At 40.7% G+C, this 143,130-nt stretch overlaps 4 protein-coding genes and 2 long non-coding RNA genes across 13 annotated transcripts in view; 4 read left to right on the plus strand and 2 right to left on the minus strand.

Moving 5' to 3' along the window:
* Nucleotides 1–4,765: 4,765 nt before the first annotated feature.
* On the minus strand, nt 4,766–11,337 carry TFPI2 (tissue factor pathway inhibitor 2). Of its 2 annotated transcripts, none has more exons than XM_069006842.1 (5): nt 11,061–11,337; nt 10,791–10,970; nt 10,153–10,332; nt 8,741–8,914; nt 4,766–6,371 (listed from the first exon to the last, which is right to left on the minus strand). In XM_069006842.1, the coding sequence occupies exons 1-5, from the start codon at nt 11,140–11,142 to the stop codon at nt 6,271–6,273; spliced, it is 717 nt and encodes a 238-aa protein (XP_068862943.1). In that variant the 5' UTR covers nt 11,143–11,337; the 3' UTR covers nt 4,766–6,270. The 2 variants fall into 2 exon arrangements, with proteins under 2 accessions (XP_068862943.1, XP_068862942.1); XM_069006841.1 differs by having other exon boundaries at nt 4,766–6,374; nt 11,061–11,330.
* A 2,871-nt stretch (nt 11,338–14,208) lies between these two features.
* On the plus strand, nt 14,209–18,607 carry LOC138106361 (guanine nucleotide-binding protein G(I)/G(S)/G(O) subunit gamma-11). 2 transcript variants are annotated; one of them, XM_069006849.1, is made up of 3 exons: nt 14,209–14,552; nt 14,680–14,783; nt 18,168–18,607. In XM_069006849.1, exons 2-3 carry the CDS (start codon nt 14,688–14,690, stop codon nt 18,291–18,293), a joined length of 222 nt encoding a protein of 73 aa, XP_068862950.1. In that variant the 5' UTR covers nt 14,209–14,552; nt 14,680–14,687; the 3' UTR covers nt 18,294–18,607. The 2 variants fall into 2 exon arrangements, with proteins under 2 accessions (XP_068862950.1, XP_068862951.1); XM_069006850.1 differs by lacking the exon at nt 14,209–14,552 and having other exon boundaries at nt 14,564–14,783.
* A 98-nt stretch (nt 18,608–18,705) lies between these two features.
* Nucleotides 18,706–102,297, plus strand: LOC138106359 (probable acyl-CoA dehydrogenase 6). 3 transcript variants are annotated; one of them, XM_069006844.1, is made up of 11 exons: nt 23,898–23,996; nt 32,171–32,291; nt 34,223–34,349; nt 49,307–49,457; nt 73,459–73,588; nt 76,588–76,694; nt 82,697–82,864; nt 88,022–88,195; nt 94,167–94,328; nt 94,445–94,595; nt 101,469–102,297. In XM_069006844.1, exons 4-11 carry the CDS (start codon nt 49,442–49,444, stop codon nt 101,557–101,559), a joined length of 999 nt encoding a protein of 332 aa, XP_068862945.1. In that variant the 5' UTR covers nt 23,898–23,996; nt 32,171–32,291; nt 34,223–34,349; nt 49,307–49,441; the 3' UTR covers nt 101,560–102,297. The 3 variants fall into 3 exon arrangements, with proteins under 3 accessions (XP_068862944.1, XP_068862945.1, XP_068862946.1); XM_069006845.1 differs by lacking the exon at nt 34,223–34,349; XM_069006843.1 differs by lacking the exons at nt 23,898–23,996; nt 34,223–34,349; nt 49,307–49,457 and adding an exon at nt 18,706–18,852.
* Nucleotides 102,298–103,240: 943 nt separating this feature from the next.
* Nucleotides 103,241–110,025, minus strand: BET1 (Bet1 golgi vesicular membrane trafficking protein). 2 transcript variants are annotated; one of them, XM_069006848.1, is made up of 4 exons: nt 109,829–110,025; nt 106,275–106,372; nt 104,275–104,331; nt 103,241–103,722 (listed from the first exon to the last, which is right to left on the minus strand). In XM_069006848.1, exons 1-4 carry the CDS (start codon nt 109,845–109,847, stop codon nt 103,567–103,569), a joined length of 330 nt encoding a protein of 109 aa, XP_068862949.1. In that variant the 5' UTR covers nt 109,848–110,025; the 3' UTR covers nt 103,241–103,566. The 2 variants fall into 2 exon arrangements, with proteins under 2 accessions (XP_068862949.1, XP_068862948.1); XM_069006847.1 differs by having other exon boundaries at nt 106,257–106,372.
* Nucleotides 110,026–110,064: 39 nt separating this feature from the next.
* On the plus strand, nt 110,065–111,871 carry LOC138105648 (uncharacterized). Its single transcript, XR_011148594.1, has 3 exons — nt 110,065–110,120; nt 110,373–110,449; nt 110,548–111,871. It is a non-coding gene; the product is annotated as an uncharacterized lncRNA (long non-coding RNA).
* Nucleotides 111,872–121,219: 9,348 nt separating this feature from the next.
* The window catches only part of LOC138105649 (uncharacterized), a 22,129-nt gene continuing 218 nt past the window's right edge, over nt 121,220–143,130 (plus strand). The window contains exons 1-4 of one of the 3 annotated variants that reach the window (XR_011148596.1): nt 121,220–121,295; nt 127,294–127,412; nt 127,493–127,654; nt 135,044–135,249. This is a non-coding gene — a long non-coding RNA (uncharacterized lncRNA). Of the gene's footprint in view, nt 121,296–127,293; nt 127,413–127,492; nt 129,347–135,043; nt 135,250–143,130 lie in introns of those variants that run through there. The other 2 variants (XR_011148597.1, XR_011148595.1) reach the window with 2 other exon arrangements.

Here is a 143,130-nt window from a genome sequence, read left to right on the forward strand (position 1 = left end):
AGCTGTTTGTCAGTACTTCTTCACAGAGCTGAGGGCTTCAGCAATAAATAGTCTGAGGGCATTTTGAGGCTCTGAGATCTGCAGCCTCACCCTCTGCAGCTGAGACTAAGCATGCTCCTCCCTAACACTTTTTGGGCTGAAATCAGAAAGCTATTTTGAGAAGTCAGATTTCTCAAAACTGAGAAAAAATAAAACCTGAAACTTAAGTGCTACTGAGTGCTCACTGCCGTATTTAAAGGCATAATTCAGTTTGTTGGGGATAGAAAAACTGCGGGTGTCTATACAAAAATGAGGCAATAAAGAGTTGGATAATTCTCTGTCAGCTCTATTGCAATAGGTTTGCAAAGAGCTTCTTTACTGTATATCTGGAGTTCAAGAGCAGCTTTCCATCTGCATTACTGCAGAGCACAGTCTGTAATCTTTTTTCAGTCTCCTATTAAGTAAGAATAGAAAATTGGAAAACAAAATGAGGTGAGCTCTACTTCAGTGACACATTTTAGTGTTTGTGGCTTTAAAAGGTTCTATGATAATTAGAACTTACATGATTCATACTGTACAGTTTTGTTCGAGTATTGCTTAGGTTAATTCACACTAGAAGGATGCAAAATTGCTCTTATGAGACCAGTCAAGGAATTCATTTTAATTGCCAGTACAAAAGGGACACTTAGGTGCCTACTAGTGTATACTATATCGGAAAGAAGAGTATCCAAACTATATGATGAATTTAAACCATACTAAATTCCTCCTTCAATATAAACTGATTATCTAATTATCTGAATACTGTTTTAGATTTAAAAACAAGTCTTGGCAAAGGTGGAAGGAACAAACCCTGATAAAACCGAATCAAGGAAATGCCTTCAATATTAAAACAGATATTTCCCAGTATTTTTGCAGAATAGGCTTCATAGCAGTTTTAGATCTAATCCTATTTGAAGACATACTGAAGTAAACCAATGAGAGTTGCTCCACCAGATCAAGTAATCACATGCAGAAGCTCTGTGGGCACTGAAACAAAGATTGGAAATTTTTTGTTTAGCCTTTGTTTTTTTGCTTGCACCCACTGATGAACACTGGAGAAGTAGATCTCAGGTAAAGCAGATGCATGTGCTGCTGCAGAGGAACACTGATCTATGCAAGATCATGTTTCTGCACTTAAAAGGAGGTTATTAAGTCTTTGGATTCACTCCAGCTCTCACTGAAATCGTGGTAGAGTCCCTCTGGCTGGCACAGTGGAAATTGTACAGGGTCCTTGTGCTCCAGTGCAGCAGCCTGGATGGATGAGGGAGCAGTAAATACCATTTGTCATCACTGTTTTTCTCATTAGACTTCCCTCCCACTTTTAGAGAAAAGGGCGGGGGTGGGGGGAAGCTTTGCCAGTTGTGCTACTTTCTACCAGATGCATTTTTATTAAGTGTTTCAACATCAGTAAAAATCAAGATTCTCCTTGTTGAAAATTACTGTAACCATGCAAAGCTTTCTGATTTGGTAATGTGGTGTATTTTTCACGCTCTACTCTTTTGACTCTTTAAATAGCTTTTATTAGTATAATCCATTCTCTTTATCTTGCTTCCCATACACAGAAAAAAATCTCATAGACAATAGAGTTCATATGCATTTATTAGATACTAGGAGTTTTATTACTGCATTTCACACTAAGCTTTAAAACATGTAAACAGGCACTGCCATCTTAGAAAAGCTGCTGCAAACTTCCTGAGTAGTGCCCTACCTCCAAGAAAGCTCACTGAGCAAAACTATTGTAACTCAGCTGGCAGATACAGCAAAGTATTTAACCTGTAGTTAATATATTAAGACCTTTAATGAGGATCTGGCCCGGGAAAACAGTAAGGCTTAAGATTCCAGTGTGGTCACCAGCTTGAAGTTTAGCTCCAGCAAGTCAGACAATGTGATGTGCTTTGAGTTGCAATTGCATTTAAAACCTTTTCACACAAAAGCAGGTGTGTGCTTTTGTGCCTAATCCGATCTGTCTGGAAGAGCACCAGTTTTGTCCATATTCATCTGAAATTATGGTCAGTGCTGCCAATACAAAAGGGACCTTCATTAAAAGTGACTTGTTTTATTCCCACATAATAGATACAATGTCCTACATTTCATAGATTAGTCTTTAACTTGCCTGAACTATCTCTCTTTTATGAATAGTTCACACATGAGCTGGGAACACTCATTTCTCCAGCATTTATTTGGAAATCACAGCTCATGATCACACCAGTGGCTAATGCTTTTATGTATCTTGTTTACATATATTACTTTTTAAATATTACTGCTGTTCATCAGGCCCTATATTTTATGATTAACACCCCTTCTCCTCAGCAATTAAGTAATTTATCAGATGACAGACATTACTGTACTGGACCACCATACATGAAAAATGAGGCTTACTTCAACACAAGCAAGTTTTTCTGTGCTAATTATTGCCAGTGATAGTCTTCCTTTCTAGGAAGACAATGAGGCAGATTTTGCTTTCAATAACACTGATGTAAATGCATAATAATTCTGGCAGAGCCACAGTGCGGTTCTTCCAGATTCACATAGTCAGAGCTGAACAGTGTTTCTCTAGCAGAACAGATTTCTTTTCCCTGTCTGGGTCAGAACAGCTGCCCTCAGCCATATGGCTGACTTCAAGCTTTGGGATAAAATCTCTCACCTCTGATCTGAGACACAAGTTTAGGGATTTTTAATTTTTTTTTTTTTTAACATGGCCCATTGTTTCTAATATATGCTTCTTTCTAAAAAAAGTTCCATGTTTTCTACCTCCTCAACTGATGAGAAGTAACAGAGAAACAGGAATGCTTCTGGTAATCAGAAATCTGACTCCAGGCATTCATTGTCAGTTCGCTACTACAGTATGGAATTGTGAGAAAGCCATTTATTGGGGCAAATCGCTGTTAAAATTGTATGTTGTGAAATTCTGCTTGCCATCATGTAGCTTAGCAATAAAAATATTATGTGGTTCCACACTAATTTTTTTTCTTTTCTCTTTTTGACATTTAAAATTCCATTGAAATATAAAGATGAAGACATTCTTTCACTCTGGAAATACTTTATAAAGCAAATCCTTGAGTACTGCCACAGACCTATGATGAAGAATCAGTGCAGATTTTCATTTTTATAATTTTTATACAGTTCTTTGCAAGATATCTCTAAGAAATTATCTGGAATAATGTGTCACAATGAAAGTTAAAGAGCAATGATGTTGCAATGCAGTTTATTCAAATCTGCTTATTCCAGCAACTACTTTTCAGGGGCAGGTATGACTGTCCTGTGCAAATCACTAGTCAGGAGTTTCAGTGGCAGTTTGCCTATGCAAACCCGACTGATTATAATCACTGCTTCCCTCCTCTGCAGTAGAAATTTGCACTGTGACACACAATAGTAGATGCTGGACACTGGCTACTATAATAAAAGTTAATTTGCAGGATGGTATGGGCTGCATCAATTTTCAACGTGGCAAAACACTAACAGTTGGCCCAGCCTCGGGCCCGTGTTGCTTCATCAGCAAACTGAAAAAGGAAGTAAGTAATGAATCATATAAAAGGCTGTAGATGACAAGTGTTTAGATTAGTCAAAGTCACAGTAGTCTGAAGGGATAGTAAACTAAGAACACAAAGCAGAGCAGCACAGTGACAGCTGAAATTCTTTGTAGCTAAAAAAAAAAGAAAAAACAAAAAAAAAGAGATTAAGGCATTTACCTGAAAATATGGTACAATTTATGTAATAGCTTCAATAAGGAAATGAAAAAACTTCCATGAGCATCTCCTTTCCCTGCCCCACCTCCTCCAGAATACTCTACAGCCTGCTCACTAGGAAACCCTGTGAAAATTATGGTTTACATTAAATTTCTATGTGTTACCAGGTAGATAAGGGATTAAAACCCAAACCTATGATATTTCACTGCATACTTTATCAGTAAGCCCTTAGACTTTAAACTGTATTTTTATGCAAGAAAAGAAAGTGCCTGTGGAACAGCTGCACTATAAAGGGCTGCAGTAGCCACTGCAGCACCCTGGTACATCAAGACAGCTCTTGTTGAGACCCTGAGCTGGCATGAACAGAAGAGCACCAAACTCTTGGATCCTTTCCAGGACATGAGCAGGGTATTGCATTGCTCAGGGCATGTGTGACAAGGCACCCAATTCTGACATCAGAAAGTAGAGTGGAGCTGCTCTAAGACTTGGGACTCCCTTTAAATCCGAGGTCCATTTTTGTACCCCATTCTAAAGATACTCCTATGAAAGTCAAAGACCCAGAGACATAAGAAGTAATAGTAATTTCTCAAACATGATCACAAAAATTATACCCCATGGTGTTGCTGTTAAAAGACAGCCATCCTCTACAGTTAAACACCATGTTTAAATTGAACTATGACTTCCTAAACAAGCTCGTATTTTTATAAGCCATGGTCAGAACACGAAATAAACACAGCCCTAAACATTAGCATTAGGTATGAAAAAATATTCAGAGGACACTTTGGGCTGCTGCTGTAAACAGGACAGCCAAAATTCATAAGCCACACGAAGGGATATGGGCAGTGTCCATAGATATTGTACCCTGGCTCCCCCAGGGAGTTTATACTGGCCCCTTTATTTGAAGGCTGGTTACCAAGAGAAGAGGTTTGGCATGGGACAAGCGCTCAAAGCTCTGTCACTAGTTACCTGCAATTGTCTGCTACAGTGTTCTCATTCATCTGCACTAAGCAAGAGATGATTAAAATAAAAAGGGGTTTTGAGACCAAGAACCAGAAACAGAGTGCTAGAAAGACAATGGCAAGCACAGAGAGCTGCTTTAATTGGAAATCTGGCAGTGATAGAAACATCAGTAAGAAAATCTTGACTAGTTTGCCCATCATGTTCCCTCTCCAAAATAGGCTTAAAGCACACGCCTGAATTTTTCTAACTGAAAGCCAATGTCATTTCAAACTAGTTTGTTACCCACACAAAAGCTATTCATATAGTGCAACATCAAACAGGAGACCCAGCAGCAGACAATCAGCTTAACTAAGCACCCCTTTGAAAGCAGGTCTTTCGAGAGAGCCAGCTGAGCTACAAAACTTCTGGGGATGAATAACCTCAATGCAATTTATTGGCTTTCTTCAAATAAAGACCTCAGTGTAAGGAAATGATTGAAGAGACAACTAAACTCTGTTAGAGTCATAATCAGCAAATTATAGGTTCCATTACACATATTGGTCTATACAACTCATTCAGGATAATGACAGAACAAGCTCTTTTTTTTTTTCCCAAAAAACATTTTATTAACATTACTTACCAATTTATATTTAGAAAACATTGTAGGTGAAATTAACTGAAATTCAGGCATGATTAAAATACAAAACATAAAAGAATGTGCAAAAGTATCACCATAGGCATAACCTACCATAAGAAATATAAAAGTGCCTCAAAAGAGGGATTACTCTTTTGCAGATGAAATTTGCAGAAACTTCTACTGCTCTAACAGCTACTGCATTATCACAAATACCAAGATCCTCTGCAGATGTAATCAGCATAGCTCCATTAAAATCAGTAAAACTATGCTGATTAATGCCATATGAGGATCTGGAGTAACAGCAAAAATTTCAAATGTCATGAAAAGTAATGGCTATGTTTTTATTTTAATACTCAACTAGCTTATTCATTGCCTTTGTCCAAGTGTTTATCAAGGCACCCCTGTTCCAAATTCTTTCCTGGGGCATGAGCTGCATTTAAATTTGTACTTCTTTTACTGTTATAACAGCTTCTGAAAGCCTTGACTATGAATGTTAACTATAAGTGACAATCTATTTAAATGATAGGGCCAAAGTCTGTGAATGGCAGAGCAATAAACCTCTGAACACACTTGTGTAAAGTTCATTTTCTTTAGTAAGCAGAGGATGCAAAAAAAATTTTAAAAATCCACGGTAGCTTTTCAGTGTTGTAGTCTCCTTAGTTATACTAACAGACAATTGATTTTTCAAATTTTAATTCATTTGCAACAGCTGAAATATTCTCCCAAGGCAGTAGTAATATTCCCCCCATAAAAACATGTAACTCTAAACACCTGTCTTTCCAAAGTATTATTGCAAAGACAACAGAGCAGAAGAACCAAACTTAGGTTCATTCTTCTATTAAATGCAGTTCCTTATAAAAAAGTAAATTGCACAAAAAGCAGTCCTGAAAGACAGAACTATGTCAGTATAAAACTTAGTGAAAAACATCTTACAAAAGAAGAAAGTGGAATCAACAAAAAGTGTTTCAAACATCCAAGTGCACATCAGCCTTAAGACTTTGGGTTATACGTCTGAGATTTTTTAATCAGTTTTCTCACTGGTTTTCTGCGGAACCCATTTGTTGGCCTGTTGATCCTCGGTTTCTGATTTCCTGCTAAAAAAACAAAGGAAGCAGTTAGGGAAACAGCATGACAAAACTGTTACTACTCTTTATTGTTTGGTTTTTTTTCATGTTATGCTGTTCAAGCAGTTGTCCAATAATAACAAACATATCAGAAACTGTAAAATGTGTTCTGCATTCCCTATTCTCACACTCTAAGGTCTCCAGAATGTTTACCTTTGGCACTGGAATCCTACTTTGTTGCTCTTTTCCTGAGCAGGCATCAAAGCCTTATCTAGCTGTCCTGCAGTGACAGCAGAATGGAACTAAATACACTGCCATCTATTAAAAAAACCCAAACAAAACAAAACACGCCCCCCCCCCCAAACAAAAAACCCCAAACTATTCTTACATTTCTCTGAACAGTGGGGTAAAGGTTAAAATATACCCAGTGTTTCTGAGAGATGAAAATTTGAGTTTCTGCACAAAACTCACAGAAGCTGCAGAGTGGCCTGACAGTCCAAGTTAACTCCAGACATGCTTTCAAAGGCTGCAAGAACTGTGTGAGTGCCATTCAGAAAACAAGTACTCTGCAGTCTTGACTGAAAATCTTTGTCTTTCTGCTACCTATTTACCAGCATGCAGAGGCACTGTGCCCAGTTGCCAATTCTTTTGCTGTCACCCCAATGTGTTTGCTTTCTTTTCCAATATAAACTTTTAAAAATGAAATTAATCACAAACCTTTTCACTCAAAACACTATAGATCAATTTAACAAGCAGTTGCATATTTGCACAGGGAAGGTCAACTGAATTCAATTTGAGACTCCAAAAGGTAACAGAAAAGATGCTGGGGAGGAAATAATGGAAGCAGAAGAGGAGAAGTGGCTTAAGTTGCCTGAATTATTTGCCTAATGTTGCAGTGCCAAGCCACAGAATTGAATATGCATAGCACAACATTAATTAGCACTAATTATGCCCTTAACTTTGGTCTTTGGCTGTACCAAGCCTTATTGAATTGTGAAATCCACAAGCTGATGAAAAAGCTTGTAACTGATACTTTACATGTGGCTATCCGGTGCTCTAGTTATAAGACAGACAGCATTTCCTTACTTCTTTCTTCCACAACAACAACAACAAAAAAAAGGTGAGGAAGAGAGAAGGCCCAGGTGAATCTGGCAGGGGCAGTGTGGAGGTGAGACGCTGAAGAGGCAGTTTCCTTCCTCCTCTCCCCACACACTCCAGCCTGGAGCCTGGCCCTACCACTTCACAGGTAGTAATGAATGTGAATTAGATAATCACAAGCATCTCCGATAAACTTAACATACTATTAGAGACTCTCTCATAATACAATGGCAGAGACACACTCAGACTTGTCATCCACAGAAATATTGCTGTCATGACTAACTGGCAGGCAGTACTTTTATTTCTGAGGACCGTACTCAGGGTGCAATCCTTGCCCCAGTCCTGGACTTCCAGCCCAGAACTGAAGAATTATCTCCCAACATAAGGCTTCTAACTGCACAACTTCAATACTGAAGTACTCAGACCTTGTGCATATTATGTTTAAAACAGAGCTACTTTTTAGTTTTTCCTTTTTTTCCCCCCAAAGGCAATGTACATGCCTGATACAGCCTTAAATTTTTTTCCAATTAATATCAATTTTTAAAATACTAGCTATGTCTGTCTCCTAAGTGTTCTGGGGAACAACATACAATTATGCTTTTCTCTATTTCTCTCATTTATTTTCATATCAAATGAATTAAACTAGAGTATTAAAACTTGCAAGAGCTGGTATGAACATATGACTGCAAGTAAAAGCACAACTGTTTTGATTTACAAACACAGCCATTAGCTGGTTTGAATAAAACTATTAGGAAAAAATCAATTATCATTCCAAGCTTTGCCCCCACAGCCACAGATACAGTTGACACAGCAAAACTGATGAGGCAAAAGTCTTTAGTAATGGGAATAGGAAATATGAGTAGGCAACAGGGAATGGAAGTAGGATGGTAACTTCTGAAAATGAAAAGGAAAAAAGTAAATTGATTTCACAACTGACTTTAATCCTATTTAAAACTATCCAGAATAAAATGATATTTTAATTAGTGGTCATGGAGGTACTGAACAGTTTAAAGACTGATTCCCTGTGGGCTCTAGAAAGCAGGCTTAGTCTTTTTGTGTGCCCTTCTCAATACTTCATTCAAATATGGTGTAACCACCTCACATCACACTGATCTTGCCAGAAGGATTTAGCATTGTACTTCAATTTTCCCTGCCTTTGAAAACATTGAGTCCAAAACACAGAAAGCATACCCCTGTAGCAAGCCAAGGTGAGTAAAAGAAACTGTGAACACTTGTTACTGGTATGTGGATTCCTTTACCTGCTTGCGACTGACAAAATACAAAAAACCCACCCTTACCTTTTCTACAGACATTGTAGCAATCCATTTCAGTGACAAAGTTGTTGGCATTTCCACCACAGCCTGTATATCTGAACTCTTTACATGATTTAGTCTTGGAGTCATAGTAATAGCGAGGCACAGAAGAAGAACACAGTCCTTCATCCTTGGGGCTATAGCATAGCAAGGGGCCAGCTTGGGGGGAAAAGGACAAGCGGAAAAAAGGACAAAGGAAAAAAAGAGAGAGAGAAAAAAAATTACATAAATGTAATCTCTGTACACGGCTTCTTAAAATTGACCCTGTTATAAATTTTGTGTCTAAACAGCTTTTTCCCCTTGAATTGACACTATTACCAATGACTTCAGAGACTTTCTACATCTTATTCCAGTGAGTTGTGCATTTGAGAAAGCAACAGACCATCCCAGAAAACAGGATTATTATCCCATAAGTGAAATTCATCTGCTTTCCCCATTTGTGGTGCTATATGTATGATAGCTAAGATTTTTATATAATCTTATTCCATATATATAGGAATATAGCAATAATTTCAGTGGAACAACCTCTGTAGAAAAAAAAAAGGCACAACTTTGCTATGATTTTTGCCAGCAAATTCTGCTTGCAGCAAAACGTACAAATCCAACAACTTTCCTCAAGAGCATGTTTCTTTTTGCCTCAACAAAATTTTACTTTTCCTGCTGTAGACCCCTTATCAACTCATTAGAAGTGCAAGAGAAATAATTCAGCTTTCACCTAAGAAAATGCTGACAATCTGTCATCAGCCACACATAAATGTCATCAAGCACTAATAAAGCTTAGGCAGTAACAGCTTTCATACATTCTGGTAGATTTTCAAAGATCCTATCTTGAACTGGATGTTCATACCAAATGATGAACCTGGTGTTCATACCAAAACTTAGTTATAGTCACCTGCTCATAATTACCACCATTCTTATTTAAAGCTCAAATAGAGAGACAGTGAAGAGTCACGTCAGGCAAAACACTTTTATCAGAAGCAGAGCTGTTGAGTGCCAAAAACCTGAGCCACCTAACACCATCTCTCAGGCCCGAATTTTAGAAAGGTACTTCTCCTTTATATTACAATACCACTTCTCTGAATGTGACTGACAATCTCTGACACATCTGCCTCAACACAGATCTTCAACCTTCTAATTTCCCTTCAGATACACCTCTCTAGAAGTAAAGAAATTATTTGGGTATAGCTGTGGGTATATTTAAGATCACAACATTTTTGTTCTTTCAGTAACAGCTAAGACAACATATTAAAATTAAAGTGGACAATATAAACATCTGCTTCACACAAGTCTTCAAATATACCACTGTATGGGTATTCAGAGAAAAACATCAAATAAAGTATCATCTTCATATCACTTTCAAACCATCTATTTTATTAAAAATTTGGAACAACCATTACTTTTTTCTGGCAGACAGTGGTCCACACAAGACTGCAAATCTCTGAAGTTATTGCCATTTCCATAACAGCCACCGTAGATGAATTCCTCACACCGCATCGAGCTCAAGTTAAAGGCATATCTTCTTAGGTAACTCCTGCAAGGTCCTCCATCAGCCTCCATCCGGCATAATTTGGGCACTTCTGCAGAAAAAATAATTTCATCCTCTGTAAATTCACCCCTTCATGGTTCGCATGTTACTGCAGACAATACACTATTACTTCAGTTGCAAGCAAGTCCCAGTTTGTCCCACCTGCATTTTACTGGAGGAATCCAATGCACTGATTAGCAAGTAGGTGCAATATTATATTACATTTAAAGTACTAATAGATAAATTCCACACGTCATCTCTGGGCCAACTCGCTCTGGATTTTCTGCCTGAAATTGACATCAGCAAGAAGCTGCAACAAGCAGGAGGGACATCAGTTGGACTCGATCATCTTAAAGGTCTTTTCCAACCTAAACAATTCTCTGTTTCTAAGATTCTATGATACATCGAGTGGGTGCAAAGCGTCCCGCAAGCCACGCAGCCTCCCCGGTGTCCCCTCCAGCCCCCTGCCACCCCGGGGCCCTCTGGGACACTGCCGGTCCCTGGACTCACTCTTGATGGTCCAGCAGCTCTTCTCACAGTCGTCGAAGGTGAGGAAGTTGTTGGCGTTGCCGTAGCAGCCCCCGTAGGTGAACTCCTGGCAGGTCTGCGTGTGCCGATCGTAGTACCAGCGCGGCACCAAGGCGCGGCAGGGCCCGTCGTCGGGGGGCAGCAGGCAGGCGCGCTGCTTCTCTGCGGAGACATCAGCCACCGGGGCTAAGGCCACCGCGCCGGCGGAAGCGGCCCCGGCCCCGCGGGGTCCCACCGAGGGCCCTCTCCTACCTGTGAGGGGGCGCTGGGCCAGCGCGGCGCAGGCCAGCGGCAGCAGCAGTGCGGGCAGCGGCAGGCGGCGGCCGGAGGCCATGGCGCGGCGGGCGGGCGACAACGGGGTCCCGGCAGCGAGCAACGCTTCACGCTCCGACGGCAGCGCTTTATATGCACCGAGGCGGCTTCCCCGGGCCGCCTCCTTGCGCAGGTGGTGGGAGGGGAGGGTGATTCAGCGGGTCAGGAGGTCTCCGTTGACCCGGCCGTCACCGGGGCGCGCCAGGCTGCGCGATGCGGGAGTCCGGGGAGCGCCGGCAGCCCCCGCCCCGCCCCGCCCCGCCGCCGTCGGGGGGAGCAGCGGGGGCCGGGCGGGGGGCGCCGCCGGGGCTGGCTCCCCGCAGGGCTGCACCGCCCATAGCCCAGGGGCCGCCTTCCCTGGGCTGCGGGCAGCTGGCTGGGGTCCAACCCCGCCCCGCTCACATTACGGGATGATGCTCGAAGAGCATTTCCTGTAAATCACGGCGAAGTCCGGACAGGTCACTTAGCGAAAGCCCTCTCTCTCTCCCCACGTCGTCGTTGTCCCCTACCCCCCAGCCCCTGAGGCCGCTCCCTGTTCGGAGGCTCCGGGTAGAGGGCGGTGGGGCACCGAAAATCAAACGCTGAGCCTGCTGCGGGTCCTGATCCAGCTGGATCGACTACAGGCTGCGTAGCGAGTGCCGCTGAGACAAACGCGCGGCAGTAGTTTACTACCGTTGTGTAAAACGCTGGTGAACTTGAGAAAATCGAGGCATCGTCAGAGGGCTTGGACTCTGGGGAAACCCGAGGGGCCGAATGGCCAGTGCAAAGAGAGATGGATTTCAGGAAATATAATGACCTGTCTTATTCTGCAGATTTTAACCCCACCAGGCAATGGGGTGTGGTCTGTGGGAGCAGGGGGTGAGCAGCAGCAGCACACTTTCCCTCTCTAATCTATTAGAGACATTACATTAATTAGTGTTTACCTCAGATTGAATATAGTGAGAGATAAGAGTGGCTGCAAATTAGGCGTGTTCTCCATAGATAACGACAAACTAATCTGATCTCCTATTGTTGTTCTCTGCTCCCTTTACAGTGACATTGGGCCGCAGTCCTGCGGGCAGGCACTGCCCTCGATGGGGTACAATATAGGGCCCTGGAAATCTGTGGCCTGCAGGAAAGAAGCCACAGTCTATACGGGCTGTAAGGAGGAGGAACTTCAGAGCATCCTGATTATTTGAACTGACTTTCTCTCCACGGGTTCTCCGCTTTCCTTATGTTGTGGAGGATTACAACCTAGTTTTCTGACATCATTTTATTTTTCATAAAGGCAAGAAAGGAGCAAATCTAATCCCTACCCCACCTACGTGACTTCTGAAAGGATATGAATGGTACCTCTTTCCATTGTTTTTCAGAACTGTGCCTTTTTTCAGAATCTCCAGTAGCTAAAGGATAAGTGGGCGCTTTAGTGACAAGAAAATAAACCCTGGTGCAGCTTGAGTCATCATGATGGGATATATCTGCCATGCTTTAGAATCTTATAGCTACAACTGTTACTAACAGGTGTCCTCATTGTTAGGGGTTTTGTTCAGCTTATTAGGCAGAGCAGCTATATTAAATCTTATGTCCCTCCAGAAAAAAAGAACAAACAAAACAACCACATACTTTTTCTATTTCCAAAAGAAAGCAAAAGGTCATCTTTCTAATATTGGGAAACAAAAGTGATTTTATTATGTTGTTCTTTAATATGATGTCCTAGACTGATGTCCTTTAGTTTTCATCACATTTTTTGGAATTGCAAAGAAAGTAATTGAAATACTGCTTTAAACAATAGCAGCAAAGTGAATGGTATAATGCAAACACCATTTTCAGTATTTTCCATTTCCTCTGTGCACAGACACTTTTAAATCAAAGTCTGAGTTAAAGCCACCTATCCATCAGTGCTGCTATTCAGCTTCTCCTTTGCTATAACTTAGATCAGGTAAATATCTGTAAAAATATATGAACCACAATAAAAGTTAACACAGCAAGTGATAGAAAGCCCATTTGTGACTGCCATCTGAAGAGCTAGTCATGTCAGCAGACAGGTCAGTGAAGGCTTTCCATTACAGAGCTATGGATACCAAGTTCTTCCCACCCTAACCATATCAGTGGTGTGCCAGAGCCCCCTTTCAGCTCACTCCTGCACCTGCCACCACCACATCACATGCTCTCTGCCTCTCCACACCACAGTGTTTCTGCTCCCACCAACAGCCCGGGCTCCTCTGAGTCTCTGGCCAGCCAGTTCCTTCAATCTGTTTTGACTGGCCCAGGACCAGCAGCTGGTAGGGTTTGGGAATGCAGCTGTCAGTGTAGGTTATGGGGATGTAGAAAGTGCATACCAACAGCTGGGGAGGGGGAGATAGTAGCCAGAGGGAGAGGAAGAGAAACTGATTTTGTGAACTGGCTAAAGTAAAATGAATACAAACCCCAAGAGCACTACAGGAGCAGTGCTGGAGAAGATGTAAATCTTACATGCTGCTGACAGCTGCTTACACCTGGTGAGTAGGGAGAGGAGGAGAAAGGAGCTATGTTCAGTCTCAGGGATCCTGAATTCTGCTTCCATTGCTATTGTACAAAAGCAGCTGCTAGGATGAGAGATGCTAGGTGCTGTATGAACATGCATGGAGGGGCCACTCTATTCCTAAAAGCATAGAATCCTTTTTGGGATCTAGATGTCAAAACTATGCAACCACAGGAGAAGAATTTCCTAACTCCTTGCATCTTCTGAATGCATCACTTCCCTTATACTGAGTACTCCACCTCAACACCTGTCATAACTCCATGTGTCGAGAGACCCTTGGTGCTAACCAGGCACAATAACCCTCTTACACAGAGTTGCAATTCTGCTTTGCAGACATACCTACGAAAAAGTTGCTATGTGTGGCATTGTCGGGCTGGCCGCCTGCTGGGGCACTTGACATGGGAGTGGTTCCTTCCCCTCTCTACTTAGTCCACACAGTTGTTATGCACAAGTAGTTGTAATGCACAAGTATTCAGGAATGTACCCATGCACACCACCTGCTTCTGCCTTAGCCGCTGGGCAGAAGAACACAGAACCCAAGGATGCTGGTGGCACAGAGCATGAGTCATTTTTATGGCCGAGAGTTGCGTGAGGAGAAGGTGCTGGGGAGAAAGATCTCACTGCTGGACCAAAAGCCCCAGCCGAGCTCGCTGCTCTTGCCCCGCACTGGTGTTGTAGAGGGTGAGGCCGGGGAGGTCAGCACAGGAGGGTTTTCCCGCTCCCAGCTCCTGCTGGGACGGCCGGACCTCCCTGTGCAGGCAGGACCCGTGTCAACGCCCCGGCAGCGGGGCCGGGCCGAGCGGCGGGCTCTAATCCGGTTAGGGGGGATTAGCGCGCAGGTTTAAAGGCCGGAGCGGCGCGGGGCAGGGGTGCAGGCGCGCCGGAGAGGAAGCGGCCGCCACCGAGCAGCGGGGCAACTCGGCCGGCAGCGTGTGAGTGAGCCCGGGGGCGGGCCGGGGGCGGCCGTCCCACAGCCCCGCCACCGCCCGGGGGCTCCGGCCCCGCGCCCTCGCTGCCCAGACGTAACCTTTTGTCCTTACTCCCTGCGCGCTTCGATAGTGTAGACGATGCCAGCCATCAACATCGAGGACCTGAGCGAGAAGGACAAACTGAAAATGGAAGTGGAGCAGCTCCGGAAAGAAGTCAAGCTGGAAAGGCAGCCGGTGAGCGGGCGCGGAGAAGGGGCCTGAAGCTGCCCGGCGGGCGGCGGGGCCGGGTGCGGAGCGGGGAGCAGCCGGTTCCTCCCCGGGCGGCGGTGCGGGGGCTCGGAAGGCGGCCCCGGGCACGTCGGGGCGGGGGGAGCCGCTCGTCCGTAGAGCCCCGGCTGTTTGGGACGCCCGCGGTTTTCACCGACGGGTCCTGCCACCACTTTGGGTCAGGGGCCCGGGACGGCGCTGTTGGCACAGCACCGCTAACACCCCGTAGGAGCGCCGGTCCTTCTCGGGGGCGACTGTGGAGCCGGGGGGAAGGAGCGCATCACCCCTGGATAAAGCGCCCCGAGGGGCTGGCACGGCCCTGCTCGCCGCGGCTGTTCCCGGTGGATTTGGCATCCCTTAACTTCCCCTCCCTGTGTGTCCCTGGCGCCCAAGGCCGGCACAAGGCAGCCTTGCCAGGCGAGGGAGGAGCACGTCGCGTTATGTCCCCCTCTTCTGTAGGCAGAACGCACTGGGACGTGCTGGTGCTGGGGGAGGGGTGGTCCTACCCTGGGAAGCCACGGGAGCCCTGTCACGGCTCTACACCCTGCCCTGGCCCGTAGCGGTCTCGGCCGCCCGCGCCCCCGCCCCGCTTCCCGTGCTGTGCAGTGCCCGGGCGGAGGGCAGGACCCAAAGGACCGCCCGTGCCATGCCGTGATCCACCCAGCCTTGATCCATAGAAACATTTAGACATTTGCACTGATTGTTCCTTTCCACGAGTATTTTCCCGTTAAAGGTTTGTGGTTTTGTACGTTTTCTATAGATGAAAGATGTGAAGAACTGATCTTGCTCCACGATGAAACTAATATTCTTTTTTCTCAATTTTTTTTTCTTTTTTTTTCTTTATTTCTGCATGCAAGCAGAAGAAAACTGCACGTAAATAAACGCTTCTAGTTAGGACAAAAAATAAATTTATATGTGGGAATCAGTAGCATTAGTCATGTTGATTACACTGCAGTCTAGGTGTTCAGCCCAGAAAATAAGAATGCCAGAGTTATGTTTTAGGTGTGAGTTAGGTATCAGTGGTTGTAGATGTTGTGGTATAGTCTAAAGCTCCATCAGTATTGAGGGCTCAACATCCGACTAGTCTAGTGATGCCTTTTCCTGGTCTTAAAATCAAGAGTCACACACAGTTAGAAGGGGAAAAGGGATTTTACCTTGGTATTTATTTTAAGAATCCTTAGGTGTACACGTCCAGGTCATATGCATCGAGATGTACCCCACTGAGTCTATCTCTCCCTTTGTCTTCTGTCTCCACCTCTGACCCCCTCCCCAACATTGGGTATAACATTATAGGTTTTACTAATTAGCATATCTATCAAAGATTCCCCAATGAGAGGCTCAAGTGAGCCCCCCTCCCCAAGGAGCCTTCCCCTGGATGGTTCTATCTTGGTTTACAGAATGTGTTCTGGAGAGGACCTTGGGGTCTGGGGCACACTGATCTCTGGCTACGAAGCTTCTAAAATGTTTTGTCTCTTAGCTTGACAAACAAGTCCAAGAATGTAGGCAAAAAGCACTAAGAATACAGAAGTTGTAAAAAGGTATAACAGGGGTATAAAGGAAAGGACAAAAATCTTCATGGCATCACTAGATATCTATATAATCTCTCAGAGAGTTCTCAGACAACTGAAATACACTCTGCAAGATGTAAAGTTTTCAAAATAATAATAATTTTAAATACTTGTCTACATCTTTGGAATAAACCAAAACCCTGATCACTTTAGGAAAATGGATATTTTTCAATTTTCCTGTAGTAAAGCACACACAGCATGCTCAATTTCACCAGTGCATTGTAACAGAAGCTTCACTGTGAGAATGAAATCTGTGTTGTAATTGCCACAGTCCCCTGGGACCTGTATGGGTGTTACAAAGACAGGGAAATGCAGAAACCATATTACTGTTGATACCAAAAGTAAAAACTTCAGCCGAAGTTTTCTTGACACCCACTTGCACCTTTACAGAATAAAAAGGAAGTGTCATTTGGAATGAATAAAAATTTCTAAATGTGTATTTAAGCAAGCTTTTTTTCTTGTAAGTGAAAATTATCCTGGCAGTGCTGGCTGAAGGAAAACAACCCCTGGTCCTGCATATACTTTGGCATGCAACTTTGCTATGGTGTAAGCTGCTCCAATTTGAATGAACAAAGTTTGCAATGCACAGAAGAACAAGACGTGTAAGGGGATTTGTAGGCCCAGCTTCTTCTTTGCTCTAAGGCAGCTAGATCTTATTTTATGCACTGTTTAATTGGGAATTAACTCTGTTCTTTCTGATGGCTTAAAGCCTAGTTTTGCACAGGCCGTGCTCTGTTGTCTGTGATACAACAGGTATTTGTTGGTTCTCTTGTTGTATTTTTGCCTTTGAAATAAAGTATAATTAACAGAGGAGGCAAGGGGCCTTAAATTAGATATACTAATCATCTAGTGGCCTGGCCAACAGCTGGTTCCTGCTGCTGACTCTGCACATCTGTGCTGCTGCAGGGACTGCGGGTAAGAAGGGAAGAGGTAGGAACAGAGCAGGAGTGTATCCCCCAGCATGGCAAGTATTCGAGCATCAAAGGACAGTTTCTGCTGACACGGAGCAAGAGATGTGTGTGCACAAGGAGCCTCAGGGGCCCCAGACATTCACTTGTGCACTCTCAGACTCCACAGACACCCTTTACCACGTGTGCTGCATGTGCTCCTGTGTCAGTGAACAGAAACTAAACATACCTCTTCTCCATAGGTGGGTTCTGTGCAGGCTTACCTACATCAGTGCTAGTTTCCTTTGAATGCCATGGGAAGTGTTATGGTCTCTCATAACACAGTAGGCTCTTTTATTAACCATAGCTTGAAATAACCCCTGGTAACAAGCAAACAAATTGTCTTTCCTAGTTAGGCCCTTATTCAAGGTGCATCATTGCTATACCAGAACTGCAAAGTAAGAATTTGCATTACCACTGAAAAATCATTGTTGAATGTTTCGTTTGTGAAAAACACGTGAAGTCATAAACACTTTGAATTCAAAGTTACTGACCTTCAGACTATTGACCATAAGTCACACTGCTGCTGAGGGAGAGTGTGATCCACAGCTTAATAAAACTAGATTGGTTAATTATGAAGAACATAAGTTTAACTATGCAGGAACTGCTGTTCGGAGTGGCGTTTACATTCTCAGAGATACGCACATGTTCTGTGCGTATTGGGATGTGAAAAGAGAGGAAGGAAGCTGAGTCTGCATGTGCTTAGTGCTCTGTGGCCAGATATTTTATGCTTGGCGGAGAGGCGAATGAGAGATAATGTAAATTCACGGGTTTCCTTCTCTGATGTACATTCCCCACGGCCGTAACGCAACCACTTCTCTGTCCTTTCCCTCGAGGTGTCCAAGTGCTCCGAAGAGATCAAGAACTACATCGAGGAGCGGTCGGGCGAGGACCCGCTGGTGAAGGGGGTTCCCGAGGACAAGAACCCCTTCAAGGAGAAGGGAGGCTGTGTCATCGCTTAGGAGAAGGGACCCCGCGCCTGCCCCCGGAGCAGACATTCCTCCTGTACCCCTAGGGCGTCACTAGCGTCTCCCCACCGCCGCCGGTCCGTGTCGAACGAGCATAGGAGCGGATTTCTTTTTATTTTCTATTTCTCCTTACAAAAATACAGAAGCCCGCGCGAAAGCTGCCGAGCCCCGCGCCGGCCGCTGGGCAGGGCCGGCTGTGTCCCGCTCCCCGGCGTGGCCGGCCCCTGTCACTGCGCGGGGCCCTCTCGCCACCCGCTTGTCGGTCGCTTCATGGCTGTTCGTTGGCATTAAAGAAAACCTGCCCGTAACCCGAGAGCTGCCGTGATTTGCTGCGGGGGCGAGAGTAACGGGAGGAGGGACGGGACGGGACGGGGCGGGGCGGGGCAGGGGCTGCCCCGGTCTTTTCCCGGGAGCGGGACCGGCGGCGACCATGGCGCTGCGGGGCGGCGGGCGCTGGGCGCGCCTGGGCTCGGCGCTGCGCGGCCGCAGCTCAGGGCCGCGGGACGCCGGGGACGCCCCGCAGCACCGCGACCTGCGGGAGGCCCTCAGGAAGGTATCGAGGGGGAACGGGGAGCGGCGGGACCGTGGGACACCCGGCCGCGCCGCCCCGTGCGGGGAGCGAACCAGGGCAAGGGCAGCGAGCCGACGGAACAGCGCGGGGTGTGCTTAAATAAGTAAACTTCCCTCTGCCAAGGCCAGAAATGGAGCCGTGTGTTCCCTGCCTGTGACGCGCGGGGTGGCAGAGCCCTGCCCTGCGTGTGCTGCCCCGGGCGGAGCGGGGGCTCGGTCCTGCAGAGCGGAGCCCGCCGGGCACTGCGCCCGTTCTCGAGGCACACGTATGGACACATAATGGGAGGCTCCTGCAAAACTAAATCATCAATCAAAAGGAAACGGGGCGCTTCTGGTAACGTAGCGTGTAAATTGAATGCCAAATGGCAACCTGAAAGTGACCGTAGGGCCGGCGAACTCTGTGTATTCCCGTCAGCGAGGTCAATGTCACCTGTAGGACGCCGTGGTACTGTTCAGAGCACCTGCCAAAGCCAAAGAATCAGCCGGTTTGGCTGTAGGGAGCCCTGGTGTGGAGCCCGCTGCGGGGCCGAGCAGCGGTGGGATAGAGACGTCCACCTTTAACCTATGAACCGCTGGGAAAAGCGCTGGAGTTCAGTACCTGCTGTAAGGGCCAAACAGGATTATTGTTGCCACCAAGTAAGAACAAACATACAATGGGTTCAGAAGAAGGCGATAGGGAATGTAAGGACTTATCTCAGATTGACCTGTAGGCAAGTTTCCAAGTTCTAGCTGGTCATGCGGTGCTCCACTGTAGTTTTTTTTTAAAACAGTATGCTCTGCATTGCCAGCTACTGACTTTTTTACATGAGTTTGGAGCAATGCTGTCCTATCTTTCATGGATGCTTTTAAAAATTACTTGCAGAATCTTACATTTCCCTGGAAAAACTTAATTTTTTCCAAATTTCACCTCTTCTCCAGTTCACTGTGGACAAAAGATAGTGGAGTTACTTCTGAGTCATGTGATGTTTACCTCAGGTTTGTTTTTTCAGGCATTAACTGTCACACTACCAGTGTTAAAATATCCCAAGCCCAATGTAATTAATCAGGTTTTCTATCACTGAGATCTGGTATCACTGAGCTTTGGGAGAAGTGCATGCATCTTCTGTCTTATAAAAAAGAAACCTGAGCAAGAATGGAAAGAGATGCATGACCTGTCACTTTCTTAGTAAATTAGTTTCATTAGTCTAAATTCCTGGACTCTTTGTGAAGCAGAAAAAAGATGCTACAGAAAGAACCAGTAGAAGAAGCTGGAAATGAAGCCTCTTCTCTCACCTGGACTAATAGTGTAGAATTTCGTAGCTAATACCATTGCGTCAAATTTGTGCTGATTCTGTCTAGAGAGAGCCTTCATATATCTGTGTATCTGCAGAGATATCTGCCCAATGAACTTGTTCCCTGGCACACTGCTTTTCATTACCTGCCCAGGGACATCAACTGCATTAATAAAATTAATAAAAAATAAAAATAATAATAAAAAAATTGGTGTCCTGAAATACAGAGGAAAAGGCCAGACCTTGTGAAGGTAGTGATCTGGAAGATTTTGTAAGTCCTGCTTCTTTGCCATGTATAGATTAAGCCTCACATTGTTTTGTATCTCAAGTATTTGCAGCTGTGTATTTATTCATGCCAGGGGAAGTAGCTGTATTAGTGTCTGCTAGTGCAGTGTTTGCTGCTCAGCTGTGTGACACAATGCTTTTTTGTGCAAAAATTTTCCCCTCCCTTGTTTTTATGTCCCCCATGCCTATTGAAGTGCAGATAACAATATGCTCTACCTTGCTGGAATCAGTGCAGATAATTACATCACGGGCTAAGAGGGAATGTGATGCTACATTTTTCGCAGCCCTGTGATGAATATATTGTAGAGTAAATCACAGTAGACAATATAAACCTGCTTCTTCGTTGTCCTGTATTTTAAAGAAATGCTTATGTAGCACTTATTTTAGATTTGATCTGATTTCATACTGGAAAAAAAGAAAAATAACTATTTATGTCAAATCCAGTCTGATGTTGTTCACACAAAGCTCCTAGCAAGCAGTGTTTGTTTTGGCTTAAGTTAAGCCTGTGACAATGACCTTAGGATAAATCCCAAAGTCATTGGGAGAGAATGACCATTCAGTACCTGCAACACATTTTAAGTATACATGTTATGTATTCTGGGGCACCCTTTCCAGTAGCTAAATCCAGAGGCAAGTACCAGAGAAATCAGAGAAATGAGCAGTGCAATTCCATGAGTGAGAACTGGTTGGTTGGTTTTTTCGTTTGTTTCCATAATTTTTATTTTTTAGTATATTAAGTTATTGTACTTTAAATGATCTATAATTTCCCAATTGTTCTGAGCAGGATGAGGAAGAGACTCTTATAATTCTAGGGGGCTGTTTTTAGCACAGGTATTGAAATAGTCCTGTGAGTGGTTTCCTTTACAACTTTATAGGTCACCACCCTTCCTCTTGGCGATTGAAAATGTAACTTTTGCTTAACTTGTTGAACAATGCTTGCAGTACACTGATATCCTACAGCTTGCTTCAGTAATTAGTATAACTGATTTGAAGGAAAGAGATTTAACTTACTCTGTGTATGTTAACAGTATTCATATACATACAGAACGTATATCTGCTATTTTTTTCTCTGGCCTTGGTAGTAAGAAACTTTGGGAAATGGGGAAATTTGACAAATATTTTGCTAGAGTTGCCTGTAACATCAGTGACATTTAGTTTTATGCCCAGTGGTGACTGGGTGTAGTTACACTGTGTTGTGTGTCTGTAGGATGAAAATTTCCCCTGTGACAGTGAGACTCGCCAAAGAACAATGCTACTTTATTTGCCACTCTTGGCTTGTATGTCATGAGTTTCTGTTTAATAATATATGTATTTTTGCAAGGGTTAATGTCTCTTCATATTAGAGCATGCAGGATCTGAATTTAATCTTGACACTTTCTTTAACTTTCTGGTACAATTTCTGTAAATTTTCCATCAAAAAAACTCTTTCTGACTACCTGCAAAATACTGAAGGGTGACCACTATTAGCACTGGAACACCTTGGATGGAGTTGTTTATTTATCTTTGTAAGAAAACATAAACCTCTCTCATAGAACAGCAAAGTGGTAACTTGTTGGTGTTACAAAAAAATCACTTAAACGTTAGTTTCTCACTAAGTTGGAAGAGAGAAAACACACAGCTGAATGTAAAAAATACATGACTTGCCCCTGTCATTTAAAAACCTAATTTATCATGCACCTGAGTTAAAAGCTTCAGAAAGAAAACAGTTAGATGTGGCTCTGGTAAGGCTCACAGATTCTGCACTGGCTGCCCTTCTGTCTAAGGGAAGCAAAGTGTATTCCCAGATTCTGGGGTATTCCCATAGCCTTTGTCATCTTGTGTCTTACAGAAACATCACACAAACCTTTAGGGGCTAACTCTCTCGCTGGTGCCAAGAATTTTTGGTAGCAATTTATCAGAGAGGAAATCTTCATGATTGAATTTTGTTGTTATTGGAAGAGGCAGCTGGGATATACCACTGTAATATGAGAGACCATCCAGTACACCTACTAGTGCCCTACCAAGAAGTGCTTTTGAATCAGTGTAGGTGAACAGGAGAGAAAAAAAAAAAGAGCTTTAGCTTATTCAACCAAACTCTCTAAAAAGCTTTTTCTCGTAATAGGAAAAAATGTCACTTTCTGTACAAATGCTCAATTGTGTAGCAAAAGTGCAATAAAGGCAATTTTGTAATCAGTGCTCCTATTTGTTATTTGGTGTCAGAGTAGTGCGTACATCTGAGATTGCACTTCTTGTGTCCCAACTCTGGATTTTTTGCCTGCCCCATATTAACATTAGAACAAATTTCCACTGTATCTAGTTAGACTTTTCAGTGAACAGTTTTTAGTAGAACTGTGCCTAGTGGATATTTTTGCATCTCAGGTCTAGCTATTATATTGCTTTATCATTGCCACGTTTGATTAGGTAATACAGTTATGCACTTCTGACAACTAAAATTGTGTCTTAATAAGTAGTTTATGACTGAGTAAACACTGGGGTTGATACTGGTTTTGCCTGGCTGTTCAGATGTGATGGTGTAGGCTGCAGTGAGATAAATTGTTTTGCTCCTGCAGGGATGTAACCCAGAGTCAGAAGGAGGACCCAAACCCCAACATCCCAGCCTCTAGTGGACATTACACTATATCTCAACTCAGCATCTCTGTGTTGGAAAGTATGGCTCGCAGGAGCAAAAAAAGATGGTCACTTGCTCAGTTCTGTATCTCTTTCATAACTCAATACAAGTAGCCTGGATAACGTTCATAACTCAATACCAGTAGCCAGATCTCCCAGCCATCCAAAAGGCTTGTCCAAGGTCAGTGCCTAGATTGGCACAGCACACATTTTTGATCTTGTAGGACTACCCTGGTTTAAAAGCATCTGCCCTCAGATCCTAGAATAGCTGTGCCCTCAGCACTCACTTTTTCACAGATTTTAGGATCCTCCCTTTTCTGCCATACTCTTGGATAGGGCAGTTGAAGGGGTTCCAGTTGTGGGTGTGCAGGGACTGCCAAGGCACTCAGGTCTGCACAGGAAGGAGTCATCTTTGCAACTGTCTTTGGAAAAATGACATAGGGAGGGAGAAGGTGTTGGCTGGGATCATGTGTGTTCCTCCCCAGCTGGAGCTGCCTTGTAGCCTCTCATTCCTTAGGAAATGGTTGAGCGGGGCTCAACTCCAGGGGGGTGGCTTGAACCTTTCATTTTCTTAGTCTGGTGATGATGTGTGCCACCTCTGCTTCAGAAGTGGGGGTCCCAGATGTGCTGGCAGCTGCATGGGGTGGAGGGCAGAACATGCTTCTACACTCACTGGCAGACTCGTAATAGTTGAAACTTTCAGTAAGTGTTGGCAAAAACTTTGTGGTTGATTCAGGGTTTGGATTTTTTGATTTCCTGAAGTGACAACTGTAGCCAGATGTATGGGACCAAAAGATAATCAGTATTCAAATTTCTGAACCAGTAATCAGCTTTGCTTTATCTATTAGGTGTGTTGCAAGGAGTTGTGTTGCAGTGAAAAGGAAGAAACACGATGATTGAAACAGAAGTGTGCCTAGATACTGACAAATGAATAGACCAGGCAAAATGGCAGAATACTTATAAAGTAAGTGCATGCTTTTTTTCTGTTGAAAGTCAGGTCTTGTAAAAATAGATGAGTACAGGTATGTTTTATTACACAATGAGAAGCTGCCAACTCTTACATTAGAGAGGGGTTCCTCTGCTATTTTTGTCCTCTGAGAGAGGGAAAATTTCATTTAGTAACAGTTTGTTCTTGTAGTTGGTGATCACTGCAGTCTTTGGTACCCAGTGCAGTAGCAGATTGCAGATTATTTTATTGCCTATGGCACAGCTTAACTGAAGGTACAAAAAGGAATTGTGGTGCTCTAATTAATCAGTTTTAATTACATATACTTCCCATTGCAGCCTTATATTTTCCAGCTATTAGGAAAATTTTCTGGGGTTTTTCCTTATATAAGCCTCCTGAATATAGGTTTAAAATCCATTGGAAGCTTCTGTGGAAGCTCAGCTCTGGCCACAGCTATGTGCAATAGTATTGCAGAAACCCACTTTCTTTTTTCTTCTCAGTGATAAATTCCGGCTGGCTTGAAGTGTTCTTTTTATCCAGTAGGTTTTTTTCTCTGTGTGGGCTTACATCTTGTCCTGCAAGCACCATTTAGAGTAGTTGACTTCTGCATATGAAATGTGTGTGTGTGGGCTGGGGAGATCAAATGTTTGAAAATCTTAAGTCAAAATTACTTCATTTTTGTTCTTTATTTTAATTATCAGGATATTCTGCTTCTAGGACTTTTTTTCTGCCGCATATTTTTCACAGGGTCATGAAATGAAGGTCTACTTTTAAACTGAACTTTTTCAGTTCAACCCCGTATCATCGTGGCAAATGTTTTCCTGGCTTGTTTCCAGACACAGTCTAACGACAGCTCAGAGTATGGAAGTTTTCATATCTTCACTGAGGCCCAGCCTCAAATCCCATATGCAAACAGGGCAAATTCTTCATTGACAACTCTTGTAGACAGTCTTTTGCCCAGGTGTGTCACATCATATATTTGGCTGGGTAGCCAACTGGCAGTATTGAGTAAGAGGTGCATATTGTATCCAAATCTTCTACGTTGTGGGAAAGAGGAGACTTGTCTGTAAAGCACGGAAGTGTTTTGGCAGCATCTGGGACATTCACCACCTTGACAGGACCACTTGCATAGAAGTGAGTCATATTTTACATAGATCTCCTAGGTGAGCTCCTAACTAATAATAATGTATATTTTTATGAGAGGAGTGAGGACTATCCCACTTGTTTCAATTAGTATTAAAAAAAAAACAACCCAAACCAACCCCAAAAAAAATGCAAACAACCCCAAAAACCCACCCACAAAAAAACAATCCCCAGAAAACAGTCCTGCAAGACTTCCTGAAGACCTTTGCCCTGTGCTGGTGATGCATCCTGAAAGAGGAAGCAGTAGGCTGTAACTTTACTCTCTAGATTACTGCAGACCACAGGCAAACTCATAATACTGGATTTTGCTTGCCAGTAGAAAGTGCACTAAATAACTTTGTATGAACAGGCAACATTAACACTGCAGGGAACATTTTCTGGCTGCTGTGTGGTTAAATCAGATTTGTTTAATGGTGTTATTTTTAGCCTGTTGTGGTCTTCTAAGTCACATACTCCCTCTGCTTCTGCACCCAATGTCATCTCAGACTGAATGATTGTCTCTTCTGTTGGGGCACTGACCGTGTCAGGTCCAAGCTCGCCACCACCATGCTGGGTGATCCAGGCACGTGATCAGCTCCTGGCTTCTGCTCCTAGCATGTGTTGTGGGGACTGGAAGCACAGAAGCAGCTAACTGCCATCCCTCCTGCCAGTGCTAGAGGGACTCCACAGGTGTCGGAGGGGACAGCAGGACATGGTTTTGCCTACTATGTGTCGTAGACATTCTCATCAGTGAGCTGCTGTGGCAGAAGCTCAGTCTCTCCACAGACTCTCTAGTAGGTAGCAGCTACAAGGACCTAACCTGCTTCTCTCATGCACCTGTATTCTCCCTAGTTCTGTTTCCTGAGTGTGTTTCCACACTTCAGTCTCCTTCCCTGTGCCCTTTGCCTACCTTTCCGAAGAGTATTACTGGGAAAGGATTGTTCAGCAAGCTTTATGATGGCTTTGGAAGAGTCTTGAGGGAGTCAAGGAGGGCCATGACCTCCAAACCCAGGAGTGAGAAGAAATGAGTAATATACTCTGAGAAACTCATTCAGGTGTGCTTGGGATGCATGCCTTGGGGGGACCGAGGTGGAGATCAACATGTGGGAAGTGGGCTGCTGCTCTTTGGACTTAGGACTTTTTTTCTGCCACATGTTTTTCACAGGGTCATGAAATGGATGTCTGCTTTTAAATTGAACTTTTTCAGTTCAACCCCATATGCTCATGGAAAACATTCCCCAGGCCCTCTTGGGTGTAGAAACTCATTGGGGATGGTTCGGACAGTACGGACGGAGATGAGAGATCTCTATAAGCAGATCTTTGGTGCACGCTGTTTATTGCAAAGGGCGTGGGTACAAGGGCTCTGCTTAGAGCTGCCAGCTGCAGCTCCAAGCAGGCCCAAGGTGTAAGAGAGAGAGAGAGAGTGAGCGAGAGAGCTAAGAGCTAAGAGCAAGCTAAGAGAGACGAATTAAGAGAGCGAGGTCCTTGTTACAATACAGTAAATCATCTTCTGTACTGAATATTCTAATTCTCACTAGCCAATCTAATACAAGGTACAGATCCTATAGCATTTACATACAGCCTATAAGAGTTATTACATTACTATAGAGTGTTACATTTTAACTTCTAAAAACTACTCCTTGGACCCCTTCTGCTGAGCTAGTAGGGTCTGCTCTGACCCTTGGACCTGTCTGCAAGCAGAGGGTATTGTCTAATCAAGAGGGGATTACCTTCAGCCGGCTATACCATTGTTTTCTAGTTGTTCAGTAACTAAGACTTGTTATCTCAAAGGTGGCCTTCATTTCGATGTCGCTTATAGTTTTCATATTCCTAAAATCTTTTGTCAGGCAATCATATTTATAAGGCTTTCCTGTTTCATCTTCCCCAACATTGGGGAGCAGCTGAGAAGACCTGCACAGGCTGCACGTGTGGCCAGTCAGGAGCTTGCCAGGGTCCTGGCTGCCTTGCATCCCTGAGGTGGGTTTTGGTGTCCAAGTTTGGTAGCATCCATGTGTGGCCCACGGGTTTGACCACCTCAGCTTTGCCTTGCATCTTTCTAAAGTGCTACCTTGACCTCAGCACAGCGTTGCTACAGTGCTGAGTTGTCTCACGTGCAGTCATTGCTGCGTGTGGTTTTGATTAAAACTAAAGGAGAAATGTTGTTTTGAAGGTGGTTAATAATTTGCTTTATTTATTGCTGATACGGAAAGCAAAGGAATCTCTGATCTGTTACCTCCTATTCAAGTCGTTGTGCTAATGTCTAGGTGTAACCCCTCAAGAACTGTCATTAGTGGTTTGTTGTTTATTTGTTTGCTTTTTACATTAAAGATCCTATTAACTGTGTCATCTCTGGTTATTATATTAATAGAGTTAAGTTCAATTGCTGTAACTTGATTTAAAGGGGAAAAACATGCTGGTCCTAATATAATATGGAACAGTTATGTCATAAAATCTTAGAATCATAGAATGGTTTGGGTTGGATAGGACCTTAAAGATCATGTGTTTCCAGCCCCTCTGCCATGGGCAGGGATGCTGGTCACTAGATCAGGTTGCTCAAGGCCCCATCCAACCCGACCTTGAACACTTCCAGGGGTGAGGCATCCACAACTTCCCTGGGCAGCCTGTTCCAGTGTTTTACCACCATCTGAGTAAAGAATTTCTTCCTAACATCTAACCTAACCCTGGCCCCACAGACTGCATTTAATCTTCTTAAGACAAAATACCTTTCTCTCAGACATTTTCTCTTGCTTCTCTAGTAAATTAGTCTAATCTCAGCTGAGGTATAACTCACAGGAAGCTTTAGTAAAAACTTGTGTCATTTTTTAAGAATTCAGTTTATTGTTTCAAAATTCATCATCTTGCTAATAGTGTGCTGAAATATCCTACCACTGTACAGTCTTACAAGGGGTGCTTAGAAGAGGTGTGTATAGAAGTAGTATGGCCTTTCATTTCTGAATTGCAGGATAGAAGGTAAACATGCTGGTGGATAATGAAAACTAATCTTTAATTGCTGTAAGGGACATCTGTACATACTCTCAGTACCCAAATTAATTCAATTACAGTTTCTACTGTTGTAGAATGCATTTGTTTTAGAATGCAGAATTAAATGGCAATTGCTAATATTTCTGGGTAGTTGCTGGTACAATATCAGCACAAAATACTGAACAGCAGCATCATATATTTTTGTTACTTTTCTCTTTTAAATGACATACTAAGTTTCAGTGGAAAATAGAACTGGGGCAATGATTTGGGGGGGGGGGTTTCATTGCTCTTTTCTGAAGAGAAATCAGAATTATCTATTTTTAAAAAATCTGAATTTATGTCTCTGTCCCCTCTCCAACCCTGCCATAGTATTTCCCCAGTCCTGGGCAGGGAACTACAGGTGCTGTTTTCACAAAACTTTGTCCAGACAATTTCTAATGAAAACACTTATTTTTCTTACCATCATTCAGCATGAAGTGAGTTTGTTGGCTTGATCCATTTCCGACTGGGCAAGTATCCACAGTGGTTTTTATAATTCACAGCTGATAACAGCCCTGAGGCCATTCTTTTGGAGGCTCCCCAGAGAGCAGCCTGAACTCTTGCAGGGATGCAGGCTAAACCAAGGCTGCCTCCAGAGCCTAGTCCTTCATATTTGCATCTTCAGTGTTCAGATGAAGTAGCCTGAGATAAAAACCAGTCCCATACATGAGACTTACTGTGCCCTTGCTGTCAGGAAGATAACAGTTTCTGTTGTGGTTTACTGGTACTTCAGCAGGTGGGAAAGTTTTATGGCTCCTTGGTCAACTTTACATCCCAAATGCCACTGAGATTTGGCAAGCTAGATCAGGTGGAAAGATTTCCTTTGTGGCTGGGAATATCTGTCAGATGGCATCTGTAATAGGCAGTGCTAAATATTTCTACTGATAGAAGTTTTAGATGTTGTTATCGTTGGTATCCTAGTGGTGCAAGTCTAAATGCTGGCACCCATGACTTCCATGTTTCTCATGATAAAGCATATGTAAATAAGCAGACCAGCTGCTCACATACTGCTGAAAGCTTCCTTCTGTATACTTACCAAGCACTGCATGGAAACCTTAGTGTTTAAGTTAAGGTGGCTATATAATACGTGTCTGCAGTTCAAGTGTAAAATATTATCTGGTGGCACAGATGTGAGGAAGTTGCTAAAACCAAGGGAAGGGATAAATCAAATGATTAGATACAAAGCATTATTGGACCTGTCTTCAGCAAGGTTTTAAGCAAATGTTAAATTTTGTGATCATTCAGTCATTGCTGGCTTGACCTTTAAAATTACCTCTCCTTGTTTCAGTTAGCTTTTCTAGGAAGGGATGAAAATTACCCAGTAATCAGTGCTGAAGCGCCAGCCAGTTGAGCAGTAATGCAGTTATCCAGCAATTTGGCTTAAGTTTGTGTCAGTATACAAGGGAAGGTGTTCCCCCAATCCCCTTATGGTTATAAAATCACGTGTGATTTTTTGCAAGCAATTTGTGAGTGAAGCGTAAAAGCTTTTGACAGGACTTAAATCTTTGCAAAAACAGTGAATGGTCCAATAGCTAAGAAGAAACTGTGGCTATCAGTATCTGGACTGCAATATAATTATTTTTTATTGAGTTCAGAGCCATACAAAATTTATGGTTTGTGCAGTCAGATTGTCTTTGGGGTTTTTTTGTTGTGTCATGCAAGGCAGATCTTTTTTTACTCAACATGGCAAATCTCACCTGGTAATAAGTCCAATCTGTTAAGAAATTTGAGTTTTACTCAAAGGCACAGGAGAAAACAGGTTCTGCAGAAATCATGGCTTAGTCATTCAGAATCTGCTTAACTTCAAAGGTAGCTTTGTATGTAGGCCAGGAAACACTTGGCCCAGTACAAGCTACAACAAACACAAAACCACAAAACTCTGTTAGTATATTCACCACATGTTTTTGCCAAGATCCATCAAAACACTGGACTAACTTTTTGTGTGCTCTTCCAGGCATTCCCCTGGGTGTTATCCAGTGAGAATTGCCAGAAGCTGTTACAGCCAAAAAGGTGTTTCACCACCTTCAACACTGAGGGTCAGCATCTTAGGATCTGAGCACGTAGGATATGGCAATATAGAAGAGAAACATGAGCTCTACTAGATAGGGTTCTGCTGAGTATTTTTTTACTATTGATCCTTAGGCCTATGTTAATCAATATAAGAGAGGGAGAGAGACAATAATTACTGAATGAGTTGAACATTCAGTATGTGAATTTCTCAGAATTTGGTGAGAGGAGCGAAAAAGTGATTTTTCTGTTACCAGCAATCAAGTATGCTTATTTCTGTGGCCAACTGGAAGGCAGAAAGCAGCCATATATGGGCTGAAATTCTCCAAAGAATGTGCAATAAATAGATAGTTTGGAAGAAGGTTCCGCAAAGTCTCAAGAACGCAGCAGTCTTGGAGGGAGAGGATTCTGTTTCCAGCTCAAGAAATAGTTAGCACCACAAGACTTGTTTATTTAGCAGGAAGAGAAGACTAAGAGGAGTAAGTTCTTGAAATAACAAATTCTCTCTTCATGAAACAGCGCAGTAGTAAAATCATGGTCACAGGTTAAAGGCATTACCTTTCTGTTGGGAACTGGTGTTTGTTTTGGTAGGGTTTAGTTTGGGGGAAGGATGTTTCCCGTTTGGACTGCCTTGTGTGGCTGACAGAGGTGTGTGGTGCGCTTGGCTGCATGGCAGAAGCAGCCTTTTCCTAGGCCTGATTTGGGCTGCAGAGGTGGGCACCATACCATTGCCTCATGATGAGCTGGTAGGCAGCAGGAGCACACCTGCAGGCTCCCCACTTTGCTCCTTTCCCATGGCCATGGAAATCTGGGACTTCGTGGAGCGAAACATCCAGCTCTTGTGCCCTGAAAGTGTTGCTGAATGTAGTGGCTGTACTCCAGATGTGTTTTGCTTGCAAAGGCTGGAAGGGAATGCAGCAGCCTGAATAGTGTAAAGACTGTAGTCAGGCAGCTTAGGACTTTGGCTTTTGGAAGGTGTGCAGCAGTAGCACAGTCAAGAGTTGTGTAGGGACTAGATTTGGGAATATTATAAATTCTGGGAGAAGATCAAACTTTTCCAGTACATGTTTTGTCAGACTTGTGGGGAAGTCTAAATACAGACTAGACATAAATGCCCTGAACAGCACTGACTTCCTTAAGAGTGTTTAAGGCAAAGGGAGAGGAAATGAATCTCTTCTACTTGCCTTTCTTGGTACTGTGTGTGGTCATTGAGAACAGATCATCAACCTTTTATGCCAAGGTTCCTCTGAGGATAATCCAGATTTCCCTTCCTGTCACTTTGTACAAACTGTATGCAAAAAGGTAACAAATGGTGGGGGGAAACAGCCATTTTTGTGTACAAGGTGAGCACACAGCTCTGTGTCAGGCATGTGTATCATATGTATATCCAGGTGCTTCTCTACAGGCTGCTACCTCTACAGAAGAGGAAAAAGCTCTCAGAAGAGGCAAAATTAGCAAAAAGGTCTTGTCTGGGTCTTAAAAGAGGACGTAGATTATGTGCTAGTCTTCCACAGAGAAATGATTTTCACATGCCATTTCCTATCTTCTCTTCAGGTATCTGATCCTGTTTCTAGCCTCTATTGCTATGTAGAAAAATACTCTGCCTTTATTCCTGTGAAAGCCCAGAGTTAACTCTTTGGTAGTTTGGATTCACAGAGGGTCTTTGTTGCCTGTTTCCTGGAGGCAGTTACAGATCATGCCCTCTGTACAAACTGTACACAAAAACATAACAAATGGTGGGGGGAAACAGCCATTTTCATAGACTTTGGAGAGGCTCAAAGCAGTTCTGAAGACCTGTTTTAGTAGTAATTGCTAAAAGAATGATTTACATTTGCCTCATTACATTTGTTGTAATAGTTGTGGGTGAGTGGAGAATAAGGGTATCCAACAGGAAGTAAGAAAATTAGTGGGCTTTCAAATTTTTCCCCGTATGTTGTTTTTTCTATTACTTCTTAAATTACAATTCTGAGGTGAAAGTAGTCAAAAGTTTTTGTGTAGAATTTCTGTGTTAATAACTAATACAATTTATTTTCCAAATCTAGATCATTGACAAGGAGATTAATCCGTTTGTGGACAAGTGGGAAGAAGAAGGACAGTTCCCAGCACATAAAGTGTTTAAAATCCTGGGACAGGCTGGATTCCTTGGTGTGGATAAGCCAACAGGTGGGAGAATATATAACTCCTAGTAGTGATAGATTCAATACATTATCTCAATTAGCTTTTGCCCCAGGTCAAAGCATGGGCTGGAATTCAGTGCAAAGTTTACCTATATTCCTCAGTCATGCTGGCTGGCAACTCTGCAAATACATAAAATAACATTGCTGAGTGCTTAAGTTGATATTCTTCAGAATACAAATGTAAAATGTATGACTGTTATTTTAAAATTAGGGAAATTAACATCACTTCAGTTTTCAACATAAAATCTGTGTAATAACTTTTCTTCTGGACCCAGATACATATGAAATAATCCAGATCTCCATTAAAGAAACCATAATTTGAAGGCATTGGAAGTGTTTTAAGATTTGTCTTATTATATTTCCTGAACATGTAACCTCTACATCATTTCAAAGGATGTGGATGGTGCAAACTTTAGGCCATTATTCCCTAGATTGTCTTTAAAATGCACTATTCCAGCCCATAGAAGCCTGAACAGAACAAAAGCTGATGACACAGAGAGCAAGTTTTGTGTGTACATATATATATATATTTAGGTGACATAAAAGTCCAGGGGAATAGGAAGTATTTCTGCTTTTCAGCTAAAATACTTATTCTGCTATCTTTTCTGTTTATATGTGATATAATATGTACTTGCTTTCTTTTCAAATGTTCAAATCAGAATTCTCTGTGATTCTTTTTACCTCCATTTTCCTACATCCAGAGCAGCCCGAAGTGACATGTTTGAACAGTTAACTGCAGATAATTGCCCATATGCAGCAGCTCACACAGCCTTAGCTATGCCACACCACATCATGATGTTGCTAGGGCCCAGGGTTCTGTGCAACAAATTATGTCTTTTTACCACTTACTTTCCGAGGAAATATTCCCTCTTTCATATAATCATATTACAATGTGGAAGGTTGTCCCATAGCTGTTGAGCTGTTAGATCTCAGAGAACTGCTTAGCTGTGATTGTCTGACCAATCCAATTAGGTCTGAGCTGGTATTTCTTACAGAAATGCTGACAGTTTGAGATTGTGCTTAAGATCTATTTAAAGGACAAATAGGATTACTGGGGGAGAGAGAAGACCACTTTGAATTTCTGCTATAATTGTCTGATAGGCAGATTTGAATTGCATCTCAGTGGGTCTCCTTCACATTGCTGATACTCGTGTTGGTTGTAATAATGGCACATTGCATTGCTGATAGATTTCAGTCCTGCCTTCTTAAATTCATCTCAGGGCATGCAGAGGTTCAGCTGGGGTAAGGAACATCATTGCTGAGCGTGCTGCACATAAAACATTACAGAGGTGGGAACTTTGTATAATACTCACAAAATGGACGAGAAATAATCGGAGTGAAATCTAGTGAAGAAGGGACTCACGGAGGTAAAGGAGGCACAGAAGGTTGGATCTGCTGATTACACTTGTCATACTCATGTTTAAGACTTTTTTAACTTTGGCTTTGATGTTTGTATCTAGCTGTTAAGGTAATTTATTTGACCTCTGCAGCTACATTTTATAAAAGGCTTAAAATTTGATAAAATCCTCAGCAACCTGTGGTCCATCTCAGTTCATCTTCTGAAGCAAGGTATTGTTTGGTACAGAAAATTCACCAACTCCTTGGAAGATGCTGTCTTTGCAGCATTCAGTTGTGCAACAGAATGTCACCAGATGCAGCTTTGCTCCTTAGTGGTGTAATGCTGCCAGGTACATCCTGAAAGTCCTGAAACTTTCTCCTGACAGTAAGTCAAAGTCAGGTGTGTAACAGCACAGTCTCAACTGCACAACTTTGGCAAAGCCTGAAATTCTTTGTCTTACATGCTTTTACAAAATGCTTAGGCTTACTGTATGATTAGTGTGTACTGCAAAACAAAATTAAAAGATACACCTTTTATACTCTGCTCAGCCGCTTCTGTTATTTATTTGCTGTTTGCAGAGGAAGAGAAGTCTTATGAGATTTGAGGAAGCCAAGAGCAGCCAGGAGTTCTAGAGGGGTGTTGCAGGAGGTCTGAAGAAGAGAGGATAAATTGATTTGAAGAGAGCAATTGCAATGCAGAGCACTTGTGAGTTAACAGTCTGCCCTACTTTCACAAACCAAAACTGTCATGTTGTATCTCTTCAAATCCAGATCATAAAATATTCTCTTTAAAGAACACTGATTTTTTTAAAGTTAATTCACTTTAGTAATAGTTGCAATTTTGAAATAAATGTTTTATTGAATTTGTTTTCCATGATCATTCTTTCAAGTATGGAGGGTTTTTTTCCCTGCAGAAATAATTTTGAAGCTTTCTGATTGGGCAGAAATGGCTCACAAACTTGTTTTGCTTAGATAGAAGGAAACATCTGTTGGATTTCAGATTTGTTGAAAGTGGACTTTTTCCTGTGTAAACACCATTCCCTTTATGAACAATGAGTTGCTTAATGGGAGTCAGGTTTTTAAAAGAACGTGCCTTACATGTGTCCCTTATCACTGGAAACTTTCTCTGTGTGGAGAACAGATTTGGGGCACAGTTTGTATTGCAAAGGCTCCATCAATTCCCGCTGTATGCAGTTGTGGGCTACAGACTTGACAAAGCTTTTCCTGTACATTTTTTTCACAGCTGTTTACACAGTAGTTGCTTCTAGTGAATATTGGCTGTAGTTCAGGATGCTCATTGGAGGTCATGTAAACACTGTGGGCAAAGCTCAGACATGCACCCATAACTGGAGAATTTTTGAGATCATCAGTAGATTTAATTTACTGTCTGGCCAGTTCTCTGCCAGAGAAATTCTTCTCTTTGAACCATTTCTCTGCTCTGTTGTCCTTTACATGACTCAAAATTAGTGCCTATGTTGGTTTTCCTTAGGAAAAAGTTTGTGTTGTTCTGTTACATTGCAAGATTCTTCCTACTAGTAGAATACATGATGAAAACATGTACACTTATGCATACTTATGCATAAACACACTTATGCATAAAAAGTGTCTTTCTGCCCTATGCAAAATGTGTCTTACAGAATTACTTAGTTCAGGATTTAGAAGAAAAAAACAACATCCCTATATACTTACTATTCTTCATTAATGTTTAATGTTATGTATTTCTCCATAAATTATAAAATTCTGAGTTATTGAGCTACTGCCAGTCCCAAAATTAAGGGCAAAAAATACTAGGGTACGCAGCAGAAATATTTAAGCAGTCTTGGTATTTTGCCATTGTCTGTTTTGCTAAGGGAAGTAGGCAAGACATATTCTTTGAACTGTTTTATGTGCAGATTAGATGACATTCTGTATTAAAAACTGAAAGTATCTATGTCATTATTTGTGATCTTATGGTTTATGAATCAAAGCCTTGACTGTTGCTAAATTTTAGGATGTGTTGCCAAAAATGCAGGCTCAAAATGTACTGTGTGCCTGCATATGCCAACACAGATGATTAAAAGTTGTTTTATCAGCTGATGTAAAAGCACAGGAATCCTGTAAAGGATGGGAGAGAAAGGTCTGGAAGAGGGCAGTGTCTGCTCTCCTGCATGTTCACATGGCATCACTGTGAAACATGAGTGATAATGATGCCTGCTCTGGGTATTTCATTAGTGTTTTTACTGGCAGTACTGTAGGAATATTTAGTGGAATGCAGTACCATCTAGAAATAATTATGACAAGTTTGTCCAAATAGTAGCCTTCATTTATCCCTGTCAGACACTTAGCAGTGAACTTAGAAAATATGTTCTTATATATTTCAGGAAAATTAGGTAACTGTGGTTACACAGCACATTTGCACATGGATGGGAAAGTACAGTTCTATACTACCTGCCCCTTCCCCTACTGCTGGGGCAAATGCCAGATTTGGGACTGGAGAAGGTAATAATCAGCATCTTCTTATCACTTGAGACAGATAAGCATCTAATGAAACAAAAAGAATCTTTCAAGTGATTTATTGCACTGCAATTGGAAAATGATACAATACCTTTCCTGTGGAAAAGGATTATTTGCCTGTTTATTACAAGTGTCTGTGTGTTGAATGTGGGAAGGGAATACAGATCTGTGCTATCCTCTAAAGTTAATTTTGTTGTTTTCTTCACAACTATATATTTCTCTGTTAAAATGAGACCTTGTGAGAGTTTGGACGTGGAGAGTCACTTGGAAAGAGTGTATGGGGTTATTTTTAACCCTTTCTGTAATACTAAGCCTTGTTATTCTAGAGAATGAGCATAGAAGGACCTGGGAGGAGCAGTCACTAGAAAGGGATTTAGTAGTTAAGGTGACACTGGGTTTGATGGTATCTAAGAAAGTAAATGGAAGATGCTCAGGTATTTCTGTGGATAGAACTAGAAGGGATATATTTGTCAGAAGTGAATTCATTTGTCCCAAACCATTTCTGTATGGCAGTAGTGGACCAGCTGCAATGCTTGTGCTTGGTTTAGTAGACTTAAGTATAGTCAGGTGAACTGCTTGATCTTTTTCTCACTTACAACAGAGTGCAACAGTAGTTAATAAATAATAGTTGCACTCTAATGGTTTGCAAGAGAAGCCTTTGGGCCATGTTTTCAGACACCAATGAAAAGGTAAAGCAGCACTCACAAGTGTTTACCAGCTATCATTTTGTTCCAGTTTGGTCAAATTTAGAGATATATCCTCTGAGAGGAGGCATAACCACCCCTCCCCCACCAGGTTCAGGAAAAATAAGTTTTCCTCTAAGGAAAAGTGAAAGAGATAAAAACTATGCAACAAACACATGGGAAAAGGAAAATAATGCTAAATAATAAAATCTTTTGCTGTGAAGAAAAAGCCTGGGAAAGTGTCAGAGTCCTCCCTTTGGTCTCCTCGGAGCTGGGGCTTGGCCAGGGCCAGGCCCTCTGTGCTCGGTGGAAAGTCCTCCCGATGTGTTCTGATATTGAAGCAATCCACAGAAAAAGGGAAAAAATCCGAAATTTCAGGGAAGGAAAAAAGTTCAACTCTCAGTCTCTCTCCAGAGAAAAAGAAACTGATAAACTGGCCTAAACTGGCTGGAAAAAAAAAGTCGTTATCTCTGTGTGACCTCGAACAAGCTGCAAACTGCTTTGAAAAAGTTTTGCTCAGTTTTCCTTCCCCCTCTCAGGCTCAGTTTAAAGGCATAGAAAGGCACAAAAATTAATTTCTGGGCATAGGGCAGCGATATGGGATACACATCGTAAAGCCACCCCAAGACACATTTATACCTGTTTTGCAATCAAGACGTAATTTTGATAGGCCTCCAAAATCCAGTAGACCAAATCAATCGCTGCTTTATTTGAATCTATTTGATGACAAAATTTGTGATGTGTGGCAGGGTTTGGAGACCTTGATCAGATAAGCATAAGAAATTTCAGGTCCTTATTGGACCTTCTAATTTGGTGGATTGGATTGAAATCTCAGGAAAACAGGGTTTTGTATATGTACATATAAATTCTGTGTAGTTGAGACTCTTTTTTCACTCCTCCACTGTTGTGAAATGCTGACTATTCAACTCCCATCTAGTGTCTTGCAAGTGCATGATGAAATTCAGTTGAAAATGGTAAGGGGGGACAGTTTGCTATATTTCACAGATCATCAGATATTTCTGATCAGACAAGGAAATGAGCACTTGAGTTCATCTTTGGTTTTTTCCTCAACTGTGCACATGACTTGGGGAACGGTTGTGCTTCTTTTCTTCATGGCTGGTTGGGAAATGCAGCCGTACCTCTGGGAATAGCTTGTTCAGCTATCAGTAGCAGCCAGCAGAGAACTGACTTACTGAAGGACAGCCAGTCTTTGTGGAAGAGATAATCTTCCTTTAAATGTGTTGTTGATAGAGGGATCAGATTAGTTCCTGGGATTCTGCTTTTGTACTTGAGATAAGGCAAATCCTCACACTTGTGGCTTATAATGCAGAACACAGAAGTACCTCATGCAGTTCAGGTGTGCTCATACCCATACCTTAGGGGGCAGACTTAGGAATTTCTGAAATGTGGTACATGTACAGGTAGTTACAGGTGATGTCAAAATGATACTGAGAAGGCAATTTAAAATGCCTCTTTCCTGGAGAAAGTTAGAAGCATCTAACTGGGAGCAAATGGCTCACCTGTGTATGTGCAATTACTGCTTGAGCTCTTGACACACAGTTTTCTCACAGCAGACCTGCCATGCCAAATTCACTTCTGTGTATCACAGGCTTTGCACAAACTGCCAGACCCATGTGGTGTCTCGAAGGTGACTAAGAGCACCTAGAATCTGTTAGCAGAGATGAGAGCATTGCAAGCAGCTGTTGCTGTTCTGTCCCTGTTCTGCACCTGTTCTACTCTGGGTTGTGCAGGAGAGTCTGTCCTCCATTATACTTGACTTTCCTCCAGTTTTGCAGGAAATTGTCAGTCTTGGGGATTTTCAAAGAGATGTATCTTCTAAAAATATGGTGTCCGTGGTTTTATAATTGTAAGACAAGAATGCACACTAAAGAGAACAGTTGAATATATTAAAGAAATATTAAATAATATAACACCTGAAAAGAATATAGGGATTGAGACATTATCAAGTAAGACACGCTGTTCAGGAAGTTTCCATTAAAGGAGTCTTGTTTATTCTTTACTTCCGTGGATGAAATGGCAAGACTGTCTCTTGACAAAGCTTGGCCAATGAATGAGCTTATACTAAAATAACTTGGGCATTACAAATCTCTGTAATTTACACATTGTTGGAGTGAAAGCGTCTCTGGACTCAGGCCCAGAAGGAAGCCAGAGCACAGGGGTTGAATTAAAATCTTTGGATAAGCGAAATACATGAAGTCACACCAAAGTGAAATAGAAGTATAGATTTTTTTCACTTTTAGTAGAAATATATGCTAAGTGCCTTAAACATTGAAAAGCTGCAGCAGAGACCTTAAACACAGTTCTTAACTGCAGCAGGGGTACCTTTTCACAGAATTTTTTTACTTTGGACAAAATATAAATAGAACTATACTGTTCAAGTTTTTTAGAAGGAGTGTTCACATAAACAATAAGAGCTGATAGAAACTGTATATGCAGATCTGTGTAATACCTATGTAACACTTGTGTAAGACTTACCACTGTTAGAATTAGACCAGGATAGGTTAAGAAAAGGAAAACTAGAATCGTGTGTTAATCTTATTGGTCAGTTAACAAATATAATCCACATTTCTGGAAGAAAAAATATAGAGCATATAGAAGAAACTAGAATTAGACGAAGAAGCTGGTTTTGCCTGCTGTTGCTGTTTCTGCTTGCCTTTATCATGTAACCCCCTTGAACTCTGCCTTCAAGAAAGCTATGAGACTGTGAAATAAAGAACTTAGCAGAACAGCAGCCTCCTCTGCTCTCTTACCCTGGTCCGAGAAGGAAGGGTATCCCATCCAAGCTCACCAACACGTAACTGTCTTTTCCCAGTCTCGAGATGCTTGACATCTGTCATATACCTAAATGGTGTAATTTAAAAGCTTTCTGAAAATATAAATGCACCTCTTACACTTACATGTCAGTACACTGTGTGGTGAGTTTTAGAAAATTATTTTTGTGAAGTATAGGCTCGATTCAGTTTTACTCACTCGCTTTTGCATTATGCTGAATGTGAAGGTTGATTTCTTCCATGGGGTTGAAATGGGGAAAAATATTGTTAAACAGTCATTTTGATGTTGGCATGGAAAATCTCTGAATAGCTATTGACTTGTCAACACCTGCAAATCCCATTTTACAAATTTTGAATGACATCTGTCTTGAAGAAGAGATTCTACAAGATTGCAGTAAAAGTTTGCTGTTCCTAGTTGTGTTTCTATCCCCAGCATTTGAGCATGACAAGTTGGAGTCCAGGCTGTGCAAACCTGATCATGTGTAGCCGAGTAAGAAGAAAGGAAAGGAAAAAAAAATCAGACAAGAAATGTATTTAGTTTTGATTCTCCTAATCTAACATTTCTAATTCCTGGTGACCCAGTTCATGCAAAATCATAAGCATCATTAATAATCTATTCCCTGGGGATCTTGCATAAGTCACTCCAGCATCTGTAGGGAAGTTCAGAGGTCCCCATACAATAAAGTGCCTTTTCATACAACTGGAAAACAGGTCATGTACCTACTTATGGCAGGAGGTTTGGAACTAGATGATCTTGGAACTAGATGATCTTTATGGTCTCTTCCAGCCCAAACCATTTTATAATTCTGTAGAAAGGAGGACAGACAAAGGCATGGACCCAGTTATTTGTGACTCTGTGTGTGACAGGCAAATTGCCTACAGGATAAGTAGTGCACACAAGACTTAATAGCTTCATATGCTGCACTGTAATAAAGAAGGATAGTAATAAAGGAATTTAGCTCCTTGGAACTTAATATTTAAATAGGGCTAGAGCTGGCCATTTATGGTTTTCTTATTTGATGGACTGGAACAATTGAGTTTGTAGGCAGAGGTGCAGAGAACTGAAATGTGTTTTTAATCATGCTGTGTTCTGGGGAATAGATACCATCATTTCACAACAAACCTGAAAGTTATCTATACCTCATCATTTGTCATGGGTCTTATGTTTATACTGCTTTTAGGTCTACTTTGAATTCATGTTTTAGTCTCATGTAATACTGATATACACATCAGAGAGTGCATGGTGTCTTTGACTAAGTGAAGTAGGAAGTGAGAAAATTGGTTTTATTCCAAAATACTTCTAAAATCTATTAAACTGATGTGAGAAGTATTTGGATATCCTACACTCTGGTGTGATGGCACAACCCTGTTGAAAGTCTTTTATAGAGTTTGTCTTAATAATGCACTGTATAGTAGATTTGAGATCTAAACAATCCATGTACCCTCAGTTTCTCAGCTGATTATTAATTTTTTTAAAAATGTGAACTGTTTTTGAAGTGATGATACATTAGAGATGGGAGTGAAGGATGCTTTAAAACTTCAAAACTTGTTCTTTAGTCTGGATGATCTGACCAGTGCAAGACAGCTCCTTGGCTCATTTATGGTGAGGCAAATGGGTATTTGGGGCCATCATAGCTTGAATTGCTTTATTTACCGTGTGCCTTGCAGCTCTGAGGGATGTATAAATTGCCAGGTTCCCTGAACTGGAGGCTCAAGGAAGCATGATTGTATATACATTTTAAATTTTTACATATATTGCAGTAAAGTATATCTTATTTTATAAATAGTTTGTGTATATAGAGACAGAATTTTTCATTATTTTTGTTCTATGAAATCAAAAAATCGTAGAATGCCAGTTGGAAGGGGCCTCAAGGATCATCTGTTCCAATCTTTCTTGGCAAAAACATGGGCTAGACAAGATAGCCCAGCAGTCTGTCCATCTCAATCTTAAAAGTGTCCAACATTGGGGAATTCACCACTTCTCTGGTGAGACTGTCCTAACAGCTGACTGTTCTCATGTGAAAACTTATCCTTTTGTGTATAATCAGAATCCCCCCAGGAGTACCTTGTAACCATGACCACCATCTCCTTTATGTGATTTCCTGTAAAAAGAGAGTCTCCATATTTGATCTTCTTTGTGCCTTGTCTCTGAACCCTTTCCAGCCTGTCCACATCTGTTTTGTGTAGCAGGCACCAAAACTGAACACAGTATTCCAGGCATGGCCTGACGAATGCTGAGTAAATTGGGATAATGACTTCGTTATCTCTGATGGTGTTGGTCGTGCTGACGCAGCCCAGCATCCTGCTGATTTTCTGTGCTGCAGCAGAACACTGCTCACTGATACTGAACTTGTCCAACCAGGACCCCAGGACTCTTTCCACAGAGCTGTTCCCTAGTCAGGTAAAGCCATCTTACCCTGCTTAGGTAAGATGTTCTCTCTGCAGAATAGCATCAACATGCTGGAAGTTCAGTGTGGTAGCCTTAATGGGCTTTGTTTTTCTGGTCTCCCACATGTTTTAAAAGAATGGTGTAGAGAACACCTTTTAAGTGAAAACATGAACAGCATTCAGGGCAAACTGGATTGATATCCACAGGGAATGGGTGCACAATTCAATGTGAAAACAGAGGATGGGAAAATAGCAAAACCCTAAGGCTCTGTGAAACAGTATCAGTCTTTAGGGGTGGAAAGAGCACTGAGCAGAACTGGTGGGTTGGATGTGCTGGGCAGAGTTAGTGGCAGTCTTGCTTCTGCAGTGTGGTGCCAGTAAAATCGGAGTAGTTGTTTTGGTTGTTTTGCAGCTGACCTCGTTGACAGAAACATTTGGAGAAGATGTGTGAAAAGTTTATTGGGCCAGAGGTTGGGGACCTGGCACAGGGTTTGGGAGGAAATGTGAAAGAAGCTGCAAGACAGGGTGAAGATTTGTTTAACACTATTATTCCAGGTGTGTTTGGTTTTGTGCTGTCATTTCAAAGTAATGATCATCTGCAGGAAATACGGCTTCACCCTGTTTGCAAAGAAGAAAGAAAAATAGAAGTGTGGTCAGTTAAAAAAAAAATTGTGAAAAAGAACTTGAAATACAGCTTTGTTTTTTAAAATTATTTTCCTTCAGTCCATTCATGAAACCCTTTAAATATCTTAATCTTTTAAGGTTTTTCCATTAACATAAAGAGGTTGGAGACTTTTTTGAAAGCAGAGACTTGTGAAAAGTGTCTGTTTAAGTATTTGAAGTGAGGACTAACTGTGAGAAACAAAGTCATAAGGAAAGTGTTCTTCCAATCACCAGAACTGTACATACACTGAAATTTAATATAATTTTTCTGGTTTACAGACCAAGTTTTGAAGTAAGACCTCGGTGTCAGGGGTTTTTGTGGCCTTTTTTTTTTCTTTGTTTTGTTTCTTAAGCAGAGGCATGGGAGACCATTTGTGATAAAGTACTTCTTGCAGGACAGTGTATTTCCTGAAGAATGTGCCTGTTTGTTCTCTTTGTGCCTTTCTGGGGTGGCCTAGAATAGCTGATTTCTCTGTTATCTCTAGGGCAGTAGCTATAGTTTTCCATAAGACTGCAAACCCGCTCTGTGGCCTTGCCTGCTCTGGGAGATGCCCTCAGTGCTGGGTAGCAGGAGCCAGGAACATGGCATGACTCTGGAGGAGGGCAGGAACTTTTTTTGTGGGACCTTTGAAACACCATGACCTGTGTACATGCACTTCCCTTGAGCCTGTGAACTGGCAGAAAATGGGCGCTTGCCCAGAACCTCAACCACTTACAAATCAGCTTCACGTGTACAGCTGAAAGGGGAAACAAAGATGGAATTTATGAAAAATTTCCATGAAGGTGTATCACAGGGGAAGGTATTTTGAGTTTTTTGTGGTATCATTAAATGTTTTAAAATTCTTTGAGAGTGAGTTGAGTCAGCATTTATTCTGTTTCCTATACTGTGTGTCAAAGGAAATGAATGAGACTGTTTTTCTCACCCTTGAATTATTATTTAAGAACAGGATTTTTTTTTTCTTTTTACATTATGTATAACCTGTGAAACTCATTCCGCAGAAATCACAAGGAGCAAACTTTAATAGGAATCCAGAGACTGTTAAATAAATGTATAGATGGTGGCACCATCAGTTACTACAGGGAAAGTGATTGTATTTCTGATTATCAGCTGCTCACTTAGCAGGTAAATACACCATTTCACAGCTTCTTGTTCTCAGTGGCCTCACCAACTCCTCCCTGAATAGCACATCCAGCACTGCTCTGTGTGCTGGAGTGTAAGCCTGGCAAAAACAATCACAATACATATTTCAGCTTGTTCAGGATCCTTCCCCAGCCCAAGAATGGAAGCCTTTAATTAGTCACAGAATCATAAAGTTTGGAAAAGATCTCTTAGATCATCAAGTCCAATCATTAGCCCAGCACTACCAAGTTAATTTTTGCCCTTCCCTCCGTCTTTGTATGTTGGAATGGTTGTGATCATGGGTTTTTTTAGGTCATTATTATCCATATTTCTTTTCTAAATCTTACCAGTTGTTTTCAGCCACCTTTGTCTGCTTGTGTTTCCCACTGAGCCTCATCTCTTTCTTCTTGCTTTTTTTCCCTCTTGAGAGGATTCTGGTGGGTCCATGTGTAATTTCCCTAACAACTTCTATTTGCTGCTTCTTCTATTTTAACTGACTTTGGAAGGACTGAGGGTAATAAAAATATTTTGTGGAAAACTAATGAACATCTGGGTTTAAGGAGGGGGGGAAATCTTTTATGATCAGATATTTTTGGTATTACTAACGACCTCAAAGTCCTGAAGAATGAGAATATTGAGGCTTTTTTAATCAACATGAATCCACCAGCTGTGGATTTATTCTTCAAAGTCAGTGCCATTTAAGAGAAATTTAGAGAGATAGGCTTTGCACTGTGTGTAAAGCTTATTAAAGATTAAATTGCACTTTTTTTTTCCTCAAGCTAGTAACATGCTGTGTTTCCTTTAACCTGGCCTTTTGTTTGTTTTTGCTCAATAACATTTTTGTGAGTTATATTTTGGAAGATAAAGAGATTATCTTACTCATTCAGCATTCTAAAAGGGTTTTGCTTTCCAAGTTTCTCTTCTCATAGCTGAGCAGTTCAGGTTAAATCCTGGTATCATGGAATTCCATGTTTACAGACCAAATCAAAAAGCCTCTGAATCCATTTTACTGGCTTTTTGGGCTTTGATTGTTTGCTTGTTTTAGGTAGAATAATGAGGGGGGCTTCCCCCCCTTTTTTTTTTTCCAAGAGAGATAGCATGGGAGCAATTTGCTCTTCTGTAGCTGGTGTAAAGGAGCTGTTAGTTGAGTTTGTCACTCAGAGCTAGTCAGGAAATTCTTTCCAGTGTGTCCAGATGCTTCCTGTGCACAAGGCTGCTGTCATACTTGGCACATGATTAAAAAAAAAATTCACACTGGGGCTGCTTCTTATTTTGCTTTTAACCAGGTCCTTTGGCACCGTGGAGGGAGGACAGTTCTGCTGTCTGGACAGTGGCACTGTGCTTGGGGTTGTTTGGGAGAACAAAAAGGAACCATGCAAATTTATTTTTTTTTTAACTTTTATAACTTTAAAGTAATTCATATTCTGCACGTAACAGGTTCTGCATTGTTAAAAAAAAATATTTATGGCAGCTGATACTTGTAGCAGTACTGTATTTCAGAGGAGGAGATGTTGGCATCCTTGCATTCTGGGGGGTATTTGAGCTGATCACGATTCATCCTCTGACCTCTTTGTGGATTGTATTATTTTTTTAGATGCTTTTGCATGGTAAAAGTTGTGTAAGCTGGGTGTTTCTTGTTGTTCCTGTAAAACCTGTGAGCTGCTGGACCTGTAAAGGAAGCAATTATGCACCTGCTACCTTTGGACAGGTCGCACCTGGACTCCCAGGCACCACACTAATGAGATGCCCAGATTAACTCGATTCTCACAAGAATAAAGGCAGCTTCCTACATATTCTCCCTCTTTCCTTACAACACAGTGTTGGGAATCCCATCCTCTGTCTCTGCGCAGGTTGAAACTGGATGCCATCAGGTCCCATAGCCTCAGAGGAGGATGTGGAAAGAGGACAATACAAGAGGAAACAAACACCAGGACGAAAATTCTTTACATACAACTCATTCTGACAGGAAATGTTCTGCTTCTTCCGGCAGAACTTTGTAACTATTTTCGAGATACCAATTTCACTTTATTCTGGTTTTGCATTTATTTCTTGCTACTGAGAATCCAGTTTCTTCTCTCCTAGAAGATAGATGAATATTTTGATCTTTGAAAAGTTTTCTTCATCATCAACTTACAGTCACCAGCAGATCTTTAATGCACATGAAAGATGCTGTGAGTTCTGCTGGATGGTACATTTAAAACTGAAGGAACCCTCAGTTTTGGAGGTGACCACTGAACATTCTTCTGTAAACTGCACAGGAACTGGGCTAGCCTGTAAAGTCACTTCATTGTGTAACCCATAAGCAGCTCCAAGGATTTCAGAGTAGCACCTCCTTGAGACGGATCAGAATCTGGCCACTGCATGGATTCTGTGGTGCTGCCAGCTAAATTAGGGAAAGAAAGGAAAACACCCATTTTCTGTTATGAAACTGGAAAAGCAGTGGAAGATAATGAATTGGACTTTCTCTAAAGATATTTTTCAAGCAGTTTAGTTACGTGTCTGAAACATAAAATATGTAAATGCAGACGATTAGAAAAACCTTCCAACTTTGATCTTGCTAAAGCTTTAACAGGTTTTAATTGCTTGCAGGTTTTAGACAACTGTTGCGGTGGCTAAGTCCACTTTACACCTCCCAGGTTGCCCTAAAAGTGGTCTCTCCCTATAACACTGTGCTAGAAAGTTCTCTCTTTGCCTAAATTCTGCTGGTCACTGTCCCTCTCCCCCCTCCCATCCCTTTTCCCATTGGCCCCTGTTATGCCATTCAACCTTGCCTCTGCCCCCTTGCCCTCAGACTATTGGTTTTGGGCGCTCTCAGGATAAAACCGGCATGGGTTTTCAGTTTGGGGGTTCTTCTTGTCTCTGTTCTCTTCGGGGTGTTGCCATTAAACACCTCGGAATTGCATGCAGAGAACCCCTCTCACCTCTCTGTCTCTGGTTCATGGTTAGACTGTGTGTGTGAGTGGGTGTTTGTGACCACCTGCGAAGGTGAGATCGTGTGCCCGCGTAGGCGCTGGCAGAGCCCCGCCTGAGCATCTCCATGTGGGACCCTGTGGAATAAACACGGCATCGATCCACCAAAGCTCTCTTTCCATAGACAACAGACTTTGAAACAATCTTAAATCCAAAACCTAAAATGATGAGATTATTAATGTAGAATATTGTTACCATTGCAGCAACCATTACCTAGATCTATAGCATAGTGTGGTTTCTGCAAGGAAAAATGCGCAGCAAAGTGGTGAGGGTGGAGAGGGAGGACACATTCTATATTGCACCTTGTGCCTGCATGATGGGCAGTCAGGAGGGAGCATCAGGTCTTCTGTCATAGTTTCAAGCTGTCTGGGATTCATGAAGAGTTTTGTGGATGGGCTGCCCTGCATGGCTTTAAAATGTTTTGCCTGGGTTTGGATAGGTCTGTGTTTGTGGTGTGCACAGTCTTCCACTGATGGATTTAGTCAGGAGAAACTGAATAGAGAGTAGGTATGTGGACATGGCTGGTAGATCTGGGGGTTGAACCTGCTTCCTCTCCTACCACTCCAGTGAGCACTGTAATTAGCTTGTCTTTGATGAAAGATGGAAAAAACCTTCAGCAGAAACTTTCCATGTCCTGATGAGAGATGAAGGCACACATGTGAAGGGTGGTGATCTCTAACACTGGCTACCATCATCTTCTTTCCTGTCATTTGAATGAAGACACTGGTAGTGCTTAAAATAAAAAATAGTTGATATTTTAACAGAATTTTCCCTTCATTTCACAATTTTATTTATTCAATGGGTAGTTGTGAGCTGTATTCTGTAAATGCCTCCACATGCTGAAGGATCTAATTTTCCATGTGGGAGTACAGAATAAACTTTAGAACACAAAAGATTGCATGGAAAGGTGGAATTAATTATAAAAAATTACCATCAGAAGGCAGATTATTATACAGAACATTCACTTTAACATTATGAAACAGCTTTTAATTTAATATGAAGTTTAATCTGACAACACTCAAAAATAATCACAAAGCTTTGCAGTTTAATTTCTTGTAAGGGAGTATCCTTAAAGGTAGTTACTGAAGCGTACTAAGTTTGGGAGGAAAGAGGAATTTAAATGTAAGTTCTTCTGAATAATAGTAAAGGACTTAATTGAAATGATTAATTTCTGGTCATAACAGAGCTTGCTGAGAAAAGGTGAAATGGAACAACACCCAAGTCTGAGTCCCAAATATCCACTAGCTTTAAAATATGAGAGCAGCCTTGCAGGGAACAACACTGCGGTTGGGTGTACTGGTGGATGAAAAGCTGGACATGACCTGGCAAATATGCACTCATAGCCCAGAAAGCCAAAAGCATCCTGGGCTGCATAGAAAGCAGTGTGACCTGCAGGTCAAGGGAGGGGGATTGTCCCCCTCTCCTTTGCCTTTGTGAGAAACCATCTGCAGTGCTGCATCCAGCTCTGGGGTCTCAGCACAGGAAAGATGTGAGCCTGTTGAAGTGAGTCCAGAGGAGAGTCATAAAGATGATTGGAAGGATGGAGCACCTCTCCTATGAGCAAAGGCTGAGAGGGATGGTGTTGTTCAGCCTGGAGAAGACTCCAGAGAGACCTCGTTGCAATCGTTCAGAGGGAAGGGAGCTTATAAGAAAGGTGGGGACAAGCTCTTTAGCAAGGCCTGTAGTGATAGTGCAGGGAGTAATAGTTTTAAATTAAAAGAGGGTAGATCCAGAGGTAGATCCAGATTAGATGCAAGGAGAACATTTTTCACATTCAAGATGCTGAAGCTCTGGAACAGGTTACTCAGAGAGGTGGTAGATGTCCCATCTGTGGAAACGTTCAAGGTCAGGTTAGACAGAGGTCTGATTTAGTTGGAGGACTCCACGCTCAGTGCAGGAGTTGGACTAGATGACATTTAAAGGTCAAGCCAAACCATTCTATGATTCTACATAGTTAATTTAATGGACATACAAATGTAAACAAAAGCTTGCAAAGAAAAGCATTGTCATTTAGTTGATGGCATTGTTTAAAAAGAAACAAGAAAATTAGGTGGTAAATAAGAGGAAAAATCAGAACATAGGCACCGATTTGTCTGTGGCTGAAGTTGCCAAATGTGAAAGTAGACAGTGATGATGTAAGACTTGTGTTTTGCAATTATCCCTGGTTTTGGAGCTGCACAAGCCCTTACACGTTTCCTTTATATCTCTAATTATGTCATCTTATTTTAAAAGGAAAAAAAACCCAAAAAACTAACCAACCCAAGAGCTACACTTACAGGGTTATTCCAGTGAGATGAAAACCCTCACATGGTCATAGTTCTTTTTGCTTCTATCTGGAGGCCACCAGTGTAACCAGGGCCATGATGCTAGGTAGATGGTGGGTGCCCACTGGGAGCCAGCTTCCAGGAGGCTTCATAGCTGGCTGCTGAAGTGCAGGGATGGCAAACTCTGTAGCAGAGCTGGAAAATGAACCCTAAATTTGGGAGTCTAGGTAACTGTGATGAATGTGGGAGGCAGGAGATTCCTGATCAGCGTGGTTTGTGCTTTCTTTCAGAAAATCTTCAGGCAGTTACTGTAGTCCAAGACTTGAAAGATCCCAACAGATGAACCTTGCAGAGAAGTGTTTACCTTCTGCCTTCTCCCAGCGTCCCTGCTCAGCTTTCAACTGCCCTTCCCACTCTTGTCTGTGATGTTCGTGAGTCGAGGTAGTTTGGGGTTTTTTGTTGTGAGAGTGGTAAATTCCAGAAAAAAAGGGGGATGTTTTAAAAACATATTAGAAAATGTTCTTGCTGTTCAGGCATCAGGCTGTGAAATCACTTGGCAGGGATGGTTTTATTTCAGCTGACTCTGGAGAACCTGAAGAATGCCACAAATGCATTTTTAATGGTCAGCTGCAATTTTACTCATAAGTAACAAATTGCAACCAATCAGGGCGTAATTTAGGATGAAAAATGGCTCAATGATATGAAGTCATTCTAAAGCACAGGGCCAGATGAAAATATCCATGTGCAACATAGGCTTTGAACTCATGTTTGTGAAGCTGATCAATAAAAGGCACAACCAAAACATTGCTCTTCTTTTCTGTGTGTGAGATGTGTGTCATAACATATCTGCAAAGGACAAAACTGGAGGGATTATAGTCGGGCTTGTTTTCAAGATGATACTCTGTTAAGACCATATGTCCACATGGATCTGGCTCTTGCAACAGTACTTTCAGCACTCGGGCTGCTGGCTGAGACTTGGATAATTGAATATAGTGTCCCTGCTGCTTGCCTGTGTCTTTTTAGCTGCTGTGGGGCAAATATCACATTTCTTTAAATAACCTCTGTGCAATGAAAGGCCTGAGTGCTAGTTATTGGGTTTTGGCTCTACTGCACACCAATGAGAACTGGGGACATATTTGCAATTTTAGTTTTTTGAAAACTGAGATTGTAATGAGAGAAAGGAAATTATGTGGTAAATATGCTTCCTCCGCTTCCGTAGGACATCTTTCCTTCTTGGTTTCCAATAAAGCCCTCAAGCTGCCTGGAACCAGGTAACCAGATTAGTAAGTCTGTCCTAGGTGTTTCTCTGCTGCAGACCTCCCCTGTCTCCCAGAATGATTACACCAGTGCAAGGCAGAGCAAGGGAATGATGAGACAGGTGTCAAGTACTGTGTGCAGTGATTTTAAAGGCAGCATCCTCACTGACTTTAGTAAGCCCTAGATTAAAGGGCAGGAGATGTCTAATGCAACATCTGTGTAACTAAGGGAAGCTCCCTGAGCCACTCATGGATATGTCACCCAGGGGGATGGGCAGATGTCACCATGCCCCTTTTCTTGTCCAGAACAGAAGAGTGTTTAAAGTTTGGGCAGAGGGATACCTGTGATGAAACAAAACCAATGCTATGTGGTCTGCAGCAGTGGTCTTTGGAAGTAAGGGGGGGAACTGAAAGCTGTTTTTATGAAACCGTGATGTGGTTTGAGTCAGTTTCCTAAAAATCTCTTATGTCATTACGTGCTCAGTTTCCTTTAATCCTTTTGGATATTATCAAGCTTAGCCAGATTAATTTGAGGTCCCAAAGATAACCAGTTCCTGAGTGTCTGAGAAAGTCCTTAATGGGCAAGAGGAGAGAGACAAAAATGTGTGCTACCAAGCAAAGAAATGTGGTGTGAGTTGAAGCTGTCTACTCCCTACTTCCTTGGGCCAGTACCTGTCTTAGCTGCTCCCTCAGCACCAGCTGGAGCCAGCTGCATTTGGAGCCACCTACCCCATACACCCCAGCCTTTTTCCTGGCTGCAGCCTGAGGGCCTGGAGTGGGGAGCTGGTGGTGCAAAGCCTGAGCACAGAACAGGGGGAGCAGAGCACCTGGAGCTCGGAAAGGATTTCCCTCTACATGATGGCAAAAAATACCACAGTCTAATTATTTTTAGTTTGCTTGTTCACCAAGCAGAGTAATGATCATCACTGATGCCATAAATATTTATAGAAAAAAATTCCATTCCATTTTCCACTTTCACTGAGGTTTTTTTATCCTCACTGTTTCTCTGTTTGTTGTCAGGTTACCCACCCGATCAATTTTTCATCACTCTACACTTGTGGGGCTACTGTAATGTTGCAAATATTCAGATTTTTGTGAGAAGAATTACTGCGCTGTTTTTGCAGGAGTGCTTTTTTACTATATATTTTGCATGTTGGTAATAGAGTGTTTCTGTATTGTTTTGAGATGGTACATTACAGTTGTTGAGTGTATTTTTTTTTTCTTTTGGATGTTTCATCAAAGCCTTCACTGGTTTGGTTTTTCTAAGAAAATCTTAGAAAATCATTTCACTATTTTATTTATTCAATGGGTAGTTGTGAGCTGTATTCTGTAAATGCCTCCACATGCTGAAGGATCTAATTTTCCATGTGGGAGTACAGAATAAACACAGTTAGCTGTGCTTTACATATTAATGTATTCATATATATTTTACACAGCCTTAATATGTTAAAGAAGAATCAGGGTGTTGCAGTGGGGATACTGCAACACGCCTATATCCAACCAGGAGTCCCGTGGAAAAGAAACAAATATATACGGACGGATTCTTGCTAGATGTTTCAGAGATGTTTATTTCCCCAGCCGCATGGCCGGGCTCTGCTGAGGGACTCTGCTCCAGTCGCAGGACCCGAGCTGCTTTGCCCGCGCAGGGAAACACAAACCAACCCATGGGGAACGAGGCTGAGCAGGGGCAGGGAAACCCCGTGCCTCCCCCCCAGGGCCCCTCTCCCAGGGCTACATGGCAGGGGGAGGAGACCCCAACATCTCACCCATTTTATTTTAATAAAAGGAGAATGAAGACAATTGGATAACCATAACAAGAACTGCTTCAAAACAAAACAAGCCACCCTCCTGAGTCTTTAAATGTCCAAACAGATTCTGTGGAACATCTTAGGGCTGACAGAAGGGAGACAGAACTCTCTGGACATGCCTGTGGGGAAACTGAGGCAGGAGAGGGTTCAATCTCTTCCCTCCCCCTTTTCATCCCCCCATCGGCATCGGAGAGGAATTGTAGGGGAAACAATTGGCAAAGGCAGGGTTTTGTGAGGGGAACCATGGATGAAAAAACGGATTGGGAATACACTGGGGGTAATAGGACATAGGGTAAAAGGGAAAGGTGGGATTAGGAAAGGGAGACTGTAGGGGGGGTTTACAATGGAGATATTGTCTAACATGACTACAATTTTTTGCATATATACTGCCTTTTACAGGAACACCATCAGGCCCAGTGACCTGCGATGCTTGTAACCCTTTTCTACCTTGTATGATTTTGAATTCCACCACCTCTCCATCTCCCAAGCTTGGGATGCATTTTTCAGGGTTATTCTTTTTAATAGCAGTTCTATGCACGAATATGTCTTGCTGGTTATCACATCTTGTTATAAAACCATAGTTTTGTTTAACATTATACCATTTCACTGTCCCTAAGATCTTAGCTACTATGGTCTTTTCCTTTTTCCGAGTGGCTGCTGTTTTCTGTCTCGCTGTGTCTTTGCTCTCTCTTTCGGTCGCTCCCGTGTTGGAATTATCGGCGCGCTTTTCCCAGGGTCACGTTCGGGGCCGCGCGGGCCGGGCCGGGCCGCGCCGCTCCGTTCTCCGTGCGTCGCCTCCTCTGGTCGCAGCTGCGTTGCCACTGCCAGGCGCTGCATCTCGGCCAGGCCCCCAAGCGATGACCCCCCCGTGCCCCGCTCCAGCACGCGTTCCGGCTGGGCACGGCTCCACTCTGCCGCTACCAGCCGCCGCCCGCGCCCCGCCCCTCTCGTTCGGGCGCTCACGGGGCTCGCTCCACCACGCGCTGCGCGGGGCCGGGCGGGCACTGCCGGGCCGCGCCGCTCCTGCCGCGCCTCGCTCCGCCACCGACACTGCGGCCCGCGTGGCTCCGCCCGCGCACGGGAACCGTCTCGCTGCTGCTCGCAGAACGCTCGGTGCACGTGGCCTGGGTCGCACGGTCCCTGAGCCAGGCTTCCCTTCACCAGGACACAGCTGACATTGCTCAACAGTCTCGGTTATTAACTAATATTCACGAAAATATTCTTCCATCGGCATATATTTTGACTCAAATATTAACTGGGTCCAAACGGTCTTCCAAAAGCTCTTGGTAAGAATTAGATCCCAAGAAACATAGAAAAAGTCCTTAAACAACCATGCCAGGAAGTGTTTCAGTTCTTTCTGAGCTTGAATCAAGCTAAAATTTACAAACCGTTGTTCAAGAATCATTTTAAGTTTAAGATAAATGTCCATATGCGGCTCTGAAAGCCAAGAGTCTTCCCACGGTTCCTCCATAGTTTAGATATGGAATAGCAAAACAAAACCAAGAAGAAGAATCCAAAGTTTCCAGGGTTTACTCACACAAAGTCGCTTAGGGATCGGGGATCGTTCTGCCCTCAAATCTCCACCATTTTGTTGCAGTGGGGATACTGCAACACGCCTATATCAAACCAGGAGTCCCGTGGAAAAGAAACAAATATATACGGACGGATTCTTGCTAGATGTTTCAGAGATGTTTATTTCCCCAGCCGCATGGCCGGGCTCTGCTGAGGGACTCTGCCACAGTCACAGGAGCCGAGCTGCTTTGCCCGCGCAGGGGAACACAAACCAACCCATGGGGAACGAGGCTGAGCAGGGGCAGGGAAACCCCGTGCCTCCCCCCCAGGGCCCCTCTCCCAGGGCTACATGGCAGGGGGAGGAGACCCCAACATCAGGGGTCAAACAGAAGCTCATAGATCCAATCAATGAGTTCTAGTAAATGCCCTTAAATCCTTTGTGCACTGGGAGTGGGGCACAGAGACACTTCTCCTGATGCTTATTTTCACTTATTCCTTCAATATTTAATTAGCATGGCTTACTCACTGTAATTCTTAGTGAGTTTTTTAAAGATTTAATTTGAAACTAATTAGACCAATTCCCTGACTATTAATTACCCACACCTGCAGATGTAGGAATGGTAGGAGATCCATTCATGTGAAGACACTAGGTGCAGTTTTATATCAAGACCAAATCTCAGGTATGGCTGAACAGGCTTAGGCAAATCTCTCCAGCTTTTGCTGTACCCCTTTTGTCATTGGGAACAGGGGAGTGGGGTAACAGCCTCAACGTTGTGCTTGGCGTTTGTCCTACAAGGAGAACCAGGTTAGCCCCAAGCACTGCTGCTCAGTCATGTCATCTGAAACATGAGTCAGAGTGGCAGGACACGTTGCTGGTGTACATATGTGCACACCACATGTGTGTCTTATGGTACATATGTGTTTGTGTGTGCATGTTGTGACACATCACAGAGTCACTGAATGTCTCGAGTCAGAAGGGACCCACAAGTATCATAGGGTTCAGCTCCCTGCTCCTCTCAGGACTAAGACTAAACCATATGACTAAGAGCATCATCCAGACATATGTATTTTCCAGTCTTTAAATTAATGAACCGTTTTTATTTTGCCATAATTTTAAAGGGTGAAATAATTGCATTGCTTGTGGAACATCATCTTTTTTCTGAGGCTCTTTCCTGGCTGGATTTACAGATATGGGAGTCTGTGCAGGAGACCTTGTTTCTCAGGGGTTCAATGTGCTTTTTTTGGCTAGTAGACATACTGCTAGTTGGAGATGGTAATTTGTTAATCAGCAAGTGAAATTTCAGTCAAGCATTACAAACTCTTAAGTTTTTCATTCCTGCTTCTGGGCATATGGACATTACTGTAAGTTTGCAATAAATGTGTCATACTGAAATTTGTAAACTTGCCAATTTGACTGAAGTGAGGAAGCTTGCTCATGCTTTGTAACTCTTGTGGTTTTGTGTAAACATTTCTTAAGCATTCTCAAGTTGCCATAAGGAACATACACCTGAGTCTCTTCGTTACTTCAGTAAAGACACACAGGCTCAGATCTCACTCTTAGAGGAATAAAAAGTAAAATTATGCTTCTATTTTTTTTACATTTTCCAAAACAATGCTGTCCATTTTTCCTGCTGGTACCTTGGTTCTTACCTGATACTTGGGTCTTGCATCTTGCTGAGTGGCTGGATGTGACTTGTTAGCAGTGGAATTGCAGGCATGGAAGCATTGCTGCGATGTGCTGTGCAAATCCTGCCCAGCTAGTTGTTTTCCCACAGACCTGCAGCCCTGCCAGGCAGCAAGAGGTGTGGATGGCAAAGCAGAGAGGCTGTCTGAGAAACCACCGTGCAGCTGTCAGGTCTGGTAATGCAGCAAGGTGGGAATTAGACTTTTCTGTCCATCATTTCTTCAAATGGCAGCATGAACCCAGCTTCTGCCTGATTAAATCAGTACAACAGTAACTGATGGGAAAGTACTAGTGAGATTTATTTCTGTGTGTTTACAACTATTCCTGATGCAGTGGCAGTCGGTCTTCCAAGTGAGTCACTGCAGGTGCCCTGCATTTTCAGACACCCTCAGCTGCTGTAAATCGCAGTCATGCTCTGTGACTTTCAGTGTTTGTTCTTCACACTGATATCAAAACTGTGCCTGCCTTCATGCTTGTCTCCCAACCTCCCACTGCAGGAGGGAATGAAGGAAGCAGTGCTGTATCCTGAAACACACAGGAGATGAAGTGTATCTATTTTCACGAGAATACTCATGAGGAGCTGCAGACTGAATGACTTGAGTCTGTAGTAGTAAGGGTGACTGCAGTTTCTGTAACCCTTCATAGATGACAGTAAGATGAGGGTTTTACTTCGGGTCAAATTAAATCTCCGTGCACTGGTTGCTCCAAACCCCAAGTAGCAATTGAGGATATTCTTAAGTAAGGTGTCTTTTAGTCTGTTATCTGTAGTTAATGCAGTATACATGATTGGCTAGGAAGGCTGTGGTTAATTTGTTTAAAACTGTAGAAACAACAGAACCCTTTTCCTGGCACATGCTGTGTCTAGTGGCAATAATAAAAAAAACTTAGATCTGTTTTTAATATTTTTAATTCACCTTAGTTTCCTATGATTCTTTTCTTTTTCCCAAATACAAAATACTGAAAACTTACCATTTTATATGCTGCTAGAGACAAGTAATATATTTTATCTAGTTTAATTTGGTCTGTGATCTTGACTATTTTTTAAACTGTCTGTTCATCAGCTAGAGAGACATTTTTGAGAGGTCTTCATGCTTGAGTGTTGAAATAACTCTGCTGTGGTGCCAGACTGCTTCTGCCAGTAAAAGACCTAAGTTCAGTAAGTAGCACTGAACCATGTTCTGCTGTCAGAATGTTTATCCTTTGTGTTTGAGCAGAATTTGATCCCATTCTTTATTTAAAAAGTTGTTTTCTTTTTTCTCTTTGCTGCAAGGCTGCTTTCTGCATCTGTTTACCACGTTTGTTGCAGAGGTCATCACTGTAATTACCAGTGAAAGCTCAAAAAAGAGGGAATCAACCTTTTCTGTGTTTCAGGGAATTTTCATCTGCAACTCTTAGGACAAAAACTAAATTAACTGCATATTTTACTAACACTGAGGACAGATTTGGAATGGAAGCTATTAGATGGGCATGTCTTGGCCTGAAAGTTTTTGGGAAACTAATGAGGTCAAGGAAGAAATTAAGAAAGCTCAGGGGATTGATTTGTAGGAACAATTTAAGAGCTCTTTAGTTGAGCTATGGAGTGATCAGTCATGTGATTATAATGTAAGTGTCTGGCATAAACAAGGAAATGGGGACCTGTTTAGGACAGTGGAAGAAAATGAGAAATATAGGCTGAAAAACTGCCAGCAAATGAAATGCTGAGATTATCACTTTTCACCGAAAGTTGGAAACCTTACTGGTGAAGACATCCCAGTTGTATTAATGGAGAAGATACGCAGCTGGGACTCAGTCTTCTGGGACCTTCTGTAGAGGTTCTTGGCTTTGTTTCTCATGTCCTTAAGTCTTTAACTATCATTAAGAGCATCTTTATAAATAAGACAGATAAAAATAAGTCTCTTTTCAGTGAACAGTGGGAGAGTATGAATAATGAAAAAAAAATCATGTTGGTATTGCTAATAGGCAGTTTGTCTTCAGAAACTCTGTAAATTTGTTCAGAAAAAGTGTTTATTAAACAATTTCAAGCACATTTCTAAGTTTGTTGTCTATTAGAAACCAGGCAAAAAGACCATCTCTGACTGCAAATTATTTGCTATATACATTTCAATCACATACATATTTATTTTAATCACATACATATTTATTTTATAAAAAAGTTTTGCTCTGTTTCTGTGTAAAAGAAACCTGGCTTATGTCATCATTGAACGTAGTGAAAAATGTTAAGTCATATATCCTGAAGCTAATGAGAAAATAATCTCAACTGTAAACAGAAAGGGTAAGTAAGAAGAACATCAGTCTTCAGTCTAGATGGCTTGTTAAGTCACATTGAAGTTAGAGAGTGTATGCCATGGAAAGACTTCTAAAGCAAATTTTGGGGAACAAAGCACCGAAATGGGTGTGATTTTGATCATGTCTTTTGCTATCTGCCATGTAAAAGACCCAGACAGAGTATTAAACATACAAATCTGAAACTTCTATAGAGAGTTTGGGTATGGGACAGAAGGTTTTTCATATACATCTAGTTTGGTTTTGCATTATTCAGACAGTTCTGTTGGGATTGGTGATACCCATTAAAGAGCATGTAGAGTGGCCATTAGAATTAGAAAAAAGGGAGATTTAAAGTGGAAGCATACTTTCTTGCTACAACAGTTCTTAAAGAGCTGGTGTAAATTTTACAAATTGATTTTAAAAAGTATCCTTCTAATAATTAAAAGGGGAGGCCCACTGTGTTGTGCAGGGAGATAGCATAACCAGTGAAGTACACTACAGGATGATTTAAAACAATCTGCCACTTTTTAGTACTGGTTATTTCGCAACTCTTCTGTTGATTTAGGCAGTTCTGATTGTGTGGCTGAGGGATAGGGAAAGAAACAGGCAGAGACAAATTATGCTTAGGCTGGAATAACAGCAGAGCTGCTGGCAGAACCACAGTGTGACGGCCATGGCTGCTCCAGGAGTCAAACATTCTTCTCCTGCTGGTTTCTGCTTGCAGATGGGGCAGTGGTTCATACTTAGGGATAGTCTGTTATCTTCAAACCAGTCCTCACAGTGGGATAAGGAAAATGAGAGTCCCAAACCTGCATTTGGGGCTGCAGCCTCTGTAGAGCTGTGAGCCCCTATCCTGTTGTTAGGTTTGTCCTGTACATGCCCATTTCTGTGGAGGCCACTCTTACACCAGACAAGATTATGGGATGGCAATAAAAAATCTTAGTCTGTTAAAGCTGAGTTCCTCTAAGTGGCAGAGCTGGGTTGCTTCTCCAGAGTCTCTACCTGCCTGTGAAGAAGCTTTTTCTTACTGTTTGCTTTTTCCAGGAGGAATCTCCAGATAAAGCACATACCAGGCTGGTTGTGAAGATTCATATTTCCTTCTACTCCTTGCTTCATTGAATTAGGTTTAAAAATAAAGTACTTTTATTCTTAAACTTCCTTCTCCTTTGTTTTTTGCAATGGTGAGCATCACTCTCCCCAGCTGTCTGCCTTTCTTTCCATGCACTTCCCTGAAATTGCTCCTCTATTGTGTTCCTTGTTAATTAATTATACTATTATCAGCTTCAGGGTTTCTTTTTTTTTCTCCTTTGTCTTCTTCCAGACTGTGGCAAAATCCCATAACTTCCATATCAAGAGACTTGCTCGTTATACTTGTGTTAGTTATCTTGCAGCATCTACTTTGTCATAGAGACCAGGAACATCACAATAGTAAGTTGCAGGTAATGCACTGTTTCTAAATTACTTTGTCCTTCCATACCATCCTCCTCTGTGCCTTTTACCGGTTCTGTAAATCCTGCTGTCATCATTAAGGGGAAAAATTTTTCATCTTTTCAGTAAGTAGTAGGGCATTTTAAAAGAAAGTTCATAGTATAATACCAAGGCTTTATTACCTCACTGGCCATTTATTTTAAAGACACATAAAATGCTTCTGTGTTTATGCAAGAGATAAGAAAATGAAGGTAGTGAATGGGTAAACAAAGGATAAGAGGTACAATTGTTTGGCATTCCTCTTCCTTAGTGGGAAAGACCTGATGGCAGGTAATACCTTGTATCTCTAAGTGAGATCTGACCATCAAGAAATGGGGAGGCAGCAAGGCAGTGTGGGGAGCTGAGGGTTTTTTGCTTAGTAATTGGCAGAGCACAGCACTTGTGGCTGTTGTTGACGGCAGTTGAGAAACTTAGCTAGAGGTCAGATTTAAAAAAAAATAAAGTGAGTCAACAGGGAAACATTAGGGATAATTGAATTCCAATATGATTAGTTTTTATATAACCTTGTTGCAGCACATTCTCCATTGCTGGCAGGCTAAACAGAGAGGTCTCCTGATCCAGCTGTAAAATCTGTATGAATTTGGTTTGGATTTTTCCATCTTCTCTGTGTTTGTAATCAACAAAATAATCAGATCAGTAATGCCCATTCATCTTGCTAAGACATTCCAAAAACATCCTGAATGTGGGAAAAAGAAGATAAATCTTCATTAGCATAAGGAATAGGACTGAGTGAAGCACTGCCCAAAGCTGCATTTCATTGGTATGATAAAGACCTTTCATTGAGGAAGAAGTTAGGGAGCAGTTTCACCCCAGGTTAGAATGGACAATACAAATCAGAGAACAGGATTTGTCTGAAGACACATCTTAGCTCTGGAAAGTCAGCATGGAAGGATACACTGAGAGATGGAAAACAAACAAAAATTATATCAAAGTTTGTTGTTTGATTACTCAAGCATATTCATCTTCAAGTAAGAGTAACCAGATTCTTATATCTCTTCATTCCAATACAGTAAAATTTGGTAGTTCTTCTCTTTTGCTTGAAGTTTTGGCCTAAAGTTTTCTGGAAACTGCCAGGCTGCACACAACTTTTCAACTTCAGGGCAAGATTAACCACTCCAACACAAAGTCAGGAGCAAGCCAAATCTCACAGAGTGAATTGCAGTTAAATTGCAAGTGGAAGACTTTTTCCAGTGGTAAAACATTAGCATGGGTAACCTCAGTCTCCAGCAGCAGAGCTTCCAAACAGCAATTTCCCTAAAATGGTAAAAGGTTGGGGTTCTTTTTGGTTTGTTTTTTTTTTTTTTTTGTTTCTTTCCATAACAATGTTTCTAACACATAAGAAAAATCTGTGCAACAGGAAAAGAGATCTATTCCTTCATGTAAACCTCCTTAAAATGAAGAGAATAGTGACATGGCATGGTTTGAAAGTGTAATTGCTAAGGTCTCTCTTTTAGCATGCTATTTAGGTGAATTTGTATTTGCTGCATTTTTAATGTCTTGCTTTTGTTACTTGCTCTCAGTCCATACTTTGTCAATGCTACTCCAAAATTTAGAAAACAGCATTAGCCACAATGTGAGAAGGATTTCAAACAGGAAAAAATTCTTTATTGACACATGGTGGTGTAAGAAAAACAGAAGCTCGGTCATTACCATGTTTGCAGAAATGGGAGCAAAATAAATAAGCTCTTTTTTTTCCTTTGTTTCTGCGTTGGAGTTTTTTTGTGTTAGAAGATACACATTAATTCATGTTTGACTTGGTTTATGTCACCTGACTTGAAGTGATGAGGCTGTAGCCTAGAACATGCTGTGATCTTTCCCAGACAGAAAAACTTGTCTCACTTCCCCCTCCCTTTTTTTTTTTGGTTTAGGTTTGTTGTTTTTTTTGTTGGGTTGGGGTTTTTTTGGAAAGAGAATTCCAGCTTTACAAGTGAGGAATTGTTCATGTACGTTTTCATTGTTTCAATAATGTATAGCATGGTCTTAAACCTTACTGCTAATTTAGAGTGTTCAGTACTCAATGCATCATGCATTTTGCCTTTCCTCAACTATTTTAAACACAGGGAGAGAGAGCATAAACTGATGTCTTTGGTGTGGGCTCTCTCAGTCTTCATGGTTCAGTATAATGTTGTAGTTGGGAAAAAGGAGGTACAGTCACTGCTGCTTTGCTCACCGTTAATTTACTGTTGCCAGAATCCCTCAGTTTGGGACTACCCAGTGCTGAGAGATGCTATGCACTGGATTAATCATAATGAGTTAGCAAATAGTTGTAGTTCTTAAGGAGGAAAAGGACTATAATTATGCAGTGCTGAAAGGATGTGCAGTATGCTCAGTATCATGAAGCTTATGAGTTATAATACATTTATTATAATTTCATCTGAGACATTGCAGAAGCTTCAGAATGGGTCACTAATTACAGATGCTTATATATCACTTTGTTTCTTCGGCATCTAGCTCTGGACGTTGACCATGCTAATGTTGATGAAAAAGCTGCCTTTGAACAGCTGACCTGGCTCTTGGGCAGTTTATAAAGACAGTCTGAGTCAGTGTGGGGTTGGTGTCTCCACCAGCCTAAGGGTACTCAGAGATGCTGACCGTGTTGGATTTTTACATAAATGTGAGATACAAGATTTGGAAATGCATTTTAAGCCAGAACCATTCCAGGACAGACACCTGCACACTGCTGCCCCTGCTGTGCAACGTGGAAAGCCCACAGCACCTCAGCTGCAGGTGAACTCCAAGGGTCCAGCAGCAATGGGCTCCCTGTGTGGTTCATCAGGATGGTCCCTGCAGTCCCAGCCACCTCCCGTGTCATGTGCTGCCCATAAATGAGGAGACAAATTTAGCCCAACACCTCTTTACGGTGTCTCTGAAATACTGGAAAGCTTATCAGCAGGCTCTTTTGGAGATGTGGTTTGAGAATAACAAGGAGGTGGTGGAAAATACTTCTCTCTCTGAACAGAAGTGTCCAGGAGATCACAGGGAAACAAAGGATTCATCAGCAATCTTACTTAGAGTGGCTGCACAGTGAGATGTCTAACTGTGATAAAAGGTGCCTATTGTAATAAAATCCTCTTCAGTTCCCTTTCTTGCAGGCCTTTGCTGCCCAGTGGGGTCTCATGGCTACAGAAGCCTGTGGTGATAGATAGACATGTGAAAATTAGGCAAATAGTTTGTGACTATTGAGTGTCCTTCTAAAATAGTGCCTCTTATGAGATGGAAAGTTATGTAACTCAAAAACATGACAAAGAGCCTTAATATATTAAAATACTTTTCTAATTGTGTGCTTTGTGTCTGGAGAGTCTTACACTATTTGCCAATAAATTGAATGGGATTTTACTTTTTATCTCAGATGTTTCAGTTACTCATTTAGAAACAATACACACAACAATGTAATAAACACCTGGTATCTGAGGGATGCTTGTAAATGCTTTAAAAATTCTTTGCAATTAGATGAATCTAATGGAAAGTCCATCATACAAGATCAACTTAAAAATTAGTAATAGTATGTAGTTTTAACAAGAGCTTTTTCCTGCATGAAAAGGCTACTTTTCCCTCCCCTGTCATCCCCACTTTCTCTCTACATGTGTGTGTGAGAGATGGGGGAAGCATGATGACTCTGGACAGTCTGTGTCCTTGGGAGGTGGAAGGACTTCAGACTCCCTGGTTTGTTTTTTGTTGTTGTTGTTTGGTTGGTTTTGTTTTTGTTTTTTTTCTAATTTGAAAGGAAGGTGTGTTATTTATTGGCTAGATTATTGAGCCATGAAGATAGTAATTCAGGTATTTGGCAATACTTCTAAGATTACTTTTTAAATATCTCCTGGAATAATTTATGAATTTCTATGAAGAATGGTTTGGGTTTTTTTTCCCTCAATAAAAGTTGTTTTGCTTCTTTTATTTTAAAATATAAATATTTTAAATTTAGTTTCAGGGACATCCCATAACAATACATGTGTTGATTTAATGTAATTTGACTTTCAGAATTACTTGGAGAATGCAATGAAATTTAATTCCTTTACAAATTTACTATGTGACCACATATTCAATATGTTATTGCCCTGAAAAACACATTTATTGCTATGTAACTCTAGAGGTATATTTTGAGAACAAGAATTTGAGATGAAATTTGTTGTTAGCTACTTATGAAAAAGTAAATTACTGAGATGAGTAGTGAACCCTGCTTGGATTCCTGAATGGTCTGTAAATAACAGAGGTAATATTCATAACTGTGAGAGGTCTGACTTTAGCCTCAAGTGTTTATATAGTGAGTGGTGCAAATGCATCCTTACTGTAGACTATGACCAAATCTATTTTCTATTTCTGTTGGAAAAAATTACAGCTAAGCTGTATAGTAAAAGGGTAGTTACACTACTGGGGGCATGAATTCTTGGGATCATTAATTATAATTCAGGTAGGATTGCGAGTTGAGGAAGATGACAGGGATGTTGTGGGGAGGATGTTTTGTTATTTTTCTTATCTCAGTCTTCTACAGATACCTTTAGCCATGTCATTGTTCCATTTGCACTAGGTTATTCTCTCGGTATGTTACAGACCTCAGTGTGTCACACAGGTAATTGTGAATTAGGCAGTTTGATGTGATTTTAATTGTAAACTGTATTAAAATTTTATCTGGTCTGTTGTAGGGTGCTATTATTCCCCCTTGGAACAACCTGCTTTTCATGGGTTTGAGAGCTGATTTGTTACTGATTTTAAAACCAAATCAGTAAGAAGAAACAGATAATTCTGGTCAATAATAATTTCTTGGAGTGGACTACACTGGGTGATTAAATGCTTATAGAAATAATATAATATGAGTAGAAGGTTCTTTTGAAGAAAACAATCTGGAATGGGAAATTTGATTTGTGGTATGCTTGCACTGTACTGAAAAACATTTCATTTTTGGCCAGTACCACATACAAGGCACACCCTCCAATGTCAGTGTAAATAAAAATTGCAGTGTAGCATATTTCACACCGGAGATTGCAGTTCAGATTTGAATCCTGTTGTGTCAGCTCTGCTACAAACAGAGAGGGATTATTTATTTCATGATATGGTCTGGCTGACAAACCTTAAGGACAAGGATGCACACAGAATCATAGCCAAAAATGAGAACTGAGCCAGATATTTTCAGCTCTAGAATAGCATTTAAAATGTTTATCCACACTTATTAAATCAAATAAAAGTTTTCAATGAAATGTTTTCTCCATGAAAATTACCAGGAATAGAGAAAGCATGGAAAATTATTGGTTTTACTGAAATACTGACTTTGTTGGAGAAAATGAAGGGGAAAGGCATTGTTCTGACATTGCAAATAGTCTTTCATTTTTACCCTAGAAATGGTTTTTATTTTGACATTTCCTTTGTGTGTCTTTCAAAAAAAATAAGGTCACCTGACAGAAGTAATTGTAATCAGTAATCACCTGAAAAAATTGTAAACATACAATTTAATGTTATAAAAATACTCATATTTTTGCATTTTTATTTGACTTTTGTTCCCAGTTTGAGATCAAACCCGTTGCCTTTCCTGGAAAACTGCAAATTTGAGTTTTGTCTCAAAGAGCTCACCACAATGCATTGCTCAGATCTAGAAATATTCTTGCATAGCTTCGCTGTTGCTATCTGAAAGCAGTTTTAAAACCAGTCAGGTTTCTTAACAATCACAAATACAGAAGATGCTCTCCTTTGGTTGCTGCTGTACTGGGGAACTGAAACCTCTGGAGATGCTCCAGCAGCATGATGGGCTGTCCCACAGAGTGAGTGGCTGGCACCTGCCAGAGACAAGGAGCTGTGGCACTGGTGGTCCCAGCCAGCATGGAGATGCAGATGTTGCCAGCTGAAGAGAATTTATAAACAAGGAAATTACCTAACAGGACAGGGGTGGGCTTCTAGCTGCAGCATTACGTGATAGATGTCTCTTTAATAATTTGTTGTGTGTGACTGTGCTGGGAATATGTTGACCTGCAACGTGGCAGGTATTTTAGGATGGCATGTTATGTTTTTCTCAGTATCTGACCCAACATCTCAAGGGCTTAAGAAGTCAGCCAGTGGAAATTCATTTAGTCTCTTAAGTCTGAGCTGATCAGAAATTCCTGTGGAAACCTCCTGCAGTGCACTTCTGTTCCAAGTTTGGTGCTACTGAACTAAAACCCTTGTGCTGGCCAGGCTAGCTCCAGAGCATGTCCAAAGTTTATTTCATTATTCCCTGCACACATGCTGAAATCCCCTTTTTTTTTTTTTTAAGTTATTGAAAACTAGCATTTTTCAAGTTTCTACCCCCATGCCCAAAATGTCAATTCTCAATTTGTAATTCCATTAGGAAATTGCAAGTTTTGGAAAATGTGATCTAGTAAAATTTATGTCTTTTGGTGTGACATGTTGAGCTAAGTGTCTAAAGTTTTTCATGTTGTTGTTTTTCCAACAAGCTTGGACTGGAATAAAAGCTCTTGTAGGGAAGAAAATGAAACATAGCTTTCAGCTGATAAATATTTAGCCTTTGTATTAAACCTTAGCCTAGAAATTTTAATAAGTAGCAAAAGTAATACCTCTGTAATCCTTAAATCACTTAGTATTGCTTCTCAGATTCATTTTTTTTTAATTGGAATTCAGAAGAAACAGAACGATCTTTTTAATATTGATTATATATCCTGATGCCTTAAAGAAATGAAAGAAATTAAATGCCTTAAAGAAGTGAAAGCATTAAGTCTGCTTTTTGCTCATAGAGTGCCACAAAACCGAGTACAGTGACTTCTTTTCATCCAGCTTTTAGAAATTTCTAACATAGTATTCAGTCATGTTACTCATCTTTTCTCTCTGTTGTGCGTAAACTGGGGAATATTCTTTGGGATATCTCTCTGTTATCCATTGATTAGTCAATCCCCATTTTCTTTCCCTGTTCACCTATGGATGGTTGAATGTCTGTCTATTATTGTATATTCCTTATAATATCTATTTGTGCATTCACATTTAAGATCCTACTGGAAGAAAATCTGCTGTGATGCAGAGTAATGTGAACTTTTTGTAGGAGTTTGTGGTAGTTCACGTGAGAGGACGAGTCCTGACTAGGAGCACCAGCAGCACATACAGATGATGTGCCTGCTTCATTCTTGTACAGGTGTGGGGTTAATTATTACCTGTTCAAAATGAACAAACATGTTTAAGATAGCTGAGCAGCTGTGCAGACATTTTCTTGGGAGGAAGAGTGCATTTTATGTGGGGCTGACAGATGCTGATGACAGATTTTGGAGCCTCTGAGGGCTGACTCATGGTTGTGTCAGTAGGACTACAGTGGTCACGTTGCTGAAGGATTTGAGGCAGTGGTGGCCTGATTGTCAGAAGGGTGGCTGCCTTCAAGCTGGAGAGAAGCAGCACTCACTGCTGGATACGCCTGACTCAGAGAATTTACTTGAGCATCCACAAGCCATGTTTAGAGCAGGCAAATGTGCAAGAGCTTGCAGCAATGTGTGTGTTTGATGCACATGAGGAGCTTGGCAGTTGTTGCTGGTTGACTGATCTCAAGCAGCAGGCAAGATTGCAAAATATCCTTGAAACCCATTCTATGATTTGTTTATGAGCTTGCCCAAAGAGAAGTCCCATGAGAAGCAACATGGCTTTGCCACTGAAGCTCAGGAGGGGTGATATTCAGCCCATATACTTCTTGACTTCATTTTTCTATGTGTTTGGGGTTTTTTTCATTTTCTTTATGCTGCGGCATTTAGTTTGACTGGCATTTTCAAATGTACAATAATTGAGATCTGTACTCTTTAACTGAGAAGAAAAAATTGTAGGGTGGTCTAACTATTTCAGGTAAATTCTAGTTTCTTTGGAATAGATGTTGGATCAGACCTGAGTAGGGAAAAATAAACTCAATTTAAAACTCCAGGCAGAAGATGACTGAGGAGTCTGTGATCAGGGATTGCTTAAAGTTTTTCTCTGACTTGGAGCTGATGCAATAGCTGGTGCCTGGGGCTGTGTGCACTTTGGATCTTCTTTTTCCTCTTTTGTTTTTTGGCTACTGCATCTTTTACATTGTTAATGTGTCTTATGTTGCCATGTGCACATTTTATTCTATTGTACCAGGAAACTTAGCTTTTCCTTCCCCATAACATTGTTTGTACATAATTTGGGGGATTTGTGTTACATTGTTTTTAAGAGCTCTAATAACCTTCTGGGTTGGAGGTTGTATGCAGATGTGACTGGTGACTCAATGTCACTGGGGATATACTGCATAACCACTTAGAAAATGAAGAAAACTTACAAATTTGGGAGGTATGATTTAGAAAGCAGAGGGTAGCAAGTTCAGCTGTTGGCAACTTGGCGGTTTAGAATATACTGCTCTGGCTTTTAAAAGTGTCCTATACAGCTTTGAACCCTTTTCAAACGTGTCCATGCTGCTCCTAGCTGGGACCAGGTCTGTGTGGTGCATTTATCTGCTTAGTGGCAGTATTTATCTGCTCAGTAGTAGGCACTGCCAAGTTCCTCTGTGGTATTTTGTGGTGGTGTTATAGAAGGGTTTTTATCCTTACACTGTGGGAGAAGTTTCTCCTTTATTTTACAGTGTGGCTCTGTCTTAACCTAAAACCATGCTAGACAGATCCAATCACCTTAGTCATCTCAGTAAATTTCGTTTCTGTGGTGACAACTGTGATGACTTCTGTAGCAAGAGGGAACAGAATAGAGAATACAGAAGGAGTGTTGTAGAAACACATATTTTGCATTGTTAATTGCTCTTGGGATTGTACTCGGTCTGCTAACCATGAGTGTTTGAAAAGTAATGAGAAGCCAATCCATATTTTTCCTTTGCAAGGGTTACTGGATCACAAGAGTGATAGTTAAAGTTTGGTTAGCAGAGTAAGTCCTTATCTGTCTTGGAAATTTTGGTTGAAGTAGTATCTGTGAGAGAGCAAGTAGTGAATGTGACTGCAATCTTTCTAGGATCAACCAAACAAAATCATAAAACACTATAATTTTTCCTGGTTTGGGACAAACTTTCAAATGATAAGAGTTTGGTCTATATGACTAAGGTAATCTGTTATAAGGAACTTTGCATCTGGTACAAGGGTTGGTTTGTGTCAAGAGTTTTTGTTCTTGGTTGGTTTTTTTGGTTTGTCGTTTTGTTTTTTGTAAGTTGATTGGGGGAGGGGAGGAATAGCCAAAAAATGCATATGTCTTAATCTCAACAAGAGTAAAGTGCACTCGCAGTGTTTCTATTACACTAAATGAGAGGTTTTTTCCTCTACACCCAGCCAGAAGCAAATAACCAAGAAGGCAGGAGGTGTTTTCTGAACTTCATTAGTCTCAACTTTTCAGAATGGGTTTATGGGAAATTGCAGAAAACACAGAGTTCACCCTTGGTGATTCTTTAAATTCCTTCTATATAAAGCAGAGGAAAGGAATTATGATACAGATTTCTGTACTGTCCTACCTGATGACATTTGCAGTTATGTAGCTTCAGGGCTCTTTGTAGTTCTCTGGAGCTGAAATTCTTGAACCATATTAATGACAGGTGAATAAGGTTTGAACACTTAAATTTTTCTTCTGTTGATTTAAAATTGTAGGCTGTGGTGAAAACTGGCAATTAGCTCTGTCTTCGTAGTGTCAAATATAGGAGTCTCTCAGACCTATCTTCAAAATGGGACTTGATTCATGCTTTGTCTTTCTAGTCACTAGAAATGAGAGCATATATTTGTTTTTTTCTTGCACTGAGTTAGGTGCCAATAGTAGAAATAATACTGAGTGATTTTCTTAGGTGTAGATTTACTTTATTTCACTTTCACTTTATTGAAACTTTGGAAACCATGTAAACAAACAAGATAAATTATATATGCATTTAAAATGGAGTTCTGGATATGGCTGTATTGTGTTATCACCATTCCATTTTCCAGGCTCACTTACATTCTTAAAACATTGAGGACCACCTGTTTCACCTTGCTTTCACTTACTTACAGACCCCTTTCACCACAGATGTTGTCATTCTCACTGACAGCTACTAGAAGGGATTCAGAAACAAATTCCACAGAGAGACACTTGTAAACTCTTACAAATTTTTGACTAGAGACTTCAAGCCTGTCTCATCATTGAACAGAGTCATATTTGAACAGGGATCCTGAACAAGTGTCAAGAAATGCTCTGGTCTTCACAAAAGTGAAATGATTATATGAAAGACTTCAGCTTCTCATTTGCCTTTATGAGTCCTTTTTCATAGACTTTCTCTGCCTTTGTTTTTCCAATTGATCTTCTCAGCAGTGTTTCTATTTTGACATGTTGCAACTGGAGATCATGTCTTGCTCTTTTATTTGTAGTTTTGGGCATCATCTGTGCTGTCTGGCCCATATTCATATATAAAAGTCCTGATACCCTAAATTATCAAATCTAATAGAACGTACACTTGCATCTTTTCAGAAGAATGTTTTTTTAAGATTCACCGTGTTCTTTCGGATTCCTACTCCACTGCCAGGGTCACAGACATTACATGTAAAAATTTGCTGATCTAGATAAAATAAGGAGCTTTTGCAGAGTGGGAGTGTTAAAATAATGCAATGGTGGTGATTAGTAGAAAAGCAGAGAGCCAATTTAAAGGAATAGGTAAATATACTGACTATGGTGTGGCGGGTTCACCTCAGCCAGCTGCTAGCTCACTCCCCCTCTCAACAGAACAGGGAAGAAAATACAATACCAAGGCCTGGCTGTCGAGAAAAGTCAGGGAGACTGGTCACCATTTACTGTCATGGTAAAAAGCAGACTTGGCTGGGGGAAAATTATTTTAATTTCCTGCCAATTAAAGTAGATTTGTGTAGTGGGAAGCAAAGGCAAATTAAAACAAGATGTTCCATCATCCTCTTCCCCTTATTCCCAAGTTCAGCTTCAGTTCTTCATTCCTGAGTCATCTACCTCACTCCCCACCCCAAGTGGCACGGCAGGATGAGGAGGGGAGGTTGTAGTCAGTCCATAGCACATCCTCTCTGCTATTCTTCCCTCCTCACACTTTTTCCTTCCTGCAGCTTGGGTCCTGCCCATGAGCTGCAGTGCAGAATCTATTTATTTGTATGTTCCTGTGCTCTCTGCTTTGGGCCTTATGTTTTAATTGCTTTGTAAAAGAATCTGAAATCTGACAATGGATAAGATAGTGTATTAGGCCATTTAACAGCTGAAAGTTGTGCTATTATCATCAAAACAGAAATAATTTGAATATAACTGAGTTGCCTTTTTCTTCCTGTTTTCAATTATAAAAGCAATAGTTCATTAGACTTTCTGCCTAGTTTAATCTAGTTTGTGCTTTGTTCTTTTAAATTTCTTGCAAATTAAAAATGGTAATGTAGCCAAGCAATTCTCTGAAGGTCCCTCATCTCATTTTAAAGTAAAATGAAATATTTGCCCCAGAAATAATTTACATGTGAATATTTAAATATAGTTTGTTATTCTTGATGTGGGGGGTTTTTTGGTTTTGTTTGGGGGGGCAGGGGGGTTGTTTGTTTGTTTGTTTTGTAAAGCACTCAAATCTAGAATTTATTTGGTTTCTTTCATTATGGATTTTTCACCAAAAATTTCACCGAAGTGTTCACTCCTCTCTTAGGCATGGTGTTTGCTCTTCTGAATTAAAATTTAATTGACCTATTAGCATAATATCATGGTACAGGTATTTCCAAGAAGTTTTCTTCATTGATGAGACTGGCGAATACAAACCTACTACCACCAGCATATTCCCTTTTTTGTAAATAAGTGTTATTCCAAAAAGAGTAAGTCCTACTCCAAATAAAAATTAAACATTAAGTCCGTAAAACATTCACCATCATCACTGGAGCAGATAGAAAAAAGAATGGCCTGGTGGTTTTGTCTCCAGTTAAGAGCTGGATCCCACGTCATGCAGGAGAATGCGCTTGGACCAGCCCCAAAGTATCTGGCCAGAGTTCCAGCAGTGGGGCTGTGAACACCAGGCTGCCACCAGGAGCTGAGGGATAAAGGAAGTTGCTTTGGTGCTTGTAGCCAGCACTGCCAGCTACTGCTGTGTGTGCCACCCCTGGCAGCCTGGCTCGGTGTGGAGGCCCAGTTCTCCAAAGAGATGGGACACAACTGTGCTTCGCCATGCCCTAGGTTACCCAAATTACTGGGGAAGTAACATCACAGACTGCACTGACAAGTCAATCGCCACCTTGATCAAGTATTCAGGGCTCAAAAAGACATTCTCTATCATTGTCCATCAAATCGCTCACATTTCTCCATGAAAATTTAGCTTCTTGGCTCCTGGAACAGAACTGATGAAAGCTTAGGTGTGGTCTGATTAATGTTTTTCCATTTGCTTCTGCCCTTCCTGCCTGCATCTGTGGTTGTCTCTTGCATTTTCTATCCCCAGATCATAAAATCTTTGGATTTTATCATCTCTTTGCCTGGCAGGGCTTCCCTCTCCACCCCCAGCTCCCAAAGCTTCATTCTGTCCTTTGGTCAGAAATTCTTTCATTGTCATTCCTTTAAAAGTTGGCCTTTTGCAGCACTTTGTTTTTAAAATGTACTGCTTAGTAATTAATCTCAAATGAGAGCAAGAAGAGTCTGTTATGTGGTAATATACAATGGACTGTGGCATGGACAAAGAATGTCTGTAAGCTGTATACTTGCATAAAGTAGCCCTTCTTTGGGTCAGTTTTGTGCATAACATTCCTCCTGGAAAGTTACTTCGGGTAAATCTAGAAACCAAGGTTTTGATCTGTGAAATTTAAGTGAAAGATGGGAATATAACTGCCTTGTAGACAAAACTAAAGATAAAATCAGTAATAACAGTAGTTTGGCAATAAAAGTATTGACTGATTTAAAAAAAAAAAAATCTAATGAAAAGTATTTGTGAGGTGCCAAACCTGAGGTTATCTTTTATAATTCTGCTATAGATCCATACAAAATTAGCAAAATCTCTCTCGTGCCCGATATCTTTAAACAGTCCTGTCTTTACCTGCACATACTTTCCTAACTGCTCCTCAGAGCATTTATTTGCTGATGGGGGCTGTGTAAAGGCAAGAAAATTAGATTGTTATGTTAAACACATTTCCATATTGTTGTTTCATTGTACTGCTTAAGCTCCCAGTAGGAACTTTAGGATTGCGTCTATTTTTAAGAAACATTCTTTTCAAGCAAAAGTTTGGAAAAGTAGCCATTTTTTAATTCTGACAGTCTAGACTATTCAGTATGACCTAAGGAGAAGTGTTCTTTGCAAACCAAATTTTATGCTTAGCCTTTCCTACTGTGTTTTCCTTTCAGCAGGGAAAGGATGAACAAAGATAGTTTCTGTGGGTTTAGGAAACATGATAGCATGCAAAGCCCCATGTTCATATGCACTGTGTTGTTTTGACTTTTATTTAATGGTGTTTTTTGAAAACTTCAGAGCAGGTCAGTAGAGGGGTGTACTCAGTGTTTGAGGTCAGCAAGTGAAAACAGAAGAGGGTCATCTGCCCTTTATTGTGTGTGTGAGGGGTGAGGGTTTGTTTCTATTTATTTGAAATTTTCTTAGCCGGTCTTCAAGGCAGCTAAAAAAAAAGGAGGTAACGTTATCTAATCACAGCTTCTCATCCAACTAATGATGTCAAGCAGTAACCTTTGCTTTCTCACCATATTTCCTTTGAACTGTAAGCTATTTAATACAGCTAAAAATTACCTCATCCACCATAGCAATGTATCCTTTTCTGTGCTTCACTTTGTAGTGGGTTTATCAGCACTGGACATGGGAGTGAGGTGAAGAATACTTTTTTCTTTAATTGAATTTGCAGATTGGAATATGGAGGGGAGAAGGGGAGCAATGGGCTGTGCTGGCACCAGGCCAGTATCCCAGGTTGTCAGTCCCCTGTGAACAAAGAATGCTTTAATCACTGCACGGACCAGGTGCCAGGGTATGAAATACACGTGTTCAGTACTGTAGTTGTGCCTAACGTGAATTTTGAGCTGTGGCAGTAATTTAGCATGGAAACACAACCTGCATGTGGTCTCACTCCATGCTGACTTGATTGCTGTGTCTGAGCAAGATGATTCTATTGCGGGATGAGAGCAGGTGTCAGGTGTTATCATGGGGAAATAAAAGCACTTCTTACCTTGTGTTGTGATCTGTTCATATGACCTTGCTGTTGGAAAGAAAAATTTTGCCTTCTGATATAATTTTCAACAGCATGTCACTTCTTCCTGCTGCTTACAGTAAAAGTAATGAGGCTACTTAGGATACTCAGAGGTAACCTGATGTGCACATGGATAATTAGAGTGGGTGTAATTCTCAATTCAGACACTGTAAAGAATAGTGTGGTATTGCTTTTGTGAAAGGAAAGCTGGTAATTGTCAAATACTTAAAAATTAGCAGTTAAATTGCAGTTGGCAAGTTCTTGCAGTAGCAACATCTTTTTGTGTTCTTTTTCTTGCTGCTTATGCCAGTCTAGAACATGAGAATCATAGATCTGTTTTTTCCTCAGAATATGGTGGCATGGGCTTGGACTTCTCCTATAATATTGCAGTGGCAGAAGAGCTGGGAAATATCCGCTGTGGAGGTATTACTATGGCTATTGGAGTGCAAGCTGGCATGGCTACTCCTGCTCTTACAAGGTAATTTTCAGAAAGTTTAGTTTAGCCTAAAACCCAAAGTGTCATGAGTAGAGAAAAACAACACTGTGTATATTTCCTGTCCAGCCTGAGGAAAGAACCTCCTTCCTCTCTGCTTCTCTCAGACAGTTTGGTTTAGGGGAGAAAATACTTCTTTTTTAAATATATTTTTAATGCTAGAGTATTATATGTTAAAACATAAGCCTTGTTTAGTAGTAGATTGTATGTTTACAAACACAGAATTTTGGTGCCACAACCAATTAAAAAATTTAATTCCAGAATCCAAGTTATTGGTGTTTGTCTTTTTTCTTAGCCAGATATGCCAGTGCAGTAATATTAAGGATGTGTTTAGTTGCAGTGATTAGGATCAGTCTAATTCTGTTTTATAATTTATTTGTTCTTTTTCCAGCTTTGCAAGGTGTCAATCCTAAAGTTGTAGCACATATATCATGCTTCCTAAATATGCCCATTCTAGACAATTAATCATTTTTCTTTTCTCGGCAGCTATGTCAGTGTTCCCATTTTAGTCACTTGCTATCATTCAGGCTCCTGCACTTGCTCAATCTGTTTTGTTGGGTTTTTTCCTCCCTCGATAAAAGTGACAGTTACCAACTTCTTCATGTAGTAGTTTTGCAGACATTCTGTGTCATAGCAACAGTTTTTAAAACTAGAGTGGGACAACTGACTGATCCAGCAGTTTGTCCCTGGAACGTGGATACACCTAAAATTCTGGAAGATGAGGTGCCACCCTTGTCCACAGCATACCTGGGAATGAATATCAAAAAAAGTTAGTTTTACTATGTGATTTATTGTTTGCTGTAAAGGAGAGAAGCTGCAGCTGACAATCAGAACATATAAACAGAACTGTGTGGATCACAGAAGTGCTATATCTGTATTTTGCCATGGTTTCTTTTCTTTTCTTTTGCCTTCTAATTATGGTATTTTATACCACCGGAATTTTTGTCTTTGTTTTCATGACATTCCACCAATGTTAGTTACGAAGTATGGAGCAAGAAAGGATGAACCATTTTCATGCAACTCAGTGTGTCAGAATCTCACACTTGGGACTTCTGTGTTACACAGGATCAACAAGATTCATTGACTGTAGACTTGTGTGTGTGTATGGATACCCAAATGCATAGAAATGTATTTTATAGTGATGCTAAGGCTTCACAGTTAATCACATGGGAAACTGTGTTCTGGGGTATGGCCCCAGCCAGAAAGCAGACATGGTCGGGTCTGTCTTGAGCCAGAGCACGATCTCCTTGAAAGCAGAGTTTTCTAATTCTGTAGCTGTTAAACTGGGAAGAAGTGGGTATTGCATTTGTGCAAGCCTGAGGTTTTTCTGGGATGCATTTAAGATGGGTAGAATTTTACAGAAATGGCATATTTCTAGCAGAAAGCTAGCAGTTGAACAAGAAGCTAGCTGTCTCCTGCAAGGCACATCTTCTGAAGATAGAGATGCATGACCTTTTTTTGATTGCAAAATAATATCTTCTACAGCCACATTTTTGGAAAGAACTGAACTGTTTTCTGGAACTCAAAACAAAGAAAGACATCAAACCAAAAATATTATCCTAAGAAAAGTTCTTGCTGTGAAAATTCTCTGTTGAAATGGTAAAGGTTAGCAAAGTTTCAAGCATCAGAAAGCATTGCCAAAAATCACCACTATCTGCTCTCATGATCTAGTTTTCCATGTTGTTGGTTGGGTTGTTTGGGGTTTTTTTTTGACTAATGAATGTGCAACTAGCCATACTTGATCATACCCATGGAAAGTTAAAAAAAAAGTATACTGCCTAACAGACATGGGAACTTTGTTCCAGTATGCTAGAGTAAGCAGTAAGCACTCCAGACTTGCTTCTTGTATTTATTTGGGATTGCTGCTGTGATTTTCAGCAGAGACAGGACTAGGAATTGAGCTCCTTGTGTGCACCAAGTGGAAGTGTCTGCCAGATCCCAGTCTGTTCTCTGTCTGTCCCATGTCCTTTGTGCCAGGGCTGGTTGGAGGGGATGGCTTAGTCTTAGCTTGAATGGCCCCGCTCCTTTGGAAGTACTGGAACTGTGTTTTAGAAGGAGACCCCAGTGAGCCTAAGGAGACGAGAGATGATGATGACCTGAGAAGCCTCATACCAAAGAGGAGGCTGAGGAGGAACTTGAATTTATGGATTCCTGCACACAGAAGACATTTCATGACCCAAGGAATTTTTCAGTGGCACTAGAGAGGTTCAAGAACTAGACCTTGAACTCACCATTCACACTGCAGAAGAAATCAGTGAATGTTAATTAGGATAAAATCAAGCATAAAACGAGATGGACCATATTTTGAATGGATATGAGCATCTAAACAATGGGAAAATAGTGTGTGCCTCTTAACTGAACTGAAATACAGCCAAGTGAAATTTTTGTGTTAAAATACCATCAACAGCTTGCTGATTCCCTTTTTATTTTTGTAGAGATAAAAGAGCAGCTGAGAAGCATTAATGGATTTTACTGTGTGATTTAAATATATTAAGATATAAATAATTTAAATATATATATTTGCAGATGGTGGCCATGACATGTCATAACTTTTCAGTCATCACTAAAACCTGGCAAAGAGCTGGTGCAGAAGTCAGAAGATAAACAGAGAGCAGGTCCTCCATCCTGGCTGACTTCAGGAGCATAAAGGGGAATCCTCAGGGGTTATGTTTATTTAGATCTGGAACTTTTAAAGCAACAATCATAAAGATAGATTTTGGGCATCTAGGCCACACATTTCAGTGGGGATAAGATGCCTGAATATGTTTTAAAACTTGTAGAAATGATTGTGGCTGCACTTCTGGTGAAGACTGAATCACAGCTTTGGAAGGTACCTATTCTATCTTTTGGCTCTGGGACAGCTTTAATCTGGTCATAGGAAAACTGATCACTGTGTGGGTAGAACAAGATTTGTAACTAACACCTAAATAAAATTGACCTTCATGAGCTTTTAATAGCCTATCTTTTTCATTATTTTGTTGCAGGTTTGGTTCCCATGAGTTGAAAAAACAGTTCCTCATACCAACTATAGCTGGTGATTTTGTGGCTTGCTTGGGAATCAGTGAAGCTGGAGCTGGGTCAGATGTTGCAAGTAAGTTAACCTAGCAAGCTGTCAGTTTTAGACAGCTTGATGTTTTAATGGAAAGAATCTGTTTTTCCTGACACTTCACTTTGCCCCCATCCTTTGTAATAAACAAAAGGAAGGAAAGTCTGGTGTGGTGGGGGCAAAAAGTAACATTCCAGGAACATAACACATGCTTCTCATGCATCCGAAAGCAATCTAACATATTTGTCAGGTGAATCAATGGAGTAACCTTGTATAGGCTGAGCACAAGAGATTTTTTTCTTTTATAGTGGCCCCAGTTTTCTTTTCTGTTGTCCTGCTGCTGCCTCCCTGCTCTGTCCAGGCTCACTGCTGGCAGGAGCATTCCAGCACCTCATTAGTTGCACAGCCAGCGTCAGTCATGCAACTCTAGGTGTACGTGAGGGGGAACATAACCTGTTCAGCTGTACTGGAACCTGCACTGCCTTAGCACATCCTCTCCACTGAATGGGGGCAAACTACAGAGCCACTCTGTTCTGAAAATGATGGCATCACTTTCACAATGATTTCCTCTTGCTCATCCTTACCACACCTCAGCCCCTTCTGTCATTCTGGTGAAGCAAAAATATATCTCAACTGCTGATTGCTTTATTTAAAGGTAATGAAGAATTTGTGATGTCAAATCTATTACCTTTGTGATTTAGTTACTTTGCATGCAACTGGTTTTCTTGGTTTAATGCAAGAATATGTTTAAAAACCTGAACAAATGAAACTATTATTCTAAAGTGCCTGAGGCAGTAGAAAATTTGAACAATTAAACCAAAACAGATACTGTGGAAAAAGAAAAGATGTCCCCTCTGGTGCTGAATCATGGACTTCATGGAAAAGAGAATGATAAGTGACCACTTTTAGAGATTTAGTTGGACAGAGCATGGCTAAGTTGAACACATTGTGTTCTTGCAAATTACTGAGACGTCTTCCTGCAGACAAACTTGCCAAGTATGAGATATTTTTTATCCTAAGAGTCCTATATCCACCTCTGTGACCAAACTCCTGTTGGTTTTTTCAAGGCAAATAGATAAACATCCAGCTGCAAGGGTGCAGTAGGTAGATTTCAAGAATGTTAACGTGGATAATGAAATAATGGGACTAAATCTTTCTGCATGATCCATTGCTGTTTTCCTTTCTGGGTTAGTTGAATTTGTTCACAAGAAAAATTCCATTACTGTAGTAGACTTTTTTATTAAAGAGTAATTATTAATAATACTTAGTAATTAGAAATAATAAATATATAAATATTAAATTTCAATATTATTTAAATTAACAGTATTGCTTGTCATAATTCAAATATTAAGATGTAAATAATTAATCTTATAATAGTACTTAGTAATTTACTTGTTAAAGTAATTATAAATTTGAATTTTGCTAATGTAAGAAATACATCATTTAGTTTAATAAATGCCTCTCTAGTTTAATTAGATGATTATCAGGAATTTCCAAATATGAATTTTTTGATGCAGTGTTCCAGATAATAAGTAATATAAATAATGCTTCAGCAGCATGTTGTTTATAATCTAGTTAAAGCAGTATGATGTACTTAGATTAATGCAGTTAAAAACCAATTTGGAATCAAAGAGGAGTATCTAATGAACCTATGCTGCAGCTTGGAGACACACTGCAGGATGAAATGACAATACATTTTCCCCCTGTTCTGGAAAATTTGATCCCTGATGTAGATGCCAAATCCAGCTTACAGTGCTTCTAAAAGGTAATTAAATGGACAACTTAGGTGTGGGCAACAATAGCTTGTGTTCTGAGTTGCACCATTTTGCACCATCTCCAGGTGGCCCGGCTGTAAAGTAGACTGAGCTGTGTGAAACTGCACTTGGTGCTTCCTTTTGTTTCTCATGCTATTGGGGATGTTTGTTCCCCTAAGAGAAGTGAAGGGACATAGCAACTCTTCACATGTGAGGGTTGGGGACATGCTTCTGCCATGTGAGCCAGTATATTTTAAACTGAAGAATGACAGAGACTGAGGTAGCTCTAACATTTTTTCCTGCAGTTCCAAAATTAATGAAGGTGATATGAGCTGGGAAGACAAAAAAGGTGTTTACATGAGAACTGAAATGTGCCTCACACCAATTTATTCAGAATTCAACAGAACAAAAAGGACTGTGTATATTAGTCTAACAGAAAATTCATGTCAGTTTGAAGGAGCACCTGTCTGCTTTCAAGTACAGTTGTTCTATATTGTCCATAGTAGTGACCAAGTGCACCAAAACTAGCACAGAGTTGGCTTGAAAAGAAAAAGAGAACAGTACAGTTGGTACAGAAAGTTCTTTAATTTCAGGATTCTGGTACTACAAAACATAAACATTTGTGTCAGTTTGAATTATATTGTCTCATTCTATCTCGCTCCAATTCCACAATTTATAGAATGTTTTGCTGACGGTTTGTGGGGATATTTAAGAACACATCACGGAAAACACTTCCTCTTGTCTTCGAGTTATGTCCAGGCATCTGCAGCTAGTAACACTGTTCATGTATACCTCTTCAACATGGATATCTTTCCCTGTTTTGTCTCAGTGGAATCCAGCCTTTCTGCTTTTCTGAATTGAGGTTGTCTTTTTTGAGCAAAAAACCCCAGAATTTCACATGGTGTCTATAATGGCACAAATACTTTTACAACCCTAGTAGAAGTATTACTCTCCAATATGTGATGTTACACAACAGCTTGCAAACTTGCAAATCCTGTGATTAACTGTGGATCATCTTCGTTACCAGTTTGCTATGGAAACATTGCAGGATTTAGCAATCACTTTTACTACTTTGTGTCTGAGTCCTTGTACTTGCCATGTTGAATTTGAAAACTCAAGATCATTCCTTTCTCACTGGGCCACACTTCAGTTGTCTGTCTTGGTGATGTCTCCCAAGTTTGTGTCACAAATAAATTTAATTAGTGTATTCCTACCCTTTAAAAGATCATTAATGCAAATATTCAGTAGGTTTTGTCCAGAAGCTGATATCCAAGGAGGGGCTTAACTAGTACCTCTCCCTGCACATCAGAACTTCCTCTTTTAATGCAACCTGATGCAATTTCCCCTTTGCCAAGTTTCTTATGCACATTTCCACTTTTGTCCTAATTATCTTTTCAAATTTTAACTCATAGTTACCTAGTAGTGTCAATTTCACTTGCTTGAGTCCAATAGGATTTTTTCTCCAGAAAATCCAATTTCATAATAAACAAATCAGGTTGGGTTTCAATAAGATATCATGGGTAAATTGAATTCTCTTTTCTTTCCAGATGTATTTTGAGGCTGTGGAGATTGTCAAAACCAGCAACCTCTGTTTTCACTAATTTCAGTTTCTATACAGTCCTTCTTGTAGGTGTTTTGCTTTGTCAACTATATTGTGAATCCCTCTGTAATCTCCTGTAAAAAGTTTTTTAAGTGTCCTCTATATGCCTCATTTTTTTCCCATCCTCTTTTCATTTCTGTGGATGAAACATTTTTATTTGCCACCCTAACCTTCTTTGATTTTGTTGGTTTTCATCTGCAAGATTTAACTTAGTTCAACCTGTTGCAGTACTTATCTTCTGACCTCCAAACTGTAGCTTGCTTTCATGATTAATCTTGTTCATTTCCTGCAAGTCATCTCCTGGTTTTTGAAATGCTTATTCATTCAGTTAGACTTGAAGGTATTTCTTTAAAGTTTTGGGGCTTCTTTTCCTGTTCTGATGATGTAAATTTCAGATATGTGTTCTTCATATTTTACTTGAATGATATGTGTTGCCTATCTTTGACTGTAATATTGACCTTAAAAGTTGAAGCCAAGCTTATCTTTAGTCAAATCTATTTAGATGCATGACTGGACTCAAGAGTGCAGTGGAGAAGAAAATTGAGGCTCGAGTACACAATTTGAATGGTGATGTGACCAACCCTGATTGCTTATATGGCACCAGCTGTATCATACACCTCTGGTGATGCCTTGTGCTCTTCCCCAGAAGGGCTCCTCAGAGCATGCCGTGTTGAGACATAAAAAATACAGGATCAGTGGGGTGGGCCTGCAAAAATTAGTCATGGAGCACCCACGGAAGTAGCCTTTTCTCAGAGCTATACTCTATCAGGGAAAATAATCAGTCAAATATTCCAAATTTTCTGCATAGCCATATTCCTGAGTCCACTTGACCTTAGTAAATTCTTAAGTATGTTTTCAAAGTCTGCTGTATTTTAAACATAAAACTTATGTATTGATTTGATCATCTTTCTTTTAATTAAAGATAATCAACTCTTCATAAGATCATTTTAAATAGTTGCTTCTCAAGTGTTTGAAGCAAACTTCGAGCAATTGAATCTGGGAGTACTTAAACATTCTCATTAGTAAGGCATTTGTTCTTTAATCTGTATTTGGGTGGTTAGGCCCCTGTGACGCCATGCTTGCAAGAACTATTTACATTTGTGGTAACATCACAGTGCTCATTGTTCCTTTGCAGATCTTCTATGAGACTTCTATCTAATCTCTTCGGTAGCTGTTTCATAACAAAGGGATGTGTGATGTAAATCACTGTGTATGCTCCCATCATTGTCACACCATTTCAGCAGAGTCATATTTCTTATTCCAGCTCTTGTGTGTCCTTCATTTATTATTTTGTCTCCATATGTATGAGTGTCCAGTGTCTGTGTCCATGTATTATGAGTGCCAGTACTTTAGATTCCTTCAATTTCTTGGCCTTCATTCTTATACAGATTTCATATCGAGTCCCTTGGACAGATTTGCCACAGCCCTTTCACTGGGTGAATTCCTCTGTGTCTGCTGGTTTTATCCACATGATTACTATCTCTTTCCCTTGCTGTTCATCATTATCAGCTAGTACATTCCTTTAGCCATAGCTATATCCCATACTCCCCTGTTTTATACCTTACACAATTTTCTCCCATCATTTTCCCCCTGTTCCTTCATTAACAAGACTAGTTTTCAGCCATGCTGACCTCAGTCCCAGTTTATCTCCTAAATGAAGGTCAGATACTTGGGTTTGCTTTTGGCTTATGTTTAGGGCCCTAGGGAAGACTGTGCATGTGCAGACTGAGGTGGTTGTGTATCAAAGTGTAACCAGATGTCTTACATGTGCCTGACCACTCCACCTGGTGTCTGACTCCTACCCTCCAAGTCTACCGTCCCCCTCAGTGGGCAGCCTCTTACAGACTTCATAGTCTTGTTAGATTTACAGGCGCTATTGGGAGTGTGGCAGGGTTCTCTTATACCATCACCTACTTATAACTGGATATCTGTTGGAGAGTCTTTGTCAACTGGGGTTCTTGTCGAAGAGGTTCAGTTGCAGGGAAAAGAAGCCAGCCCTTTGGAAACTGCTGGGGGGTAAATAACAACTAATGAGTCTCTCTGGCTGTCTGTTGCAAGCAGCTAGGGCTGCTTGCAGCGTAATGTAAACAGTCGCAGAGGAAAATAATATTGCTTTTTGCCAGGGGGCATAAACAGCAGGTGTTTAGATCTCCTTCATATGTAGATGTTCATTGCATTCAGACTTGGCCTTTCATAGTTTACCAGCTTTGAAGGTATTGCACCCCGTGACCAAGAGCATGCAGGAAGTGCATGTTGGTTTGTCTTTATACATTCATAGATACCAAGGTTTATGTTTGTTTAAGTCATGACTCTGGAATTAATGGCTTCCTCAGAACCAGTGCACAGTGAGAGAAACTCTAGTAGGTCACCTCAGAGTGAAATGCTTCTGTCCCAAGTTTTTGACCACCACACTTACTTAGGAAGTTTTCTGCTTTTATCCACTGGGATGAAGATTCCATCTGAAGGAAGGTGAGAGAAGTGGAGAAGTGATCCTGTTTCCCTGACTTGCCTTCCAAGAGTTGTCCAGACTGGTTTGCCTCATGCCTGGAAGGATTATAGGACATGGGGTTATGAGGGAGAACCAAATACGAGTTTTCTGTCTGAGAGCAAGGGATTGACCCTGCCACTCATACCTGGACCAACATACCTCTCCTTCCCAAGAATAACCCTTCATTTCCTGTGTTTTGAAATAGATATCAAGACAACGGCTGTGAGAAAGGGCGATGAATATGTCATAAATGGTGGGAAGATGTGGATTACATCCGGGACCCAGGCAGACTGGATGTGCCTCCTGGCAAACACCAGTGAAGGACCTCCCCATCGAAATAAATCTCTCATATGTCTGCCAATGAATCTACCTGGTAATAACACAGGGCTCTTTGTCTTCTAATTTGATTTCATTGGTGTTTTTTGTATGCCTAATACAAGAAGGAAAGGTGCTTAACGAAAATATATTTAGAGAAGGTGTTCAGACACATTTTCATGGCAATGATTCATAACCATATAAAAGGAGAAAGAGTTCAGAGATTTCAAACTTGGGAAATACCTCTCAAAACATGCCTGGTGGGCTTGCTGAAGAGAACTGCAGGCATTCTCAGAGTGTTTGATGGCTGTGCTGTGCAAAGGAATCTTTTCATGAGAGCACTACTACCAATTTGAATTATAAAAATAGTCTGAGAGTTAAATGTGGGCTGGAGTGAAAAATTCTTGGAAGTAGGGATTTGGTTTTGAATAAGACTAGCAATTCAGGTGAAGATATGGAAGAAATACAGCCTGGTCTAAGGGTAAAAGTTTCAGTGGTACAGTCCACACAGTGTCTGTTCCTGAGTAATCTGCAGACCTTGAAGAATGCAGGAGTGCTATATGCATAAAGAACATCATTCAGAGAGGATGCAATTAAGATTGTGCTGGTGGGATGCTTTGCAGTTTTGACAGTTGTGCAAAAGTTTCTAAATCTTTTCAGTTTTCACTCATTTTAATATTTTAAAATATGCAGTATATTAATTTATGCACTATATAATACATAGTATATTTTAATGTGCAATTTTAAAAATTAATGTTTATTTAATGCAATGAAACACTTGTTTTAATACTATTTAATATTTATTAAATCTAGAATAATGTATATCAATGCATTTATTATGTAAAATATTTATAGTCAGGGCTGTTTTTTTCATTCCATTCAGAGTATTTTACACATGAAATACATGCCATTGTTGGCATTTCACATGTAGGAACACCACCGTGGCAGTGAAGTGAATGTCTCTGTGTTCACTTAATGGATTAGACTGAGAACAAAACCCAGGTCTCCAGTGTTGCAAAAGAGGATGATGAGAGATTCTTAAGGGAATGTCTTTTAAGTGAATTTCAGTATGGGGTAAGTCAAGCAAGTGAGCTGCCTTGAGAATCAAGCAGATTCTGAGTGAGTTGTGAGCTTCTACAACCTCTGCTCCTGCAAGACAGCCTTTGAATGGGAGCTCACAGAAGACAGACCTGAGCTGCTTCACTAGTTGTGGACTTCATCTTTATTGAGAAGTGATGAGTGAACATGTAACTCAGAGCCAGAATCTTTCTGAATTTCCAGGTAAATTCACTTATCAGCCATCTGCTGAAAAATGAATGAAGTCCTTCGTGTGATTTTTCATGACAGGGTCAGAATGCAAATGCAGTACTACTTCTCTGAGATCAGTCTTCCTAAAACAACAAAGCAGCTGACCCATGCTTGGTGTCAGATCAAATATACAGAAGTTTTCTTAGAGGTTTTCAGCTACTTTGCTTCCCCCAAAAAGACATGAGTTGTCATAGCTCTAGGAGAGGGAAGATGTTAGATCACGTAGCCTAAACACAGACCTTCTTTACCTACATTAAATAGAATTGGAGTCGAAAAATTGCCTGAGACACCTTAAGCAGATCTGCAGAAGTGTAGAAGTCTTCCAAGGAACAAAATTTGCACTCCTCAAAGTGCATGTGTTTTAATTCTTCTGTGATGATACACATATTTACCTCCAAAGGGGTCACAGTACCAAGATTGGTGACCTTTTGAAATGAAGTATTAAGACTGTTGATTGTGCTCAGTGGGTGAGTCATATCAGAAGTGAGATTTTTCAGGAAGCTCTATCTGGTTTGATACATCCTAAGGATGTCTGTCTGCTAAAGATTGTGCTCCATGGAGGGCAGCAGACCAAGGCTGTACAGGAAGCGTCTGGAGGACATCACCGAATGATGCACTCTCAAACGTCTGTGGATGTATGTGTGTCAAAGCTCAAAACCAGCTGCAATGGAGAGCAAATGTGTTATGTCTGACTCACCTCTGCAGGCACCAGCCTATATGACTGGGTAAAGAAGGAGCCGTGGTGCATTTTTTCTAAAAATCTAAGTTGTTTTGTACTTATATAGCATGATGAAAAAACAAAGAGGGAAAAATATTACAAGTCTGAAAGTGAATTATTAACTTCAACAATTGGTAATTTATTGAAGATATAAAGTAGGATTTGCTTCTTCTAATTTTGGGTATGTGTACTCTCTAATCTGGGGTGAAGCAAATCATGGTCTAGATTTGACAGACACTTCTGGCTACATTTCTCATAAAGAGAATTTGGATAACAGCACTATGGATCCACAATACATATCCAAATTAGGTGAATACTTCTCATACAGTAACAATGTCTGAAAAAAGCAGCTGAATTTTTCATAGGATGAAAGAGGATCTAACAAGTTACAAAATGTCTGTGTGTAAGGTATATAGACAAATTGCTTGCAGCCCTGATCTGGTAACTATTTGTCCTCTGAGTCCTCAGATACAACTAGGGGAGATTGCAAGGAGGAGTTAATAAGAGAAGAGAAACCAGGAAAAGAGAAAGAGCATGTTTCTCAAATTGAAATTTAAAATGTGTCTGTTTCCATTTGTAATGGCACTAAATGGTGTCAGGAGAGAGCAACTGCCTTTCTCTCAAGATAGAATATAGGAAATAAAAGAGATTGTCAGAAGGCTGGAGGAATGGGAGAAAATGAAAAGTCAAAGACACTTGGGAAGAACTGCCCAGGCAGAGAGATACCAATCCATCTCAGTGATACTGGTGCAAATAGCTCAAATGGCTCTGTTAGTGTGATTTTAGTAAGTCAGGTGCTTGGCCTTGTTAAATTAAGATTTGTGTGTTATTGCATGTGATTTATTTTGATTTCTACTGCTGCTGATAGTTTTGCATTTGTAGTACCCCTTAGGAAGGGAAGGAAGACAATTAAATGAAGGAAAGGGAGATTTTGATGCCCCCATGGTGGCCAAAGAGATGATTATGTATCACTGTCTTCCACAACGTAAAGCATGTACTAGCCATGGAAGGGGCATTACATGAGACTGATGCAGCTTGGTCTCCTTGTGGGTGAGAAACATGATAAGGGCAAGTGAAACTGGTATGGCATGACAAAGGGGAATGCTGGAAAATTGAGCACACAACCCAATCTGGAAGAATTGCAGATAGAAATCATTAGCACATTTATCTCCTCTAACCAAGCCTGTAAGAGCTTTCTTCAATAGTTGTTGCTGTATGTGGATCTGGAAGTTAACAACGGGATTGATTTAGCAATATAATGAACTGCCAGCAGTTGTGCTTTCTCGAGGAGAGTCCTTTTAAACCACCCACTAACAAGAGCAGTAAGTGCATCTTCATATGGGTGAGGAGCAGTGATTGCATAAATCCAGTTGGCTTTAGACCACACATGATCTCTGAGACTCTCAAAGAAACCAAATAGCAGTATTCCAAAGGGAAACAATGTTCCAGATTTCATCTGGGCTTGTAAATTGCTCAGTGTGTGGTTATTTAGCTCTGTTTATAAAATGGAAACAAACCACAAATGCTTTTTTGGCTGACTGAGTACAAATTGCTAGATAATTTTCAATTCAAGAATCAAGAATTTTTATACAGCTGTCCTGATTTTATTCCTGCATTGACCACATATCAAAGCAAGTCTTCCTAACACATAATCTGATTACAGATTGGCTGGTGGAGAAAAAGTCTTGAGTGGAACTTGTGGAAGTCTATGTGGACCTTATTCTTAGAGCAGTCTTGGCATTTGTAAATGCTGTCAGTATTTCTTCTCTGTGAAGAGATGAAAATTTCCATAACCTTATTTAGTGCAGCCAGAGAGAGTGAATTTGAAGGAAATGACTGCCAACTCCTTCTGCTTGCAAAACCAAAGTAATTTTCACATGGCTGAAGGCCTCCTCTGACTAAAAGTTGAGATGTCTGTATTAGTTCAGAAAACTGTGTTCTCTGAAAGCCACGAAGTATAGCAAGATACAAACAAGTACAGAGGGACCACAATAATCTGTGTGGTGACCAACCAGCTTCTAGTGAGCCATGTCAGAGAGTAGTAGAGATTGAAAAAAAAATAGAATAAAGAGGAAAACATTGACAGAATACCTCCTCATCACAAAACTGGGTGGAGTAGTGAGTAGTAAAGTGAGTAGTAAAGGTGAGTAGTAAAAATGTTTGGTTTTCTGGCAAAGATACATGTGCTGATATGGAGGACTGGTTTGCTACATACATAGACTTGTCAGGTGTAATTAACATGTTTTGCAAAAATCCTTATGCCTGGTTGTTGTCCTCCTTTCACTTTTGAAGCATTCTTGACTTTCACCCTGAATATTTGAATTAGCTCCAGATTAAAAGGGAGATAAAAGCTGAAGACAGGAGAATTGCCATGGGAGAACAGTGGGTGCCTGCTAAACTCTCATGGCACAGTGGTAAGCCATGCTTGCATCTGAACTACAGCAAGAAAGAACTCGTAGCTATGAGAAACGAACAACGGGATGGAGTCCTGCCCAGTGTGACAAGGTTACTGAACCTTCATGGGGCCAGACCTGAATGAACTGGGTTCATCTTCAACAGACCTTTGCACGTGGGGTCAGAGTCAGTGCTGTGGAGAGAGAGGTCTGTGGGGAAGCAAACCTTCCTCACAAACATACACACATGAAAACTCAGAGTGATCCCTGTACCAGAAAAAATCAGGGTAGGCTAGAAAGGGGAAGATAAATGAAGAAGAGAGGGAAGGAAGAGGATTTCCAGGAGGAGAAATCCATGAAATGTAGCTCCGTTTTTGTCCTTACTGAATAATTGTCTACTGTTTCATAGCAGTTCAGGCACTTGGCAAATATTGCTGAATTGAATTCCAGCATTTTATTATAATGCTAGATAAAAATCAAACATAAACACATAAATATTGCATTGTTTGAAGACCTGTGTGGAGTACAATTATTAGAACCAGTAAATACTTATTATTTGGGGAATAATGGAAAGTGGGACTTTTACATTTAAAGTTTCTGATTTGCTAGTTAAATAAAGTGGAAAAAACTTTTAAAATAGGATTTGGGCCATTTTACTCCAGAATACTGTTATGTTTTTCCTAAAGGTAGGTTTCATTGTTGTCCTGGAACATACATCTGCAGAATCTTCTCTCTGAAAACATTGTACTTGTTCATAGTGATTCTATTTTTTGTGGTCTTTCTCATACTCCTTCAGGCATTCATGTTGCTAGAAAGATAGACAAACTGGGTATGAGGTCATCGGACACAGCTCAGATCTTTTTTGAAGATGTAAGGGTCCCCTGCAAAAACCTCATCGGTGAGGAAGGAAAGGGTTTTACATACCAGATGTTGCAATTCCAAGAAGAACGGCTGTGGGGAGTAGCCACTGGTAAGTCATCATTTGCGCTTCTGCAGCTGGGCGGGGACACAGGGGTCACTCTTTGCATGACTAACAGCACTTTTCTTTTCTTGTAAGTTAAAATGACCTTTTAGGATCTGTTTTTGAAATCTGTCATAGCCTGGATAGAGAAGACATTCCCTTTCTGTAGGAAAACCTGAAGCAGAAAATATTTTGTGAGCCATTGCAGAGGCTGATTTTGCCCTGATTTTTTTTCTTGGTGATTCTCTGCAGATAAGAAAGTACGGTATCATGTTATGTCTACTACAAGTATAGTGCAAAGGCTATCAAAATACCAGCATGAAATAGAAGGATGGTGACTTTTCCTGTAGTACAGTGAGTTATGATGTTTATCATGGACTTTAGAAAATTAACTTATTGGCTGTGTAAAGAAGTGGCTCTTTCAGGATGTCAGAGCTGTGTTTTGCAGATCTGTTTTACCTCTGTACACTTTGGACATAAGTGGTACAGTACCACATTCATTTCCCTGAAGTTATGTTATCACAGAGATTGTTACTCAGAACTCAAGCTTACTCAAATCCATGTATTTGGGTTATATGGATTCTGGATATTCCAGGAAACCAGATCCAAATCTGGATTGTCTATTTTCAACCTGCAAACTTTCTTCCTATTCCCCAGTGTTTGCTTCTTCAAGTTAAATACAATGTGGTTCACTGTAAGAAGATTGGTCCTCCTTCGATTCCAGGGTTGTCTAAATAATGTCACTGTATTCATGCTCTTGTGCATTCCCTGTCTGCCACTGTCTGTGCGTGGCTGGGGAATTGAGAATTCTAAGAAGTGGTGTTTTGATTCAGTGAACAAATAAAAAAGCTCTCACTGTTTTGCGTTTATCCCAGACCAAATATTTTAGAGTTCAAATGCCTTTAAAAAAAAATCTTTTTTTGAGAAAAAGTTTTTAGTTCAGCCTGAGATAAATAGTACATGTGAGAGTAGTTTTAGCAAAGGACAGGAGGTTACACTTGCCAAGGATATCACTGCAGACACAGGCAAGCAGGAGATGTGATCCTACCACTGCTTCTGCTTTAACTGAGGTGTACACAGGCTGCAAGGGTGTACATTGTGCATTTTAATGCTCAGTTTGAAGTCTAAATTAAACTAACCATCAGAAGCTCTGGGTTGCAGTGAGACTCCCCAGGCAGCAGAGTAGCCAGCAGCTTTAGTCATGCCCCAGGCGAAAGTGACGCGCACTGACAGCATCAATACACAAAGCCTGGCAGGTTAGATCACTCCTGCTAAAACCACGGGCAGCTTGGTACTGTCCAGTCTTGCACAACTGCCTGGCTGTCGCTGTGCTCTGCCAGGAACTGGAACACCAGGTTTCAATTCTTTTTTTTGTCCAAAACAACGCAGCAGGAGCAGGTGAACTCTTGCCCTGGATGAGCAGCCTAGGAAGGGCATCTCTGCTCCCCTGCTATGGCCAGGCAGGGGCCATCAGAGAGTCTTGGAGCTCACCAAGGAGAGGGAGCTGCCTTCTGCAGTGGCTACCGTGTAAACCTTGCTGGACCCCTTGGGCTTGCTTTTTTCCCACTATCTAATATAAGATGCATGAAAGCACTGGCAGCGGGGACAAGACCCATGGTTTGGGCCAAGCTGCAAACTTCAGAGGTCACCAATTGTGGTAAACAAGAAAAAGAGTAACCACTGCTCAAAAGGAAGCCTGGTAGTTGACGGGTGCAGTTTGTTACACCACAGCATCTAGAGATGTTAACTTCCAGTGCTGCAAATGGTTTCACATGTGTTCAACCATGACTGCTTTGCTGAAGGCTCCGATGTGGGAAACGGTGTAAGTGCCTTCAGTAGTTTCGTGATTAGGTCTGCACATTTAATCCTGGTCCTCACTTCTGCCCCTCAGCAGGACATTTCTGTTCCTTCCCATTTCATGACTGTGACATTTAAAATCGTCAGTCTGCTTTTAAATGCTTTAGGAACCAGTCTTGGCATCCTCACTTTCACTGCTTCCTTTAACTTGGAAAAGGCAGTTGACTGCCATTCTTGTCTGTTTTTCCTTTCTGGGTGTTGTTTTCTGCTGTTTGGGGTTTTTGTTGTTTTTCTCTTTGTCTGGGAGCAGGGGGGCTGGTTTATGTATCTTTAAAGTATCACATGCTCTAGATTACTTTTTGTTTATTAATTATCTTCTTTGTGGCCAGTTTCTTCCTTCACCTTTTTTTTTTCCTTTAAAATCTATTTTCAGTCAAACATATTTAAAATACAAATGGAAAACTAACTTCCTGGAACTGCAAAATTTGGTCCCAGGTGTGGTCTTTCCTTCTGAGTGACACATTTTCAAAGGCATTGGTCAAAGTCACTGTGTTTCTTGCTTCACTGAAAGCAAAGAGGTGCCACATATGTGCCATGTTGTGACACTCGGTAAACACTGTCCATTTGAGGACCTGTTGCACTGATCACAGGATGTTGCTATGGCAAAAAAAGCAAACAGTTGTTTTGTGAATTGCTTAACTTGGAGGCAAAGAGGGAGTTCAGTGTGCGTGAGAGAGCAGAATGGCACTTTTCTAATGACTTCTATCTGCTCCTGCAACCTCAGTTTTATGAGCACCATTGAGTCACAGCCAGTAAGCAGGATGACAGATCCTTTTGCATGGGCAACACACATCCTTAAGAGTTAGATTGCTCAGTTTAGAGCTCACTGTACGTCTCATTAGAGAGTAATCAGCCACAACCGAAGAAAAATATATTAATTTCCTTTTCTTTTCAGAGGAAACATAGCAACAAGGCAAAGTGTCTTTACAGTGATCGAAGTTTCAAGTGGAAAAATATAAGTTGGATGGAGATACAAGGAAAGATTATTCTGCATTTGGCAACTTCAAGTGCTTTCACAATTCTCAGCTGTGTGGTAGACGTGGTTCCTTAGGCTGCCTTAGAGTGACATTTCCTGCATGTGCTGTCAGTTGAAACCCATGGGGCTAAGTTTGTCTGAGGATGTGGGGAACATTGTATAAAGAAAGGAAACAAATATACAGAAAATAAAAGGGTTTCCCTGCTGTGAATGGCATTTCACTGTACTTGTATGACTGGCAAAGTGTTGTGTGCTGTTATCTTGTTGAACACAACTGTTGGCTGTCATGGTGTTCATGATGTGCTGCATTTTGGTGCTGTTTGTTACACAGCTAAGCTTTGCCATGTTAGAGCTGTGCTCAGAGCTCTGAATACCTGTCGTCACATCACTGAATGGTTTGGGAAGGGAGCTTTAAAGTTCATCACATCCAACCCCTCCACCATGGGCAGAGACAGCTTTCACTAAACCACATTGCTCAAAGCCCCATCTGTCCTGGTCTTGAACATGTTCAGGGAATGGACATGTCATGGGGCATCCACAACTTCTCTGGGCAACATGTTCCAGTGTCTCACCACTGTCATCATAAGGAATTCCTTAGAATCATAGAATGATAGAATGGTTTGGGTTGGAAGGGACCCTAAAGATCATCTAATTCCAATTCCAAAACATTCTTCCTTATGTTCAATCTAAATCTACCTTCTTTCAATTTAAAACCAGTCCCCCTTGTCCTGATACTACAGGCTCTGGTAAAAACTCTGTCCCTATCTTTCTTATAAGCTCCCTTTATATATCAAAAGGCTGCAATAAGGTCTCCCCAGAGCCTGCACTGCTCCAGCCTGAACAACCCCAACACTCTCTGCCTGTCCTCACAGGAGAGGTGTTCCAGCCCTTTAATCTTCAGGACCCTCCTGTGGACCTGCTCCAACAGCTCAATGTCTGCTTTGTACTGTGGGCTGCAGAGCTGGATGTAGTACTCCAGATGGGCTCTCACGAGAACAGAGTAGAGGGAGAGAATTACGGCCCTTGACCTGATGGCCTCTTTTGAAGCAGCCCAGGACTGTCCTTAGATATCCTCAAATGACAGTTCCTGAAATAAGAAGGGCAGTGATGGCAGCTAAGGAAACAGGAGGATGGACCAGCAGGGGCAGAAAGGAGGCAGTGAAATGGAGAGATGGACCATCTAAGAGCAGTTTTCCCAGAACCCCAATCTGAGCCATGATGTGTGGTAACAGCCTGAGCAGAGATTGGCCAAAGCCCCTTCGGTCTTTAGACCTTTTGCAAGTAGGATCTAAGCAATTTCTGTCCTGTTTGCTCCCACCGGATCTTGCTCCTGCCTCCTCTTTGCTGTTTCCGATCTCTTTCCCTGGTGCTGGATGCTGGGAACCACACAAGCCATGCTGTGTGGTCTGACAGACCAACACAAGATTAATCTCTTGTCCTTATCCCTTCCACCTCCCTTCTGCTCTCCTAGCACTGGAAGGTACTGTTTAGTTTCCCACCCAGCAACTCAGACTTAGCTGTATTCTTCCCGGATTTCAGTCTAATGGCAAGGAACAAGTGATGCCTGTATACTCCTTGCTCTTTCTTTACATTTCTCAAGTTGGAGACCATAGACATACAAGTGAAAATGCTGTTGGTGTTAGACATGCTACAGTGTTGTGTGACATTGTCCTTTGGAAGAACAGTATTTCTATTCAAGAGATGTTCCTGAAAACAGAAATTGATTTTCCTGTCCAGAAAACTAGCATTTGGGTGACAGCACAATGTGTCAACACAGAAGAAATGAGGACATTACTGTATATGCTCTTCTGAAAAATAAGCAGAGGTTAGTTGTATGAGAAAGGAGGGGAAAATATTAGGGAAAGAAAAGCTGATCACCATATGGAATGTGGAGACATCATGTGAAAAATGCTGCTCTTTGGAAGTGATGGTAAATGATCATGGCAGGGGGCAATTGGTGGGAGCAGAGTCTACACAGGAGAGAAGTACAGAGATGAAATTTAGATAGCAGTGATCTTGAAAACAAAGGAAAAAGGTACATGGGACCACACCAGGCTCCTGCAAGGAATTGTCATGTGAGTAACTGGCAGGTAGGAAAACAGATACCATAGTAGTCCAAGGCTTGGTTTTATTTTGCATTTCAGACTCAGTTTTGTGGTTTAGACTCTAAATGCAAATGGATGTGGATATGCGTATTTTGAAAAGAGAAACTGTGACCCTTCTCATCAGATAGATTTGTGAAATCATTCCCTGCTGCTCGTCATAGTAACATGGGTCCACATTTGCCAAACAAAATTCTCCACATATTCTGCACCTGCTGTTACCCCAGCTACACTGCAAGAGACTGATAGCTTAGTCATTCACTTCAAGGCTGGTTTGCCTTGGAAAATAAACTTTTCCCTTTTCTTCTTGTTTAAAATGGGATGTGTTTGTCAGTTTGCACAAAAAGAAGGCAGCAAACTACTGCTTCTGCTTTAAAGCATCGTCTGCTGCCTCTCTCACCTGTTTTTCAGCAGTATCCTATTTTCATTCTGTTTCCATTAGGAGAATTCTTTAATGTTTTTTAAAGTGGATGTGAATCTTTTCCTCTCTGTGCTGGGACCTGATCACAGAATGTAGATGTAATAAGCAGTCTGATTGTGTTCCTTGATCTCAGCATAGGTTTCTGCCTTCTCCCTGAAGACTCCCTTCAATTTACATTTCTACACCATTTCTCACTGAGCACACTACACTGTCTGCCTTCAGATTTTTTTCCCAGGATTTTAACAAACCTTCAGGACGCAGGTAGCATGGAAAGTAGGAGTTGCCACAAGCTTTTGCTAAGGCCCCAAATGGGACAATAAGCATGAAGTTTACCTCATCATGTTGGTGCTGCTTTCTATGACTCTCCCTCCTTCCAACCCACCTCCCTTCCCTCTCCTCCAGGTAGTTTGGGGCTCAGGAAAGGTAGATGTCTTCAAGGTACAAGGAGGTATCAGACTCTTCTCAGAATTGAAGCTGTACCCCAAACGGAGTGTACGGAACAATTTGCTTTAAAAAACCTAATGTGTTGGTTGTACAATGTGAAAAAACCTTATTTTTTCAACAAGAAGCTAAACAACAGATCTGGCTAAAATGATGTCTTGTTCTGTGCTTTGTTTCTTCAAGCCCTGACACCACTGGAAACTATAATACAAGAAACTATTGACTACACCCGCCAGCGGGAGGTGTTTGGCCAGCCTGTCCTGCACAACCAAACCGTGCACTTCCGCCTGGCCGAGCTGGCAACCGAGGTGGAGCTCCTGCGCTCGCTGCTGCACCGTGCCGTGGGTGAGCTCCCACATCTGCTTCTCAGATGTGCTTCTCTTCATGCAAAGAACCTTGTCAGGCTAAAGGAACATGGGGAAGGGATTGACTGCTTCTTTATCTCTTCTTTTTTTTATTAGCTCTCTATGTAGAAGGCAACGATGTGACAAAATTTGCTTCCATGGCTAAGCTAAAGGCAGGTCGTCTGACCCGTGAAGTGACTGATAGCTGTCTCCAGTTTTGGGGAGGAATGGGATTCACCAGTGAAGTTCTGGTGAGCAGGTTTTACAGGTAAGGGAGTGATGAAAATACAGAGTGGCTTTAAAGGAAATTTAGCCTCTTAAATGTCCTGTTAAATGATCACCTAGTTGAAAAGAGCACCAGCTCCTCACCAGCGTGAATGGTCTTGTTCCGCTTCATGGCATGTCACTGAAGTGCACTGTGGATGCAAGGACACCAAGTGCAATTAACTTTGGGGAGATGTGTCAGTACTTACTACTCTTTTGCCAAGTCTTGGCTTTGCATTACACTTGTGAAGTTTGAACTACCCACAGGTTAGCTTAAATGTCAAATGAAAGAAGAAAACTCAGTATTTTCCCTGAGGGTCCTCTGGTATCTGCCACAGAGTAGAAAATAGCAGTAAAAAATGGAGAGCTACCAACCAGTGACTTTTTTTTCTCTTTGCTTTTTGTTTGCTTGTAATCTTCATTACAATAACAACTAAAACCAGAAGCTTTCTTGAAAAATGAATGAAAATCAGCTTTATCTTTTTCCCCAGATATGTGTGAAACTGGAGTTTCTCACTTGGCTTCTGCAGTAGTCTTTTCTGATAGCAGTCTCCACCCACTTAGTCACACTAGATACCATGTGAGATATATGAGAGATGTAATTGTTTCCAGCAAGTTGTTAGATCATTTAAATGGTACAGAGGCCTTTTTGAAAATTAATTGAAGTCTCTTCAAATTTTAGTCTATATCTACTTAGAGCAAAGTTCTCCCTAAGCAAACAGCTTTCTTGGTATCTGGCCCCAGTGTCTTGTATTCTGTAAAAGGACCAAAATTGACCTTGCATTCTCTTGCAGTAACAGCTTTCTGTTCAGCCCTTACATAGACAATACCTAATCTAAAGTTAGCCAAATAAGTGGTTCAGTTAGTTGAAGGTTTTGGTAAATGTATCTATATAAACTGAGAGCACAACACTTGAGAAAATCTGCAAAAAGCTTGTTTCTTCTTAGGTAGATTACTTTTTTTATTTTTAATAGCATTTTATGAACAAGGATGCTGTTGTGGTAAGTCAGAGAGATCCTCAGTGTTTTTTGACAAGTGAATTCCTGAAATTTTCTTACAAAGGTACAGACTGCTTTATGATGGTGGTTTTAAGCCAGCTGTCAATATGCTGGTTTTTCTTAGTTACTTTTTTTCACAGCCTTATTTTAACAACTAATGGTCACTGATGCTGGAGACGTTAAGAGTGCAGTAGGCACTCTGAATAAAATAAATCCCTGTCTTGAAGCACTTACTATAAATGTCGTAGTCTGTACAGATTAATGTGTACCTGCTTTTACATAGCTTTGTTTTAAGATTTCCTAGCCCAGTATAGTGATGTTAACTGTGAGCAGGGCTTTTCTGTGTGGATTCCAGAGCGGTTTCCAAGTATACCAGCACAGTGACATTTTTCCTGAGAAGACATCCAGAGTGTTTCCTCTTGGCGTACACAGTCAGCTGGCCAAAGAAATGTATCTTTCCATCTCTAAAACAAACACTGTTCTAAATGAGGCTAAAGGCAGTGTGATATTTATATTCTGAAATTTTCTATGAATCAGTAAAATTCCATCATTGAGTAACCAAAGGTCCAGGAAGGGACAAGGAGAGTTTTACCTAATAAAACACCTACACGTTCAAGTCAGAATCTTGTTAATCTGTAACAAGCAAAGCAGCAATTTCCCTAAAGCCGTTCTTTTTAGTGCAGCAGTCTGAGTAACCATTCACGTCACTGTGATGTTTGTCCAGAAGCAGCAGTGTAATTGCACAGCAGGACATCTAGTCCTAGTGTACAGACATTTTTGTAGCATAATCTTTATGAAGTTCCCAAAGAAATGTTGGTTAGTCTTCGACAGATCAGGCTGCTACTCACTCCTCAAAGAACACACAGCACAATGTATGCTTAGTGCATGAAGTCTCTGAATTTTAGTTATTAGTGTCAGAAGTAAACAGACACAGCACTAAACTGTTTGCCAAGTTACTTTATTCATATCTGTCATTTAATCATTAACATTTTAAACTCTGTAGAACAACTGGCATTTCTTAAGTGCCTAATCTCTAGAAGGCATGAAGAGAGCTGCTTCACCATGTAGGTGCCTAGATTGGGTTGATTTTATATATGTAAATGTCTCATTTTCAGTTGTACAGATTCTAATACGGAAAATAGGTTTTTAAAAAAAAAAGTTTAGAGCCCAAATATCAAAAGGTTTCATAGAAAAATACAAGCCAATATAAAACCCATAAAGAATGGACTTTCCAGACTGTACCCTAAAAGCAGGATTCTGGAGAAGGACGGCACTAACCTGGAGTCATGCTTGTTTATTTTTCTCTGTCTGAAAGGTTTTAAAGACATCATGAGTAGGCAAAAATGAATTACTGAACAAACCCATAAGCTATATGAAAAAAGCTGTTTATAAGAGATCAGGGGAAAGAAACCTTTTAGTATCAAGTTTACTGCAATTTTTCAGATTTCATGAGTTTTAAAAAATTTCAGGTAGTGGTCCATATATTTTAATAGTAATTATATACACTTCAATTGTTATAGGAAGAACTTACGTGGTCTTCTTAAAAGAGTTTGGTTTGTTGGGGTTTTTTAATTAAGATTGTTACTAACTGCTAAACACCACGTCTAACTGCTTCCAGTTCTTACAAGTTTTACTCTTGTGGGCTGTGATGGGGAGAATGCTATCACTTCTTTACTCACTGCATGTGAAAGACTCCAGAAAGCAGTAGTGAATAATACTGACTACTCATGTGAAATAGAAGTGTAAGTAGCATTGCAAATGCACAGCTGCAGAAGAAACACATTTTCATTTTTCTCTCAACCGTTGTGTAGTTATTGCAATATGAAGGTCTATCTGTAATTTAAGATAGTTAAAGAGCAAACTTCTGTATAGTTTTAAGTGGATTATTTTTACAAGTAATGTATTCCTGTCGAGATTTTTTTCCTTCACGTATTTTAAACCTCAGTTCAAATACTTTATTCAGTTTCATTCTTTATTTCATTGTTTATAGTCTTTCATTCTTTACAAAGCATGTCTAAACTTGAGTGAATCTAGACAATTGGGGGATTTGAATCAGTTTTTTCTATTATAGAAATTTATGGATGTACCAAACAAAATGAAACCTATCCATTTCTGCTGACAAAAAACAATTTGCTTTGAGGTGTGTAGCTAACTGCTGAGACAAGACTTAATATTAATTCCTGTCATCTGTGAAATGAAATCTGCAGTTTCCCCATTTTTCTGCAGAGGCTTTGAGACAGATGCCTGTCTACCACTTTGACTTTTATGAGTATCTTGAGAAGGAGTTTAGGAGATGAAGCACAACATCTACCTTTAAGACAGCAAATCAAAGCAGGTAACTGTATAGTGATGATTTTAATGTAGAGCTATGCCCCAGAGCAGCAGAGGTGATGTCCATGCCCTCAGCTCGACCTTCAGAATGTCCCTGAGGAGAAAGGGACAGGGTCATGGGAACTGGCAGGCACAGCTGTGGGCTGTGCCAGCCTGGTCAGAGGCCTGCTGCACTGAGTGGCAGCAGCTCAAACTCCTCTCTCTAGAACAAAGCCTCCTTCGAATTCTGCTTAATTTGGGCAGCCTGTAGGCAATCTAGCTGAGTCTGAAGATGGAAGAAGTCACAAAATATTAGGCTTGAGTGTTCATCAGTACATTTTTTGGAGAAAGTTCTTGCCAGTAATAAAACCTTAAAATAGTTAAAATCTATAAATCATTAGTCAAGGAAAAAAGGGTAAAGGTTTTGTAATCAAGTGCAATTTTTGCTGAAAAGAAGCAGTTCTGGCTTGGGAAGCAGTGCTAGTCTGAGCCACACAAACCTTGGTAAGAATTTACCAATGGCCTTCTAACCAGGGAAGCAGAGAGCAGCATCTCTGAGGGACCGCTGCCATGAAGCCAGGCTGTTAGGGGAAACCAGGGCTTAAGTCACCAAAACTCACTTTCTTCCCCATGTCTGACCAGCACTGATCACTGCCAGAAAAGGGAAAGAAAATTACTTATTTTTGCACGAGTTTCAAGTTTTGTGATGACACCTGCATCAAAGATCATGTAGCAGGCTCCACTCAGGGTGTTTGGGAACAGAAAGGGCTTGTTCAGATCAATGCCATATGGTTTTCCAGAGGAAAATGTACTGTAGAGCAGCTCCCAGAGCAGGCCCAGCTTCTCAGCTGCACGTAATAAATGGCACTGGAAGGCACAACTGCAAACACAATCACATTTTACCAGCTTGAAGCTACAGACAGATTTAGTGTGCCATGAGCTGCAACCTCAGCACTTATATAGTACACTACAAGATCTGAAAGTTTCCTTGTGCTGTGAACAGCTACCTGTCCCTGCTTTGTGGCTAGGGAAATTGTACACAAGGGAGAGCTCAGCCAGTGATAAGGACCAGCCCTGATTTTCAGGAAAACTGGCACCAAAAGTTTTAGGGGCAGGGTAAGAGACATGGCTTAGCTTGTGCAAAACAAGGTCCAAATGGTGCTCAGGGTGCAGAGGTGTCAACACCAGCCAAGAGAGGAATGCTAAGATGGAGACTATTTTGGAATACCCTACTCAGAAAAACATTCAGGCTGTAAATTAGAGGGCTCCTAATCATTAGAACAACTTTGTTGTCTGATAGCCTTCAAATTAGGGTAGTCCAAGATTAAAGGGAGCTTGTTTTTTCTCCTTCAAGCAGTGCTTGACACATTTCTGAAAGCTGTATGACATGGTTCCTATGGAGATGGGAAACATGATTTGACAACATGGACTTTTTTTGTTCCTGTTGCTATGTAACTGGAAGTTATTGATAACCTGGGTTGAGTTTGGTGGGTGGGAATTGGCTCCTCACCCTCCCTCCTACGTGAAGTTTTTTAACTCGATATTGAAGGAATTTTTGCTTTTATTCATCAAAAAGTGGATTAATTTTTACTCTTTACACCTTTTGATTTAGTTGAGTAGTCTTATAATTTACAGTGAATATTTCAGACACCTGGAATTTCCCAAATGTAAGGAAACTCTTTGCAGGGAGTGTTTTAGAAGGATAGAACACCATAGTTGGATTTCTCTCCTTCCTCAGTTTAACTCCCCCTCTCTACAGAAAACAGCATTCAACAACATTCAACAACATTCAACAAGTAGCTAAAGATTTGGTCCCTCAAAATGACACCTTTACAAACTGCCTGGTGTGTTGCAGGCTAGTTCCTCATGGTCCTTGGTTATGGTGAAACCACCACTGGTTGGTGCTCACCTCAGCAAGGCTGCAGGTAGTTCAGAATGTGCTGCTCTGTCATGGGGCAGGAAAAAGGTGATGCAGAAATCAAAAGCACAATGTTACAAGGCCAGATCAAAAGCCTTTACAGCAGTAGCCTAACAATGTCCCTTACGAAAGCAATTAAATTATAGTATTTATATACATAGAAACATTTACGTGCTGTATTAATAAGGCATTCTGGATATAAAATAAATTATCAAACCATACACATACATTAAAAAACTGATATACAAGTTTACTTTACTATGTCCTCTTCCCCAGCTTCCTTACAGAGTTTCTGACAGGATAGTTAATCCCATGTTTTTGTTTTCTTAGGATGAAAGCAAGTTTCTTTCCCAGAATAGGGCTGGCTAGATTAAAATCATTTGAGTCTTTTGTCATCTTAATCCACTTAAATTAGGGGAAACCTTCTGTCCTGTGTCCCCAGAGGAGAGATCAGCATTAGTCACTGGCTGTAGATTCTGTTAAGAAATATTCCTTATCTCACCCATAGAGAGATAAGCAAATTCATAGATAAACACAAGCACAAAACATACGAAAGGTGTTCTGGTTTTTTGAGATGTGTCTTTGTATGTGTCAGCCTGACTTGTCTGTCACACACACCACCAAAGCCAGATCTTACCACTGCCTATTTATAACTTCATATAAACAAGCCCCATGTGTCCAGGATTCCTGCTGCAGAGGATTTCTATTGACATCACAGAGGAGTTCTGAGGATTAGTTACTTGCTGTTGCTACAGTGAAGATGCCAAATGCTGAGCACTGGCAGGGACTTTCTGCAGCTTGATAAAGCAGACAGCACTGCAGCAATAAGAAGCAACCTACCACTGTTCCAGGTCTGCTGCCTTCAGCAAAGCCCATAGGAAGGTGGGGAATCTTCAGCTACTAAGTAGAGATAGTTTAGAAGAATTGTTCTGGTAGTTTTATTGGTGGTGGCTTTTTCTTCTCCCCAAAGGCGAGAAGACATTTGTGAGTAAAATTGCTCAAGGCTGCAGTAGTTTGCACTCTGGCTAGCACAGGGAACTTAGGCAGTATGTTTGGGATGACTTAGTGATGGCAATGGCAGGTTTTAAATGAGTGTGATCAGAAATATCAAATCAAGAGTAAATATTCTTGAAGCAGCCATTCATTTTTAAAGCACAGAAGCTTTATAGACTATATAAAACTATACAACACTACTTGTAATATTAATTATTATACTATATAACATTAAAGTACTATCTAATACTAATAAGGCTTTTACCAGATTTTACAGAGCCATTAGGGAAACCAGGATTGGTTAAAAAACCTGAATGGAAATTGTACCCTTTCTGTATAATTCTCCAGTAATTCACCTGCTGGTTGACTCTTCTACCACAGTTAAGCAAATTTAAGTGCCATAATACTTTTTGTTGCTGGCCCTGGAAAAGTTCCCTCCCCTTTTACAGGTCAACTGCAGGCTTAGGCACCTACGGGTTTGGAACAGGACCAGCAGGGGTGTTGTGGGAAACATCACAGAGCACCTGCCCAGGAACCAGTGGATGAGGTGTTCTGCAGGCATCTGGCATTTGCATGCAATGTGTAAGCAATTCTGGGCAAGCTGTCCACCATCAGAACAGCATGCAAATGTTTAAATCTATCCTTTATATTTCTGCAGAGACTTAAGATTGATGTCAATAGGAGGTGGCACAGACGAAACCATGCTTTCCATCATATGCAAATACATGGGAATACTTCCAAGAAAGTGATGCATCTCCGCTCTTCCTTGAAAATTAAGAAAGCAAGAGCATGACTGGTGCTGCACGCTGAAGGTGACAAGCAGCCAATACGCTTCAAGCAGAAAATGGATCAGTAATTTTGCCATCAAAATGCACATCAAGGTCTTTCACCATTACCATTCTGTGTTCTCCAGTGTCAAATTTTTGTTGATATGAAGCACTCTGAAAGCTTGCAGCCTCCTGCATCCCATTTTTTCAGTAGGTTACTTAAGTTTTCTAATGACCCATGCTAAGCACACAGAAAAAAAATGTGTTCTTTATCAAGCTTTACCTACACTTTAGAGCATCTAAACTGACAATTAAGAAAAAGAACTTCCATATGAACAAAGCTATGTAGCTTAATCTAATTTCAGTATAGCTTTGCTTTCAAGATCAACAATTATGGCCACAAATGATTCCCTGCCAGAATCAAACCCTAGAACAGTGCCTTTCCTCTCAATTACAGGTACCTTCCCTATCTTTCACTCTTAGCAAGCAATCATCAAAATAAGCTCTGTCATCTTTGCCAAATCCATATCAATTTGTACTACACTCTGTCATGGATTTTTGGTGATTGTAGTGCTGTTAGATTTTTATTTGCAGAATTCTACAAACAACTGTTTAAATGTATCTGAAGCTTTCAGAGGCCTGAACTTCAACAGCAATGTACCATGTTTTGTGCATAACTGTTAAAGAAAAATATTAAAAATAAACATGTTAATATGAAAACTGTGTGGTAAACTCTTCCTAAAACAGTCATTTAAGCTGGAAGAGGCAGCCTGTATTATTGACTATAAAAATAAAAATTGCCCCTTAAATACAGCACCATTTCCAAAAAAATACACTGCTATTCTACAGTAGGAAAAAATGTATATAAACAACACTAGCTAGGATAATACTACAGGACACTTTATTTGTAAGTTCATAATTGGTTATTAATGGCAACACATTATACAGTATTTCTAGAAAAGTTTTCCAAAATTGTAGATACAATTTCAATATCTAGGAAACATAATTTTTTTGAATGTTAAACTCAGCAATGTAATAGCCTCAATGATTAGAAACTACTTGGTGAGCCAAAACTAAGTCTTCAAAATAAAGTACCTTACTGTGACTGCACTTCCAACAAATGCATCATAATATACTTTAATATAAAATTCAAAATATCTGCCATTGTATTTCAGACATCATGCACTGTAGATTTGGAGACTATCACTAATTGAAAAGCAAACATACTAATGGTAAAAGTCCAAGTGATTCAATGGAATCATTAAGTTTTAAATACTTTAAATATAAAGAAAACATTTGTACTGTGTCCATATTGGTTGGTCCCAATGATGAAAGGCATTTGCTTAAAAGAGCAGATGTGTAAACATGATCTGTCACATTTAAATGAAAAAATAAAAATCCAGTTTTAAGTAACTTCTCTCCAGAACATGCAGTTTAAGCTACTTAAACACTATCAGATCAACCACAAAAGTAATTTTTCGGGGTACCACTATTACACTTGTTAGCTTCAGGCCAGCCTTTTAAAAATCCACAGGCAAGACCTAGTTAGAAAGATCCACATATTCTTCGTGTCTTTGCAACCTAGGAAATTACTATATGCCTGAAACTGGAGCTCTAATTTAGAGCATGGTCCAGAATAAAAAGCAGAATGAAAAATAAAGCCTTGAAATTTTGCAATTACTTTATATTCAAATAACCATTGTTCTTTGAATTTTTTCAATCAATTCTAAAAACTATTTTCCCCCTAAAAAAAATCTATCATGCTATGCTAGCAGTTTCTGCATATTTACAAATTATCCCCCCAAAACAGGGGATGATGGAAAAATTCTGATACATTAAGAAAACGATCTATAACTTCGCATTAATTGTTAATGCAATTTACAACAATTTCACTGTGTTTTACCAACAGAATGTGCCACTTTAGATCAATGTCTTCATTAACTAAGGCTACAGCTGAAATTACACAATGTAAACCAGAGGTAACATGCATCACCTCAGTTTAATAATCCAGTATATTACAAAAAAAACAAATAATGAAAAGAGCATCATGTAGCATAATAGCTTTGTCTGGCTTCCTCTGGAGAGTGTTCTTAGTCTGCCCATAGTTGCACCTAGAAGTCCACCCGTAGAGTCAAAATCATTCTCCTACATTTTAAAAAAAACAAACAAGCAAACAAAACAACAAAAAACATGTCACTCTGAGAAAAGAAATACCCTTACAGCTTACTAAGTGTAGTTTTCCCTGTTTTTGTCAAAATTTCCAAAACTAAAATTATTTTAGAGGCAAAAATTATCCAAGAAAAACTTTCAGGGTTTTTTTTCCATATTTTTTCACAGTTTTTTTCACAGTTTATCCAGTGCTATTTTTACCCCAAGCCAAAGCAAAGCGTAAGCAAAAAAGGCATTTGCCTTTTTAATGATACTATACATTTGCTAATTGAAAACCAATACTCATATCTGAAGCATGAAGATCTTGGTTGTGTCTTAAAAGTAATGTATTTGCACACCTTATCTTTTTGAACAGAAATACTGATACTGTTGACAAATTAGTCACATATTACAGTCAACAATAAGCTGTCAACATTTTAATATGTTCACACTATGTTTAAATGTTCACACTAAAAGACAGGATGCTTTACATTATTAACTTCTTAATCCTGACTCATATTTAAAGGAAGCTAGATATTCAACACTTACCATTTCTGATAACATTTTATTCTGGTTTTTAACTTCTGTTCCAATTTCAATGGAAAGCTATGAAAAAAAGGCCAAACAAAACGAGAAGTATTAAATATGAGTAATCAGTTATACATAGATTAGAGAACCCAGCTGAAAATACATGACATGACTAGCATTTCCCCAGTGAAAGCAAAACCTGATATTTTCAAGAAACAAAATAACATGCACAGTGTTCTATCAATAACCCTTAAGGAAATAAAGATTTTTCATCTGACTAGATGAATCTCAAGAGTCAGAGAAAGTACTCAATGCTCCTCTTCCCCTTTTCCAGATAATGTCTTACTTGAATTATTGTGTGGACTTTTAAAAATTCAAGATCTAGTCAAGTCTGAAGTAGCAATTACCCATTTCCTGGAACAACTGTTAAAATTGCTGGCACACAGCAGAGAACCACGAGCATTGGTTTGACTCAGTGGTGCTGGAGTTGACACTTGTAACCAGCGACCACGTCTCTTTTGACAAGCTGCTGCTGTGCTAGAAATGGGACTTTCTTCAGCAGACTTGTGTAGCCCTTCTCTACTTTGTGTCACAGAACAGAAGGGTGCTGCAGGACAAGGAGGAAAGCTGCACAGGCCAGGGACAGTCAATCCTGAGACAGTGCCCAGGGCCAACAACAGCCTGGGCAGCAGCCTGAGACAGGTCCCAGGTCAAGCCAGAAAGTGAAGTCAGGTTAGGGTTGGAACCAGGGAGGTATGAGACCAGACACAGCTGGAGCTGCAACACAGCTGCAGCACCGCAAAGGTGAGAGCCAGCCAGAAGAGCCTTGGCTTAAAGCAGCTCTGGAGGTAAACGGGAGAACTGGCACTGAGCCTGACTCTTAGCAGCTTTTCCTCTGACATCAGCACACTGGCCTTGAACAACCTGCTCAACTCCTAGGATGGAGGGAAATGCACTCCATGCCCCCATACTTTGGATTAGCCAAAACCCATTTGTTTACACATGTCACAACTTGAATCTCATTATCTCATGCTGGTACATTTCAATCAAGAGTGAAACTGATTTTACATGAGGCTTCTTGGAAGGTTAGGGGAAGGCTATTCCATATACAAAGATTATCACATTGCACTAAAAGATGCAACTACAGAAAGAGCTCCTTGGGCCACCATGAACTGCACTGTTGACATATACAGATTTTGAAACGTAACATACCACTGGAGGAGACAAGAAATGAAATTTGATAACAAAGGTCAAAGCTTTTTTTTACTCCCTTGTTTTAAATTCTTATTCTAAACCTGTTTAATTCCTCTTTGAGACTAAACCAATTTTAATCAACAATATTAGCAGTAAGACTTCAAGTCAGTTCAGGCCTAAAAATTCACTGGAATGTACTTTATAAAACTTTAAGCTTTTAAGAACAAGAAACACACAGAACTTTAATCTCAGAGCTGTCTTTCAGTCAGACTTGTTTGAAAGAAGTCCTAAATCTCTGAAAGGAATTGGAATCATCAGAACACCAAATTTCTCCTTCAGAGGACATTAGCATGCTATTTCTAAGAGCTGTTTTCACATTACATATTTTTTTGACTGCAACTCCCATTCCCCGTTCCCGTGCGCCACTGAGGGGTAGGAAGTAGAGAAAATTGGGAGTGAAGTTGAGCCCAGGAGAAAGGGAAGGGTAGTGGCAGGTGTTTTAAGACTATTTCTCATTACCCCACGGATTTGACTGTCAATAAATTAATTTCCCCAAGTCAAGTCTGTTTTGCCCACAATGGTAATTGGTGAGTGATCTCTCCCTGCCCTTATCTTGATACATGAACCTTTTATCATACTTGTTCCTCCCTCATCCTTCCACCTGAGGAGTGATAGAGCAGTTTCGGTGGTCACTTGGCATCCAAACAGGTTAACACATTGCAGTTCTGTTTTAAACTATTCTACTGCTTTCCTGATTCAGGTAATTGGATTCAATGAATGTGACAATACCACTGTAGTTAAATACGTACCGATTTAATGGCACTGACTTTTGTACGCAGACTTTCTGTTAACCTGTCATTCTCTTCTTCATAAACACTGTAACCACTGTTGGTATAGCCATAGCTCCCTGCAGCTGCTGCATCACCTGTGAACACAACAGTCAGTAGTCAGAGACAGAAAACACCACTGGAGCAAGTGTTCTGCATGTTCCTGGAACAGGGACTCAATCATTTTCCAAATGCAGAAGTTACCCTTCAATATGCAAATAAAAGAAAAGAAACTGAGGAATGGCCATAATTTTTTTCCCTTGATAATGTTTTCAGATGAGTGCTATGGAAATCAATCCAGGCATTACATGGAGATGGGAATGAAGCACTGATGCCATTACACGTGGTAAACCAAACTGAAAATAGGAAAGACCATTCTCTAACAAAGACAAATATCACTCAATCACACATTTAAAGGAGAAGCTATACCATGATCCTCCCATGAGTTTCTGTACAAACAAGACCTTAGAGCAGAAGTCAGGCCTCTGAGCAGAGCACTGCTGTTTCAGTCACCATTCCACAGTTCTATTCTCACTCCTGCCTGTGTTTTTTGGGTGATGGAGCTTCAGGACTGTCATCCAGACAACTGAGTCAGCACAGTATGCAAGGCAGAAGCGAATGAAAGCTGCTCAGCCCCACACCTTCACTTCCTCCAACTTCTAATAAACATCTCCTACAGACAGCAGCTGGACAGCAGCATGGGTAGAGGAGAATTAAAGTCATGTCCAGTTGAGACAAAAATCAGTCATAGACCTCAAATCTAAGAACTGAAAACAATGAAGAGAGATCAAGACTTAGAAAGGCAACCAGAAAAGAACTACTATAAGCTTTATGATAAAGACCCCACTAGATTAATTCAACTAATAATGCAGTTATAACATTAAAAAATATTTTTCAAATATACATAAATATTTTTTGCCTAGTCACAATGGCGTACTTAAACTGAATGCCTTTTAAATACACTTTAAAGATTTTTGTGTTTAGGTGGATTTTTTCTTTTTGAGGCAAAAGGAGAGAAGAGACACCAACCATATTCACATTGGGAGCTCCATCTCAGAAAGCTTCATTGTATGCTTGGCATACATAATATTTTAAAATAAAGCATTACAATGCTATTTTGAGGATATAATTTTATATTTACCCATGAAACCATTCTTTAGATCTAATAATGAAGATTTTTTCATTTGTACGTTAAGCTAATGACAGATTTTCAACAAGACCGAATTACAGAATCTTCTGAGTTAGAAGGGACCCACAAGGATCATCCAAGTGCAGCTCCTGGCTCTGCACAGGACCATTTCCAAGAGTCACACTGTGTGGCTGACAGTGTTCGCTTCTTGAACTCTGCCAGGCTTGGTGCTGTGACCACTTCCCTGGGGAGCCTGTTCCAGAGCCCAACCACCCTGTGGGTGATGAACCTTTTACTGATATCCAACCTAAACTTCCCCTGACACAACTTCAGGCCACTCTGTTGGGTTCTGTCACTGGTCACCACAGAGAAGAGATCAGTGCCTGCCCCTCCTCTTCCCCTCACAAGGAAGTTGTAGACTGCAACGAAATGTATGTTTTTATTTCATCGTAGTGAGTCAAGAAGCCTTTTCTACCCTGACCTAAATTAAAAGTACCAGTGCCTAACACAGAAATGTGACGAAAATGTTGTAATTTAGAGAGTCAGGGTTGTTCTCACTGTGTCTGATTTTACAAGTGCATCTAACTACAGTTCTTCCTACCAAGTGACACATGATTTTGATTATGTTTCTAAGTTAATATACCATACAGCTTCATGCCAAAACACTGAAACTGGGTCTCTTAAATGGACTGTGACAATGCAGACATGAACAAGTGCCCCAAAGCTTTTCACCACGCACAGCTGCTTCTTTTCACGTCATAGGAAGCACAAGGAAGAAGCCTGGCTACAACTATTCATGGGAAACACAGAACCTTCAGCGCGGCAGTTCTACGGGCTCTCCTGCAACACTGCTCATTGCCAAGTTGTAACAGGGACATGACCAAACATAATTGCAGGCTGAGAGAGAGGTACCAGGTAACTGCTGACAACTGCAGAGGTGCTGGTACCCAGTTTCTATTTGCAATTTATTAAATAAAAAATAGTTCTGAAGTGACAGCTGAAATGCCAAGGTAAAGCAGAATATTTTACTGCAGCTGATAACAGGCATTTGAGCTTTCTGCTTAGCCTTCCAGAAAATTTTTTTAAAAAGCAGTTTCAGGATGATCCTTAAGGCATTGTTTGCCAGAGACAGCCTAGAAGCAAGCATGCTCTTTCTTCAGAACTCCTTGCATAAACATCCATCACCTCTTCAGAAACACCACACTGAGCTGGGTGGCCTCCACTCCAGCCTCTCTCAGCTCACACCCAAGAGCAAGCTGTCAGTCTGACAAAGGAAAGGACTGAAGACCTAAGCACTATCAAATGCCCACTTTTTAATGATAAACATCCTACAACCTCTCTTGATCCACTAAGACGCTTTCCCAAGACTTGTTTTATTTCATGAAAATACTACTGCACAATACATATCTGAAGTGTAGGAGTAAGTCTAGGGCAGTGTCAGACACACCTGGTTTAGCCCTAAATATTTTCTAGGAGGAAACCCCAGAACTCAGTCATACACTTCCGAAGTGCAAACATCTCCTAAGCTTTACAGTGCCGTCACAGCACCCACATGGTTGTAGAACATGACGTGGGAGTTCAAAGTTTCCTTATAGTCATCAGCATGACTGCTGGCTGAAAAATCAAGCCTAAGCTGCTCAAGACACTCAGCAGGAACTCTGCAAGGATTTCTCAATTTGCACCAGATTATATCTGTAATAAATTTATAGTAGTTGGGATTATTGGTTTTTTACTCCCCAAACATGGCATGAAAACATACAGAAGTACTAAAAAAAAAACCAAAAAAAACCCCAAAAAACAAAAAACCCAACAATTTCTGAATTTGGAAAGGACTTGACTGAAGTGCAACAAATCTGCCCATCCATGGGAACACATCTAAAACTAACATGATGTTAGAACAACTAAACAACAGTGCAACTAAATAGGGCAAGACTATTTACAAGAGCATGTAGTGACATGACAAGGGGAATGGGTTCAAATTGAAAGACAATAGGTTTAAATGCAGTATTAGGAAAGAATGCTTTACTGCGAGGGTGGTGAGGCGCTGGAACACCCACAGAAGCTGTGGGTGCCCCATCCCCGGAAGCGCTCAAGGCCAGGTTGGATGGGGCTCTGAGCAACCTGGTCTAGAGGAAGGTATCACGGCATGGGGGGGTGGATCTAGATGGTCTTTGAAGTCACTTCCAAACCAAATCGTATGATTCTATGATAAACCACAAACCCTAGTGCTGCTCCGTAAACCCAGCTGGGCCAGAAGGAGAGGCAGACGCAGGGGTGATGGCCCTTCCCTGCCAAAGCTCCCGAGCTCTGCCGCACCCCTGCGCCCACGGGCACAGCCCCTCTCACGCCTTCCCTGCCCCGAGCCCTGACTGCGGCCGGGTCCTGCCCGTGTCGCGGCCCGGCCCGGCCCCGCCGCCGCGCTTACCCAGCCCCGCGCGCCTCATGGCTCTGCCCTGAGATGTCCCGGGAGGAGCGGGACAAGGAGAAGGAGGAAGAAGAAGAGGAGGAGGAGGAGGAGGAGGCCGGGAGCGCCGCAGGAACACGGCGGGGCTCGGCGCGGCGGCCGCAGACCCTTCACCCGCGAGCGCCACGACAGCGCTGCGCGCGCGGCCCGCTGGGTGCGCGCCCGGGGCGCGACGGGGCCGCGCGGGGGCTGCTGGGGGCTGTAGTCCTGGCCGGGAGCCGTAACGGACTACCAAAAAAATTAAAATTCAGTGGTGAGCGGAGATTTTCACTTCTTTTTTCCTCCACCGTTTATTTAGAAATAACAGGCATGCCACTTCAGCATACAGCAACTTGGATTGGAAACTTGAAGATTACATTATTATTGAATGATTTAAATTTTGTTTACAATGATAATTTCTCCTTCATTCTTTAACCCCTTGCAATGCTTTAGCACAAATGAGTTTTGTCTGCTTATATGAAAGATGTGACTCACTCTATACCACTGAATTGAATTTATTTGCCAGGATGATGCCAGAAGGATTTATCAGCACTCCAATGAAGAGGAATCACCATGGAGTCCATACAGAGTTTGCTATTTCAGGTGTGGTTTAGTCCACTGGATTAAAGAAACTTCACTGGCTTTTCCAATTCCAACAAACTGGCTTATCGTTAATTGCTTTGGTATTTATGTTCTTGCAGGAACCAGGACCTTCAGTATTGGACCAGCACCCACCTGCATTGTACAAGGTATAGAAACACAGACCCCAGCTTCTTCAGTGAGCTTGCGGTACAGCAGGAATCTTCACCTTGGCAGGCAGAGCTGTAGAAGGAAGAATAAAATAGTTCTGGTCAATAAGAAGGCCCATGGGATCCTGCTGGCATCCTGCTGGCATCCTGCTGAGCTGCTGTGTAACTGCTGTATGACACCCCAAGTCTCTTTTTTGCAGTGCATAAACCCACAAATAATTGCAGCATTTCTTTTCTCTCCATTTGTCAAAGTGCATTTGAAACCTTAGTCTTGTATCTGTCCAACTTCAGGACAGACACTGAGAAGCTGCTCATTTATTTACTTCTCTGTAACCTCTGGATGCCTATGTCTCAAACAACATTACAAAGAGTAAAGTTACTTAGTGTAGAAAATGGATCTTTATTTAATTTTTGATAATTTAAGGAGTTCATCGAAAATTTCAAGTACAGCATTATTTGCACATCCAAAACAGAAGAGAAAGCCAAGGAGATGAAATGAGCTGCAGAGCTGTGCCCTTTAGTGCTCACTGCAAAGGTAATCTCCACAGGATTCTGTCTGGGACTCAGCAATTCTTACAGGAATTTGCTAGCTGCCATTATTGATAACCTGAGACTTGATTTACAGCAGTTCAGGGAAATGCATCAGTTGTTTCAAAGAAGGGAAAAGTGCTATCACCAGATTAAAGCTCAAAGATTTAGCCCTTTGAGGTAAAACCATCTGAAGTTCACAGGTGCCCATTTCTTACCTTGCCAGGGCAAAGATGTCTCTTAAAGGATTACATGCTTAAAGCACCAAAATTTAGATGTTGCAAAATTCACAGAAAATGAATGGATTCTGAGAAAACCTTCTTCCTGGGTGCTTCAGATTTGAAGGGCTCTGTTAGGAGCAATGTCCTCATCATCACAATTTTTGAAGAGGAGCTAGTGTGACAGTGTATACAACAACTAAGTAATCAGACAGTTAAAACTGAAGTTTTGGGATGCAGTAGGAAATGTCTTTTCATAACAGCTGGCCTGACTCTCTCTCACTGTTAGGTGCAATTTTATTTACATTTTTGTCTTCATACACCATCCGAGTAAATTATCACATTTGGTGGCATTGCTATATGAAAATACTTGTCTTTATGGTATTTGCATATTATATGTCATCTTTTTCCTTCCCACATGACTCACGTTCCATTTTTCAGTAAATATGGATTTATACATAACTAGGTAAAATGTATATCTCTCTACAAGGATTGTAGTTATGATTCATGTTAAGGGGCTTATTTTTCATTTTTGCTTACATTTTCTGTAAAATAAAATCCCATTTAACCACATGTAAGGTGTTCACAATTCATAGTGTTCAGATATATAATCTCCTTATGATGATGTGAAATAACATCTTGAGTCTCTATGCAATTTATAAATAGCACATTTAATTCTATAGTTTCTTACAGCAAAGCATGAAAATGGTACCGACGTGAATAATGTTTCAAATCCATTTCAGTCGTACTGAATTTATGTTTTTTTCATACACTGGAAGTACCTCATAGGAGATCTAATTCTATAGATCTCCTGGCATTACAATAAGGCAATTGTGATTCCAACTCACAGCAGAGGCTGGACACAGAGGTCAACTGGGTGTCATTAATATTCACTATGTTCACATTACATTTCCATGGAACAGCTTGTATTCATGCTGATGATTTCTCAGAACAAGTCTGTGAAATATACAGTTTTTCTGTTGAGGTGATTAACTGCACTCCTGCTGGCTTCCTGGCCCATTCCCTGGCAGCTCCCTACACGGAGCCCTGAACTTCTCTGCCTTGCAAACCGGCTGTGCATGGTTGGCTAGCAGGCGTGGCTGCAGCTGTTCCATAGCATCTGCAGTTCTTCCTGCCAGGAAGCCAAAATGAGTAGTCAGCAAGTGACTGACTCATCAATGTTTTGTTTATCAGTGACAACATACAGGAAGAAAAAGCATGTTGAAAAAAAAAATAAATAAAGCCAGCAGGCTTATCTGTCTTGTCAATGCTTTTACAGTCTTTTAATGGTAGCCTGCTACAGGTGTGTCATTGTCAGGGACCCTGCTGAGACAGTGTCAGGCTTCTTTCCCCAAAATATTAATGAACAATTACTACTGTTTAAAAAACCAAGAAAGATGTCTTTTATAAAAGAGGAGCGTTCCACATGCCCTACCAACTGTCCTATCATTGCTACCACTGGTTCTCTTACTGACTCAAACTGTAATAATACACATATGCAAAGCTATGAGATAGGAAGTCTTTATTTTTTTGGTTCTCTTTTTTGGTTCTCTTACTGACTCAAACTTGATGAATACATTTACATAACAAACAGTCCATAGATTTTATTAGTAGATTACTCCATGACTCTACTGCAAAAGCAATGAAAAGGAAAAAAAAAACACAGGGAAGATGATTCAAAGAATCCTGTAAAATCAATCTTCTAACACACAACTGAAAATCCATGACTCTTACTAACATGATATAATAATGACATAATTTTCATCAAATTATTAAATAAGTAAAAACAATTTCCGTGTTTTTGCATGTTTAAAAAACAGGGTTTTACAGTCTTCATTATTAACTTGCTACTTTCAACAATAATAGACTGAAAGCAGCCTGACTTAGTCACAGGCATCATTAGCAAGTTGAAAAGCTGATATAGCATGGTATAGTGTTTAGTATCAAATATTTCAATCAATGTTTTGTTAAGCAGTAAACTTCAATTATTAAAAAAAACCCACTTGCTAGTTAAATCTTCATCAATTTGTGCAATTCAGTAACAGCTGACATTTCTAAATAAAACTAAAACATTAATGACATAGAAACAGCACTAGACAACAGACTATTCTAATTAGCCTCAGTGTCTTCAAAAAGGAGTAATGTCAGCATCTTTCATCAGTATCCTTGTCACTTAATACCTTGGTTTGTTCTAAGACTATTTAGTGAATGAGAGCTCTCAAAATGCTTCTGTTCCAACAAACCCAGTAAGATCATTTAGGAATTTGCTCTCATGTTGTTAAGCTGAAAAAACTGATAGTGGGCTTGGGATGTCACCAGCCTTGTTCTTCCTGGTTGTGTTCTCCAAATAATGCCATCAAGAAAACCAGATGCTGTGTAAAACCACACCTTCTGTAAGATTTTAAATGGCTGAAGGAGGCTGCTGCTCATTGCCACCCAGTTTGTCAAGCAAAGAATTAACCATCCAAGTCACCAGAGGAATAGTATGTGTAGTCATCATTCAAATTCTTTAATGATGAGACCATATGTAAATCACTGCAAGTACCAGCAAACCTGTTGGTGTCACCCATCATGATGATTCAAAACTTTATTAAATACTGACAAAGAGAGCCATGGCTGTTTCTGGTCTTAAAGCATTTCCATCATAGATGGCACCTTCCTTCTGGAATAACGTTTAGACTCATTTCATCTTATTTTGTATTCCAAATACTTATTTTTTTAAAATGGTGTTATTTTAATAGGACAGTTATAAAATATCTGCCAAAGTAGCCTTTTGTGGGGTATGCCCAGCCACTGCCCTGGAGGGATGTCTGCTGGAAATAGGGGATCGGGGTAGGGAAGTGGGGTGGCCGGTGCCTCAGCCGGGCCAGGGCCAGGGCAGCAGGCAGGGTCCGTGCTCCAACTAGCCATTGCCAGAGGTGGAGAGGGGGAGTGGGAGGGCAGAAGGGCAGAGAACAGGCTTGGCTGAGGTGGGTTCGTCGCACGACATGTTTTAACCATTAAATGAAATAAAGGAATGAATTTGGAAACAGAGAGGTTTCCTGAGGCTTGAAAGGAATAGCGTTTCTTCCCCACTTCGTCCCAGAATGGATCAGAAAGGACAGAGTCTGTGGTGGCATCAGGAAAATTTTGAGATATCCAATTAGTGAAAGGTTTGAGATTTTTCTTAGAAAGAACACCTTTAGAGAATTTAAAGTCGGATTTTAAGAGAAGGGTTAGAAGAATTGAGAAAGGCTGGGTTTAGCTTGCCTATTTCCCATTTAAGTTCCTCCCTCAGCAGAAAGAAGAGAAAAAAAAAACAAAACAAAAAGGACTTAAAAGTATAGCGTGCAAGAAAGAGAGGAGAGCCCGATTTTAAACTTACAAATCCCATCTTCTGGTGGGGCTGTCTCCTGTTGAAGTCCAAAAAAAAGTCTGCTGGAGGGGTGGTCCGTCCAGTTTGATCCTCAGGGATTTCTGTCCCAGATGAGAGGCGAGGGTCTCGAACTGTCCCCGTCCAAAAGGCCGTGCTACAACATAGGTCCTTTTTTCAGAGGATCAGCACACAAACAGCTGGTTCTGTCTTGGTGTGGTGAAGATGCAGCTCAGGCCAGGAGTCCGAGGTCTGGGGTCCAATGGCAGTTCAGGCACCAGTTATGGCAGCTGGTGAGGGGTGAGTAGCTCTGACTGAGGAAGCTGTGACCGATCCGGAGAGACGGTCCCATGGAGGATCGTCTTCCCGAGGCCTGGTGTCTTCCCTCAGCTGCTGCCAGGAGGGCCCGTGCAGAAGCTGTCAGCTCTTTAGTGATTGTCAGCTCATAATTTCAGCTCAGCTCTGCAGGGCACCTCCAGGGCAGAGCAGGGAGAGAGACGAGAGGCTCGTGTGGCTGTTCCGCATGAGGCAGCTTTATTGGTCCGTACTCCGGCAAAGGGGAGCCAGGGATGAGCAACTCTCTGCCCTCGCAGGGGCAGGGGGTAGCTCTTATAGGGATACAGGGGGTGGGTATCAGAAGGTAAGGGCCAATGGGTTACAGAGGATCTGCACAGGGTTTCCCAGAGGATTCTGGGTTTGTCTTCTCGCCGTAACTGAAGAGTAGCTCCCTTTCCAGGGGAGATCTGCTGGGAGGTTTAGGCACTCTCCTTATCTCAGCAGATGCCCCTCCAGGGCAGTGACTGGGCATACCCCACAGCCTTTTAGTGGTTTTGGAAGATAATCAAGAAGATATCTACCTAGACAAGATTCTGAGAACTCCTGTAAACTTTTATAAAACCATGTTGCTGGGAATCAGAGGAGCTTCTTTGAGCGTATGTAATCATATTTATCCCTGCCTGGTCATCTAAGCCTTTCCATACACAGTTTCAAAGCATCATTAACACTTTGTAGCTATAAAGACTTCCTATCTCGTAGCTTTGCATATGTGTTTTATTACAGGTTGAAAAGCCACATAAACCTATCTTCAGATTTTACAACTCAGTAAATATGCTCAGAGCAAAATTTACAGCATGTGTTTGTAAAAAGTTGTGGCGTAACACGTTCCACACTATTTTCTTGTTCCTGATTTCAGTATCATCTCCATTTTACAGTCACAGGAGAGGTCCCTCAGGAAGCTTGGATTGTCAGACATGCATCAGCAGCAAAGAACCACCTGGGTGAAAGAGAAAGAATATCTGTAGTTGCATCAGCAGAAAGTATCTAGTAAGAAAGTATGGTCTTTTTCACCTTTACAACACTTTTTAAATTGTAAACACTTTTCACTCTTTACAACACTGTTAACAGTGAAGGCATCTTTCTTCTCACTTTGACATAAGTTATATTAGGGAAGTATTGAGCTTTATATTAGCTCATGCACAATGTAATTTAATTATAATTATTATATGCCTAATTGCAAAATACTGTGATTATTTGTATTGTCTCCTTCCGTTGCTTTTTAGTATCATAAACTGCTTTGGCTCCTGTTTAATTCTGCAGGGAACACACCCAGAAATCTCTGCTGTATTTTTATAAATTTCTTGTCAGTGCTGTTAAATTACATCAAAAGAGAGAAGAGAGGTTATGGACACAACTGCTGGCCTCCCTCCTAAATTTCATTACATAGGGGCTAGAATCAAAATTTACTGAAGCCATGGAGAATTTTTGTATTGACTTTGGATCAGGCCATAAATTTTTATTAAAAAACTGCCTCTGCTGATTCTTTGTCTCCCAAGTAGTGTATGCTGTGTATTTTATGAATAATTCCAGTCATGATTTCTTTCTCTAATATTAAGGTACCATTTCTGATGTCAGCTTTGACTGGGTAATAATATCAGCTGAGTGAGTGATAAGAATTCAGATCCATGGTAGCAGCCGGAGCATTAATAACTGTAATGTCTAAAGAGGAGAAATAATACATTTAAAATAAAAAGTGGAAGTCAAAGTAATTTTTCATTTCAGTAGAACAAATGTATGGGATGAATGGAGCACACAGTCCAAATGCTTCATAAGATGCAATTAAATAGTAACTTGATGATTTGTGTTGTGTTTATTTTGACCTTTCAGATATGTGGGAAAGGCTTTCACCAGTCAAGGAGAGAATTCAATAAAAACAGAGACTTTGAGCACAATGACTTTCAGTGAAGGTAGTTCTATTTTGAAGACTTGCAGAGCATTTTCCTACAGGACATTTTCAAGACAAATGGAGCAGACATCATGCTGCTTTCTTTATCCAGCAAGGCAGAACTGAGAATGTGAATCAAGATTCCTGGATGTTGTAGCTACCTTTGTTCTGCCTTTATGCTTGGCCACTGAAGAATTACTTAAAAGGAAAAAAACAAACCATCACGTACTTCCTTCCTAAGAGAACTCTCTTCAGTTTTCTCACGAGTCAACAGATCATGTGCAAACCAGTTTGTTTGATGACTAGTTAGAGAAGCTAATGCCTGAACATAAATCTGCAAAAGCTCTTGTGAGCCACCTGTTTTCCAGAAAGACCATTACAAGCAAATTGTCCATCCAAAGCACCTTTATAAAGATCATTTTCTTAGGCTGCTGCATGGACTGCAGCAGCTGGGTTAATTACCTGTGCTGGACTGAGCACAGTGCTAATGGGACAATGTGACTTCCTGTTCTGTGGTGGTTCATTCAGAGCTTACTTGTGTGTTTCTGCATAGCACTACACTGGGCCACAAGGATACTTACTTAATTTCTGTATTTGTATTGTTTGCTTGATGCAGTGTAGCAAACGGGAAGAAAGTGTAACTTGTTCTCCACAAAGATGCCTCAATGCACTTCTAAGAAAAAGCTATTTTAACCTACTGAAAATCTGAGCACATTATCTAACTTTGAATAAAATCAATAACTAAATTACATCCATTTTTATGGCATGGGATCAAAGACTGAAGTAATTAAAATGTAGATAGAATCATGTTTCAGAATTAAAAGTCATAGGTTCTCTTCATGGTTTTCTGTAAATATAGCTAAAATCAAACTTAAGTTGTATTTTATGCTATGCTATGTAGAAAGATTCCATCTCCTGCAGCCCATTCATCAACAGAAGTAATCTTTGCTTGAAAATAACATGAAAAATCATTGCAGTTTTATAGTCAAAAAGAACATGATTTATGAGTTAGAATTAAATTATATTCTACACATCTATGCCACCACACACAAACCATCTACTTCATGGACACAAACTGCACTTGGAAAGCCATACTTGGACAATAACTACAATCCTCTGTCACTTTAGGGATCATGTTAAGCAAAAGGTCCGGATACGGGATTAAAGGTTTCGACCCCATTTAACCCCAGTTCTAGTGCACCAAACCTGCGTCCTGTTGTGGATGGCTTGAGGTCCACCAGCCCATATCCAACAGTGGGTTGCTCCTTGGTTCAAAGTCCACCAGCTGGTGCTTTGTTGGGTCCTGGCTTACAGTGCTGGACTGCTCTTCTTTTACACTCTGTGCTGGCCTTGACCTGCTGGAGCTCCATTCCCTGCTGTTTGACTTGTGACAAATTAAGCAGGTCTCTTGGACATTTTTTCCTTCCCTTTTATGCTTTGCTAAGGAGACCTTATTCAGTTTGTCCATCCTAGTCAACACCATTTTATATACCTGCTGCTCAGATTATCCTTGAATAATCTGTTGTTGTACATAGCTGAGTAAATATGGGCTGGTGTTTTTGAATCCTTTTATCTAGAATCCAACTGCTTAATTGAACCCTCTTATCCAAATCTCTTCCCTGAAATCCTGAACGAGGGAAAAGGGTCAGCCTGGTGGTTTCTAGAGAATATCTTTTCCTGGAAGGGGTCAGGAAGGATGGAGAGAACACTAAACACAACAAACTCTACTCAGAGTGATGTTTCTGACTTGAATCCATATGCTAATTACTTGTACTCCTGTTGGAAATTCACGGAGTTAAAATACAAATGTTAGTTTCCTAGAGTAATGCTGAATGTCCATATACTCCACTGATGTAAAAGAAAATGTAGGCAGCATATCTGAAGTTCATATTCATGAATCTTCATTTATAATGATACTTTTTCTTTAAACAAGATTGCTAGGATAACCTCATTCATTAAAAATAAAAGTTGTTATTCCATATGACTGTCTTTTAAGTTATGTATTCCATATATACGTAAAAGCTATGCTTTAGGAATTACTAAATGAAGTGTGCTAGTGCCCCAGTCAGAATCCCTATTTCCTGACAGGATACATGGTCATGGATCTGGCTTCAAAAGTTCCTCTGATGGCTTCCTGCTCAGTGATGTCAGCAGTATAAACTTTAGACCAGATTCCTCCTTCATAGGTCAGCATCGCATAGACCACAGCAAAAGTAGGGATGATTCTGGCCACATGATTATGTTTTACAAAGCACTGTTTTCTGTATATTAATCACAGAATATCCCAAGTTACAAGGGTCCCACAAGGATCATCAATTCCAATTCTCATTCTTGCACAGCACGGCTCCAAGAATTACACAGTTTTCCTGAGAAATGCATTGTTCAAATGCATTCTCCAAATTGCTTCAGGCTTTTTCCAGAGACTACAGTTCTTAAGAAATTAGTAACAGAAAGAAGCCTATAAAAAAGCAGTAAAACCATACAGCAAAAAAGGCAGGTCTGAGGCACCTGACTCTTGTGCGAGGCATTTGCTTGGCACATCCTGTGCCAAATGTCAGACTGGACTGGAGGCACTGGAGCCACTGCTGGTGGGCTGTTGATTTGGTGTAAGTCTAACATATCCAACATGTGCCATATGTGTGCAAGTGCAACGTGCGTGTGCACGTGGCACTGAGTACACCACTCTCGGATATGACTCATGGTCTTTTTTAATCATAGGAAACACAAAATATCCTGGGCCAAGCCTCAGAGAAAATCTTGGTGACCTGCTAGGAGAGGAGGTCTGGCTGTAATTCTGGATTTGTGCCTCCTACCATGGTGGTAGATGAGAAGTGAGACTCAGTGTGTGCTCACATGCTGCTCCCTGGAGAAGGGGTAGTATTTCCTCATTTCTCTGCAGCACAAAGTGCAAATGACAGCTCAGAAAGTATTCCTAGAAAGTGATATGCAGGATGGAGTGGGAGGATGATTGGATTCTAAACTTGGAAAATAAATTCTGGGATGGAGCCAAAAACATCCTTGTTCCTTTTTTTACCTGTCACTAAAATGTTAATTTCTTGCCAAGGGTGTTAAAAGGTTTATTTAATAATTTTTACTAATATGCTCTAATGCCTTGAAATGTGGCTTAGGAAAGAAAAGTATTATTCATAGCCAGTGAAAGGATAATGTCCACTATTTGTTACAGTAGGAACAAATGACCTGATCTATCATGTAGATTATATAGGGAGACATGATTCCTTCCTCAGAGTCAGTGGGAGAGGAATGATCCTTCTTTGCATTACAATAGAGTCAGATGATATGGTTCATCTTGTATGCTTTATAGAAAGGCACAACAGCTCTCCTAGATGCCTTATAACTCTTACGACTCCTGTAGTATGTTATGTTACTGTGAGCATTAAATTTATGCCACATTTTAGCAACAAGGAAGCCATTTGAAGGAAAAATATATAGAAGTGCAAACTTAATAAAAATACATGAATATAATGTAGTATATAAAATATCTTTTTATGTGTAAGTCTGTATAATAAAGTAGAATTTTTTTTTGCTAGAAATAATGTAAATTTGATAAAAGAAGCTATATGCTTTGTTTTGATGCTGCTGCACTGGAATTTCCAGTTTGATGAAAAAAGTAGAGAATGTGCAGACAAGTTAGTAATATCCTGTTCACACATATCACCAAACAGCTATATACAAAGAGCTTTCATGAGAGGCTGTTCAAGGTCATGTTTTATTACAGAATAGATACAAATTCTGCGTGTGCACTTAGTGGTAATGAGAATCTAATCGAGGAATTGCATAATTTGTGGAGCAAAGGCTCATTTTAGGAATTATAAAGAAATATTTGATATCAATCACCCTTTAACAGATTCATAAGAATTTTTGAAAATTTAGAGGAAGACAGGTAAAAATAAGCAGATTTTTTCTATTGTATACTATGAACGGATTTTTTCAAAGCTTCCTCCCAACCTTCCCTGCATCCCCCACCCAGTGATTGTCACAAAGAGGAAATTCATCTCTGCCTTATGGCACTGCCATCAGGGAGGGAAGCAGCCAGCAGCATTCAGAAGGATCTCTGCACCCTGATGTGTTCACAGGTGCAGGGGTTTCTACAGGTGGAGAACTGAAGACAGAAGAGCTGCGTGCTTCTCTGCTGTCTCAGGTGGAACTTCTCTAGCATCAGCCTGGAGGATTGGCACCTGGTGTTGCAGCTGCTCAGGTGCCCATGGCGAGGGTGCTGGGATGAGCACACCTGCTGTCTCTGCTTTTGGCCAAGTCAGGCAGCAGCCCTGGTGCTGATCCCAAGAGAAACAAGGAGCAGAGGGAGAAGGAAGGGGCAAGAAAGGGACCATCCTGACGTGGATAGTCAACTCCAAGCTTCCCTGTGAGCAATGAAGGCAATAAAATCTTTCTATTCTGGTTTCTCTGTGTATCCTAAAAAGCTTAAGAACTTGCAAAACACCTTTCCTTCTACTGGTGTGTTATTAGGGTTTTTTTCACTAGTTGGGTGTTTTCAGGACACCTGTGGGAATTTAACACCAATAAGGCCAGAAGCTTTTTCAAATTCGACAGCAATTAGCTAGGGCTTGTGTTCAAATGGATTCAGGGACTGAATGCAGTGTCACTGGGAGCTGGCTATCCTCCTGGGATAAAACTCCTCTGCTGGAGAAGCAATGGAGAAGAAGGGAGAGAGACCTCCTTAGACTGGAAAAAAATATGTGGAGGGGTAGGAATTACTTAAAGCCTTGTGCGTGGTCAGTGCAATTGCAAAAGCAAGGAGGTTATGCTGTGTAGGAGATGTCTTAAGGGAGATGAGATATTCAACCATCCCTGCCCAGTAGAATTCTCAAAAAATGTTGAATCCTTGCTGGACATAAGGGATGTGAATATTGTAGGCAGTTGAAAATAAGAGTATGTTCTTTTGTGGATGACTTTTGCTGAGAGGTTAATTAGATAAGTTGTTACATCTTAATTTTGATGTTCATAGGTGAACTATGTTATACAAAACTGGTTTTCAGGAATCTCTTATACGAACTTTGATAGTAATCAATTTAGCCAAAGCTCTTAAAATAATTCAACTCTCTGCCTTCAATCATTTAAGAGCTTATTTTTTCTAAAACTCTGGAGAATATTACCTTGAAGTCAAATAAAACTGTTTACACATACTGTGAACAATCAGCAAAAACAATTAAACCTCTTTCTGGGAGACCACAATGCACTGACAGTTAAGATTTTATTTAATGGAATACTAACAAGGATTTTAAATGACATTTAATGATTTTGAAAAGATTGTTTTCTTTCCACAGCTGAATTAATAGTAAGTTTGTACTGAGTTGCAGGGTATCATTATTATTTTTACATCAGTAATGCCTTTCTAACCTCAATTAGCAGGAGATCAGAAGCCACGCTCTGAATCTTTCACTGAAATGCAGTTGTCAGCTATGTAAATGACTTTATAAATATGTCCTAAAAATGGAAATGGTTTATGCAAATTAACCTGAACCACAGCGTGCAAGATTGGAAGTATAGGAAATAACTCAGTGATGTTGGGAAGCATTGAAAATCATGACTTAGAGAATCAGCTGAGTTCCACCAGAGGCAGGAAAGGAGACCTCGCTAACATTTTCAGGAGTTGGAGAAGGACATCTCTCATGCTCACCCTCTTTCCTTGTATTTTTTTCATTCTCAGAGTGTTTCCACTCATGTAAAAAGAACTGTAATTTTAAATATATCCTCACCAGCTGAGTATATTATATAACCCTACTACAAATGGAAATAGAGTTAAACTTTAGACATTAATATTTCACGCTCCTTGGTGGTTCCTGACTCTTACAAAGGTTTGGAAAGAAATATAAAAATCTTTTAAACCTTTCACTTTGAATTATTTGAAAGCTCATAGACTGACAAAAAGAAATATAAATCCTTTTCCTTCCTTTGAAAGTCCTGAATAATTGCTAATATTTGCTATTTTATCTGTTATATTAAAGACTTATTGTGAGTGTCTGCTGTGAATTTGCTTTAGTCATTGATTATTAATATCTCACATACTGTCGTGTGAGACATTATTGCTCAATGTCTTTCAGTAGGTTTAACTCAGTAAAATCTGCAATTGCTGCTTCTTTTTACTTTTAGTTCATACAACTTGGGTGGAATTTCTGACCCAAAATAAGATGTATTATTCACCTTAAAGAGCATAGAATTTTATCCTGAAATTAAAACGGATTGATGAAAGAAGATCCAAAAGAGGACCAGAAAGATGTCTGATGTGAAGCAGATTCAGGTGTTAGGTTTTAGTTTGTACAAATGTAGTAGTATAGATAAAAAGATACACCTTCCTCAATTCTAACAGACATGTTTTTCTTCTGTGAGGAATAGTGACTCTGTCCTAGATGCTTTTTTGAGAGATTTACTCATTCTTTTAAACTATTGATTCATAAAAGCTGATAATTTTTGTTAAATGAACTATAGTTTCTTTCAAGATACAGAAAAATAGCAAACCACAGCTATTTTAGAAGTTGACAATTACAGTGGTAACATTAGGCTACTGCTGCTTAATAATTATTTTTTCATAAAATATGTTTGTCTTCTAACTTTTTTGTCACCATTTTAAAGAAGTTGTCAGTTCACTGTTAAAATATGTCATGTTGATGCATTCCTTACCTTTAATATGTAAAGTTCTCAGATAAGCTGAGATATTGCATCAAGTAGTACAAATTATTTGTGATGTTAAATTTCCTTAAGTATCAAAAATTGGAAGGGACCTCTGAAGATCAACTGGTCCAACCCTGTGCTCAAGCAGAGTCACAGCCAGAAGGCTGCCAGGACAATGTCCAGAAGGCTTTTGAATATCTCCAAGGATGGGGATTATGTATCGATTACCTTGTGTCTCTTAATGACTCTTACAAGCACTGAAGCAGGCTTAGCATTTTTGAGAAAGCTTCAAGGACACTTGTGACTACTCCAGAGCTGTGAAATACCCAGTGATTACACTGTTCTCTGTACAGAGGCCTTACCTGAGAGTCTGGGTTGAGATTCCACAACACACTGGAATGGTTCAGTTATGTCTTAAGTTTAATACTCGCTTCCTACTGTGTTTCATATGTTTCATTGGGACAAATCTGCTGAGGATTTTCATGAGCAGTTATATTTTTTATTTGCGTTTTCAATTATATTTCCAGTCCAGACATTTTATCAAACCCACAACAGTTTGCTGATAGCATTCACTGCTTCATGTCAAATGCTCCACTTATCACCTGGTTTCTGCTGGATGCTTTATCTATTTTTTAGAAAAAAATAGATATCACCTTATCAGTTTGCTCCTTTTCTTCGAGTGATTTTCCATTTGGATATGATCAAGTTTGGCAGCAAGCAATGTCACTGTCTAAAGCCTTTTTTCATCAAAAAAGGCTTTCAGTAATCAATCATCTTTTTAGTAAGCAATTGCTTTATATCCCAATTTTTTATACCAAGTCCACCCCAGGGGTAGAGAGGCGATTAACAAATTAGCCAAGGAAGGACAACAAAACATTTTCTTTGTACTGGCCCCCCAGGACAGGCATTTCCCCCTAAAGTTAAGCCTTCATAGGGACAAAACCATCCCCACAAGGCAGCAGCTGCAGAATTGGCCTCAGGATTAGAACCTGCCAATTTTAGTTCTCCACAACAAACCACAGACTGGTGGGGGGTTGGGGGGGGATCTTCACAAGGTACGAGCAGCAGAATAGGATTCAGGACTTGAACCTGCCAATTCTGGCTCTTTAACCCCTAAATAAACTCCCAAATCAACCTCCAGATCAGTTTAACCCATCTCCTCAACTTCCTCAGAGAAAGTTGCACCAGAATTTCCAGGAGTTTAGGTTCCTTAGAGAAGAGACCTCAACCTCCACAACCCCTTCAGAAAAGGGGTTTCAGAAAATCGAAATTCCTATGAGTTGACCATAATTTCCACAACTTCCTCAGAGAAAGTTGCATCAGAATTTGCAAGACTTTGGGTCCCCACAGCAGAAGAGACCTCAACTTCCACAACCCCCTCAGAGAAGGCCGTGTCAGAATTTCTAGAAGTTGCTGGGTCCCTACAGAAGGAAACCACAGGAAATAATCCCCTCAGAGAAGACCATACTATTGCCAAAGACACTTTGGGTCAGAGAACATTATTCTGCTCACAGTGCCAATTAAATGACATGATCTGGTTATTAAAGTTCTTAGAAATGCCTCTGCCCAAACTAAGGTGCAAACAAGACCATATGCCAGTGACAACAATGTAAATTTTATTTGATAGTAAATATAAGAGAAAGAAAGAGGAAGAAAAGAAAAAAAGAAAAGAAAAAAAAGGGGAAAGAAGAGAAAGAAATAGAAAATAAGTGGGGAGGGACAGAAAGAGAGTGACAGAGACAAAATAAAGAAAATATCACCACTCCGTGGATGCCAGCAATGTTCTGTTAATTCTCTCCAGCTGGCCTTCTTGGTGGTCCCCCCCCCCAAAAAAAAAGCATAGACTCTGATGGGTTAATATATGCTCAGGCTAGGTAGGAAAATCCAGGCACCTCCCTGGGAGGGGGGGGGGGGGAAGTTTGCCATTGTCTCTTACAACAGACTCCAGGTTTGTTGCATCACAGGCAATCCTGTGGTGCAAGGCTTCAGGAATGACTCTGGGGAGCACTTCGGGGGGGGTCTGTGATGGATTGTGACTTCCCCTCAGTTGCATCTCATGTGAATGCCCCGTGGATGTGGCCTGTGGGGTTGGGGGTTCCACAGCTGGGCCAGTTTGTGCATAGGAGAGGATGAGTGTTCACTATTTTAACCAGAGGTTACACCCGAAACCTCCTGCCCCCCTCACTTAGGGGGGAGACTGTGTAAGCCTGGCTTCTGTGGACTGTGGTCTCCCCCACCCCAAACGTAGATAGGGAAGAGTTTCTGCTGCATTTGGCTTTCTTGTGGATGCATTCTTTTCCCTCAGCTTTGTTTGTTTGAGGTGACTGAAGAAATGGCTTTGTCTTTATCTGATCTCAGCAGTTTTACTTACCGTCCAAAGTTTTTTAAGGAGGTTTTTAAGGAGGTTTCTGTGGTTGAAGCTTCTTTATACAATTTTTGCTGTAATGGACAAAACTTCGTAACAATGTTTAAGGCATGAATCATTTCAGTCCCTGACACATGTGTCTGTTACATTTCCCATAAACAATTGTTTAATTTCCATCTGCTAAAATCCATGGACCACAAAGATCTACATGGTCACTGGAAGTGTTAGAAGTGAAAAACTTCCTGTAAACTTACAATCACATTTTTTTCACATGCCTCCTATGAAATAAGCTGACAGACCTGGTGCGGTACCCCAGTCCAAAAATCTAGGGATGAGGTGAAGTATCCTGTGTTTGTGTCAGCACTGACCATCTAATTACACTCATTAAGGGCGATGTTCTCAGTTAGTTATGACTATACTGGTCTTTGAATTTGCACAAGTGTGATCTCTTGAGCTACCACACACAATTAGAAAGGGATAGCTAAGTGCTGCAGAACGGCTCACACAAAGTAGGAGATGGCAATAGTGGACCCAGCAGCAGCAGTGAGGGTGCAATGATGACTGCACAGGAGCCACAAAGAAGGCTCTGGGAGCAATTTCTGTGCTCAGAAAGAAAGGTTTGCTTGTATTCCCAGAGCTGTGACCTATATATTCAAGCAGTCTGCAAACCAACATATGCATGGCTGTATGTCCAACAAATGAAAAGTATTTCTGGGACTGTTGCCAGGTCACTTCCAAAGAAACCATTGGATACAATTTAGTTTGGCAAATACATTTAAAATGAAGGGAAAACCCCCAAACTGGTACTCGCATAAGTAATAATTGGATTTTATTAATAATATTCTGAAGTCATTTTCTGAATGATTAAGAGAGAACTAACAAAAACGATGAAAAATCTCTCTCGTTAGTATTCCATAAGGAAAAGGTGACAATAATTTTGTTTACATAAATGAGCAACTCAAAGGTGATATATTGGACTATGGACAGTTGAAAGATGTGGAACTACAAGTGTACCACAGAGTCCTAAAAAACTAAGACAGAAGTAATTATAAACCTAGACTGTAGTACCCTAGGGAGAGGAGTGAAAAAGGTAATCTTTTCATCTATACTGAATAAAAATCGAAAGGCCAAAAAGGAAATATAGTGTTTCCTCTGTTCATATTTAATATCTCACTATTTTACATGTCAGAAATATGCATAGATGTGTTGTTAGAGTCCACTAAATATTGGGGGTTTATGTTCATTTACATTGTTCATTGCCTTTTCAGTGTCTGTTCAGTGTCCAGAAAATTCAGGAATTGTAGCTGATTTATTATTTGTATCTGCTTAGGGCCCAGGCTGTAAATCTCTCTCCTGTGGTTTACAGAACTGCTGCAGGATGCTTCTTGGTGTCAGACTTCCACATTCAATTAATCTGTACTGAAACAACCTCAGAACATATGAAGGATGTAGAAGAACATACGTATTTCATATAAGTGTATCTAGGTAAGTGTTTAGGAATTATTTTGGCAGAAAGACCACTGCTTTTCTCAACTGTAAATGTAAATTATGCCTCATTTCTCTAGGGTTCACCACTTTTGGAGCCTATTTTAAATATTTTGTAGAGTGTTAAATGTCTGCTCAGAGTGACCATCAAGTTTACTGCACACAGGATTGCTTTTGCATTATCACACATTAAAGTGAGTGTCGAAGTCTTCAGATGCTTGGAAGGCTGGAGCTGCTACAGGGTGAGTTGGTTCATCTTCAGTTCTTACACAGGGCAGGTTGCAGCTGTGTCTGGATCATCTTGCACTCCTAATATTTTCATTCACAGTGCGTGAATAATGCAAGAAACTCTGGTATTTCTGCATTGTGGTGGAAAGTAAAAACCTGAAAGTTTAATTTGGGATATTAAAAAATTAAGTATATGGGTCTCTGAAAGAGGGCTTTAGGCAGCATTTAGCTTCAAATCCCAAACTGGAATTTGAAGAACCTCTCCACATTTTCTGCCTCATAATGCACACACTTAAACTCCTAATCCCCTCAGTCCTCTAGACTCTGAAGTCCTTCTACTCAGACCCAGACACATTTCTGCTTGGACAAGGCTGACCTCCTCAGGATTTTTCAATTTAGATATCAGATACATAAGACTTTTGGTGACTAGTAGCCAATAAATACCCTGATGTGGCTACTTCTTTTGATTGCTGTATGCAATACTTAATCTCGTATTACCACTCATACTTTTTATAGTGAATCTAATTTAATTACTTTTTTCCCCCTCCTTTGTGTGTTTTTATCCTTGGAGTGATTTCTGGAGATGTTCACCAATAAGTGTGATTTTTTTACTAAAATATCATTGCTTCTTCAGTAGTTCGAAAATTTTAGCTAATATGTAGGCTCACACAAAGATTTCTTCTTCCCAATTTTTTCTTAGCAATTCTTGTTGATATTGACAAAGTTTTTGCTCGTGGAATATAGGTATCATTTTTGGTATTATGACTTTTACTAAGTTGAATAAAAAATAGTGAGTGATCATTATGAAGACAGCAGATTTCAGTTATGAAAAAGTGAGTTGCTGAAAGGGTGAAATCTTAGTCACATTGAAGAAATCCTCTAGATGCAGAAGTCCTCTTTTACACAGTCTTCATTCCAATTTGGGGTATACACCAGTAACTCACTGTGATAAAAAATTGGGCTGTCTTGAATGTCTAAAGGCTTGAGATCTCATTAAAAAAAAAAAAAAAAGATGCTTTGAAGAGGATACATAACAATACCCCAAAGTTTGAATGAAAAAAAATCCTAATTAGGATCAAGAACACTGTATCTTCTCCCAAAGTCAGAAATATACTCCACAAAAACCCCACATGTTTCTGTCAGACACTAGAAGAGAATAACATTTCACTAATTTGGTTGAATCCATCACTCCTTTCCACTTCCTTCTAACCAAATAATTTATTTCAAATTTGACAGCTCTTTATATTATGATCTTGAACACATTACAAAATCTGTTGGCATATAATAAATTTTAAGTGAAGTCTGACTTAGAAGTTTTTTTTCTCTGATGAATGTTTGTACCTCTGGGTAAGGAAAGTTCTAAAGGTATGAGGTTTGTGAAGAAAAATGTGAAAATAGGTATTAAAAATCATTCTTCGTGTAACTATGTTAAAAAACATCTGCTGTTTATGCTACCATATGGGTAATTTTCACTTTCAAAAGAGATGTCTTTTATTTTCAGAAACAGACCTTGGAAAACCTTATAGAGACAGTACTTTTGTTTTCTGTCAGATGACTGGCTCTAAATGGATTGTACTATTTTAGAAACATCCTCCTGTAGATTTAAAATGTTGTAGAAATACCAGATGGGAATAGGAGCTGATTTTTGTTTTTAAAGAAAAAAAAATTGTCATTATTTAATTCAAATGAGAAAGCATTAAAATATATTCCAGCTCTTGGGAATGTGTAAGTTTTATGAATCCATAAAGTAGCCTGTGCTTTTCCTTTGAGTATTATGGTGCATGTTTGTGATTACTGAGCTTATTTTCTTTCTCATCAGTGTGCTTATGACTTCCAAGGTGGGGCTATTAGGAAGTCATTAGGAGCTAACAGCAGGTAAATTAAATATATGTAAAGAGCCACATGTTTCTGCATTTACTTGGGACAGCTGCTCTACAGAGGAGAAATGCAAGGCTTGAAGAACTTGCAAGAAGTAATATTGTGTAAGTCTGGAAGTGCTGAGTTTACTATGTTGCCAAACTTCTGTTTGGCTTCCTCACCAGCTCTGTGTAGCGATGTGGTCCCTTCCAACCTCACCCGTTCTGTGATTAAAGGCAGCAGTGCTGTGGTTACCTGGTGACTGTGCTATGATTGTACTTCTTCTGCAACAGAAGTGTGTGAGAAGTGGTTAGTCTCCTGACTGTTTCTTAGTGTCTAAAACTGAGACAGCTGGTTGTGGGTGGGAGTTTCCAGGGCTGAAGGTAAAGCCTTAACCCATTTTTATTTTGATTTTCTTTCGATATTTTTTTCCCTCCTGAGTGTACTGCTTCCCTCTCTACTAGCAGAAAACAGTATAGGATATAGGACAAATGAGTTGTTGCCAAATTTCATAACTTACAGTCTGGACTAGATTCAACTGGCTACTAGCTGATGTCAATTTTGACTCTGGAGTTCGTTGTAAACAAAAATTGTACGAAATCTGGACTCCTGCTTTCTGTGTTCATGAGGTTCTGTTGTGGCCTAAACTGAAGAGTGATTTACAGCTTTATAACCTGATTAATGTCTACAGCATGTCCAAGTAGTGTGTTGGTGGAATATTATTGACAGTATCTGGTATGAGTTCTCTGGATGCAGTAAGTTAAGGCACATAATGTTCAAATCACTTGCCCAGGCCCATTTAAAATGTCACAGGGAAAAAAAGTAGAATCAAATTCAGAAATAGAGAGTCCCCATCTTTTACCAAATAAGCTGAATTATCTGTGATTAGGAAAGAAAGAGTACCCTCAAAACAGATCTTCTTTCTGGACTGCTTAAGCATAATTTATGCAGTCTTCAATAAAATTGAAAGAAGTTAATTTTGTATGCTTTCATATTTTAAGGTTCCAGTAAAAACAGTAAAGGTGAATACTGAATATAGGGTGAAGAGTTCCTTTGGAAGCTTGCTAATGAGGCTTAATTCAGGACATTCTGTTAGCTGCCTTTTCATAAAGTCTTTCTCTGTTCTTTTTAGCACTTACCTGACAATTGTTCTTTGTTAACCTCGACTAGATATTAATAAAAGATAAAATGTGGCTTAGAAATGTACACCCCGTGATAATTCAGGCGTGCAGAGGTATGCCTGCAGTGAGACGTACATGCCTTCAGCAAGCAAAGAAGAGATCTGATTTCATTTGCTCTGATCATTGATGGCTGTGAATCCACTGTGGTTTGGGGCCTAATTAGATGACTGTTAATTGCTTAATGTGTTAAGAAAAAGTTAGTGATACATAAGAGAATCTTATGTTGCTGATTTCAAAACCCCTGAGTAATCCTCAAGATTGGCAGCGGGACCATGGATGACTCAGCTCTATAAACACATTAGCAAAGCAAAAGGCTGACAAATTATTCTGGGGAGAACTCAAGGAGAAAGTGTTGTTAGTAAGACAGAGCAGTAAATGTGGCCTTATTTTGATTTGGTGTTGCTGGTATACTGCAGGTTCTCACTGTCCTCTATCGTCTTCTCCTTCTGCATGTGCTTTGTGCTTACCCTGCCAGCCATCAGCTAGAAAGCATGTACACTCTGACTCTTGTTAAAGCTGAGAGCAATTATAAAGCCCTGGATACTTTGTAAGCCAGAAGGAAATAAATCAAAGGTTAGTTAAGGCTATGGGAAATCCAGGAGGTGTGGCAGAAGCTTGTTTTCATTGGGAACCTGAATAGAGGAAGGGATGAATTAGAGCCACTGCTGCAAGCAGAAAATGGTTCTTCAACCATCCTTGGATACAGACTGGTGTAGGGTAAGCATTTCCACGGTGACATTTAAGGAAGCAGAACACGCCATGTCTTAAAGAGGAAGATTTTCTTTTTTTTATTCCTTTTCTCATTTTGGAGGCAGAGATGCATAAGGGTTTCCAGAACCGAGAGGCAGGAAAAAAAATGAGCTGGGATCAAAAAACTGTTACCTTATGTAATGCTTGACCTTTTTACCTTGTTCCTAAGTTGTAATTATAGTCTGACTTATAGAAGGAACAATTCTTTGAAACATAAAATAGCTGAATTCTGGTTTTTAGAATTGTCAAAAATTATGTAATTTGATGACTTTAAAACATTTCTTTCAATGTTTTTATTATTTTACTAGAATTAAATACTTTTTTGCAAGGTGCATCAGCTTTCATGGATACATTTTTCATTATCAAAATACTTAGGGTTGGAAATAAATAGATTGCTTTTTTTTGAAGACCTCAAAGTATGTTGGAGTATGTTCTACATGTGAAAGACCATGTATGCTCTTTTGCTATAGAGCTCATAACAAAACACCACTATGTTATTTTCAAATCCAGAGGAGGTATACAGAGGCTAACGTTCAAGTTGCACTACTTGAAATCAGCATGTACTTAGATCAGCTCATTTATGTACTGTGCTGAAAATTAATTGTTGCAGTTTTTGTGCCAGTATTGGACAGTATGGCCTGTTGGTGACCTTGCAGAGCTGGTAAATGGAATGTTTTTATTTTTCTGAAGAATGGTATGTATAGCTTACTGAGCTCATATGAAGGAAACAATGTTTTGTATCTCCATAGTAATTTTAGTAGGACTCATCTCAACTGTAAGTGGGAAGGATTTTTTCATTTCTTCTGCTGTAATTTCTTCTCAGCATGCATCAATGGAAAACTATAATTTAAGAGTTCCTACCTCAAAAGATACTAATTTTCATAATATTTGGTGTTCTGTCAAATATGGAAAAGTCTCACCATGAAGAGTTTTATAGTTAAGACAGTAATAGCTGCAATTCACAATTCAGTCCAGCCAGTACCAGAAACTACAAATCCAAATTCAAGGCTTCCCACAGGCTCCTGAGAGAGCAGAACTTCACCAGCTTGAACTTACCTACTTGTTACTAACACTCTTGGAGGTAGCCCTCTACTTGGGCAAATAACTTCTTGCTTGTCTATCAGCATGGGTTGTGATACGATGTGTTTTTTCCAGTGCTTCCCCCTTCTATGCCAAAGCATAGATTGCTGTAAGTCATCATCTGGGTTTTCTAGCTTTCTACAGGTGCCTTGCCATGAGACCTATATGAAGAAATGATTTTTCATTGTGCTCACCACTACGTCACAATGTAACCTCGACCAAAATCATTAGGTTGATTGTGTTCCCAGTAGCTGTTTCATCTGAACTGCACTTTCCCAGAGATCACTCTCAGGTTGATTCTATCACCTGTGAGACAAAGAAGAGAGAAGTTCAAGCAATGAAGCAGTTCAAATGTCAAAACATATTTTGGCAAGGCAATTGTAACTGATTATTCACAGAGTTCATGATCACGCTGTGGCCAGCAGTGTAAAAACTCTACTGAGATTAATAGTTTCCTCCAAACTATTCAAGATAAAAAATTCAAATGTCTGTGGGAAACAGTCCTTTGTGGATGTTTCAATAAGCTTTCAAAACAATGGCCAGAGTCTTTTCCACCAGAAAGTCCCCTATTTTACTGCCAATTGAGAAAAATCCAATAACATCAGGATAAAGCACCCTTGAGATTCATTGCTGGCTGACAAAGCTGTTAGCATCTATTTAGGGTAGAGACACCTGGGCTGTTTTGGTTTTTAAATGCAAAGCACTGAAAGCATAACTAAAAGATTAAGATGCTCAGCATCTTGGCTGAATCACTAATAGCTTACTTTGAGTCAACAAACACCATTTAATGGGAAAATTACTTTTTTTCAGTCAACATTATCTAGATGTGTATTCAAATGGTTGCAAAAAGTATGGGACTTGAAGAGAAGGCCTTGGAAGTCACAAAACTTGATTCTCCAAAAAGTTTAAAAATACTCCAAATCTAATCAATCAGTCAAAAGATGAAAAGGGGCTGGGCAACAGAGCTGCTCAGTGCAGATGTGGATCAAAATAAATACCCCATAAAAGAAGATTCATACTCCAGACCTGTGTGTACAAAAGCAGTGCTCTGTTTCCTCACCAAATTCTCAAACCTTATGTGTTCACAGCCCATGAAAGTCATTCCAGTATTTCTAATTCTAGAACTGCTTTATATAGATACTAAATGATGTAAGCAAGGCTAGCGGAGGCCACGTAAAGAGCACACAATGTTCCTTAGCTGCCATAGACAGAAATACCAATTCCCATTGTCAAGTGGCTGAGAGCAGCATGAGCTGTGGACTTTGTACTAATGCAGTGGGTTCTCTTGTGGGTGTGTGGGAGCTTTGACTCCAGCAGGAACTACAAGAATATCCAGTATCGCTCTGCTAGTGGCTAAAAAGATGTCTAACTTGCTTTACTGGTTCAACTCCTTCTTGAATTTAAATACCTGCTTTCTTCCTAGCTGTGCTGTAGAACAACAAAATAGTTGATGCTAAATTTAAAGACTAATTAAAGTAGGTTTTTTTATCCTGGAGTATACTGTATTTGTAAACTCAGCAGAACATATTAAATAGACAGCTGCAGTCCAAAACCCCATTTACTATGTTTCAGTCACATCCTGGAGAGGTCGTTTCTTAATTGTTGTAGAATGATGAGCAGTGACACATTTCACTAGACCAGATGATTCAGAGCCCCATCCAAACTGTCCTCAAACACTTCCAGGGATGGGGAATCCAAAACTTTGCTGGACAACCTGTTCCAGGGTGTTACTACCCTCAAAGTGAAGAATTTCTTCCTAATATCTTTTCTAAATCTACCTTCTCTCAGTTTAAAGTCATTCCTTCTTGTGAATTACCACTATATACTCTTGCAGTAAGTTCCTGATCAGTTAATAATAAAGTCATGATCCTTCATCCCTTCAGTTATGTGCTAGAGGTGTCAGAATATTGAGTTGGGGGGTTTTTTGTTGTTGTTGTTTTGGGGTTTTTTTTGTTTGGGTTTGGGTTTTTTTTATGCTTTCTGACATGTACCAGCTGAGTCATCTTAGAAATTATAAGCCATTCAGAGTCTTAAGGGAAATCATTCAAAAGAAAACTGGTATTTTAATCTTATGCTTCTTACAAAATAGTGAATGTTCATGTAAAATTCCTCACAGAAGTTTAAGCAAATAAATATCTGAAATGCTCCACAAATAAGAGCAGAGATAACAGGATTTCAGTTGCATGTAAGCAAATTATTTCTGTGTGTGTAATGACTGCCTAAACAAATAGGCACTTGAGCATGCAAGTGATAATTATGTATGGTAGTGTCTCGTTATCCACCAAATTGTGTGACTTGCATGAGTAAGTGCTTTTCGTGTAGGAGCATATTTGTGTAACCTCTGCATCGGGCCTTTTCTCAGTCTTCTCTGAGCTCATGGGAGAAGGTTGATTCACTTCATGTTATTGGGTGCTTGGTACTTTCTGCAGCTTTTGCCCATCTGATTCAATTTGTCTGGTTTTGATAATGAAGTTCCCATTTTTCAATACTTTCTGTAGCAGCCTTTTTAAAGAGGTTTCTCTCAATTTTTATTAGGAAGTAGAGAAAAGGCAGAAGGAAGAATCAGAGGTGCAGGTTCTACAAAGTGCTGAGGAGTCACGGCTCCCTGTAAGGACCTTCTGTCTCCGCTCGGACAGCATTACCCACCCAGCTCTGTATCTACATTGTAGTTATTACATACTCTTCTCCAGCCTACTGGTTGTGAACAATGAGAACTTCAATGTATATTTTGCTTGAAGAGCTCTTGCTGTAGCATTCCATTACACATAGACTGCCTAGATGCTCTGAAATAATAGTCCATGGAATGTATCCCTTGCGCACAATAAAATACAGGTTCTTAGTCATGAAACAGATCCAAAGTTGATCTGTACTGCAGGTCTCTGTTTGAAGAAAAAACTTTAATAGTGTTAATTTTAATGCTTCTCAACACATAGTTTCCAATGAAAGCAAGTGTCATAGGTTAGCAAGCATAGTCCCGGAAGGGATGTCCTTGCTAAGGGGTGCTTACAGCTTCCTCTGGGACCTGATAGAACCTATCAGCTGGCCAGTTTGAATATGGACAATTCTTTAAGCCACTTAAAGTTGTGACCGCCTCTGTGATCCACACTTAAGAATAGACAAACTCCCCCCCCAAGCTCTCTCTCATTTCTGGCGCTGGGACAGGTGGCTGCGGGTCCTGTGCGGGGGCCAGTGGGCCCAGCCAGGCCCTGCTTGGGCCAGGCCGGGCCGGGCCACGGCCAGCCTGGAGTCGAGGGACCTGTTCCACCCGCGGACCCCCCCCCCCCCCCACTGCCTTGCCGTGGGCAGCCGGAGCGGCTCGGCTCTCCCCCCTCTCTACTTCGATAAGAAAAATTCAACATTCCAGCTGCAAAGCTGCAAGGCCGAGGTGAGATTAACCCTTTCATTGCTGTGAAGATCTGAAAACCTGAGGGAAGAGAGAGAGGAGATGCTTAAAGCTGAAATTCTGTTGTGAAGCTATATCAGAGTATCCCGTTGTAATTTCATAAAGATATGGGGGGTGGAGTGTTCAACTCTTAAGCAAAAGCACCTGCGCTGAAATAAGCAGAGGCTGATGCAGCTGTAACTTCATGAGAAGTTTGGACAGGGAGAGATGGATCAGATGAGGACTTTTGCTCCAAACAGAAAAGGAGAAAACCTCAGTCCCTAGAGATGGACCAGATGAGGACTTTTGCTCCAAATGGGAAAGGAGAAAACCTCAGTTCCTAGAGATGCTCCCAGAGATAATCCTAACGATGAAGATGAGGAAGACCCTTTGCTCCCAGGGAAGGAGAAGGGCCTCTGTTTTTGTTTCTGAATGGCTCAACCTTAAAATTGTACCCCAAAAAAAAAACTTCAAGAGTGGACCCTCAAAAGCAGTTGCGGGAAAAGCTGCAAGTCGGGGGAAGGGACTCACATGCAAGCAGAGAGACCTCTTCCTAAATGGACTGAACAATATTTGGAAGTGGGTGGCTGTCTCGTTGTGATACTGTTTTCATAGCACGAGCAAGAAGAGACTTCTCTTTCTAAATGGACTGAACAAGGTTATTATGGAAGTGGTAAACAGACTGAACATCTTAAGGGTTGTCTTTTTACATTGTCAGTGGGAGAAGGGAGGAAGATGGGGGGAGGAGGAGAGTTCTGAAGGTGGTATAATTTTTTTTTCTCCTTTTAGGTCTGTTAATAAACTTCTTTATATTCTTTCAAGTTTGGTGCCTGCTTTGCATTTCTCCTAATTCTTATCTCACAGAAGATAAACAGTAATGAGTATTTTAGCCCAAACCACTACACTAAATTGGTGTTTCCGCCCAGTTACAATCCCAACCCGCTACAGCAAGTCAAGTAACAAGCCCTCAAATACATCATAACACGCAGAGAGAAGGAGAAAAGTGGGGACTGAGCAGGAGAAAAGTGGGGAGTGAGCAGGTATGGTGCCCACCTGCTCAGTAAAGGAACGTCTGATGGTGAGCAGTAGGTGCTAACTCCCACGTTTTTAAACCTTTTCTTTCATAACAGGCTAAATCTGCTTCAGCCAAAGAGTCGAATTATCTGAGTTATGTTGCTGTAGTTCAGCTCTGTGGAGAAGGACCTGGGAGTCCTGGTGAACAAGAAGCTGTCCATGATCCAGCAGTGCCCTTGTGGCCAAGGAGGCCAAAGATATCCTGGTGTTCACTAGGAAAATCATCAACAGCACGTTGAGGAATGTGATCCTTGCCCTTTACTCAGCCCTAGTGTGGGCACACCTGGAGTGCTGTGAGCAGTTCTGGGCTCCTCAGTAGAAGGGAGACATTGAGCTCCTGGGGTGGGTTGAGCAGAGGGCAACAAAGATGATTAAGGGACAGGAGCCTTTCTCTTATGAGGAAAGGCTGAGGGAACTGAGTCTGTTCAGCCTTGACCAGAGAAAACTGAGAGGGGACCCCATCAATGTCGATTAGTATCTGAAGAAAGGGTGTCAAGAGGATGGACCAGGCTCTTCTCTGGTGTCAGGCAATAGGACACAGCACAGAGGGCAGAAACTGGAAGGAAGTTCCTCCTGAATATGAGGGTGAACTTCTTTACTGTGCAGGTGACCATGCACTGGAACAGATTGTCCAGAGAGGGTGTGGAGTCTTCCTCACTCACTGGAGATATTCAAGAACCATCTGGACACAATCTTCTGTCATGTGCTCTGGGATGACCCTGCTAGAGCAGAGAGGCTGAACCACATAACCCACTGTGGTTGGTTCCAGCTTTATCCATTCCATGCTCCTGCAATTCTGTGGTGAGTAATGTACCCTTCCATTCTTAAGGGAGAGTCTGCTGTAGTTTGAAAACTGCATCTCACATTAAGTTATTACAAATTAATGAAGTGTCTAACTTTAGACTCAAACAAGCCAGGTAGGTCCTGAAGCTGTTCAGTAGTCTGTATTGATATTTGCCTGTATAGACCTATCTCCCTCTCCCTGCCTCTCTCACCTTAGTGATATTAACATCTTTCTTGATGTATTAAATCCTGTGCTTGTAAACTTTCTAAGAAAGCTCTTGATTCAGTGTGCCTTCTGGTGGTATATTTCTCTGTTCTCACAACACTTCCTGTGGTTCAGCAAAACTTCTAGGAAGATAGCATTACAAAGCATGAGCAGTTATCCAAAAACTGTACTGGAATTTTAAAGCTTCCCCATCTGTCTTGAGTTGCAGTGTTTCTGTAGAAGTTGAGCTGATGGAAATGAGTAAGCATAAAAGGAATTCTTCTGTCTTGCAGAGAAATTCTCTTTAGTTTGAATGTTGACTGTGGCTTGGGGCCAGTACATTGAGCTGTTTTGCACTACAATGAAGTATAAAACGGGACCTCAGCTGTATGAAATTGCTCTGGCCTCTTCCACTGCATCATTCTAAGAAAACTGAATTTGGAGGGAAACTAATTAGTACAAAGACATGTGGAGGCTGTCTCCTCTCATCTGTTAGAGCTTTTCAAGGTGTGCTTCTCCAAGAAGGGGACAGCTGTTCTCACTGCAGGAACTATTTCCTTCCAGAAGACATCTGCAGAGAAAGGTAATGCAGGCCTATAAGCCTGGCTCTATTCCAATGCTTCATCTTCCCAAGTGCTTCACAATACAGCCAACAGAGTGAGCTGCCTCAGAATAAAGAAAATCTTACAATGCCTATTATTTTATGGCTATCCAGAGAAACCTCCTGGTGATATGCCTGTTGGATGTGTTTAACTGGAGCAGTTAATATTCACGTTCTCAGGAATATTTTTAAGAGTATTTATCTTAAAGAACTGCTACATCAAACAATTATGTAATGCCTACAAAGGTAATTGACAGCTACATTTTAATTAGGCATCTCTTAACTTCATGTTTCAAAATAAGTGTAATAATCATTACATTACAGTTTTTTCCCCCTTTATATAGCCTCTTAGAAGCTTGATCAAAAAACTACTGCTTGTAACTGCCAACAACTCGGCATTTGTAGGAATGTAGGAGATTCAGGCGTAATTCTGTTCCCGAAGGGCGTTGGGGACCTGGATTAACCCTAAGGAAGTAAACCAATTTCTCGGCTATTTAGGAGGTTCTTGAAAGTTAGTTTTTGGGCTAGGAGTGAGGTTGAGGAGTATCTGATGTCACTTGGGATGGGGGAGAAGAGGAACACTCTGGAAGGAGCTCCTGTTGGCTCTGAAGCAGGATGACTTCCTGACACCTTCCTGTCTCTGACAGGAGAGGTTCTTCTGTTGTCTGATTTATCTAATGATTCCAAAATGCTGGGATCTCTGAAATGCAGTTTTTTCCCATTCACAATGGTAAGAAACCTATCAGTAGATCTTGGTAGAAGTTATTTTACATAAAAACTTGTAGTAAGTGTAAGTCTCTTTTGACTTTGAGATACTATTTCAGACATTTTACAGTAAATCTCAGAGAACTGAATGCTTATATTCCTGCAGTGGTCTCATGCTACTTATCTTAGGAAGCATGAATTTGTAATTTTGAACCATATAGTCTCTGCTTTATCCATCCAGATTCTGTGCAGCTCTAGGGAATACAAAAATACTGGCCTTTCTATGGTGCCAAGATATAAAAGTGTCTAACTGGAAAGTTGAAATAGCACAGATTTAAGGGAGAGAAACATCTGGATTGAACTTGTTAATATTTTAGACATTGCATTTGACTTGTTACTGTGCTTTATTTTAAACATGGTTCCTAAGTGATGTTTTTATTTGCCCCTGAGTTTTATTCAGACTCAAGTGAAGTTAACAGCACACAAAATTCTAAGGATTGTTTTTAACCTTTATATTAATGTTTCATTGCTGCCCAATGAAGCCTCCATCCAGTGGAAAACATTTGCTTGTGACTACTCAAGATCAAGATCAAAACTTAAATCATTATAGTAGGTCTGGAATCAGTGCACAGCTGGAATGTGAACATCAAGGAAACGTATATGCTGAAACATCTGGAGGTGGCAGAGGGAGCCAGGAGGTTGTGGGGGCTTCCCAGCAGCCCACTTTTCTTGCCAGAAACTTGGGGACTGCTCTCTGAATTTTCTGTTTGAAAATGCGTGAGCACTTGAGACTACATGATTGGGAGACTAGAATTCCTCTCTCTCCCCCAGACACTTATCTTTAATACACCACACCAATACCACTTAAAAATACCGGAGATTGGCACTTCATATTTTGCATCCTAGTAAAATGAATTGTTCCTTGAATTGTGCTTGATTTCATTTCCTTGGCTTCTAACCTCCAAGCAGAACAAGAAAAAGTTAATAGTGTTGACTATGTAGGGGACAAAAGGGGATTTAGGTTGGTGGAGAAAGTCTTGAAATGAGCCACTCTTCTAACTAAGCACAAGAAAATGCATTTCAAAAAAATTCAGTTTGGTAGTTTAAAAGCTAGTAATATATACTGCATCAAAATAAGTTTGTACAATAGTTAAATATCCCTTGAATATTAGACTCTTAACTTCCTTGGATGTTCAATGAGTTGAACTATCCCAAACAAACCTGTAACAACTTCCCCACCCAAATATGATTTCCTTCTGCCTCGTTATATTCCTTGTTTCATTTTGCAAAAGAAACATCTAGCTAGAGAGTGGGTGGAGGCAGACTGAAATGTACCTTCTAATATTTTGGCCAGTGATATATCTGCTACTGATATAATTTGAACACAGTGGAATTTAGTAATTTGTCTATACTGGAATTGAATTATTTCTTTTCCTTGACATCTAGACTTGCATTATATGATAAAATACAGAGTATAACTGTGCTGGTTTTCTGGATTTTGTCTTCTTTGTCCTCCAGTACTTAGTTTCATTTTAAACACGATTCTACTACTGATAACCTTGACTGCAAGAAAACCCTGCCACTTAGGCCTTTGTGAAGTGTGACATCAGCTTTTATTCAAAGTTCAACTGAGGAGAAAAATCAACTTTTTAGTGGAAACTGAAGGTAGTGTGTGATTTTTCCTTGCTGTTAATAGCACCACAAACTGTGTTAGTGTGGTCTTTATACAGTAAAGTTTTGAGTTTTCCAGTAGCGGACAGATGATGCTTTCATGTTCATCTGTTTAATCTCGGAGCTTTGTTAAACTAGGCAAATGACATTACAAAAATCCTTCTGTAATGAAAATTGGAATACTAGCTGCTACAACAGCAATCTATTACCTGATTGTTAGTAAATGCCAGCATGCTGTGGTGACAGCGTGTTAGATGGGATGCAATGCTGTATACAGCAATTACCAACTCTCCACTTTTTCACCAGCTGGGGATATAAGATTTGCTACTGTTTTCCCAGGAAGAGAGTCAACATCTTGCCATAAACCTGCCTTTCTCTGATCTCATCCCAGGCACTTGGGTATAGAAAGAGTTGCCTGCTACTTACTGTTGGTCTGCGTGACAGAAAGCAACTTCTTACTGTAATTGCTGGCTCAGGAAAACATGATTCAAAATTAATAAACACCTAGACCTGGTTGCATCAGCTTTGAATCTGGTCATATGACATCAATCAGCTTGTCCTTTACATAGCTTTTAAAGGAATGTTTTAAGAATAGCTTCTGGGATATACTTGCAGAAATTCAATCCGTGGTCTTATCAGCCATAGGAAGAACAGGATGAAACCAGACCTCCCCAGACAGGTCTCACACAGGGTTAACTGCTCCCATCACAAACACCACTGCCCCTTCAATGCTGGAACAAAACATGTGCAATTCATCTGAAAAGTAAAATCAAGGTCAATAACACAGACTAACCTGGTTCAGTGTACAGCTGATTAGAATTTTATGCCTGTTCTATCTGAAAATGGTTAAATAGAGAATCTCACGAACAAAGCTCTGGGGGGTGGGGAAAAATTCTAGATTTATCATTCTCAAAGCTGTAAACGGAGATGTCATCAGGGCCACAGAAGAGGTAGCCCATGCTAATACAGGATGTGAGGAGACAACACCATGCTTTTATCTTCTTTCTCTTACTAATAAAATGTCTATGTATCTTTTCTCCGTGTGTTCAGGCTGCCTGCAAACAGTCTCCCTTGGGTCTTGGCCTATCTTGCGAAGTATTGTGTTGTGGTGGTGATGCAAATATTATGGGTGTTGTGAACAGTTATCCAAGATACAATGGTTTAGCAGCTACCATTGCCTTGAATCTTACTGCATTCACTACCAGTGCTATAATCCCTTCCCCATGATGCAGTTTTCTCTTTCAGATTTAAAATGCAATAATCATATTATGAGTATTGTTTCCAAACTTAATGGGCTTAATTTAGTTATTTTCTCATTAGCTCTGGATCAGGACCTTGCTGCAGTACTGACTCTGCTATGCTTCATTTAATTATATTTAATGCAATCTATTTGTTTCCCCAGAGGCTAAATAAACTTGCAGCCAAAGACTCAAAGTAAGTACAGAGGGCTGCTTTCAGGCAGATCTAGAAGAACTAGACTTAAAGCATGCATTGCATCTACTCTTTAGTTCCCTACCTCTCCATAGTACTGCATGACCCCCTAACCGGGCAGCAGGAAGCCAACCCAGTTTAATATGAAAAAATGGCTCTTTCCCTCTGGACAGATAATAACCTGGTTTTGTGCATGCTTTGGGTTTCCCACCTCGCTTTATGCCTGGTCTTTCTACACCCAAATGTTTATTTTAGCTGAAGACTTGAGTTTTGTTTGGAACATCTGCCAAGGAGACATGGTACTGAGCACATCCACAGAGCATGTGGCTATTCAGTTAAATCTCATCTCCACATTTATGTGCTGTAATTGTTAGTTTTCTAACAATACTTACTGAAAGAGTCCAATTTAGCAGTTTTCATTTTCCAGCATAAGTTGAATTCTGCCATTCCAACGAGTTCCTATGTTTACCACCATTACTGTGACTCCATTTCCCATACCAAAAAGTGGTAGTTTTCATGTCCTGGGAGATATCCTGCTGTTTCCTAGGATACTTTTCACAGAAGTTCAGAGATACCTCTTTCTGCAAAAGTAGTATTGCTGATTGCCCACAGGTAGGGTGAAAAGGGCAGAGAGCAACTGGTTTGAGCTGAAAACCACGGCAAAACAGTGTGAGGAGCAAAACTGCAGAATCTTTTTCTGGGGAAATTTGTGCCTATTTCTGTTTCCATATCTGTTTTTTAAAGAATCACCAGCTCCTATTTGCCTATTT

The sequence above is a fragment of the Aphelocoma coerulescens genome, chromosome 2 (genome assembly GCF_041296385.1).
Source record: "Aphelocoma coerulescens isolate FSJ_1873_10779 chromosome 2, UR_Acoe_1.0, whole genome shotgun sequence".
Taxonomy (NCBI): domain Eukaryota; kingdom Metazoa; phylum Chordata; class Aves; order Passeriformes; family Corvidae; genus Aphelocoma; species Aphelocoma coerulescens.

What these genes read in the sequence shown, in the direction of transcription:
- BET1 (XM_069006847.1), bottom strand. An exon ending in AAGTCAGTGCCATTAAATCG is followed by an intron (nt 104,332 to 106,256) that starts GTACGTATTTAA and finishes TTTTTTTCATAG; the next exon opens with CTTTCCATTGAAATTGGAAC. An exon ending in ATAAAATGTTATCAGAAATG is followed by an intron (nt 103,723 to 104,274) that starts GTAAGTGTTGAA and finishes TTTAAAATGTAG; the next exon opens with GAGAATGATTTTGACTCTAC.
- LOC138106359 (XM_069006843.1), top strand. Translation starts at nt 18,730, where the DNA reads ATGGCGCTGCGGGGCGGCGGGCGCTGGGCGCGCCTGGGCTCGGCGCTG. An exon ending in TGCGGGAGGCCCTCAGGAAG is followed by an intron (nt 18,853 to 32,170) that starts GTATCGAGGGGG and finishes TTCCAAATCTAG; the next exon opens with ATCATTGACAAGGAGATTAA. An exon ending in TGGTGTGGATAAGCCAACAG is followed by an intron (nt 32,292 to 73,458) that starts GTGGGAGAATAT and finishes TTTTTTCCTCAG; the next exon opens with AATATGGTGGCATGGGCTTG.
- LOC138106361 (XM_069006849.1), top strand. Translation starts at nt 14,688, where the DNA reads ATGCCAGCCATCAACATCGAGGACCTGAGCGAGAAGGACAAACTGAAA. An exon ending in TCAAGCTGGAAAGGCAGCCG is followed by an intron (nt 14,784 to 18,167) that starts GTGAGCGGGCGC and finishes CTTTCCCTCGAG; the next exon opens with GTGTCCAAGTGCTCCGAAGA.
- TFPI2 (XM_069006841.1), bottom strand. Translation starts at nt 11,142, where the DNA reads ATGGCCTCCGGCCGCCGCCTGCCGCTGCCCGCACTGCTGCTGCCGCTG. An exon ending in CCACTGTCTGCCAGAAAAAA is followed by an intron (nt 8,915 to 10,152) that starts GTAATGGTTGTT and finishes TTTCCCCCCAAG; the next exon opens with CTGGCCCCTTGCTATGCTAT. An exon ending in CTACAATGTCTGTAGAAAAG is followed by an intron (nt 6,375 to 8,740) that starts GTAAGGGTGGGT and finishes TTGTTTTTTTAG; the next exon opens with CAGGAAATCAGAAACCGAGG.